The 144,179-nt window shown below is 32.8% G+C and overlaps 3 protein-coding genes across 5 annotated transcripts in view; 1 reads left to right on the top strand and 2 right to left on the bottom strand.

Moving 5' to 3' along the window:
• Positions 1–30,849, bottom strand: part of LOC129942530 (myogenic-determination protein) — a 48,660-nt gene extending 17,811 nt beyond the window's left edge. The window contains exons 1-3 of the mRNA XM_056051513.1: positions 30,310–30,849; positions 16,217–16,339; positions 16,077–16,151 (exon numbers count right to left, since the gene is read on the bottom strand). Of these exons, the coding sequence (XP_055907488.1) occupies positions 16,077–16,151; positions 16,217–16,339; positions 30,310–30,654 (543 nt within the window). The 5' untranslated portion in view covers positions 30,655–30,849. The remainder of the gene's footprint in view (positions 1–16,076; positions 16,152–16,216; positions 16,340–30,309) is intronic.
• A 27,998-nt stretch (positions 30,850–58,847) lies between these two features.
• Positions 58,848–130,910, top strand: LOC129954057 (glutathione-specific gamma-glutamylcyclotransferase 1). Of its 3 annotated transcripts, none has more exons than XM_056067705.1 (5): positions 58,848–59,166; positions 101,032–101,742; positions 110,266–110,301; positions 130,186–130,264; positions 130,348–130,910. In XM_056067705.1, exons 2-5 carry the CDS (start codon positions 101,491–101,493, stop codon positions 130,782–130,784), a joined length of 804 nt encoding a protein of 267 aa, XP_055923680.1. In that variant the 5' UTR covers positions 58,848–59,166; positions 101,032–101,490; the 3' UTR covers positions 130,785–130,910. The 3 variants fall into 3 exon arrangements, with proteins under 3 accessions (XP_055923680.1, XP_055923681.1, XP_055923682.1); XM_056067706.1 differs by lacking the exon at positions 58,848–59,166 and adding an exon at positions 100,810–100,931; XM_056067707.1 differs by lacking the exon at positions 58,848–59,166 and adding an exon at positions 100,821–100,931 and having other exon boundaries at positions 101,009–101,742.
• A 183-nt stretch (positions 130,911–131,093) lies between these two features.
• LOC129954056 (26S proteasome non-ATPase regulatory subunit 13) lies at positions 131,094–140,362 on the bottom strand. Its single transcript, XM_056067704.1, has 7 exons — positions 140,206–140,362; positions 139,977–140,090; positions 139,758–139,893; positions 139,380–139,682; positions 139,220–139,311; positions 138,894–139,158; positions 131,094–131,347 (listed from the first exon to the last, which is right to left on the bottom strand). Exons 1-7 carry the CDS (start codon positions 140,310–140,312, stop codon positions 131,219–131,221), a joined length of 1,146 nt encoding a protein of 381 aa, XP_055923679.1. The 5' UTR covers positions 140,313–140,362; the 3' UTR covers positions 131,094–131,218.
• Between the last annotated feature and the right edge of the window lie 3,817 nt (positions 140,363–144,179).

The raw sequence follows: 144,179 nt of genomic DNA, 5'->3' as shown, positions 1-144,179 counted from the left end.
TAAAAGTGCAGGATTTTCGATACGGAAAAAGGCATCCTCATTGGGAATTCCAAGAGCAACTATTCATGAAATTAGAAAAAAAATTTAGTTTCACGCAAAAAACTTTGAGAAACGATGTTTGAGCGTTTTCGATCTGTGTATCCCAATTTTGGAACGACGAGGCTCATTTGCATTACAACGGACACGAAAATAAACTAAACTTCCATTACTGGGCTATAAGAACCCACAACAGTGCGTCGACTGAAACACCAAATTGCCCCAGGGTAACTATTTTGTGTACCTTATCCACGCATGTGATGATTGGACCTTTTTTTTAAGAATACTCGAGGCCAGGTGACAAATGTCGATAGTGACTTATTACAACTAATTTTTTTTTTGGCGAACCTGCAAGCTCATCCATCGTTTTCATAAGTGGTTTCAACAGGATGGTTTGATTATTAATCTGCCGCCAGACAACCTGTACTTTCGATTGATTGAGCACAGGCCTTATGGCTGAATCACAAACACACTTCACCTGACGTTTACGAGTTTAGCCATAGGAATTCAATGCATGCAATTGAAAATCGTAAGGAAAAGAAAGTAATGTAACGTAATGTGACTCCAAATGGAAGTTTAAGTTTAATTATCTGAACATTTGCTTTGTCTGATAGCTCAACAGCTCTACAAAAATGTCAACAAACTACATATTTGCTCTTTGGAGGGATGAAGTAATAGAAATGTCATTCAAAGCAACCTCGAACCAGCCCAGCGTAACGCAGTCGAAGCCGAAGCTGAAGCGTGGTTGTTAGTCAGCCATTAAGGGCCTTGCACATGAGAACGAACAACGAATGAACAAACAAACGTGATCTTAAACATTTCAAAAAGTCAATTTCAAACAAAAACACATTTAAATTATTAGAAACCAATTGACACTTACGTTAGGATAATACAATTTGTATTTTGTTCTTTAAAACAAGACAATTTTGGAAAAATAATTTGGGAGTAACGAATTGCAGTGTGGTTGCTACGAACTGTCAAATTCTATTCGCGTTCCACATACCATCCACACTGCAACGAATAAATTGTTCACGCTCAACTAAACGTCAAAATAATACCACTCTTGTTTTCTTTGTTGTAAAGGGTAATTATAAATTGACAATTCGTCGTTGTCTGCTAATAGAAGTAAAGCTCATGTGGAAAAAAAGTCAATATATGTGAATATCCACAGTTCGCAGTTCGTAGTTCATGTGCAAGATGCTTTAGAGTAGGTATCAATAACGCTTTCATTCACTTCAAATTTCTTAAAATGTCATTATAACTTAACCGATTGCTTGACTACCATAATCATTGCGTAACTTGCGAAAAATGGATTTGTTTTAATCATAACTTTTGTAGCAGAGCTTTTTAGAGGTATAGAACTTGAACACTACTTTAACTGACTGCCATTTTTTCAGCTATTAAAGGAGTATTTCTTAGTTTGGGTTGGAATTTCAACATGAAAAGACTTACGATGCTGGCCAGAACATTACAGTCAGTAATGGCTTTTTGTTCATCAATTGAAAATCCATGATATGCCGAAGCTGTGGTTTCAACAAAACGGCAAAACATGTCACATAGTTCTTGCCAAATAGATTTATTTAAGAAAAAGTTTTACTTTACTTATTCATGAATTTCTCCAAGATCGTACGATTTAATGCCACTTAGCTATTTCCTGTGAGAATATGTGACAACGTTAGTATACGTCGATAAGACCGAAAAGATTGACCACTTGGAGGACAACATTTGCCGCGTTATTGCCGATATACGGCAACAAATGTTGGAAAAAGTCTTCGAAAATTGGACGTCTTAATCAGCTTTGCTAAAAATCATAGTTTTTAATTAAAAACCCAAAAGATTATCGTTCCAAGAACGTAAATTTTATGTCAATTTAAGAAATCATCTTTGTTTTGTTCAACTCAAAGTTATATACTTCTAAAAACACCTTTAAGTACATTTTATTAATTTTAGTTCTTTGAACAATTGTTAATCGATCAATAATTGTAAATGCCAAACATTAAACTCATATAATGACACTTCAAATGACATTTTAGTTTGACAGGTGTCAAATTCTAGTGCTTCCGACTTAAGACCACGAAATAAATAAGTCCTTAAATATTTAGAAGTAATTGTAATCACTCAATTAAATGATTTCAAATGAACATATAATTTATGGCTCTGAAGCAGATTAAAGTGGTTCTAAAGATTTAAATGGGATAAACAACGTTTTGCAGATTGTAATTTTTATCTAAGAGTTATTACTTCATTTAATTGTTACTGAATTTTCAAAATGAATATCCGTATGTATTAGAAAAGTCATAAATAATTCCACATTCTCTTCTGTCTTCTGTCTTCATCCTTCATAAATATGTCAAAATATATGTACGAGGTAGGTACCTTTACAAAGCAACCTCATTTCGACTCAAGCCCACCAATCATCGATGTGAACATTCATAATAACCGTGCGATAATATGTTCGTCTGTCACCTAATGTCATCCAACCAAATATTAAATGAACATCTTTCTTTAAATATATATGTTGCGCTACGTTGTTGTTGCTCCCATTAAGGTGGCATAAAACAACAACCATTCACGGGCACGGCATGGGCATCTTTTATGCATAATAAAATGTGACCGTAAGGAACAACCAAGAAGAGGGCAGAGCAGAACAAGAGCAGAAGTGAGCCGTGTCGAGCTAGATACGGACATGCAATCCATTTTTGGTGTCATGTTTTTTGTGGCAATTTGTCTTCATGTTTCATTCCGTGGATCCGTGGAGCAACGTTTTGCGCCAAGACGAAGACGTAAAGGTCGGTAGCGGTACGCACAATAGATTGGATGAGTAGTAGATTGCCAAAGAAAAGAAGGTGCCCAACGAAACTCTTAAGCCCTGCGATATGGCATTGCCATGTAGACCGATGAGAAATGTCATGAAATATTTTTTGAATTTTTGTTTCTTCCTTCGATCTTCGATGTTGGATCTTTCTTCTTGCCGCCACTCACCGCTCGCAACCGACCGAACAACTCTATGGGCCACACACACGACATCTACAGTCTACACACATGACACGCGCCCTAAAAATGCGCGTTCCCGCACTTATGAGTGTCTAAAAATAACCAACGGCAACATCAAATTGACGTTATAAATTAACTGCATTTATATAATTTTCCATTAATTCACGTATTTCTGTGAATTCTATTAGCTCGGGTATTCACGAAACGTGAAAATGACATTTAATACGATTTTCACCGCCCTCCCTATTCCGACCGATGGATTTTCTTAATACTGCTTTTCTCTATCTTGAAAAATTACACGGAAACATTTTTCAATTTAAGGAAAACGTCATAATGAAGACGACGACGCAATGTTATGAAGTAACAAACTAAAAACAAAAACGAGAAATTTAAAAAAAAAAAAACATTTCGAATACTCGAAGTGATCAAGACTATATTTGTGATTTTTGAGATATAATTTATGAAATGAATTTTTTTAACTAATTGATGTTGAAAAACTAGAAACATTCATTCACTTTCAGTCTTCGACCTTCATGATGGGACAATAATTTTTGTTTTCCTGTTCAGACTTCAGAGCCAGACTAATGCGGGCTAAGAGTTTGATTAATGTTTTGTTATGAATTCTTCGTCAAGCTCTTTAAATGTCACTTAAAATAAATAGCAAAACGCTTCAATACTATATTTTGACAGTTCTTCTTCTTCTTCTTTGTTTGTGGGCGTTCCTATTGGTTAAATTTATTTAGTTGTTTCAAATGCATCGAAATGTATTTGTATTTTTGAACACGGATTTTTGAGAAAAATTTAAAAATTTCTGTTGTTTTTATTTTATTTGTAGTAGAAAAAAAATAGAATTAATTTATTTAATCGAATAAATAAATAAAATGATATTTTAGCTGTTGAATATTTCAACGGAAACCGATTGTTGTTTTATAAGTGTGACAGGAAACATATTGTGGACATATTTTCGAATAAAGGTTAATGTAATATTTCACTAAGAACTTAGAAATTAATTTGATATAATAATAATGCCACATAATGATGTTCATATAGAAGCTCTCTGTTCTGTTGTTGAAGACACAAACGAGAAAAAAAGAAACTTAGACGATTTTCTTTTGTTTTAAGATTTATTGACATCGTAGAAGCAAAATATGGGATGGATTAGTTTGTTAATGTCCAATTTAAAAAAAATTATATTACTCTTCAGCAAGAAAGTGATAAACAAACAAAACGTTTGTGTTTTTTGTTTTTAAGCTAATTGCTTGAAAATTAAAATTTTAAGTTTCTTTAAAAAAGAAAGAAGAAATACATTTTTTTTGTAGAATAATTTTAAAAATCATTTAAAAAAAAACTAACTACAACAAACATTAAAAAGTCACGAAATATTCTGATAACACACTTCTTTATGAAAGTAAAAATTACGCCAATGTTAAAAATAAAACTATACACGCTCTAATAACGCATCGAAATTGTTAAAATTCGGTATAAAATGGTACCGCGTCTTTGGTTGAATAGGTGATAACAATTGAGTTTTTGAAGTCATCGAGGGCATACAGTCGCAAATGTACAAATCAGCCAAAGTTTTAGAAGTAACCCACAATGTAAAACTGCTAATGAATTAGACTTCGAAAAAGAACTTCGAAAAGGAAACAACTAATCAATTAAATTTAAGTGTTTTCTTGTGCGATATTGGAGATTTTAAACCAATTTGGTATCTTTTTGGAAAGACTTTAATGTCGTTAAAACAATGTCCTTTGAATTTTCCTTAAAATGTTAACGAATTTTATATAAAAAGTATCTGACCCGACAAACGTTGTTTGTCTTATAAATTATTTCTAGAGAATATTTTGCTCGCAATAAATAACTAACTTATTGTAATTTTTTTAATTTATTAAAATTAATTCTTTGAAATTATATACGCGCTAAATATGACTTGACTATACTACAAAAAAAAAAAACAATATCAATCCCTTTATGCAACAGAATGTACAATATTTTTTGTGATCAAATCACAAACTACTCGTAGATGGTTTTCCCACTCGAGAACACGCAACGTACTGTCAGTGTGAAAAACACGAAGTGCTCAAATGTAAGCCGCAGACAGTCATAGTTTAGCCTTGAGACTTATTGATAGTCATTGCAAATGCCAATCTAATTGGAAATTGAAGGAACATGGACCGCCCATGTTCGCGTACTTAACTCGGAGTATCCTGGACATATTCTTGCATATGGCGTAGACTGCCTATGTTTGATGATTTTAGAGTTACAAATTTGAGCGGTTTCGGCGTTGGTGATGATAGTGTCTTGTAGGTGAATATATTCTTTCGCACGCAGCTTTTTTGATTAAATCTCAAGTATCGTAATCGCTCGCTCTCCGTCTTTATATACATGTCGACCATGAATTGCTGACAAAGCTCACGACATCGTAGAATAACGTTGTTCCGATCGCGTCTAATCATCAACCGATACGCATTCCAATCCTTCTAGCTGACATTCTTGTTTCGGCACTTGTTGCGGGATCTTGTTGTTTAATATTTATGCAATACCCGTCTTGTCCCTTCCAAAACATTAGCGGATATTGGAGAGAGCGTCATATGAACGGTGTGTATCAGCAATAAACTGTCGATTATTATTTCTTCTACGAATCTCGATTTCTCGCGTAGCTATACGATACCCAACAGGCATGCATTAAATCTACGAATATCCTCTCCAACAGGTGTTTTATCGGGATTGATGACAATAGCGTGATTATTATTTTGTAATTTGTGCATTTGTGATTTTATAATAGAATAGATAGAATATGAATAACACAAAAATAAATAATAAACAATTACAGCCCCTGCAAGGGATAACTGATAAATTATCATTTGCGCAGGTATTGACTCAGCCTACCGAATGTATATGCAAAATTTCATTGACATTTGTTAAGCCGTTTCGGAGGAGTATGGCAATTAACACTGTGATAGGAAAATTTTATATATTAGACATGTATATATCCTCGCTTGTCCTCAAGATATAAAAGTAATAAATTATTTAGCATCTAGCATATAATTATTTTGAAAGAAATATCAATACTTTGTTTGCACAAAAAGATTTCGATATTTAGTGTTTTTTTTTGTTTTTTAAACAAACTTGATGATGTTTAAAATAAAATGTAATTAAAGTCGAGGTATTTTAAAATGTTCAATTCCTCAAATAATACCTATTCCAATGCAACCTATTCTTTGACTCTTCAAGGATTTCTAAGACCAAGTACATAAGCACGCAGATATAATTCAAATTCAATCGAACCGTATTGTTTCGTATCAGTAGAAATACATATAAAACATTTCAAACTATTTTTAACGAACATGTTGACATTTCAAGGATCCTAGAATCACAATCAAAGATTTTTAAGGAGATGTATGTGTGTCCGTGTGTACGTACGTTCGGGAAGTTTTTCGTCATCCATTTATTATCATACCGATAATTCAATACAGAAAGATGCAGAAAGGACTTTTTGGTTCACCGCAAATTACTCAAAAATCAAGAAAAGCTTGCTTCTTCAATTAAAATTTATATTATAACGGTTTATCCGTTTTGCAGTTTCAAAAGTTTAGGGCTGGAATTCGACATCTTTTAAACTAAGTTGTAAAACCAATTTTTTTTTCAGTTGAAAACCTTAACTATCGCACAACGCATACAAATTGTAAAACCTACTGCAAAAATGATGATTGTGCCACATCCACAGATCGTGCTTTAAGCGGAGATTATGGTTTACAGACTACAACTACGCAAGTAATTGTGAAAAAATTTGAAGAGATAGGATTTGTTACAGATATTGTAAGGCCTGTGCATTACTGTGTCGCTCGTACCACGGAAAATATCGCTGCTGTAAGTGAAAGAGGTCTCAAAGACCTGAATGTGTCGATTCCTCGTCATTCTCAGATATAAGGAGTGTCTTACAGCACATTATGGAGTATTTTGGTTTTGGATCTACACCTACACCGATATAAAGTTCAGCTCACGCAACAACTGAAGCTAGCTGACCATTCAAAACGTCGTTGATATGTCGACTGGGTGCTTGAACAGGCGGTGGACGGCAATATTTCGAACAAAATTTTCTTGTGCGACGGAGCACATTTTTCACTCGGTGTCGGTAGGTATTTTAATAAACAAAATTGTCGTATTTGGGGCCCTATGAATCCTCTAGTAATTGAAGAGTCACTGTTTCGTAGATTCTTTGGTCCGGAGGTGTGATTGGACCTTACTTCTTTGAAAATGACGATGGAAAGACAGTCAACGTCAATTCGGAGCTCTATGGTTATATGATATGAAGAAAACGACTTCGAGAGTATGTGGTTTCAACAAGACGGTGCCAAATTCCAAACAACTAAAGCGAATATAACTTTATCGCATTTCTCGTCTCGCGATTTGACACCGCTGGTCTAATGTTTGTGGGGCTACACGAGAGACCGTGTTTATAAACCTCTAACTCTTGAGAATTTAAAAACCAACATTCCTCTAGTTATGGTTGAAATAACGCCCCCACGTGTTAAAAAGTGGTCGAAATTACCTTAAAAGTGTTTCAATTCAGACTTTATAATAATAAGAAATATCATGAACACAAATATTTGATGTGTGTTTTATTTACGTTTGCTTTTTAAACCACAAAATGGATAACCCTGTATGATGGGACGTCATACCATATAATTATAATTTTGAAAAAAATCAATTAACGGTTCTTACAAGTAAAAGATGATTTTACCTACAAAATAAAGTCATGCAAAGAAAAATAACGTTGTCGACATTTGGTCAAATTTTGGACAAAAATCGGAGTAACGATTTTTTTACCCAAAAATTACATTAATAAAATTTGGTAAAAACTGAAAAGATATTGCATTTAAATTCATTTCAGCTTACACAAAAATATTGTTTTCAACATTCAGTGAAATGCTTACATAAAAACCCAACAGTCTAGTTTTGTAATAAAAATTAAAATTTACAAAAAATATTACACACAATTAGTTAAAACTAGTTTTTTGTTCGTACCTTAAATACAATTTTAAAAAAGAGGCTGGGATGTGACCCACACTTATAACTTCCCATCCCGTCTATCGATTTGTCTTGCTTAAGAGTTTGTAAGTTTTCGTGTTGGGTTAAAAAAGTTATCAGTTGAATTATTCTTAAAAAAATTTAAATCTAGTTTTGCTAACGAGAATGTTACCAATTTAAGAAGCATTTAAGAAGCATATTAAGAACCGAACATCAATTTTTACCAAATTTGCGTACTACTTTTTGTAGATTTTATTTTTTTGTTTGAAAAAACGGACTGTTGTATTCTTATAAAAAAAACTACTAAAAGAATATTTTCTGCGAAATAAAAAGATTATGAAGACAATATTTTTAATTTTTAAAAGATTTTTGAGTCATAACTAAAGTTTATTGTTTTATTCTTTAGGTTTTAATTTTTTGTAAAAAAACAGTAAATAAGATTTTCCTCAAAATTTTACTGAGTGCTAACAACAATATTTTTTAAATAATAATGTATTTGAAGCCAAACTTTGGAAAGATAATTAAGTCTAAATCAATTTTTACTAACTTTTATTAATATTTTTGTTTATGTTTTTATTTTTTTGTAAAAAAAACTGTCCATTCGATTTTTCCCAAAATTGTTCTGAATGTTGAAAACAATATTACTTGTAAGCTGAAATTAGCTGGAAGTAATGATCTCAAAGTTTTGAAAAGATATTTGAGTCGAAACTCTATTTTTACAAACTTTTATTAATTTTGTTTTTAAGGTTTTTATTTTTTGTAAGAAAAACTGTCAATTAGATTTTTTTCAAAATTTTGTTGAATATTGAAAAAAATATTTCTTATAATTTGAAATTAAGTGGGAGTCATAATCCCAAATTTTGAAATAATATTTGAGTCGAAAATAAATTTGTATTAACTTTTGTGGAATTTTCTTTCAAGTTTTCATTTTTTGTAAAAAAAATCGTCAATTCGATTTTCTCAAAATGTTTCCAAATGTTGAAAACAATATTTCTTATAAGTTAAAACTAGCTCAAAGCCATAATCTCAAATTCTTGAAAAGATATATGAGTTGAAATTCAATTTTAAACAACTTTGAGTAATGTTTGATGTCAATTTGATTTTTCTCAAAATTTTACCAGATGGTAAAAACTTTATTTTTCGTGGCACAAAATTGTTTTGGAGATAAAATCATTTTGTATCCGTAAAATTTTAGAGGTGACACATTTTTTTTCCAGTTTTTTGATTTATGAAAAAAAAACTTTAATTGTATTATTTTTCAAAAAATATACTTGTTTGGTATCACGTTAAAATATATCATATAAAATTTAATTCAAGTCTCTAACGTTTTTGGTATTTTGATATTTAGGCTTAACCAAAATGTTTACCTTTTTTATGGTAAAAAAAACGCCCACGTAATTTTCTTGAGATTCCTTTCTGCATCTTATTGCCTTTTAATCTGAATAACAAAATTTATTTAAAGTCGATATCTCTTTTGGTTCTTTTGACAACGTGTTTCTATTAAAAAAAAGCTAAGTTAAGAAAAACAATTTAAAGACAATTTATAAAAATCTATCGATCTGAATTTTGACAAAAAAGAATTTGTAAGAAACGCTTAACGCGCATCAGTTCAAAACCTTAATTTACACGTTTTATGTTACAATCGACCCAATGGCTTGTGCTGTAGGGTTAGGGACAGTAAGACGGAAGGAATCGGGGGACCAAATTTGTATCGATTTCCTATGTGTCGCAAGTAACAACCAAAACGTGATATCAATTGATTTTCGACTAAAGTTTCTGAAGAAGAAAAAAAGGTTAAAAGTGTTGAGCCTTTAAATGAAAAGTCAAGTGTTCTGTTCGAGAGTTTATTAGCAAGTGATTAACAAAAGGTATAAAGTAAAGTATATAAGAAAGAGAATTCATTGAATGGTCTACTAAATGACATTGAGTTGAGTTAGCATTAGCATGAGCGTTGACATAAAGAGATATTCATAGGTTGGTTCACAATTATCTTCAACACTCTCCCTCAACGCGAAATAAAAAATTAATTTTAACTTCATTTTGACATTTGCTTCTAATAATAAAAATAAATGCATAGGTACATACAAAATATTGAACTAAATAAGTCCTAAAAGTTTACAAAATCTATGATGTTTCACTTTTTGTAGATTTTTTGTTAAGACATCTGCTATCATGTCATTGGTTGGAATGTAGTTCAGGTTGATGGCACCGTTGCTGTACACCTCTCTTATATGGTGATATTTAATATCGATGTGCTTGCTCCGAGGATGGTGAACAGGATTCTTCACAAGCTGTTGAGCACTGAGGTTATCACCGTTCAAAACAATTTTCGATGTAGCAAACTCGCCGCCTCCAAGCTCACATACCAATCTCTTTAGATAAACAGCTTCTTTAGCCGATGCGGATAAGGCCATGTACTCCGCCTCGGTACTGCTTAGTGCCACAGTTTGTTGCTTCTTGGATTCCCAAGATATGGCAGCTCCAGCAAGCATAAACACAAAGCCAGTGTATGACTTTCGGTCAACAACGTCTGCACCCCAATCAGCATCAACAAACCCCTCGAGCTGTTTACCTGTAGGATAATAATACAATTTGTAGTTAGTGCAGTTTAGGTACCTTAATAAGTGTTTGACTGCTGTAAAGTGTTCCTCGTGTGGATCCGAACTAAAACGTGACAATTTGCTAACCGAATGAATGATATCAGGCCGTGTTGAAATCGACAAGTAGGTTAATGACCCGATAATGGACTGGTATTGTTCTCTGTTAGCTCGCTTACAGTTTTCATCTTGACATCCGAACTGCTGCCCAGGCTCTAACGGAGTTTGATTTTTTCTGCATTCTGTCATTCCAGTTTCCCGTAAAAGATTCAAAATAAGCTGATTTTGACAAATTGTGATCGGTCCAGTGTCTCCTTCACGACTTATTTCAAAGCCCAGAAAATGATGTAATGGACCATTATCGACGACCTTAAACTCCTTTTTAAGTTGTGTTTTCATCTGTTGAATCGATTGTTCGCACCTCGCAGCAAGAATAAAATCATCAACATAAACTGCAATGATTCTTAGATCATCATCATTATGTGTCACGTAAACGCAACATTCGCTTGTACATTTGCGATATCCAATTTTCTTTAATATGGAATCGAGCTTTTCATTCCATGCTCTCCCTGATTGCTTTAAACCATATAAAGCCTTTCTCAGTTTTAAAACCTTCTCGGGATTCTTTGGTTTACCAAAATACTCCGGTTGTTCCATATACACGTCTTCTTGAAGTTCTCCATTCAAATACGCAGACGACACATCCATTTGGTGGAGAAAAAGCTTCTTTTCAACAGCTAAGGCAAGGATGATTCGAATTGTAGAATATCTTATTACTGGTGAAAAAGTTTCTTTATAATTGATTCCGAAAATTTGACTGAAACCTTTAGCTACCAACCGCGCCTTAAATCTTTGAAGTGTACCATGTTCATCATTCTTCACCGTAAAAACCCATCGGCAGCCTATAGGTTTTTGACCTTCAGGAAGCTCAACTAAATCCCATGTATTGTTGGATATGAGATTCTTATATTCCTCAGCTACTGCTTTTTTCCACATCAAAAACTCGGGAAGAGCTAAGGCTTCGGACATGGTTTGTGGAATGATAATCTTATTTGTTGTTTCAATACTATTTAAAACATTGAATTGCTTTCGTGGTCTTCCACGCTTACCGGTTCTGATAATCTTCGGCCTACCTCTAACAATCGTCGTCGGCGTCTGCGTCGGCGTCGTCGTTTTGTTATCATCTTCGTCACTGCTGGTAATCGACCGTTTTCGCTTTGGATATCGATTGGCTTTTATGGAACTGGAGGTTTCTTTTTGGCATTGAACTTCTCTATTTTCATCTTCTTCTTTCTGTTCGGCTTGTAATACGATTTTTTGTTCTTCATTCGTCTGTATCTGTTCATCAATGACTGCTTGAGCATCAATTTCACTTTGCATTTTGTTACATTCAATATCTTCATTGTCTACTTCCAGCAAAAAGCCGCCAGAATCATCAATATTACCAAGAGTGTGTTCGGTTTCAATAAAAGACACATCCCTTCGCTCAATAACCTTCCTTCTTATTCTATCGTACAATCGATATGCCTTCGAAGTTCCAGAGTAACCAACCATCAAATATTCTTCACCTTTGGGCTGAAATTTTGAAAAAAATTTAGCTTTATTAAGGGCTATGGCAGTACAGCCAAAGGTTCTCAAATGGCTAACATTCGGCTTCCGACGGGTCCACACTTCTTCTGGAGTGACGTCTTCTAGAATTTTCGTTGGGCATCGATTTCTTAGGTACACTGCCGTGTTCACAGCCTCAGCCCACATATATTCATCAAGCCCAGATTGAATGAGCATGCATCTCGCCATCTCTACGATTGTTCTGTTGGCCCTTTCTGCAACTCCATTTTGTTGCGGAGTGTAAACTACAGAGAACTGTCGACCTATTCCATAGTTCTCCAAATAATTCGCGAAATCTTGGCTGCGGTACTCACTGGCGTTGTCACTTCTCAGAGTTTTTATAACCTTTCCAGTTTCGCGTTCAACCAAAGACTTGAACTTTCGAAAAATCTCAAAAACTTCACTCTTTGCTTTCATAAAATAGACGAACATTTTGCGTGATCTATCATCAATGAATGTCACGAAATATCGTGCTCCTCCGAGTGAAACCCTCTTCATAAGCCCACAAATATCGGTATGAATGAGTTCTAATATATCGTTTGACCTTGTAAGTGACTCATTCGGAAAAGGCTTAGCACACATTTTTCCTTTCATGCAAATCTTACATTGAAAATTATGTGGGGCATTACCTGGTGAGAACCCATTAACCATCTTCTTTGAATGTACATTACGCATGCTGTTGACGTTAAGGTGGCCGTATCTATCATGCCATTTCTTAAAATTACTTACATTCGAGTTGCATGCATATAAAATCTTGGATTGACGATACTTAAAAACAAAAAGATCATTCTCTAAGCATGCAATTAAAATTGTTAAATCTTTCTTTTTTATTATTGCACTATCTTTGGTGAACTTAACATGGCAGCCATTTTCTATTGCCTTGCTAACCGAAATAAAATTAGCTTTCAGACCAGGAACAAAAAGAACGTTATTTAATCTTAGCTCACAAAATTCAGTTTTGAGAACAACGGTACCAACGCCACTGGCCGTTATATGATTATCACCAGCTAATTTTATTTGTTCATCGCACTCGCGCATTGTAATGAATAAAGACTCATCGCAACATATATGTGAGGTTGCACCGCTATCGATACACCAGTATTCTGGTCCAAGTACGTTGTTATGAGAAGCCGACAACATGGAGAAAGAAGCAACTGACTTATGCTCATAGGACTTTCTTGGCTCCGAACACTTTGACGCGAAATGCCCCCTCTTTCCGCAGTTATAACATTTTCCGAAAATCCTCTTTTTGTGGACAAATTTCGGTTTACTACTAGATCGCACTGCGTACGCTTGCTCAAAACCTACATCATCTTTCCCGACAAGTTCTCCCTTGTCTAAACGACGATCTCCCTCCTCCAGAAGCTTTACTTTCAGAGAACTCAAATCTGGTAGCGTATCTCGAGCCTCCATGGCAACAACAAAGCTCTCCAAACATTTTGGGAGACTTGAAAGCAAAATTATCACAAGCAATTCGTCATTAATTGCAAATTCAATTTCAGAGAGTTTTTCGACAATGTCTGTAAATCGATTCACGTATTCAGGCATACTTTCCTTTTCTCCTAGCTTCATGTGTAACAATTGCTTAAAAAGTGTGATCTTTCTTGCGGGACCACGTGGTTGATGCACTGCCTTCAAACTGTCCCATGCAGACTTCGAAGTGAGACAATGTTTTACGTGGATTACCTGAGACGATTTTATATTTAAAATAATGTTAGCAAGAGCTTTACCATCTTTGGAATCCCACTCTGAGACTTGAGCTGGAGTCATAGCCTCCTGCTTCACTGTGCCACCGTTCACATAACTCCATAGATTAGAAATTATGAGCACACTTCTCATTTGGACAGACCAACCATCATAGTTGTGATCATCCAACTTTTCAATTTGATAATGAGACGAACTCATAATTACAAATTTACTTCTACTCGAACTTTAATCAAAATTAAAATAAACCGCTACTTGATTTCATAAAAAAAAAAACGCTATACTTGACTTTACTTAGCGAACAACCTGGGCCCATAACCTGTTGAGCCTTTAAATGAAAAGTCAAGTGTTCTGTTCGAGAGTTTATTAGCAAGTGGTATAAAGTAAAGTATATAAGAAAGAGAATTCATTGAATGGTCTACTAAATGACATTGAGTTGAGTTAGCATTAGCATGAGCGTTGACATAAAGAGATATTCATAGGTTGGTTCACAATTATCTTCAACAAAAAGCTTTTTTTTAAATCTTACACAAAATGTTTAGAATAATCAATTGGCAGACGGGCACGAATTTGAATTCATTAGCGTGGGTAGCATTTCAGCTTTTTTTTTAATTTGCTCTGATATATTTTGTCAAAAATCGAATTTTTCTTAATTTTAATTCTATGTATACTATAAAAAAAAAATTGCTTGAATTTTTTGTCTTTAATACATCAAGATTAAAAGCAAAATTGTAATTGCAATTTTTTGGAAGAAAAAACTTTTATTCGTAAATCGGCAAAATAGACAAAAGTATTAAGATCTGCACAGAAATATAAACCATCAATATAATTTAAAAAAAAACTAATTAGCATTATTAAAATTTCTTCAAACGTCCATTTTTTTTTTAATCTTATAAATAATTAATTTAAAACATGTAAAACATAAATGCAAACATTTATCTTTTTGTTTCCATTTAAATAAATCAATAATAACTTACCCTATGACGACATATTTAAATAATTTGGAAATATGAATAAGAAAATAATGACATTTTGAGCTTTGGAATGCTTTTGGTTCACATCTTTACGACCAATTTCTTTAACAAAAAAAATAAAGACTAAATGAAACTAAACAAAATATTCTCCTTTTCATGTTTGTGAATTTTTTTTATTAAAAATATTTTATGAAATTTTACTAACATATGTATGTAGATACTTCATAGAAATTGTATTAAAAAAATAATACCCAAATTATTTTGTAATTTCAGTATCTTTTAGAATAAAAATAAAAATACACAATGGCGTATATACTACACGCGTTTCAGGAAATCTATAAATAATATTTAACTAATACCACCTGCATTAAAGGAAACAACAACTTCTGAAAAAATGCACATCGACAAATTGTTTCCATTCATTACACTAAACTATTCATAAAATGTTTTTAATCTTATAAGTATGTTTTATATAAGTAGCCACTAATTTATAAAGTGCCGACATATGGAATTTAAACTTCAAATCATCGAAAACACTGAACATTTTTCGAACCAAGAACTTTCTTATATAGAGTTACCAATAAATATCTGTCACATTGTGTTCTGAGAATGAAAACGTTTTTCCGTTTTTTGTATTTAAATTCTAAAGAAGTTCGTTGCCAACGAAATCTTAAATGAAACCAAATTTCTAGGTAATGCAGTTTTCCATATCAAGCATAAGAATTGAATAAAATAATGTTCTCTATTCCACTTCAGGCTTCAGGTGTCATTTCAATGGATCGTCTTAATAAATCAATTGATTGTTTGTGACATTTTGTTCGTTTCACGCCCAAGAATTTACAGAAGACAAATATTTTTAGTGCTCTTTGGTGTGATTTGTAGGAAAGCATTAATCATACATTAAATCTATAAAATTTAAAGTAAAATGAAAATGAAGTGCAGTCGCATTTCTTTGATATGAGTATTTTTAAAAATCTGACAAAAGTTCTCGAATTTTAAATGGTTTTTGAGGTATAGATAAATATTGAGTTTAAGGTTAACATTTTTGAAATTCCACAAATTACAAAAAATTTACAAATATTAGTTTTCAAATCGTTTTTCGACTTTGTGCACTGATTTTATGATGACTTACCAAATAATCCTGCTGACATGTTTTGCCACTTATACTCTCTGATAAGCTATCAATTGTACGTGAAGGTGATGATTCCTAAAATTTAATTAATTTTATAATTTTGTCAACAACTTGGTTTTGAGAGAGTGGAAATTATTTACCTGTAAAAGATCTTCAAGGCTTTCAATGTATTCAATGGCATTTCTTAGTATTTCAACTTTTGGTAATCTTTGATTTGGATTTGGTGTAGTTCTTCTTTTTAGCACTTCAAATGCTTCATTAACCTAAACATAGAAATAAATTGTTATTAACATTTTGTATTTGAATTTGTTTGTTAAATTCAAACTAGGTATAATTTAAGCTTCAGTAAAACCAGCTTTAGAGGAAAATCAATATGTCTTTCTTTCATTTAAGCTGGTCACTTAAGCGAAGTCTGCAAGGAGCGGTTTTTAAAAATTAAATCAAGCGGACACTGGCGTTACCTAAAGTTAATCAAAAAATAAAATGTCATTTTCGTAACATGAAAAAGTGGCGAAGTTGACAATTTAAAAAGAAAAAAGAGGCTGGGATGCGACCCACACTGATAACTTCCCATCGCGTCTGTCGATTTGTCTTGCTTCAAAGTTTGTCTATATGTACTCGTACCAATTTTTACCAAATTTGCGTACTATTTTTTGTAGATTTTTTTTTTAATGAAAAAATGGACTGTTGGATTTTTATATACAAATTACTGAATATCGAAAACAATATTTTCTGTGAAATAAAATAAGTTTCAATCCAATATTTTTAAGTTTTGAAAAGCTATTTGAGTCGAAAGTAAATTTTTACGAAGTTTTAGTATTGTTTTTTTTTTTAGAGTTTTATTTTTTGTCAAAAAACTGTCAATTCGATTTTTTTCAAAATTTTATCGAATATTGAAAACAATATTTCTTATAAGATAAAATTAGTTTGAAGCCAATATTTAAAACTTTTGAAAAGATATTTGAGTCAAAAATCAGTTTTCACCAACTTTTGGTAATTTTTTTTTAGGTTTTTAATTTTTTGCACAAAAACTGTCAATTCGATTTTTTTCAAAATTTGATTGAATATTGACACCAATATTTGTTGAAAGATAAAAGTTTTTAAAAGCCAATATCTACAATTTTTGGAAAAATATTTGAGTCGAAAATCAATTTTCACCAACTTTTATTAATTTTTTTTAGGTTTTTATTTTTTGTAAAAAAAATGTCAATTCGATTTTGCTCAAAATTTTTCAAAATGTTGAAAACAATATTCCTTATAAGATAAAATAAGTTTGAATCCTAAATTTTAAGTTTTTGAAAAGATATTCAATTTTTACCAACTTTGAGTAATGTTTTTTTTAGATTTTTATTTTTTATAAATAAAACTGTCATTTAGATTTTTCTCAAAATTTTATCAGATATCAAAAACATTATTATTCGTTGCACAAAATTGTTTTGGAGATGAAATCATATTTCAGTCGCAAAATTTTGGAGGTGACAAATTTTTTTTTCAGTTTTATTGATTTATAAAAAAACCCTTATATTGATTTTTTTTCAAAAAATATACTTGTTTGGTATCACGTTACAATATATTATATAAAATTTAATTCAAGTCTCTAGCGTTTTTGGTTCGTAAGATATTTAGGGTTAACCAAAATTTTCACTTTTTTTTCAAACTGCTATGGTAAAAAAACCACCGACGCAATTTTCTTGAGAGCCCTTTCTGCATCTTTCTGCCTTATTATCAGTACTATAACAAAATTTATTTGAAGTTGATGTCTCTTCTGGTTCTTGAGCTATGGAGGACGAAAAAAACGTCGGACGTACGGACGTACGGACGTACGAACGTACGTACACACACACGCACAGACATCTTTCTAAAAATCTTTTATTTCGACTCTAACGACCTTGAAACGTCGAGAAATGTCAAAATTTTCAATTTGACATATCGGACCCATTACAATAACTTCCTATGGGAAGTTAAAAAACGCTCTATTGTTTTTTTGTAAAATTAAATATTATAGGAGGTTTGGTCCGGGGATTTGTAGACAAAAGCAGCTGAAATATTAACTTTAAAACAACCAAGATATATGATACATGATTTAAGGGTAAAATTGCATTCTTATTAGAATCTTAATCTTAGAAAAATATAGCCCTTTTTATATAATTATGTGTTTTAAGAACAACAGGTAAAATATTACAGAAACCACCTTTAAAGCAATGTTATCGTATAACAAAAATAAGAAAAGATGTATTATTTGGAATACGCATTAAAGTCAAATGGTGCTGTTTTCTAGGGGGAGAGACACGTAGCTATAATATTTTCCAATGACTTCATACAATCCATAAAATTTGTTTGAAATCTTTCATTTTATTTCTAATGGCAACCAAGAATGAAAAGTTTCTAATAAAATAACCAAAATTCAAAGGCCTGTCCTCGAATTGCTTTAAAGAAAATCGATCGTTTAATTTGAGGATAGCTGTTTTTTTTCATAATTAAAGATGAGCAAATAGTCAAAACCATCATGAACAAATCGATAATCACCTTTCGACTAAGCCGCTCCTATCCTAAATCTTATGAAAATATTGCGTTCAATTGAAGTTCGGCTTCCTTCATCTACGCCTCTTTTTCACAAAAGCTTATCCAGTAATTGTGGTATCATTTTCAAAGTTTGTTTACACTCCAACTTTGTCCTATCTTTCAGTGATTCATCGTAAGGTTTAATTATTAACAGGCTTTTTTGAAAACACGTTGTCGTGGCCAAAATTTACATTGCATCATTTTCATACAAAACAAATGTCATGATTTGTTCGTTTAGTATGTATGTACCCGTTTTATGTTACATTATAAATTAAACCACACGATGGAACACTCTTTACAAAGTAAAGGGTGGTTAAATTTAAAGGGTCGATGTTGAATGTGAACAACACTTAAACGTCAAGTTTAAGCTTGTTTCAACATTTCATTTATCATTTCGCCAGTCACAAAGACTGACTGTTTGATTCAGTTTATTCGCTGGCAGCATCATCGGACCGAATATGTTTCGAAATTGAGGCAGGTCAAAAGGTGTGCCGTCGAGATCGAGGTGGTCATTTGGCCGATATTATGATCCATACTTAATTTAACCATACCAATATTATTTTAAAAAAATTACCATAATTTCCTAAATAGTTTGTGTTTTATTAAAAAAAAAAACACCGGCTCTTAAAATTTAACCACCCTTTAATACATTTAATACTATAAACAAAATAATATAACTGCCAACCTTACGCCTACATTTTTAGAAACTTTTAACTGGCTAACGATATTTTCATTACAAAAAAACTTAAGTGAAAATATGAAGTCAAGTAATTTTTGAAGCTAAGCTAATTTACGTTTTTAATATTTGACTTAACCTTGATCTTCAGATTTTATTTTTACAAACAAATTAGAAGACAAAAGCTTGCCTCTAACTCGGTCCACCTGCTTTGGCTCTCTATCTCGAAAAACTCATAACACGGTGACAATAGGTAATCCATCTTTAAAGAATTTCTTGTACCTCTTGTGTTAATTTTTTAAACGTAACGTAAAAATGATCTGTCAAATTCGATTTGAATTTTTTGACATATTCTTTTAATACTGCTTTTTTTAAGGTTTTTATTCATTAAAATTTTACGATTTTTAAAAAAAGATCAATGAATATTTGGTCCTTATTTATATACACCTTAATATAGAAAACTTATTTGAAGGAAAACCAAAAGCATACATAAAAAAGGTTTATAAATCTTAAACATTATTATAATCATTAAGGGTTAATGTCCCTTTTAAGATAGAGACACCAAACAACCTCATGATAGTTCCTTGTATAGTAAATAAATGATCAATAAAATTTAAAATCAAAAAATTCTTGTTTCACAAATATTATACGTGTTTAAGTGTTTTTCGTGCCATTAATATAATCACTATAATTTAAATTTCTATAAATTACAACTTAATGCCTACAAACTTATGTAAAGCAGGTTCTTATTTAAAATGTTTCATTAAAAACATTTGTATTTTTATGCATTTTGAACTCGGAAAACTTTGAAAAACACACCATCATGGATGGTGCATCACGACATCATTAAAATAAAATGATTTTCTATTTTTACAATTTACGATCATTTAATTTGATGTTGGTGATGATAATGTGAAAATGCTATTAAAGCTTATAGCCGAGGCCACATTAACCAGCTAGATATAATTATTAAGATCCTAAATCATTCTTTGAACAGGGTATACACGTAAATATATATTCGAAATTAAGCTATTTAGAATTTGTAGAAAGACAATTTTATTTTTATGTGAACACTTGTTAAAGATTTTATATCCATAGATACGAGTATGTATATTTTTATTCACTTTGTAAAGTGAATATTATTGCCTTGCAACATTGTAACTTTTACTATTGCTTTTAAGTGTGTTTCAAATTCGTGCGTCGTTAAAGTAATATAATAAAATCTACGTTTGCTTATGGTTGCTAGTTTGTATTTTATTTTATGATTTTATGGTTTTAACAATCAAATTCAAATTAAAACCCTTGAGTCGATTTAAGCCAACAAAAGAAACTCTTGAATTAATAGGAATAATTAAATTAATAATAATGTTCTAGATTTTTTTTTAAATTTTGTAATAAGATCGTTGTTTTTGAAATCTGTTTTTAATGAAAAAACCGTCTTGATCTTTATGTGTAATTTTATTTAGAAGGATTATCTACATCATCTGCGATTTCAATATGACCAATATTTTATTATAAAATTTGATAAAGCTTTTAATTTCTGTGTGGGTTGTGTATAGCTATAACCTGACCCTAAGTTGCTTACTATAAGATTCCTTTTTTGATTTCAATTACCCTTATTTTTTATTTATAAAAATCGGGTATATAAAAAAAGTTCGTGACATAAAGAAACCAAATAAGTGATGATATTGTCGATATTTAGTCTTTTTAAAGATGATTTTCATGCAATATTATTACAAAATTGTGCTACCTCTCCATGTAAACCTCTATTATTACTGTTTCGTCTCTCCAGTTTCCTCTGTTCATAAAAAAGGAGCAACAAATGATATTATGAGCTACAGCTCATAGCCAATAGCTTTCTGAAGTTCCCATATGCTTTTTGAAAGCATTGTCAAAGACTCTCCCTCTATTTTCATTGTTGACCAATTTTTTCTCCACAACATGGCTTCTTAAAATCCAGATTTACTTCAGCCAATCTAAATGAATTTGTGTCTAAAACACAATTTCATGGCTCAGTCCATAAACAGAGAAATGACAATATAGAGTTGTTTTCAGGTTCTCAATTTCCGATCACATTTATGGAAACTCAGAGTTCTTAAAGGGGGTAACTTAATCCTTTTATATTTGTCTTAACTTTTAAAGATACAATTAATGTAATTGATAACTCAACTGTCTCTATTCAAGACGATGCACATTGCGCGATTTGAGCAATCTAGGTGGGCAAAATTATTTGGCGTAATATAAAATATGGAAAACCTCTTTACGATCATAATCTTATCAAAAACTAATAAACAACAAACTTTTCGTTTAAAAATTGATTTTATTCGATATCAGAATCATCTGAATTCGACATATCTGACGAAATGTTAGCCTGGCCTTCACCAATTTGGGTATATTGTTGCAGAGAAGTGATAACTTCTAAAAGCTGCAGTACTTCTCCAGTTAACATGTTTTTTTTGTCCGTGGAGGTGCTCGAGGTGCTCGTAAGCTTGTTATAAGGGGATCAGACGTAAAAGTAAGCCTATGAAGGAAATCAGTATTGGTGTCAATCCTTGATGTTTTTCTGGTGAAAGGTAGGCCCAACTCCATTCTAAACCTGTCCTGCACAAGTTTCTTTTTTTCTGAAAATGTTTGCTTGCTCTTTCTAATCTGTAAGAAATGTGGAACAAACATTCGAAAAAACGTATTCACGAGTGAAGTGGGGATAGTCCAAAAGAATGCATTTAGGATTATTCATTTCACTGGGTCTTGCCCCACACAAATAGCATCTTTGTGCTGAAGCACGAGACGAAACAGCGTTACAGACTTTTCCGTCAATCATGCGTAATATCATTGTACATTCAACAGATACTGCTGTATTAAAAATTGTCACTTTTGTTGGATACAATAAGCGATACTTCCCTAGTTATTACATCAGCTGATTCCTTAGCAAATATAAATTTAATAGGACGACAAAGTCTAGTAGAGGATGGTGAAGGGTTTTGTAAAATTATATTTTTTAGATCGTCATCGCCACAGTACATTTGTATAGGAACTATTGATATGCTGACTAAGTTTTCATCCGTGTTTTGCTCTTCAAATGTTTGTCGATACCTTGATTGTTCAGCTCCATCACATCCCCACTTTATGATATTTTTATAGTTTAGTTTTGCGCTAAGTTCAAAGCTTGAAGAACTTCCTTTTGAACTTCACAAAGATGAATGATAGTATGGTCGAGTAGTGATTGAAGGTTTATTTCGGCTGCTAGTTCTGTTATAACAATACCAGAGGGATAACATAATTTGTTGGCATCCTGAAATTTTTTGTAAGGTGGATAGAATTTGAAATGTTGTGCTTCGGCTTGCTGACGCAAAATGTTATACTGGTGTATTGAAAGATCTGCATCAGCTTTACGGGCAGGTGCCTGATTTGCAGATAATTTTTCCGGCTGCTCCTAGAAGAAAAACTCATGTGCTTTTTTAAAATGTATACCTCTTTGAAGAGAAGCAGCAGACAATTGTCTCACTATTGAAGCCGAATCTTTTTTACCCTCGCTTCTTAATTTCATTTCGGTGGCCAACGACAGTTCTTCTCGACTTCTGTTTTTGATAAGATCATCGACGTTACGTCTTTTAGACCAATAACTACATGAATAAAAATCTTTTTGTGGTCTTCCTGGTTTTTTATTTTCAAAATGTAAGAAAATTGAAGACAATTTTGAAGCCATAAACTATTGTACTGCAAAAACCGTCCGTGGTTACACAAACCTCTTATTTTTATGGTTATCTCTGGAAGTGCTGCATCAGGTAAAATTGTATCACTACACTTTCGTGAAATATGATCTTTAATTGCATTAAATCTATTAGAGCTTGGGACTGTATACCAAACATCAAAAATTGATCGATATGTTATTTCACTAGCCATTGTTTATAACAGACAAGTCTTAATTATTCGCAAACTTTCGCAACATTTTGGATTCCTTCCTATTACCTTATATTGTAAAGTTCGTAATGAGGAACGATATTCTGCGATATAATAAAGAAAACGTCTATCCTAAATAATGTATTTTGAAATTTTGAAAATGAAGACTTTTAAATTATTTTTTAAAGAAATTTACCTGATTTTGTAAAGTTTATTAGTGATAATTAAACTGAGAAAAAATATAACATCTAGGACAAACAGAAATTATGAAAATAATAGAGATTATTTCTATTACACTTGATTCTATCTTACTCCATAATAATCTTGACTCAATTTAGACTTGAAGCTATAAAAAAGTCTTAGAATTCTATATTGTTAAATGCCATCTTCATCGCCATACAAAAAAGAGAATAGCATCATCTGTCGATTTGTCTTTTCTAAAAATTTTAAACTTGAGTCGAAAACCATTTAATATCAATTTTTTGATGTTTTTGTAGGTTTTCCTGTTTTGTTAAATAAGTTAACAGTTGAATTTTTCTAAAAAAAATAACTAAACATTACAAAAAATATTATGCATATAATGGAATTGTTTGAATTCAAAATCCATTTTTGTCGACAAGATTTTTAGTCGAAATCCAATTTTCACCAATTTTAGTAAATTGTTTTACCAATTTTGGGTAGTTTTGTTTTTAAACTTCCATTTTTATCAAAAAATTGACTATTGGATTTTATAAAAAAAAAATGAACTAATGTCAAAAACATTAATTTCTTAAAGATAAAATTAAATTAAAGCCAATATTTTTAATTTAAAAGATTTTAGATTTTAAAATGAATTTTTACAAAGTTTAGGTTTTTATTTTTTGTGAACAAAACTGCCAAATATATTTTTTTTTAATTTTACCAAATGACAAAAACGTTATTTTTCGTTGCATTTAATTATTTTGGAGATAAAATCTCTTATTGTTCGTAAAATATTCTCGGTGACAGTCATCTTTTGTCAGTTTTTTTTGATTTATAGAAAAAACCGTTAGTTGATTTTTATTCAATAGGATAAATATTTTGGGTTAACCAAAATTTTCACTTTTTCTAAATTTCTTTGGTAAAGCAACACCTACCTATTTTTTTTCAGAGTTCTGCATTATTAAGTGTATAAGAAAATGTATTTGAAGTCGAGATATTGGTGTCGAAAAAAGCTCTTTTTTACCTACACACGCATGCACATCTCTCTACATCTAATATTTAATCTTTTATTTAGGCTCTAGGGACCTTTAAACGTTGAGAAAGGTTCAAATTTGCAATTTGACAAATAGAACCGATTACTATAACTTCCTATGAAAAGTTAATAACGGCCTTTTTAAACCTGTCTCAAGAAAGCTGCGCCCATGCCACCTTTACCTTCCATATCAGTCCTTTGTCCCTAAGAAACAATGTCTACAATTCTCACTTAGTTATTTAAGTTAAAGTTTTTAAAGCCTTAGGATATAAGTCCTTACATTTTGGGTGTTTACTTTTTTCCTGATTGAAAAGGTGTCTTATTGAAAGTTGTTAATCGAGATAACCATGTTAATGCTGTATCAACATTACTCGTGTTTTGTTGGAAAATCTATCCTTAATTTAGTAGAATTTTACAGGAATAACAAAAACAATATACATAGTATGGATACTAGCGAAAAAAGAGGCTGGGATGCTACCCACACTGATAACTTCCCATACCGTCTGTCGATTTGTATTGCTTAAAAGTTTCTAGGTTTTCGTGTTGGGTTAAAAAGTTGTCAGTTGAATTATTCTTTAAAATTTTTTAAATTACCAACAATATTTATCATATAAAGAAATAATATAATTTGAAAATCTAGTTTTGTTAAATGGATTTTAAGTTGAAAACAATTTTTTACCAATTTTAGTAGCATTTCTTAAATTTTTACAAATTATATGAATGAAATTAAATTAAGAGATATCAAGAACCGAAAATCATTTTTTACTAAATTTGAGTTCCATTTTTTTGTAGATTTTATATTTTTTATGAAAAAACGGGCTATTGGATTTTTATAGAAAACAACTACTGAATATCGAAAACAATATTTTCTGTGAAATAAAAAAAGTTTGAAAACAATATTTTTAATTTTTGAAAAGTTATTTGAGTCAAAATGTAAATGTTTACCAAGTTTTAGTATTGTTTTTTTTTTATTGTTTGTAAAAAATCTGTCAGATTTTTCTCAAAATTTTACTAAATGTTGACAACAATATTTTTTAAAAGAAAAAATTAGCTTTAAGCTAATATCTCAAATTTTTAAAAAGATATTTGAGTCGAAATTCAATTTTTACCAACTTTTATTATTTTTGTTTAGGTTTTTATTTCTTATTAAAAAAACTGTTAATTCGGTTGACAATTGTTTTGGAGATAAGATCATTTTGTATTCGTAAAATGTTCGAGGTGCCAATTTTTTTTTCTAGTTTTTTTTTTATTTATAAAAAAACGGTTGATTGGATTTTTTTTCCAAAAATATACTGATTTGATATCACGTTACAATATATAATATAAAATTTAATTCAAGTCTCTAGCGTCATTAGTTCGTAAGATATTTAGGGTTAATCAAAATTTGCACCTTTTTTTTAAACTACTATGGTTAAAAAAAACCACCCACGCAATTATCTTTGGAGCCCTTTCTGCATCTTCTTGCCTTATTATCTGTATAACAAAATTTATTTGAAGTCGATATCTCTTCTGGTTCTTGAGCTATGAATAACGAAAGAAACGTAGCGAACGTACGGACGTACGGACGTTTCCATTTTCAATTTGTCAAATCGGACCCATTACAATAACTTCCTATGGGAAGTTAAAAAGTTTGAGTAGAATCTTACTAGGGATGGGTTTTTACAGTAACATATGCGAGTCTTGAATGGTTGTTATGTGATTTTGTTCTTAAATGTTGGTACGATTGATATTGCATTTGTATTTCGATGCCTGTGTTCGTTGAGTAGTTGTGCATTTGGAATCATGTGTTTTCCATTGGGGGAAAAAATCTGTTACTGTTGATATTATTTAGTTTTGTTAATAAAAATGGACTTAACTGGACTTAACTTGCAATAATAGAAAAGATAATTAAGTTTTGCTATGTTTTCACTTAAGGTTTATCTCAGTTTAGATTAAACAAATCTTTTTGGTGTTTCCACCGCACAAGAAGAATTACAAATTATTATGTTTGACAGTACTTCCTAAAATGGTGTTTCGATGTTTATTATGAAGTGCAAGTGAGATAGTTTGATTCGTGTTTAGCAATGAAGAACTTAATAGTTCAGCAAAATATAGGTAAGAAAACGCTACCTACTCCAATTTTATTAAAACAAAACTATATTTTTTGTACACAAACATGCAAATGAACAGACTATAATGCATTATCTGTAAAACCAACTCCTTTACAAAGTAGTAGTCTACTAACAAACCCCCTTCTAGAAATTTTTATTTTATGTAAAAACAACTTTGTTAAATGAACTATTTTTATAGTATCTCAATTTCCAGATATTTTCTTACCATTTCTTCTTGAAAATTGTCTATTTTTTTTAAATTTAGTTAGTTTTTTTGATTAGTTAATTTTAACATTTGATTTTCACAAAACTTTCTTCCATTTGTTTGTTTTTTTTTCAATTATTATTGTGACAGATCTTCTTTCAGTTGTACGAATTATTAAATACAAAAATCTGGCTACTGCGGATCGTTTTGTTGTATGGAATACCAACAAAAAACGCACTTATTGTCATTTTGAAAACATAATTGTCAACTGTCACATTTGGGCATTAATCTCACGGACGGTATTGATATTTTCAGCAGATTTTGCTTTTCATATGATCTGCAACACTATATTGATACATATTGTTACAGGAACTATTGGCTTCAGGTAAATTGTCAACAGTCATATAATTTTAAGATTATAGTATAACGGCCGTAGTACCCGTGGCATGATGGTTAGTGCATTGGACTGTGTAAATGCTGCTCTGATCAATACCAGAGAAGCCTTCGCTCTGACGAATCGGCTGTTTTATAGAAGTCGGTTTGACCCCAAAGTGAAGGTAATTTGCTACATGGCCCTCATACGGCAGATGATCGTTTATGGTTGTCCTGTGTGGTTCAACGTTGCCCCTTCCCAGATGGAGAAGTTTCGGGTGTTCGAGCGGCAGTGTTTACGACGCGACGCGCGCTGTACCGGCTTATATCGAACAGCCGAATCTTCGTTCGATAATACTATTCCAACGGGTTTGAATCAACAGAACTGACATTCCAAGAACTATGCCTTCGACCAACAATTTAATTTACAATAAAATATACGAATTTAAATATACGAACTTAGGGCCGAAAGGCATTAGAATTAAGTATTATTGTTGAACTTAGAGTGTCTGTATGGGATCAGTTAGTTGTAAGCTATGGATAACTACGCTAGTTTTATGAATTTTTGTCTGGCTTTAAGATAATTTTAAGAAATAATGAATAACAATGAATTAAAAAAAAAGTGCGTTTGACTGTCATGCCAGAGGTCTTGGGATCGATCCCTGTCTATGCAATCTAAAGATTTTTTACGGGTACTGCCTTGCCTTCTTGCGAGGAATTAACAAATTCTCCAAGAGTAATTATTGTCATTCAAAGTGCTTTGTCAAATTAGCCGTTCGGATTTGGCTTAAAACTGTAGGTCACCCCCATCCCCGACAATAGTACTCGCACTCAGGAATGGTTGAGAGTTGTAAGTCACTAGTCCCTATTTCTTAACGAACTGTTGCGCCACCTAATTTATTTATTTAGTATAACGGCCATTTTATTGAACGTGTTAAAAACTATTTTTACAGCAAACATTGTTTTTAAATAGAAGTCATCCTAATCTCAATTATAATGGATGACTTTGTTACTATTTTTGTTTTGGCAACAATAGTTTTCTAAGCTCAAGTATTTTTCGTGTTTTGTGTCATTGTTAATGAATAATTGAATCTTGAATCGTAATACAAACAAACAACGCTTCCAAATAATTGAAATGTATTATCAAAGCGCTGTGTTAAGAAATGTCAATGATGGGGCAATTCGGCCTAAAGTGACGTAGAGTGCGAACTGACAAAAATAGTGATGACAGTTAATTATCAATTTAACACCTTTCTCCGCAAATGTGCCTTTGTTACTCCACTATGTAGCAAATTAAGAATTAAGGTGTGAACCCTTTCAAAGTACGACTGGTGAAAAAATTGAAGCCGAACGATCCACCACGACTTTGCTTTGTGTTGGTGAATGGACTCTTGAAAAATTTAAATACCGCAAAGAAGCTCATTTCTGGTTGATTGGATCAAAACAATCAAAACTGCTCTATATTTCTAATGAAGAATGTGAAAATCTACCATTGCATACAGAAAAAGTCACTGTTTGATGCGGCTTATGAGCTGGCATAGCGGTAAAATTTGGCCGTATTTCTTGCAAGATGATGTGTATCGCAGCGTTACTGTGAATAGTAATCGTGTGAAGATAACTGACGCCAAATGGAAGAACTTGACTTGCATGACATTTCCAATAGCCCTTAAAAAATCACTAATTGAAAGTTGCATAGTATGTAGAATATTTGTTTAAATATTTAAACTTAGTCAGAAAGCTAGCAAGTGGTTCTAATACTTTTTTCAACTGCTTACTGTTTAGCAGTCATGTAGTAGTACCCGTGGCCTGATGGTTAGTGCGTTGGACTGTCATGCAAGGGGTCTAGGGTTCAATCCCTGCCTGTGCCACCTTAATTAAAAAAAAAAATAATTTTCGCGGGTACTGCCTCTTGTGAGGAATTGACAAATCCTTCAAGAGAAATTCTTGTCATGAAAAAGTGCTTTCTTAAAATAGCCGTTCGGATTCGGCCTTAAATTGTAGGTCCCTTCCATTCCTGACAACAGTACTCGCACACAGGAATGGTTAAGAGTTGTAAGTCACTAGGCCCTGGTTCACAACGTTCCAAAATGGTCAAAAATAAATTTTTCGCAAACGCAGTAGTTATGTTACTTACAATTTGTTCCTAAGTCAATGTATAAATGCTGAAACGCAGAACTTTTCTTAGGCCATAATAACAATCATTTCTTGTTCGTTAAGTGGATATTGCGGTTACGTCACTTCTGCTCTCAATGCAATAGTTCAATGTTCAAAAGTGGTGTACAAATTTTCAATTAACTTAAAAATCTTCAACATGAAAGCTTATAAACACAAAATTCTAAATTAAAAAAGAACAATCAATACTCAAAATTGGATGTAGTTATAACTGTGGATTAAAAGCCTTGTTTACGATCAATAAAGTAATGCTTATCTAAATACTTCACTTCGACGAAAATTGGAGTAATCAAAGGGATTTTAATACCCTTCTTATGCGGTCGTTTTTATTTAGAGAAGCAGAAAGCAAGGCAGATACGAATGGAAGTAAAAATAAATGCCGTGGTGTTGAAGTTTAATTTTCAAAAACAATTCAAAGAATCACAATTTTCTTGATGTCACATTAACGGTTGTTTCAGAATTCGAAGTCGCAGTTTCACGGGGAAATCAAGACAAAAAATAAGTACAATGAATAAATTGTTTTTAATCTTTGAATGCTATTAAACAGTCAATTAAATTTGAAGAATTTTTTAATAAATTCCGACGTCGTCTTGACAGAATCGTATTCTTCTCCATAAATATGCAGGAAAACAGTTGCCAAATTTTTTTCATTTGTTCATTTTAAACATTTTAACTTTTTCTTCTGTTTTCTTTGACAAAACACTTTTTGAGTCTGTTTTTGTTTTGCTATATACACGATGTAGCAGTTACTTTTAGCTTAGATAATTGTTTTAAAACTTTTAAAGCTGGTGTAATATTTGGCGGTGAGTGTGAAACAAATTACCCTGTTAATTCACTAAAATTTTGATCTTTCATTTCATATGATACTGAAAAATTCACAAAAGAAATTAATTGAATAAAGTGAAAAATCCCGACAATAAAAAGTCGTTCTTCCCCATATTTAAAAACTAATATTATACTTGTACTATTACGAGGTCACTTTTTTGTTTTATAAGTTCTTAAACGACTTCAAACAACAAATCTTTAAAAAAGGCTTTCAATACCTTTCGCAATCGTCTTCGTTCACGCATTGTAGCAGCCTTGCGTCTATCCACAGTGACGCTCTTTTTCTTGCACGCCTTACAGGCCCACGTCAAACACGGACGTGACTGTCCGGAAGAACACACAAGCGGCGCTAAAACATGTTCTTCCGAACTCAAACTGTTGTCGTCGTAATCCGTGAAAATCGGTGAAGGTGTCAAATCAGGATGTTTATTAACTCTATGGCCAAATCCGTTGCCATGATCGTAGCGTGAATAGAAATTATGATACGGACGGTGTTGAAATTCACAATCATTTTTTAAATTTTGATCATTTTGATTTACTTTACAATTTGTATATTTTGTCATGTTTCTTTTTGTTTCGAAAATAAGCACTTCCACTAGAAATATGAATTTTTCGAAATTATCGGTTCAAATTGGAGGAATTTGAAAATAAGACAGAAATTCAGTCTCTAGAAGACAACACGACCGACACGAACCGTAAGCCAACTCTAGACGACTGATTTGCAGTGTTTCATGATACATGTGTTTTTAGTGACAAACAAATCGGTGGCCTTTGAAAGATGAAGACACCCAAAAACATAAAATAAACAACAACCAAAACCAAATGATCTTTGCATTTGAGTGGATTCTATTTTTAAAAACACACCGTTTTCGACGTACGAATAGTTGCGGCGATGGGATGGTTCTTAGCTCAGGCCCGCCCATTTAGTTTATATTTTTAAGTGAGTCAAAATGTCGTGTCGTCGTCGTCGTGCGTGTGATCGCTGGCGCTGATGAGGACTAAACCGAGGATTTCCAGACATTGGTGGTGATAAGATGCTTGTTTATATTTTTAGTGATCGATTGCTTTGCGTTGTATCACAAATCATTCTTTAAAAAAAATATCAAAAACAAAAGCAGACAAAAATGAATCGAAAATGACTCTAATATTTTTCAACTTGAATAAATTGAAATAATAAAATTCGTTGATCTGACATTTTCAATGCAGACAACATTGTTCGGAGTATTTTTGTGTATATTTTGATATTTTCTTTTCTATTTTTTAAACAATTTTCTTTTTCTTTTAATTCTACGTTTTCTACTTCTCTGAGTTTTCGACATCATCTTCAGAAACGAGAATTGTGGAAAAATATACATAGATACCAATGAATATTTTGATTTCATTGAGGATTTAAAGTTGATATTTATTAAGCACGAAAACCACTGTGGACATAATGATTTGTATTTTTGTGATTTATAATTGGCTTGGAAAATTTAAAATAGGTTGTAAAACTATTATAGAAAAATATAATCTAGATATTATATTGCTTGAGTGACATTTAGGTGAAAGGGCTTTAGAGCGATCATCGTCATTAGAGAGGATCGAGACGGAGGCTGATGTCAAAGCAGGAAAAATTGAATTTTAAATTGTTTCAAGTTGATCTTGACAGGTGATAATTCATAGCTTACGAGGCATCAAGAGGCATAATATTGTTGTTTAGTATTTTTAATTTCTTTTCTGACTTTGCCAAGAAAAACAGAAAAGTTGTAAGGTTTTTTTATTGGAAAAGTAGTTTTTTGTGTTATTTTTTTTTTTTTTTTAATATAAAAGTTAATTTTTCGAAGCGTACCACTTTTTATCGTGGTTTGATAAAAGCAATTTAATAACTTTATCGATTTAATATATATTGTGGGATGATTCTAAATATTTTATGTAGCTTATGCAATTATATGAAGAGATTTATTTATAAACTATAAAAAGTTTAGTATAGTGTTTGTAGTAAGTATATGATATACCGATTCAAGATAGCATAATTCTTATTGAATATTAAGGATCATTACGTGGTTTTGTTGGCTTCAAGTTATTTTGTGTAAAATGAAAGATAATCTTGCAAAGAAACAAATATCAAGAGTTGAAGCTTTGGAAGAAATTCCAAATGTGCACATATTTTTAAATACAGGCAGAGTTCCCTTATAAAAGCATATAAACTCCAAAGCAGGGAACTCAATTTTAAGAAGTTAAATTGGTCAAAGCCAAAATAATTAATTACTATCTAGCTTTTAGATAGTTTTTTATGAAAAGTAGTATGAAAAAAACTGAGCTGTACTTTTTTGTACGTATGTTTGAATTGTACCGATCGTGAGCACGCCATAAAAAAAACATTTTTTCCAAATTTACACCTGCAACTTTCAACATATCCCTCTGAGCTTTATTTTTTGTTTTTGCAAATGCTGCTTTCAGAGGAAACTGCACTCTTTTAAACTGAAACGGCAAATCGGTTGGAATTATCGGAATGCGGGGAATTAAAACATTTTTTCTCTGGCTATTTAAGTCATGATTATAGCTTTTACAATATTTCGTCCCATGTGAATAATTTGTAGCCGTGTACCATTACATAACTTTGGTGCCTCAAGATTTCTCATACACAGAACTGGATCACCAAATTTCAATCTCAACTTATGAGACTGTATGGGGTATGATGTTACTTGCTTCAAATCTTTGGTTATTTATGAGTGAAAGCGATCAGATTCCCCGAAAAGAAAGCGGTAAGCGTTATTTTCCCGAAGTCAAAAGTAACTCATGTCCTTTCCTAAGTCTCAAACTATCTCCTTACCAAATTTCATTTAAATCTGTTCCGTAGTTTAGGCGTAAAAGCTATCGTTCCACCTGAATTTTCCCATGGAAATGCGTCATTTTCCCGGGGTAAAAATTACCCTATATCCTTTCTCGGGTATCAAAATATCTCCATACCAAATTTCATGCAAATTGGTTCTGTAGTTTAGGCGTGATTGAGTAACAGGCAGACAGACAGAGTTACTTTTGCATTTTTAATATGTATAAAGAGTATGGAAGTATTAATTATTGTTCAAGTTAAAATTTTAACACAAATTAAACATTGAAAAGGTAGTGTTTTTGATGACGTTTTTGACATAAAATAAGGATTTTTTTGGAACCTCAAAACACTGCCTAACTCGGAAGAAATCAAGTGATTATCTTAAGCCTTTCGGAGTCGGCATACAATTTGTAGGTCCCCTCCATTCCTTATATTAATCGCGCATAGAAATGGCCCTGGTTAAATTAATTTTCTTTGACAAATGTTTTCATTTTCATTTTAGTAAGTCAAACTTCTTTTAAGAAACATAAGACCAGTAGAAGTCTGTCAATACATAATGGATCTACATCTCGGGCTTGAGAAATGTCAGTTTTTATGCCTAAATTGATTATACTGCGTGACAAGCATCGAAGTATTTAAGTCTATAGGTAGGTAGGTAGAAATGGCGATCTCAAGGCAACCTAGCCTGAGATCCAATTAGCGCTGTAGTGTAGCGCTACAGCTACGGCAAAAGGTGTTGTAAGAGATACCCAACTTCTCCGCATGAACTCCTATAGACCAATGTCCGGTACAAACCGCAACAATCCTGGCTATATCTTGTCTTGGCCTGCATAGAAGATCGGTTGTACGGGTTTTATTATAGGTGGGTCATATCTTCTTAGATATAATGCAGTTGGGTAAATTGCTCCACCTTCGGTTTGATTCAGTTTGGTAGATAGACAAAATTTGACCCTTCATAGCACCAAGAGGAATGTTAACCATTTCCGCAAGTGAGCTATGAAGGGCCGATCCTTGCCTGGCTAGCTCGTCAGCCCGTTCATTTCCCACGATACCACTATGGCCCGGAACCCAGATCAGGGTGACACCGAGGTTAATATTCAGGCTCGCAAGCTCATCGCGACATTGCTGGACCAATTTAGATGAGGATATGGCCGAGTTAATGGCTTTGACAGCTGCCTGACTGTCTGTAAAGATAGCCGCATTTCGGTTTTGGTTTGGGGTTTGTTTAAGTATCTTACATGCCTCCCTTATTGCCAGCAGTTCAGCCTGAAAAACGCTAGCAAAGTCAGGAAGCCTAAAGGATTTGCCTACATTTAGGAACTCAGAAAAGATCCCAGAACCAACTCCGCACTCCATCTTTGAGCCTCAGTAAAGATGGTTGTGTCGAAACCTATCGACACGATGTCATCCTCCCAATGTTCTCTGGATGGAAAAATAACCTTAAAACCCTTACTAAGGCTCAAAGTAGGAGTGCAGTAGTCAGTGTCTACCGAGATAATATCTGAGGGGATAAATTTCGTTGTGTTGCCGTGACCATAAGGTTTTGACAACCAGCTGTTTATTCCTTCAGCCTAAGAGCGCTTCAGGAAACTATGTATTTAATAAAAAGGTCGATTGGTAGAAGATCTTTTCCGTTGGGCAAGTACGCATGGCCCCTGTGGTGCCCACGCAAGCTGTTCTCTGAACCTTCTTTAGCTTTTTAATAGTATAGGTTTTCCTAAGAGCAGGCCACCACACAATCGGACCAAATGTTAAGATTGGGCGTACTACGGCTGTGTACGTCCATAAAATCATCTTCGACTGAAGTCCCCACTTTTTGCCGAAAGTTTTTCAATGAAAGGATTCGACCGTTGAGTCGAGGTAGCGTGAAGGGCGGTACTTCAGTTTTGATGGTAAAGAGCAACAGTTCAGTTTTACTTTGGTTAACTCCTAGTCCACAACTCGTGGCCCAGTTGCTAACTTTCTTCAAAGCTGACTCCGTGATTTCACTAATCACAGAGGTGTACTTTCCTGACACCAATAGCACCAAATCATCCGCGTAGGCTACCGCCTTCACTCCACATCTCTTTAATTTAACGAGAATTGTATCCATGACCAGAAGCCATAGATGAGGCGAAAGAACACCACCCTGGGGTGTTCCCCTACTCACGTGTTTTGTTGCGACTGTATTGCCTAGAGAGGCTCGAATCTTCCTACCACTGAGCATGGAAATAATTCATTCTCGAATGAAGTCTTCTACACCGAACTTAACGAGCGATTCTTCTATGGATTCTGTAAGGACGTTGTTAAAAGCAGGTGGCAAGAGTAAATTCTTTATAATGGATCGTTTGTTCTATACAGTACGCGCTACGTCATGGAGGGTAGTCTCCGTAGATTTGCCGTTAAGATAAGCATGCTGAGAGCTTTCGAGAGGTCGTCCAACTGGGATTTCTCTAATATAGTAATCAAGAATGCGCTCGAAGTTTTTAAGGGCAAAAGATGTTAAACTTATTGGTCTGAAATCCTTCGCGGATTCGTGACCTCGCCTACCCACTTTCGGGATAAAAACTACTTTGACCTGTCTCCACGACATAAGAACATGTTTGAGAAGGAGACATCCTTTGAAAATTTGTTCCAGCCATGGAGCTGCCACATCTTGCAACCTTTGAAGCATAACTGGCAGTATGCCATCCATGCCTGGGGATTTATATGGAGAAAAAGTATTGATGGCCCACAAAATATTTTCTCTGGTTATAACGGAATTGACTTGCTCCATATGAGCTACGTTTAGCTCTGTGGTTTCAAGCGATTCGGGGTTATCACTCTCGCAACCCGGAAAGTGCGTCTTCATCAGTAGCTCAAGAGATTCGGCTGGAGAGGCTGTCCAGGTTCCATCAGGATTTTTTAGAAATGAAGGATTACAATGTTCGATAAAACTTTGCTGAGCCTTGCGGAGTCTTTTATGTGTTCGATTGATTGACATTATTCTCTCCAGCCTTGATGACAATGCTTGCTTGTAAATTTTAAGAGAGTCTTTATACGGTTAGTAAAACGTTTGTGGCAGATATTGAAAATTGTCCTCGTCATTTTCCTAAGACTCGACAGTTCTTCATTCCACCACGAAGGAAGGGTTTTACGGCTATATTTAACTGGGCAAGAGCCTCTAAAAGCTTTACTTATAGAAGTTTCAAAGGTTTTCACCTTTGGTTCAAGGTCTCCTATCGATTCAGTGAGCTTTGGTAAGTTGCTTAGTGTGGAATTCGCAATTTGACTGAATTTCGTCCAGTCAGTTCTTTTGGGATTTCTGTAAGGCGGAGGGTTTTTAGACTCGAAATTAATTTAAAAAAGAGGCTGGGATGCGACCCACACTGATAACTTCCCATCCCGTCTGTCGATTTGTCTTGCTTGAAAGTTTGTCTATATGTACTGGTTCCAATTTTTACCAAATTTGCGTACTATTTTTTGTAGATTTTTTTTTTTAATGAAAAAACGGACTGTTGGATTTTTATATACAAATTACTGAATGTCGAAAACAATATTTTCTGTGAAATAAAAAAAGTTTGAAGCCAATATTTTTAATTTTTGAAAAGCTATTTAAATTGAAAATAAATTTTTACCAAGTATTAGAATTGTTTCTTTTTAGAGTTTTATTTTTTGTAAAAAAAACTGTCCATTCGATTTTTTTCAAAATTTTATCGAATATTGAAAACATTATTTCTTATGAGATAAAATTAGTTTGAAGAAATTATTTCAAATTTTTAAAAAGATATTTGAGTCAAAAATCAATTTTCAAAAACTTTAGTAAATTTTTTTAGGTTTTTAATTTTTTGCACAAAAACTGTCAATTCGATTTATTTCAAAATTTTACTGAATGTTGACAACAATATTTGTTGAAAGATAAAAGTTGTTAAAAACTAATATCTACAATTTTTGAAAAGATATTTGAGTGGAAAATCAATTTCTACCAACTTTTATAAATTTTTTTTTAGGTTTTTATTTTGTAAAAAAAACTGTGAATTCGATTTTTTTTCAAACTTTAACTGAATGTTGACAACAATATTTTTTGAAAGATTAAAGTAAATCAAAGCCAATATCTCAAAGTTTTGAAAAGATATTTGAGACGAAAATCAATTTTTACCAACTTTTATAAATTTTTTTTGTTAGGTTTTTATTTTTTGTAAAAAAGCTGTCAATTCGATTTATCTCAAAATTTTTCAAAATGTTGAAAACGATATTCCTTATAAGATAAAATAAGTTTGAATCCTAAATTTTAAGTTTTTGAAAAGATATTTGAATCGATATTCAATTTTTACCAACTTTGAGTAATGTTTTTTTTAGATTTTTATTTTTTATAAAAAAAACTGTCAATTAGATTTTTCTCAAAATTTTATCAGATATCAAAAACATTATTATTCGTTTCACAAAATTGTTTCAGAGATGAAATCATATTTCAGTCGTAAAATTTTGTAGGTGACAAATTTTTTTTTTCGTTTTATTGATTTATAAAAAAAAGCGTTGTATTGATTTTTTCAAAAAATATACTAATTCAAGTCCCTAGCATTTTTGGTTCGTAAGATATTGAGGGTTAACCAAAATTTTAACCTTTTTTCAAACTGCTTTAGTAAAAAAAACCACCTACGCAATTTTCTTGAGAGCCCTTTCTGCATCTTTCTGCCTTTTTATCTGTATAACAAAATTTATTTTAAGTTGATATCCTTCTGGTTCTTGAGCTATGGAGGATGAAAAAAACGTCACGAACGTACGGTGGTAGGGACGTACGAACGTACGTATGTACACACGCACGAGCAGACATCTTTCTAAAAATCTTTTATTTCGACTCTAGGGACCTTGAAACGTCGAGAAATGTCAAAATTTTCAATTTGACAAATCGGACCCATTACAATAACTTCCTATGGGAAGTTAAAAAGAATCGACTCGGGATCCGAAAACGAATTCAAAGGGAAACTCTCCAATTCTCCACTAATAAATTACGGTTATTTACTAAAGTAACATCAAGCACATCCTCCCATCCATCATAATTTTCCGAGCTCGGAAAGACGAATGTGGGAGTATTGCCTCTGTTTCAAATGGTCATATTATTTTCAATAAATAAATCAAAAAGTGACTCACCTCGTTCGTTGATCACAAAACTTCCGCAAAGGGTATGCCGAGCATTTGCGTCGCCTCCGATCAAAAGGTTTGCCTTTTTGATGTTAGCTTCGGTTATGACTTTGCACACTTCCTCCGGAGGTGATGGAGCATTATGGGCAGAGTAAAAAGAGACCAACAGCAAACCCTGTGTATTCTTAACTCCAAAACTGACAACTGTCAGATCGGGAGTGCTAAAATTTGGACATAAAAAACCTTTTAAATGTTTCTTAGCTAAAATACAAGTTCTTTGATTACTTTGGTCTTGACCTGCGGTTTTATAAAAGAGGTCGTATTGGTTGTCTTGGAGGCCTCATACCTTGAGGCCGTTTATCCACGGTTCTTGGATAACGCCAATGTCGAAGTTTTCCTCCCTCTAAGGAAAACTCCCAGATCATCTGAAGCACACTAAGAGTACTTCAGATTAATCTGGATGACACCGCGTTTTTTAATTATTTTTAGCTGCAGAGCTGGGGCCCGGCAACTCGCTGGGGATCTCGACTCCGCTTATAACATCGTCAACCTCCACGTTGTCATCAGCTTTGTCGGTTTCTGTTCTGCGCCTCTGCAGTTTTGGTATTCCTTATGCCAAAACTGAGTTTGCATTCGGCCTTTTCGAGAGCATCTAGACTCTCCTCGCTAATCCTCAGAAGGTAAGAGGCGCGAGCCTTCGGTTGTCTAGGGTTGTCCTTAGTTGGGATAAGCTTGAGCTTCAAGCCCTCCCAGTCATTGCTAACCTTAGCAATGTTTTCACTATGGAAATCCCTAGAAAACCTGTCCGCACACTTAATTACCCTATACCCCCTGAGCATCTCGCCAGAGTCAAAACTAGGATAGTGGCCCTCACTGTTTGTTATAGTGTATGAAAACACCATCTCAGAAAGCTTGCCCTCGATAGAGTTCCACACGTTCAGCAGCCCTTTGCTGTTTGTGGAGAGCTCATCCACAACTGCTACGTGGAGGTCATCCCTGACAACCTTACTAAGAGTACGCAGTTGCTCTGCTTCAGAAGATGGTGCTTTCACTGGCTTTGTCCGGTCGTCAAGCTTGCTCTTTTTCTGAGAAGTGCAGATCTCTACCTGAGATCCGTTTCGCTTAACGGCCTTTTCTCGGCTGGCCAGAAGATTGTTGTATTCATCAACAACCTTCTGGTACTTTATTTTATCTTGGGCGTCCCTCTCATGAATCACTCCGGTCTCTTCATTTTTGTCAATCTTGGCAAGAATGTGTGAGGCCGATTTGAAGCGGTTCCTGAGAAGAGCGCCTTATGATTGTTTTTTGGTTCCTCGAGTTGCACTGCTACTCGAGGGTTTCGGTTTTGTATACGGTTTAGGAAGTATAGGTTTCCTATGAAAAGCACTGCCTAAACTTTCTGTGGTTTCGGTTTGCTCACAAGTGCTGGAACTACCAGCGCTAAATGAGATCCTCTTCAAAGTCTCCTGGCTGGAGGCCAAGAGTTCATCCTCCAAGTCTGTGGAGGGTTCTACGTTCGTCTTGTCTGTTTCGTCCATTTTGTTTAAATTTATTGTATTTTGGTCCCACAAGTAGGTCGGAAAAAAGAGATCAGCCCCGGCAGAGCCGATATACCGGGGTAAGGCAGAAGATAAGAAGGACCCTGCCAAGGCATCCGAATGAGCTCGTTAGCGACTGGTTTGCCCCCCAGCCTTTCATTCTTCGGCACGGATTATGTAAGACGCTCACACCACCACTGAAATTAGGGACCCCGTATCTATGGTCAAATTGCATTGCTAAAGCTTGCTACTATTAAGGAGTAGGAAACTTCAGCAATTCAACCTAAAGTCAGTCCATCTTGACAACGTAGAAGACAACTGTGGTGATCATTACCGGCCGGCACCCACTGGGAGGGTTTGAAACGAGGATTATTGCCAGGCATTTATGTCTATATTAAGCATGTCTTTACTACTGACTTTGGAATGCTCTGCCTTTCAGCACAGAACTTAAAGTTAGGCCGCACTATTTGACCGGCGGTCATTTTGTTAGCTTTGAAATGATCTTTTTTAAGCTAGACGTAAATTCGGTTAATGGGCAATTTTTGTATGTGAATTTTGTTTAGGGTTGAAGTTCTCTTTTCTTTGAATGGATACGTCAATAAACCAAACTGCCGTATTTATAGTGATGCTAATCCTCAAGTGTATTCTAAGACACCGTTACATCCGCAAGAACTGAATGTCTATTGTGCTTTATGGGTTGGTGGAATAATTGATATGTACTTTTTTGAAATGATGTTGTTCAGAACATTACAGTCAATGTTGGCCGCTAGATTAGACAAGCTGTAAATCATACTGCCAGATCTTTATAAATAAACTTAATTGCATGTCAATTTAAAAATAAAATTATCTTTGTTTTATTCCATTTTAATGTTATACATATACAGTGTTGGCAAAAACATTAGCAACTAAAAACTACTTCCATCTTTGTGTCATTCAAAAATTAATAACTTAAACAAATCATGCTATTTTTTTCCAAAATATAATACATTATGTATGTACCTCTAAATAAGCCACAAGAGACAAGGAATATAGTTTTCATAAAGGTCCATTTAAATGTGGGATTTTGTGTGTGTCAAATCCATTGCTACGAAAAAATTTTGCATTCCAAAATCAGTGATTTGCCCATTGATAATATTTTACAAATCCAAAGTCATTCCAAACAGGATTCTGCTATAATAAAATCAATTAAAAAAGACTCTTTTATTCATCAAGAGAAATAAAAAAACCAACTCGGCCTTTTAATAAGAACGAAAACAATTCGGAGCTGTTTATGGTGGACTAAAATCTTTCAAAGCTATAAAAAAGCATCTTACTTCCACCAAAAACAAGCAGTTGAGGTTAAAATTTCATCATGACCACATCAACTGGACCGGAAATGGATTAACGTATTTTTTCGGACGAGTCCAAATTCAATTTCAAGGGTTCCGATGGTTTCCGTTGTGTTCGCAGACTAGCCAATGAGTCACTAGATTCACCAAATAGATGGTACAATTGACCGTTTTTTGAAACGTAACATTTTGCAAAATAAAAAGTTGCCACACGCTGAGGATCAATTGCCTCTGAAATGCATATTTCAGCAGGACAACGACCAAAAGCACACGTCAAGAAAACCGGATTGACTTGTTACAATTTCTAGCACAGCCCCCAGATCTCAAACCTATAGAAAATCTATGGTACATTGTATATCGATGAATTGTAAGGATTAATTGCAAAAAAATAAAAACTATCTGTTTGATCAAATAAAATTGGCTTGGGAAAGTATTTTAAACAGCATTATAAGCAATTTAACTGACAATACAAGATGTGCTGAAGTGATGAAAAACAAGGGTCTTGCTACCAAATACTAGCAATATTTAAGAAAGATTGAACAAAATAAATGTATTTTTTAATAGTTGCTTTTCTTTCGGCCAGCCTTATATTAAAGTTAAGTAAAGAACTGTAGATATTTATTTAAATTTTAGTTATTTAATAATTGAAGCAATTAAAGCTGCTTTTGTTTGGCCAAAACTGCATCTCTAAAGAAAAAATCGGTTATTTTTGTTTTAAAAATTCTTTATAATGCTGTTTATATTTCTAAAACTCTGATACACTCTTCAACAAAGTTCTCTCTCTCTCTAAAAATGCAAACAAATATAAATATCCTGTTTTTAAGGCGCAAAAACTTGTTTTAAAAATTGTTGTATAAATTCAGTTCAGTAGCTCACTTAGTTTTCGAAAATTGTCAAAAGTTACGAGAGCGTTCGTTTGACTTTCTGAAGACTTGAAAACCCTTTAGTTTAATTCCATTATGGTTTTGAATATATCGTATAAGTATAAGTTTATTTGCTCAAACTTAAAAATACACATTTTTAACTTTATTTGTATGTTTTTTTTTTAATATTCCAAGAACTTGATGTTATAATCTTAAAACTACGAGTTACGAGTATAATAAGAACAAACATTTTTTTTTTCAAAATGGTTTGCGTTCTTTTGCGAAGAACCGTTTTAGCACAAATACTTCAGCGTTCTTTTAAGCTTCGTGTATGGCAGGCGACGACTTACAACTAAAAAGGATTTTTTTTTGGATAATAAATAAGATAATGAACATTTTTAAAGGGAATATTTAAGTAAGGATTCCCACATTTGAAAAATCATTACGATTGTTTTGGAAAAAAATAACTTCATTCATTTACAAAGACACATAATAAAGGAATCTGATGATCAGTCGGCACAAGTCAAACATATGGAAGTCTTGTGGCTGGAAACCTCTACTACTTTTATAGGCATGAGCGCAGTTGTCGATCACATGTTAAATTCAACTGCTAACGTAAATTTTTCGAATTATAAAAAGTTGAATCTGATAAACCCGACGTTATAGATTCTGGAATCGAATTCGAGCTAAAGCCTTCGAAAACTTAAGAAAAAGTATAATTTGATTGCCAGCTACATAACCTGACCAATAAAATAAATAAATTGGGTGGCGCAACTTACAACTCTCAACCCATCTCTGTGCGAGTACTTTTGTCAGGAATGGAAGGGACCTACAATTTTAGGCCGTATCGGAACGGCTAATTTGAGAAAGCACTTTTTCATGACAAGAATTACTCTTGAAAGATTTTTCAGTTCCTCGCAAGTGGCAGTACCCGGGAAAATTATTTTTAACTTCCCATAGGAAGTTATTGTAATGGGTCCGATTTGTCAAATTGAAAATTTTGACATTTCTCGACGTATGAAGGTCCCTAGAGTCGAAATAAAAGATTTTTAGAAAGATGTCTGTGCGTGCGTGTGTACATACGTTCGCGACGTTTTTTTCGTCCTACATAGATCAAGAACCAGAAGAGATATCAACTTCAAAAAATTTAGTTATACAGATAATAAGGCAGAAAGATGCAGAAAGGGCTCTCAAGAAAATAGCGTGGGTGGTTTTTTTTACCATAGCAGTTTGAGAAAAAAAGGTGAACATTTTGGTTAACCCTAAATATCTTACGAACCAAAAACGCTAGAGACTTGAATTAAATTTCATATAATATATTGTAATGTGATACCAAATAGGTATATTTTTTGAAAAAAAATCAATATAACAGTTTTTTCTGAAAAAAAATTTGTCACCTTCAAAATTTTACGACTGAAATATGATTTCATCTCTAAAACAATTTTGTGCAAGGAAGAATAATGTTTTTGACACCTGATAAAATTTTGAGAGAAATCTAATTGACATTTTTTTTATAAAAAATAAAAATCTAAAAAAAACATTACTTAAAGTGAAAATCGATTTAAATATCTTTTCAAAAACTAGATATTTATACTTCAAGCTTATTTTATCTTATAAGAAATATTGTTTTCAACATTTTGAAAAGTGTTGAGAAAAATCGACTTGACAGTTTTTTTTACAAAAAATAAAAACCTAAAAAAAATGTATAAAAAAAAAAATGATTTTCGACTAAAATATCTTTTCAAAACTTTGAGATATTGGCTTTAATTTACTTTTATCTTTCAAAAAATTTTGTTGTCAACATTCAGTTAAAGTTTGAAAAAAATCGAATAAATACTTTTTTTTACAAAAAATTAAAAACCAAAAAAAAACAAACAAAAGTTGGTAAAAAATTATTTTCGACTCAAATATCTCTTCAAAAATTTGAAATATTGGCTTCGAATTAATTTTATCTTATTAGAAATATTGTTTTCAACATTTGGTAAAATTTTTAAAAAATTCGAATTGACATTTTTTTTTACAAAAAATAAAACTCTAGAAAAAAACAATACTAAAACTTGGTAAAAATTTACTTTCGGCTCAAACAGCTTTTCAAAAATTAATAATATTGGCTTCCAACTTATTTTATTTCACAGAAAATATTGTTTTCAATATTCAGTTATTTTTATATAAAAATCCAACAGTCCGTTTTTTCATAAAAAATAAAATCTACAAAAAATAGTACGCAAATATAGACAAACTTTTAAGCAAGACAAATCGACAGACGGGATGGGAAGTTATCAGTGTGTTATCGCATCCCAGCCTCTTTTTATTTTGAAATCACCGATTTTCAATGAGGTGTAATAATACATTTTGAGAAAATACAGTTATTGATGGAGACAAGTCCAGCTCAAAAGAACTTATATACTAAAAAAAATACACATAATACATACGAGGTGTGTTCAAAAAGTACCCGGAATTTTGTTTTTTTTTTTTTCAAAAAATATGTTTTTATTCGTTTACATCAATGTGGTCCCCTTCAAAGTAGTCCCCCCAGATATAATACACTTTTTTCAGTGCTTTTTAAAATCTTCGAAGCACTCTTGATATTTACTTTTTTATGTTCTTGAGCATTCTCAGCGATTCGGCCTTTATTTCTTCGATCGAGGAAAAAATCCGTAGGTCTCTTCAACTTTGGAAACTGGAAGAAGTCACACGGAGGCATATCTAGTGATGACTTCGGTATTGTTTTTGGCCAACAAATTACGAACAAGCAACGACGAGTAAGTAGGAGCGTTATGGTGGGGAAAAGCCATGAATTGTTTCTCCATAAACCTGATCGTTTTTTCGGATTTCTTCACGCAAACGTCGCATATCTTCAACGTAATACTCCTTGTTAACCTTACGACCTTTTGGTAAGATCTCTTGATGCACTATGGCATTATAATCGAAGAAAACAGTAAGCAAAACCTTCACATTTGATGGAACTTGACGTGCTTTTTTCGTTGGTGACGTTGGATGCTCCCAGGTGTACGAAATCCAACGACGGATGTGACTCCTTTACTCTCGCCATTGTAACTTCAGTTCTATGAAAGTTTCAAGAAATGCATAAAGTCCATAGAATCTGTTTTAATTTCAGTAACCTTAAGGTTGTACCGTCAGGGTGACTTCCTAGCCACGTAAAACCATCATAGTTGCGAAGCACCAACAAGCCAACCGCCATCCAGAAAAAACGATTAGATGGGCCGGGCGAAAAGAGGGTTAAAAACTGCGACATTTACTATAATGACTGCTACCGAGAGAACCAACAATTCTTATTTGGATGCGGCTTTGTCGTTGGAGCCAGAGTAAGGCAAGAAGTCTTAAGCATAGTCGCCTCATGACCATCCGCATCAAGGCTAAATTCGGTAACATTAGCCTGATATGCGGGCACGCCCCACAGAAGAGAAGGATGACAACACCAAAGATATGTTCGTCGAGCTCTTATACAAAACATATGAGCAGTGTCCTAGCTTCTATACTAAAATTGTCTTGGGCGATTTTAATGATAAGCTAGGAAGAGAAGACATCTGCTCATAGATTTTGCTGCGGGGGAAACATCCACAAAGGAACTTTTGGAGTTCTCCATATCAATCTACCGTCAAATAGATTGACCATATTGCGATCGACGCCAGACACGCTTCCAGCATTATGGATGTACGAACTTTCCGAGGAGCTAACGTCGACTCGGACCACTACCTCGTTGTAGCCAAGGTAGCACTTCGGATTTCCAGACCCAAGGCAAAACAGGTAGGTGCTGGGAGAAGGTACAACGTCGAACGGCTACAATCGCAAGAGATCGCCAAATCCATCTCCGACCGAATTATAAGTAACCTCTCTCAAAATTCTGTGCTGCCAACACAATGTATCGAAAACCAGTGGCAAACTACCAACAAGGAACCCCTGGTTTGATGAGGAATGTCGACAGGTAAATGCGAGAGGCGAGATGAACACCCACTTCTCAGAAGGAAAAAGAGAGGGCATGAGAAGCCTGCGGTTGAAGATGTTTAGAGGTTTAAAAGCAGGAATGAAGTTCGAAACTTTTGTGAACAGGTGAAACGAAATTCACAGGTACATAAACCTAGAACAGAAGGCTGCAAAAACGAAAGTGGAAACATCATAGTGGAACCGCAGTCAATGCTGAGGATATGGGAGGACCACTTTTGCAGACTGTATAACGGCGACGACGAACCGTATTCCGCTGTCAGGCAGGATGATATATTCAGCATAGACGACAAAAGCCAAGAATCCCGACTTAGACGAATTAAAGATTGCCATATCTACTCATAAGTTGAAATCTATCATAGCCGCTGGTGCGGATGGCTTGAATGTCAAGCTCTTTAAAGCAGCGGGAGACAAGTTGGTTGGGAGCATGCAACAACTTATTTGTAAGTCGGAAGAAAGCATGCCCGATAATTGGAACCTCAGTATTGTTTGCCCGATTCTAAAAAATTGCACTAACTATAGAGGAATCAGTCTACTTAACATCGCCTATACAAAATCTTCTCTGCCGTAATATGTGAACGTCTAAAGCCCATCGTCAACAACCTAATACGTCTTTATCAGTGTGGTTTTAGACCAGGAAAGTCCACAGTCAATCAAATATTCACATTATGGCAAATCCTGGAAAAACCCAAGAACACCTAATTGACACTCATCATTTTGTCATCGATTTCAAGGCCGCATATGACAGCATCTACAGGGCCAGAACATTTGATATAAAAAAGGTTTCAGAAGAGGTTATGAGCTGTCATGCGATTTACCATCGTGCTTGAAAGAATAGTACAGAGCTTACACGTCAACACTAGAGGCACTATCTTTTAAAAGTCTGTCCAATTACGAGCATATGCTAATGACATTGACATAATCGGAAGAACTCAGCGTGATGTCAAAGGTGCTTTTGTTAGTATTGAGACAGAGGTGGCAAAAATGGGTTCAACGGTTTTTGAGGGCAAAACAAAGTACAAGCTGTCGTCAAGAAAGGCCCTACAACACCGACTTCTTGGTCAAAACGTCACCATCGACAGACGTAACTTTGAGGTAGTCAAGGACTTCGTCTACCTAGGCTCCGCTGTAAACGCAGAAAACAACACCAGCGCTAAGATCAAACGCAGAATAACTCTTACTAACCGCTGCTTTTTTGGGCTAAGAAAGCAATTGAGTGGTAAAGTCCTCTCTCGAAAGACCAAAGCCTCGCTATATAAGACCCTTATTATCCCCGTCCTGCTATACGGTGCAGAAGCATGGACTATGACAAAAGCAGATGAATGCATCTTGGGTCGGTTCGAAAGAAAAGTTCTTCGTGTGATCTAAGGTCCCGTATGCATCGAAGAGGAGTGGAGGAGAAGATGGAACGACGAGCTGTAAGGGCTGTACAGCGAACGTAGACTTAGCCAGAAGGATAAAAGTCCAACGACTAATTATGGCTGGGTCACGTAGAGCGAATGGAAACTAATGCTACGTTCCGGAAAGTCTTCGAATCCACACCCACAGGACAGCGCAGTAGAGGAGAACCACGAATCAGGTGGCGGGCACAGGTCGAAAGTGACCTCACCCAATTTGGAGCTCGAAACTAGAGACATCCAGCAAGGGACCGAGCTAGATGGAGAAGTTAGTTGGGTGAGGCCCTAGTTCACAGAGGAGTGTAGCGCCACCTTAAGTAAGTAACCTTATAAGGTCCATTGACATTCTAACCGCAGATATTATGTATAGAAATCAAGAATGCCAGAGGTCGAAGTCACAGCGAGCACTTCCAAAATGTAAATTTTTGAAAGTAGTTTATTATTTGCTTGAATTTTGTTTTATCTAACCGAGATCTAAGTCCTTAAGTCTCAAAAGTTAATTTACACTGAGTTCTAAGGAAATTGTAGAAAATGAAGAAATGCTCCAGCTATAAATTCTTTTAAAACCAAATTTTAAAGATAAACCGGGAATTATTGGATAGAGTTTTATATTGATTTTAGAACTTTGTCAAGGAATTGGCTGTAAATCTTTCTTAAATATTTTTTACTAACGTTTCTCTATACTTCCTCAAAATCAAATACGTATGAGTTTATTTTTCTAATTATATAAATTATACAAGAAATGTATACAAATACCCCAACGTGCGGTAGTCAAAAAATCTCAGCACCACATCATGATCATTAGAAAGGTTTATAAATGTACTTTTTATTTAAACGGAAATCTTGTCTTTTTTCCATAATTTAAATGAAGTGAATTTTGGCATCATTTTAATATTTGTACTCCTCCAGTGGACATTTTTTTTCAGGGCGTCTACGTATGTTGTAGATAACTTTGCCTTCATGTGTTGCATTAAGAAAAGTTAACTGACACGTTTTTTTTTAATGTTGTCTTAAATTTGTCATGTTTACAAAAATATCTCACATTTGTAAACTTCTGAAAACTAGAAATTAAATATATATGTAGGTGTTAGCCTAACGTTAGGCGTTGTGGTTGAATTTCCTTAAAATAGGCAAAAGTATTTTTAAATTCAAACAATGACAGATGGTGATTATGCGTATCTTTTATTTTACAACATTTATTTTGGTAAGACTTAACATATTCTCAACTAGGACTCAGAAAAACTGCTTAAAATTTACGATTAAAATTATTTTAATGACATTTCCGTAATAAATCACAAGAAAATCAATTTGTTATAAGAACTATAAGCTTGAGGTAGTCTCATTTCTCATCAATTACCGTCACCATTGTTGTCTGGTAAATTCCAACAAAGTGAAGTGAAATTTTCCACAATTATTACATCAGTCAATTTGAAAAACCAACCGAAAAAATGTCAATCTCTTCACTTGAAGATGACTTCATGCTAAATTTGCAAAATAAAAACACAAGTTCTTTTGAAGAGAAAAGAAAGTAAGAGAGTTTACAATTTTCTTTTCTCTTATATAAACGAAAAATTCAACAGTGCAGGCTATAAAAGCATAATTTATACAAAATCCGAAAAAGTATAGCCAAAAATATTTGTGAAAAAGTCGAAAAATTTCCTATAAGAAAACAGGCTGCTAATGATTTCAAAATGTATAACCTCGACAGTAACAATACATTTTTTAGAAAGATTAAGGATGTAGTTTAATTCGGTGATAGTTTTCTGACTGGGAAAATTTTGGGAATGACCTGGAAATTTGATAATTCTTAATAGATTAATTTATTTTAGAATAAGAAGATTAAACAGGAAGCAACTGTAAACTTAATGATTTTCGATGGTGGTATTTGGTGGTGGGCTTTTCTATTAAATTATAAAAATTATTTCATATACTAGAAACCAAGCCATCTTATACATCTGAAATGTACATTTTAACATGTATTTCTTTTAACTTTTAGTAAAATTTTAAAAAAAAATCAATTATGGGCTCTTTTTTTAAACTAGTCTTATCAAAAGTATTGCTGAATTGATTAAAGTTCGCGGCTTATATTTCCCATACCGAAGCCAATATTTTCACAAGCGGTTTTTATTTGATAAATATGCGAAAATAAAGGCTCCCTGAAATTACGCTATAGGAAATCACGCCAAAAAAATAAAATGGAAAAAACGCCAAAAATTCTCCATTCATTTTTTTGGCTTTTTTTCCTAGGAAAAAGAACCTAAAGAGTTTGGTGTTATTTCCGGATTTTTTGGCTATTTTTTCCGAAAATTTCTTGGCGTTTTTTCCTTTTAGAATCATGAAAAAAGGCCAAACAATTTTTGTTTGGAAAAAACGCTAAAAATTTGCTTTTGACTTTTTTTCCAAACAAAAAAGGAAAAAACGACCAAAAATAAACTTTTTAGTTTTTTTTCCAAATCTTAAAGAAAAATACGCCACAAAACAAACTTTTTGGCTTTTTTTCCTAATCGAATAAGGAAAAAAAGCCAGAAAATTAACCGTTCGTTCTTCCAAATCAAAAACAAAAAAGTACATGTTTGTCGAATGTGTTCATATGGTATACAAAATTATATAACGGCAAATAACAGTATTTTACATGTTTTTCACGAATTTTGAAGAGCATATTTTGTTAAATTTTTTTACGTGATCAGTAGTGATTGATAGTTTGTTGTTTCCCTACCGTTAGTAGAAGAGCATTTTGATAAAGCGATGGACAAAATGGAAAGTTTTGATTATGAAATTATAAGTGGTAAACAAAAAAATAGCAAACTTTTGTACGTAACAGAACAAAAACAAATACACAAAAAAAATGTGTGTATAAAAAAGATGTTCTTTACATTTGTTATATTAACAATTGTGGTGCTAAAATGAAAGTAAAAAGTAATGGATTGTGTGTAAAAGCAAAGAACTTCGTTGACCAATGTCCGTGTTGTCGGGAAAATGTGGCAGATGTCCTTCAGGTTTACATTTAGTACCTATACAAAAATTGACAAATTGAAATAAACAAATTTATAAGAAAATGTGTTCTACAAAACAAATGCACAAGTACCTATGATATAATAAACAGCGGGGGAGGCAGCGCGTACGCGTCGCGTTCGCCGTTCGCCACGCGAGTTGCACCGCGCCGCTCCATGTTACGTCGTACGTTCAGATTCTTTTATAGACTTTTTGGGCTTTAATTCCAAATTAATTTTGGAAATTACGCCAGAAAAAGCTCTGTTCATTCTTTAAAAGCTTAATTTCCAATACTAATTTGGAAATTACACCAAAAAGTTTTTTCCATTTTAGTATTTTGGCTCTTTTCCCAAAAGTTTGGCGTAATTTCCACACTTTTTGGCGTATTTTCCTTTTTGTTTTTGGGCGCTTTTTCCTATTGTTTTCCTTTGGCGTAATTTCAGGGAGCCAAAATAAATAATAATTATGGCAATTTTGCGGTGGGGACACATGTATTTTTATTTTAAATTAATTTTCAAAGTTCACTTTTTAACGTAAAATGGAATATTTTGACTTTCCCTGTTCAGTGATTTCATTGATTTTTTTTTTATTTTAGAACTTTTTTTGCAATTGTTCTTAAATAGGGACCACGGCCCATTTTTGTAATAGAGATGAGTCTCATATCATTAGAATAGCATTTTGACGTACATTCACGCCTATTATGGCACTTGTCTCTTTTAACTGCATTTTAAGGAGTAATTCCTCCTCATAACTTACTTACTTAAGAAACTGGTATGGACAATATAGAAACATTATATGTATGTTCAAGAGTTATAGTGTAAATACACCAGTTTGTCTTTTCTGGTCAAGTTGTGCTCATAGCACTATGCTTGTACTAATAACTAACTACACCCCACCCCCAGTAACTTAACTGCAGTACTCTCTTTGGTTTGGTTATGACTGTTTATTAAAAATTTACTTATACACTCATGCATTACAAGGTTAAGTACAAAAAGAAAAAAATAGCTTAATTAAGTTCAATATCTTTACATATAATATTAAAATATGGAGCAAGAGAACTGGAGCAGTGAAGCCCTTATGTCTCGCGTATCATTGGTACCACACAATCGAGATTATATTTGTATACGTACACATGGTGCAAATAATATATTTTGAACCTAACATTAAGAGATTGAATTCGTCCACGTAAAAGCCATACTTCATTATGGATATCATAGTCTGGCAGGTCTTTCAGAGCATTTTCCCCAAAATCTGTGAACGAATGGGAGGTCCGATAGAAGAATAAAACAAGCTTCCTCTGTATGAGCTTGATGTCCAAAATAGGTTATGATGCATAAAGGTTTATGTAAGAGGGCAGCTGGCTACTCAGCACTTATCTTTACGAAATCAATTTCATCCTAATGATTCCAGACCTTAAAGAGACATACAATGGACGATAAAAGTATTTTGTTAATGCTATTTGTAATGCTAGACCATTTTATATGGTAAACTGAGAAATGTAACGGGAATATTTTGCTATTCAAACCTAAAATCAAAGCACCTAGGCATCGGTAAAATCCGGAAATATTTTATTTTTCTCATGCATTCTTTTTGGGGCGCTTTTAGTGAATAGATTGAGCCATAACTAACTAAAAAAAGTATTTTGACATTGTTATCTTTGCAGTTTTTTTCGTGTCACGTGCTATCAAAACTGAGATTTCCTATTTATATTGTCTCTTTTTAATAAAATTTATTAACTTCGACGACATTTACAAAAACAATTAGTTTATAATAATGGGTAAAACGTCGGAAGAGATGGTGACCAAGTATTATTTGGGTATTTCGGTGGAAAATTTAAGCAAAATGTATAAAGTTCCTCGTCAAACCGTCTTTTACCAAATAAATAAGACGAACAAAAAACAAATTCACCCGAAATATTCCACGTTCAGGGCGACCACGCAAGACTTCCAAGAAAGAGGTCCGTTTAATAGTCATAAAGTTTAAAGAAAATGTGCTGAAAACCCCTAAAATCTGCAGAAATTAAAATAAAACAGGAGTACGAAATTGAAATTTCAGAAAAAACTGTAAGAAATCATTTGAAGGAGGCTGACTTTGCTACTTATGTACATAGCCAGAACAATACCCCAAATATCCCAAAAAATAAATTTAAACGCATGCAGTTTGCAAAAGAATTTTTACACAAGCCTTCATCATTTTGGGAAAAGTATTGTGGACTGATGAAAGCTGCTTTGAGTACCACGGATCAAAAAAGAAAATCCCCACCGTCATGTTTTGGGGCTATTTTTGCTTCAATGGCACCGGAGACTTGGTAGCAACCGATGAAATGATGAACAAACAACAATATTTTTATATTTAAAATAATCCCGTTTTTGGTTCTGGCGATAAATTGATTGGACAGTCCTTCACTTTGCAGCAAGAAAGCGCACCTTGTCACAAAGCCGAGATGATAACTAAATTCTTAAAAACAGTGGGTGTATATACACTAGATTGGCCACCTCAAAGCCCCGACTAAAACATAATAGAAAATGTATGGGCCTTTATAAAGCGAAAAAGGAGTCCATGCTTGAAAAGAACGCGCAAAGAGACAACCGCTTAGGTCGAAAGCCTTTGGAAGAAAATGTATCCGCAATCTCTCCAAAATTTGGTAAAATCTATACCAGACAGATTGCAGAAAGTCATTAATAGCAACGTAAATTACATTTTCTATTAAACTAGGCCTTCATTTTTGTATTTTCTTTTCAGACTCATTTTTTCCTCATACTATTTTTTGTCAATACACATATTTCTGAAAAATAATTTTCAGTTGCAGAACTATACCATTGAATTAAATTAAATAAAGTTCTTTAAAAAGCTCATGGCCTTAAAATTATTATGCATTTTGTTTAAATTTTTTCAACTGGTCAAACAAAATAATTGAATAAAAATGTACGATATTTTGTTTGTCAAAATACTTTTTCCGACCATTGTATATACAAAGCTTCATTTAAAGACATGATACGGTAGGACGTAATAATTAAAAATAATATTATTACTCTAACCTCTGAATCAGCATATTCTTTTCAAAGATGAAAATAAAAAAATTACACAGAGAAAACTTAAGCAACTTCGTCACGAACTAAATACGAACGAGAAACTGACTGAACGGAGGACTTTGCCTCCGCTCACCGGAGCTTGGGGTAATCCAATATATTTTTTTAAATGCTATGGTTAAAAAACCACCTACTAATTTTTCTTGAGTGTCGTTTCTGCATAATTATCTGTGTTATATAATTTATTCAAAGTCGATATATCTGGTGGTTCTTGAGATAAAGACGACGAAAAATTATTCCCGAACGTACGAACATACACGCACGCACAGCCATATTTAAAAAAAAAATCTATTTATATTCTTGAAACCCTAAAATGGTGAGGATTGTCAAAATTTTCATTTGATTTGTCAAAAAAAAGCGCAATTAATCCCAAGACACAACTCATCCTAGAACATTTCAACCCCCAAGTGAAATATACTTGTAAGCGTACTTAACAAAAACAATTGTTTTTCCTTTGGTGAGCCTCATTTTAAATTCATATTAGAAGAACCAGGATGGAAAGTAAATTATCTGAAGATAAGAAAGAGGAACAATATGTATGTTTAAATTTCAAGCGATCGCCTATTGGTTGTGTAGTTAGGTAGGTGCCTTAAAGGAACATAGAATAGTTCACTTGGCTTGCTCAGCTTTATGCAGATAGATAGATAAAGACATGTTTATGATGATAGTGAAAGAATGTTATTGGTAGGTAGAAGGTACCTACTACAATCCAATCACATTCCTTCTTTCCTACAATTTTTCAGCGCAAACATAGAGTTATTACGTTCAGTTTATTTTTTTCGTTAAAGTAAAAGAAATTTCTATTCATGTGTTGGTTACAGTCAGGCTCTTATGCGTAAGCAGTAGTTGTGGGGTTGTACGTTTCTTTAACTAGTACTAAGTATTTATTCTTTTATAAAGGCAAGTAAAATATGTGTTAAACAACTTTATTCTTAAAGAATAATATTTTAAAATCATATATATACAAAAGTACCAAGATATTATTTCTTGATAGGCACTTTAAAATATATTGTTGATTAAACATATCATGTTCGTTAATCCGATGCAGTGACGCTACACGGCCATAGTTGGTATTTACAATAGTTATAGTTATAAAAATACATAAATATGTACCAAATGCATTATTTTGGATAAAAGATAGGAATGTAATAAAAATAGTTAAAATAATTTTTAAAAAATTTAAAAGATTCAAAATTTTACCTGAAGAATAAGTTTGTCTTCGAAAATTTAAATGCCATTTATTTAAAATCTTTAATGCGTTTTTTTTTAAATTAATTTGTATAGATAAAATTTTTCAATTTTGTTCTAAAAATATTTTTGGTATGTAGTTGCTTAGAGATTTAAAATATACGCTATACATTTGAATTTCGTACAAAAATGTTGACAAGTTTTTGAGATACGGAATTTTGAAAAAAAAGACTTCAATATTTTTTTAAAAATCCAAACAATAAAAAATTGCACTTTTGATAATCGTATATTGTTAAAGCAATATAAGAGCTTATTTAAAAAAAATAATTTAAATCAGTTTATACGTTGCTGATAAAATCAAAAAACAAAAAAGAGGCTGGGATGCGACCCACACTGATAACTTCCCATCCCGTCTGTCGATTTGTCTTGCTTAAAAGATTGTCTATATGTACTCGTATCTATTTTTACCAAATTTGCGTACTATTTTTTGTAGATTTTATTTTTTATGAAAAAACGGACTGTTGGATTTTTATATAAAAATTACTGAATATTAAAAACAATATTTTCTGTGAAATAAAATTAGTTTGAAGCCAATATTTTTAATTTTTGAAAAGCTATTTGAGCCGAAAGTAAATTTTTACCAAGTTTCAGTATTGGTTTTTATAGAGTTTCATTTTTTATAAGAAAACTGTCAATTCGAATTTTTTGAAAATTTTGTCGAATGTTGAAAACAATATTTCTTATAAGATAAAATTAATTTAAAGAAAATATTAAAAATTTTTGAAGAGATATTTGAGTCGAAAATCAATTTTTACCAACTTTAATACATTTTTTTAAGTTTTTATTTTTTTTAAAAAAAACTGTCAATTCGATTTTTTCAAAATTTGTCCTAATGTTGAAAACAATATTTCTTATAAGAAAAATTAGTAAAAAGCAATTATCTCAAAGTTTTTAAAAGATATTTGAGTCGAAAATCATTTTTTTATAACTTTTTTAAAAAAAAATTTTTCGGTTTTTGATTGTTTGTAAAAAAACTGTCAATTCGATTTTTTTCAAACTTTAACTAAATGTTGACAACAAGATTTTTTGAAAGATAAAAGTAAATTAAAGCCAATATCTCAAAGTTTTGAAAAGATATTTGAGTCGAAAATCAATTTTTACCAACTTTTAAACATTTTTTTAGGTTTTTATTTTTTGTAAAAAACTGTCAATTCGGTTTTTTCCACATTTTCCAAAATGTTGAAAACAATATTTCTCATAAGATAAAATGAACTGAATTTCAAGTTTTTGAAAAGATATTTGAATCCATATTCAATTTGTACGAACTTTGAGTAATGTTTTTTTTAGATTTTTATTTTTTATAAAAAAAACTGTCAATTAGATTTTTCTCAAAATTTTACCAGATGTCAAAAACATTATTTTTCGTTGCACAAAATTGTTTTAGAGATGAAATCATATTTCAGTCGTAAAATTTTGGAGGTGACAAATTCTTTTTCGGTTTTATTGATTTATAAAAAAACCGTTATATTGATTGTTTTCAAAAAATATACCTGTTTGGTATCAAGTTACAATATATTATATAAAATTTAGTTCAAGTCTCTAGCGTTTTTGGTTCGTAAGATATTTAGGGTTAACCAAAATTTTCACCTTTTTATCAAACTGCTTTTTTTCATCTGTATAACAAAATTTATTTGAAATCGATATCTCTTCTGGTTCTTGAGCTATGGAGGACGAAAAAAACGTCGCGAACGTACGGACGTACGTACACACGCACGCACATACATCTTTTTAAAAAGTCGAGATATGTCAAAATTTTCAATTTGACAAATCGGAACCATTACAATAACTTCCTATTAAAAAATAAAATTTTAGAGAAAATTAAAAAAAAAACTATCGGTTTTTTGAGAAAATTCAAATTTTAATTTTTTGACCAAAAAAAATGTATGGGGCCACAGTTAGTTTTGATCTTGAAAGAAAAATGAAAGAACGCCTAACGCAAATCTGCTCAAAACCTTAACTTCCAAGTTTCAACTCAATCGTCCCAATGGTTTAGGCTGTAGGAGCGTGGACAGACAGACAAAACAGACAGAACGGAATCGCGAGACCCCCTTTTTTCGACGTCTCTACCATCTTAATATCATTTTTGATTGAAATCTCGAGTTCGAAATTTTGCACGAATGCAAAACTTGCAATATAATTCCTATACGTCACAAGTAAAAAACGTATATCTCCTAGTATTCAAATCCAATGTTAAAACTATTCTTTTGTGCTGTGCATCCATGTTCTGTAACTCTGACGATAACTTTTCGCATCGTTAAAAAATTAAAAGATTCGTTCCCCACTTATCGCCACTGGAAAAAATTGTATGTCTATAACTGAACGCGATAACTCTAGTTCTGGGATTTTTTTACTGGAATTTCCATTGGAAGGCGATAATTCAATCTGTCATTTTTTGATTTTCAAAACAAAAATCTAAAATTGAAATCTTTTAAAGTGTCCGTTTCTGTTTTTTAAAAAATATTAATAATAATACTACAAAATGTTTAGTGCGCGAATCCACCTAGAGCATGTGAGAGAACGCCGAAATCAAATGCGGATACAAAGGAGAAATTTGCGCGATTCAACAAATCCCTTTGAAATGCCGGAAGAGCGCTTTCGTGAATTATTTAGATTCACGAGAGAAATCCTTGCAGCGTTTGCAAGATTTGCAGGTGCAACACATGACGCTTACATTTGGGAAGCTTCACAAGTGAACAGTTTACTTCAAAGGCGCTATGAAGCATGTGAGCCGGGAGACCACAATTCTTGGCTTTTAGGTAAACACTCACTCATTTAAACTTTATTATTATTAAATAAGCTTTTTCTTTTCAATTAAGGTTATTCCGGATACCCGCTGCGACCCTGGCTGATAACCCCTTACCGAGCTCCTGCAATCCTCGAAAGTGAAAGGCGCTTTAAAACCCTGCATTCAAAATCACGTAACTGTGTCGAAAGAGTGTCTTGAAGTCTGTGTTTCGATGCCTTAAGCTAGGACTTTCGTACAATCCAACACTTTCTTTCCAGATAATAAACGCATGTTGCGTACTCCACAACATACGATTGAATTATGGAATTGTAGAGGAATTTATATTTGAAGAAGATGCCGTATCAAATGAAGAAACAAGCCCCGATTCAACTTCGCACTTACGCGCTGCAGTTATTCGTGACTTTGTCCTTAATTTCTGTTTATATTGAGTCCATTTATAATACGAAAGAACCAATAAAATTTAAATTAATCAATTCTCTGTTTCTTAGAAAATTAATATGAAACGTATGCGACTTGCACAAGTAAAAATTCATCCTTAGGAAAAAAATGCTGAAAATTTTTTACAAATTGAAATCGGACATTGCAGTAAGTTAGGAGGTCAGATTTCAAACTCGGGGACGTTTCGATCGTCCAAATCGGCCAACGCGTTCCCAACTTGTCACTTGGTTAAACCAGCGATTTTACGAATTTCGTGTGATATTCATATGAATAACCACTTGTCCCATTGCGTTCAGTTGGAGGGCTAACGACTCCCACATCTCCAATGCTTTTGCGTGAGAGTTTACGCCTCCAAACTGCCCTCTGGCGAAATCTACGTTTTCTGCCATAAAATTGACCAACAAATCCTTTTGGGCTCCCGTTACCCTCGAACATCTCTAAATAAAATGTTGCCATAAACAAGCAAATTCATATTTCTATATTAATCTATTTACCTTTTTGGTTGTTTGCATTTTAATTTTTTTCAGCCACTTTTTACCACAGCACAACGTCTACCAACGACAAGAACTCACCGGCTTTTTGCTTGGGATAAAATCTGACATTAGAAACTACAAAATTATCGATATTTGAAGATACAGAAACCCATTTTATCGCATTTTTCCAGGATATCGATTACATTCGTTCCAATCGATAAAATTAACGATTGTCAAAGTTATAGAAACACGATAATGCGATAGCACTTATTTTGTTCCGATTCACATCGTTTATCGCCAAATTTTATCGATTCGAAAGTTACAGAACATGGGTCGTGGTTATGAAAAGTCACCTAAAGTTCTCAAATATCTTAAATGATGTTTTACTTTTTAAAGTTTCTTACATGACAACCAAAAATATTTTATGTTTTTGCCTCAGTAGAAAAGCAGCGGAAAAAAGTATTTGGATATCTTTGTACTGCCGCCACTGTACGGACTTAAAATTCTCTTAAACTCTCTTAAATTTTACCATATTTTCAACATACTACTTGCCTCTCCTCGCTTTTCCTTATCCATACATTCCATTATGTAAAATGAAAACAAAACGTGGAAATGTACAGAGAAGCATTTGCCGAATTCAATATCAAATCAATTCTCGCAAAATTGAAACTCGCAATGCCAACAGCAGGTGCGCCGCGCCGCACTACCGCGCCGCTTCGACAGTAAGAGAGTGAAAAAAGAATCTTTTCTTTGTGCTTTCATTTTTCGCCAATCGTCAACGTCAACGCCACATGCACATAGTTTGTCTTCTACTTCAGTCCGTTCGTCGTCGTGTAAAATAGTTCATCTTTCAAATAACAAACAAAAATAATTAATTGTTTACTGAATCTTTCATCAGTGCGTTATAAATAATATACTAGTGAAATGTTATTTGCAATTAAAAATAGTGACACGTTAGTTCAACTTTAAATAATAAAAACAACCATCCACAGAAAAACCACGAATTAAGTGAACATTTCTGACATAAACATAAGAGAGTTGAAATTATTTTTCAGACAGAATAAAATTACTCTTTAAATTTGGATAAAGGTGTGTATAACTTAATTTTGTTTTGATTTTTGAATGAAATCAAATGACACGAGGATGCAAATTATTGCGTGATGCTCTTTCGATCTCAATCTCAATTCTCAGTTTGTGTTTTTGAGTTTTAGCTTAAACCTACCTGAATATTTAAAAACCAAAACAAACTAGGTTATCAACAGCAGCAGCACGAGGTGCAAATTACAGTAGGTTAGGAATCATACAAAACAGCAGAACAGAGTAAAATTTCATTGAGCAGTGCTCTCGCCCAAGGTCAATGATGTGGGAATCACAATAAAAACGTATAGTAAGAATTTCGTATTTTATACCTACCTGCTTTCGAATTTGTATTTACCCTATTCTAGATTTATTTGACATGTGCAGTGCAGTGTATTGTGTGATGACATCTTTATAAAACCTTTATTTTTATTGTGGAGGATTTTTTTTAAATTCACCGTAGCTTCGGAGGGTTTATATGAAAAGGTTATGTCAAAAAACGAGCTAATGTCGCCGTAACTAATAGATGCCGCCACGTATAATCACCTCGATGATAATTCTATAGATTTTATATAGATATGTATGTGCAAAGTCGGTGGTATAGTCGGTTTTCGTGAGTACCGAAGATTTTTTTTTTCTATTCTATGGTAATTGAACGAAATAGTTTTATATATTACTAGCGGCCCGTCCCGGCTTCGCACGGGTAGACATAAATAAGTACAGATATTTAAGTTATACTTATAAGCATGCTAATTAAAACGACAATGAAAAAAATTGTATGCTTATCTTAAAGCCTCCCCGTACACTACGTTGGCTGTAGTATTTGTAGGTGGCAACAAAACGTATTGATTTTCAGGAGATCCTACTCGAAAAAGCGCCACATACAATTGCCCATGGGAAAAGCACTCATTCCTTAAGTCTATACCAACTATGGAAAAAGTTTGTCCCTGGGACTTGTTTATTGTAAGGGCAAAGGATATTTTTAAAGGGAACTGTAACCGTTTAAAAGATATGGGCAAATCAGTTGGTATCATCGGGATCCGTGGAACATGTGCGAGCTGACCGGCCGCGGGACCCGTAATGATTGTTGCTACAATTACATTATCTCTTAATTCTTTGATCAAAAGTCTTGTACCATTACACATATTGGGAGGGCTTAAATTTCTTAAAAGCATAACAGGCGTACCTATATTTAATTTTAGTTCATGGGGTGGCAAGCCAGCAGGATTGAGGGAATTTAAAAATTCCTGTGGGTAGTGCACTGTATCTTCGATGTTGCACACGGTGTCAACAGATTTGTAACATTTAAAATCACCTGGTACTTTTTCAATAATAATTTTGTTTATCTCATTTACTGAGTCGTTTCTGGGTGACAATATCGCTCTCGAACAGAGCCAATGGAAATTTCTTACTGTAAGATTGTTGATGTCGGGATAGATTTTGTCTATAAGAATTTCTAGACTGTGAACAGTTTGGGCCAATCCAATATCCAAAAGTACTTGGGAGCTGTTTGCAATTGGAGTAGTAAATTTTCCGTCTCCTAATTTAAGTATATTTTCTGAGAAATTACCACCGCGGTTATTGCATAAATGTGCTCTCATATTCGTGCGCAAATTGAGAGTTTTAATTGATAGCCACAAAGGTGATGATTTAAGGCACGCTTTAATAACGTCGGCACGTGTACCTTTTGTTACAACTGGTAGAGTTTGGCGAAAGTCTCCAGCGAAAACAAAAGTTACGCCACCCATCATATTGCATGAGTTTCTTATATCTTTTAATATGCGGTCCACTGCTTCTACATGAGCTCTATGGCTCATGGTGCACTCATCCCAAATAATCAGCGACGTGTCCTGTAAGAGCTTTCCCAGTGGACCATTTTTACGGATTGAACATACAGACTGTTGATCTAAAGAAACAGTCAACGGTAATTTAAACGTAGAGTGAGCCGTTTTCCCATCATATAATAGGGTTGCAGCAATTCCTGACGATGCCACAGCCAGTGCTTTTCTTCCGGATAATCGTACTTTTGACAATACTAAATTGGCAAGAAAGGTTTTACCCGTGCCACCGGGCGCGTCCAAAAAAAAAAGTTGACCACTGTTATTTTCCACACTTTCAATTATAGCATCGTACGCTATTTTTTGATCTGCCACTAACTTGGGTACATTTGAATTGACAAATTCTGACAACTCGTTAACATCATATATACGGCACGGTATGGCATCAACTACATTTTGTGAGCGATTCGGAGAAGGTAATCCAAAGTCTCTTAAACTTTTGTCATTTAATTCTAAAAGTTTGTTTTCGATTTGTATCAAACCTTTGTTATATACATCATAATCGGAACCTTGTTCTTGGGCTATATGTCTGATGCCTTCACACAAATCATCTTTAAACGTGTCCCATAATTTGAGAGGTTCCGAGGGAAAAGAAAATAATAATATTACCACAAACAACTCTCTCAGCCTTAACGGACATTGAGAAATCGAAGCTTCTCTCAAAGTAGTTTCCCATTGGTTATCATCTTCTAGCAAACCCCTTTCTCGGCAAGTGGCTCGGTAAGTTTCTTTAACAACTCCGTCAACGGTTTTTAAATCTTGGAACGATGTTGGGCCACGTACATGATGAAGCAGTATCCTGAGATAAAAACACTCTGACTGGGAAGGATGAACGCTGTATACTCTTCCCAGTGCCGCATCTTTTTTTATACCGGGATGTCCAACTACTTCTTGGCCACGTTTCCTTCTAGAAAATTTATTGTTAGCCCATGTATAATAATGAGGAACTTCGTGATAGAGTAGTGTTTTAGCAAAACCATCACTGTGGCATAGGTCAAAAAACGCCGTAAGTGTCGTTTTTGGTGGATTTTGCGCTATATTTTGCATATTTTCCGCTGAGAAGTACACTCGTTGTCCATTCTCTAGGTGCACTGCTAGGTGTACTACGGTAGGGTGTCTGTCATGTATAGGAAACTCTAATATCCTCCACACTGCTTCAGATGTACTTATGTACCGGCCGTTCAAATAATTTTCAACTTCATCGTGAGCATTTCTGACACTGAAAGTTGCTTGATCCGATCCTTTGTTAATCTATTTACATATGTATTTTATGGCTTGTACGGAATGACAATATTCAACATTAATATGAGCATTAAAAGATCGACATAGTATTGGGGAATATGGAACGATCCATCTGTTGTCTATATTAACCGTACGCCCTCGGACATTCAATGCAGCAATCTGCCCTCCGTTGTCGATATCGCGTCGTCGATAAACGGGATACCCATCCTCACCGGTCTGGGTTTCAGTCACGAAACGTCGTGGATATTTTTTTGTACATATCCCATTTTTCATGCACGGAGAAGTCAAATTTTCTTGTCCACATGGTCCATGTACCATATTCTTTGTGACTATCTCAAATAATACTGGGTCTTCGTCTTTATTAGGTAGTTCGGCAACTATTATTTTATCAATTTCATCGGGTTGTACTTTTGAGTTCAACCAAAGCAACATATGACAATGCGGCAATCCTCTTTTTTGCCACTCAACAGTAAGCATATAACATTTAACCGGCCCAAAAATCGCGTCTTTTGTTAATATTTTTATCATTTTCTTCATTTTTAAGTGAAACACTCGAGCTATGATGTCATGCCGGTCGAAAGACCGTTGACCGGGAAAAAGTTCCTGTTTTATTTCTTGCCAATCTGGATTACAGGTGAAAGTTATGAAAAGATCTGGCCTTCCATAATTGCGCACGTATGTCATTGCATCTTGTGTCTTTTCGTGGAGATACCTTGGAGACCCAGTAAATGATGACGGCAAGATGACATGCTGTCCGATATTAGCTGCAATTACCCTTGCGTCTTGGTTTAAAGCATCCCTTAAATGAATATAGTCATCCGCTCTAAGCTTTTGTTGGTTTCAGTAAACAAAATTTAACCTTTCGGAAATCATCTTCGCCATCATATCCACACAATATTGATTAAACAAATCTTTGTATTAATGGAGTGCATTAAAACAGTTGGCCCTAATCATTAAACGGTATGCATAATACTTGTACTAAATATAGCCTATGTTACTCAGTGATAATGTAGCTTTCTAATGAAAAAAGAATTATTAAAATCGGTCCAGTACTTTTTGAGTTTATTCGTAACATACAAAATACAAATCTTTCCTCTTTATAATATTAGTAGATTTCACTAGATGACTTCGCAATATCCTATTAGGATTTTTAATGAAGGGATAGGTATATAATTGCACACTTCGTGTCACATGAATAAAGACAAGCGTTTTTCGTTTGACAATATTTTCCAAATCCTTAGGTTTTTTTGGAAAACCCAAAGTTGGAATGAATGAGGTATTTATTAAGTTTTAGTTTTTAAAACTATGTTGGATTAAGTTTTCCCGAATAAGGTCATAAAAAGTATCTGTTTTTTTGTGTCACACGAATAGGGACAAGATCTAAGTTTACTTGTAAGACCCTTTAAAGTAAATTAAATAACAAAAGAATGGATTAAAATAAGTTTAAGTAATCTGTGCTGACTTCTGATTGCTGAATTACTTCAAGTAACATGTGGTGTATAAATTCTTAGAGTGCTGTCAGAAAATTGAGCAAAAATTGGACTCAGACCAGTTTCATAGCTTCAATAATCTCTTCAGCTTTTTATATTGGCGGCGTCCTTCGCAGACTCTTTTCTTGAAAGCCATCCCCACATGTTTTCCATGATGTACAGGTCAGGAGAATATGAAGGCCATGGTAATAGGTTCACATTTTGCCCCTGAAGCCAGGCTTTTCTTGTCCGTGCGGTATGCATTTGTGAATTATTTTGTTGGGAAGTCCATCGTTGTCAACCAATTATTTCAGAAACTGCGGAAAAACTTGCTTCAGAATCGATTTGTAAGCCATTGCTGTCATTTTAAAGCTTTAAAAACTCGTATTCACGGTCTCATAATAAGTGATTGCTCCCAATACCATGTTGCTATAATTTTTCTACGCGACGCGACGACGACGACCACGACTACGACCACGACAATCCCTAACAAAACCACGACGAAGAATAGAACCTAGAACGTAAAGAAGGTCGTAGAAAAATTTAGCACATTCAGCACGTATGATGCTGATATCTCCGGCCACTCAGCTTAGGGTTTGTTCAGCGAATAAATTGATATCCTATTTGAGATGATATCGTAGGTGATCAATTAAATTGATCAAAATATAAAAATGTCGGTGACCACAGGGGTGTCTATCCTGAAATTGAGAAATAGGCCGCCAGCAATTTTTTTATAATAAAGGAAATTGCAAACCTTCGGAGCGAAACCGACGGTGAAAGAAGTTTCAATAAAATATTAAGTCTTGGAATTAATTTTCAAAATATTTATATTATTAAGTAAATTGCCTGGGAAACCTTGCAATTAAGTAGGGCTAAGACCCAGGATCTTTTAAACAATGAAACAAATCGTTATTCAAGAGAAGATAAGATGGACCGGTAACGTTTAGTCCCGAAAAAAAAAAATGTTAACGGTTTTATTTTAAGCGGGTCACGAGTTCCGTAATTTTCGAAAATAAAGCGAACAGCCAAAGCCAAACGATAATTTTTTTTGAACAATGTTCGACAACGAAATAATGTGATTCAACGGAAATAATTTTTAATCAAATAAACCAAACAATTATACTTAGCTTATTTCTCCTGCCAGATTTCCCTTCCTTCCTTAACCAATTTTCCTTCTTTTCCTCTCTTGTATCTCAAAGAGTATATTCAACCAAATCTCCAAAATTATTCTCCTTTTTTTCAAATTTCCAAAACACTTCCTCAAATTAATTTTTTTTTTCAATCAAATTTCTATCTTCCAAAATTACTTTTCTTTCGATCTATTCGATTTCGTAGCTTAACAAAAAGTGAGCTCCCAGGCTTTTTCCAAGCCTGGATGAACCATTTTTCTTCAAAACCCCAGTGCTTTCAGCAACTCAGTGACTTGGGTTTCGGTCGCGTCATTTTTTTCAGCAACGCTCAGCTTGTTTGCGTGAGTGTGCCAACGCAGTTGCATACCCAGTAGTCTTCTCTTACTCGCACTTTAATGTCCCCTGAATTCGCCGCGCTCTACTCTGAATTGTAGAGTGCGGGAATGCAGTGGGTGCATTCAGCCACCTAACATCGCCGATTTAATTTCCCAGCAAAACAAATATAGTTGTGGAAACTTGATGAAAATTAGTAAGTTTCGATTAAAAACAATTATGGGAAGAGAAATGTGGCAGAAGTTCGCTACACGCGTTTTAAACTTATTTCTTTTGACTTTCGCGCAGATTTGGGGAAATATTGACTTACGTTATCGTTCCATCTTGTACATTTAAGTATAATGAGGGTGTAAAAGTTGGGCTTGAAGACATTCTCCCATGGAGTAACTTCGGCATTCGGAGGCCAAGTGTCGACCGTGCCAATTTTGGTTTACTGGAGTCAGACCATCCGTCTGACACTTATGGTGGTGCTCATTCATTGGGGACTGGCTGTCACCCGTTTTTAGTATTTGACAAGACCGCCCTTCTGTCACTTTAGTTAAAGTGGAAAGCTTATCCACTTTATGTATGTAAAATCGACATCACTGAGAGAGTGAACCGATGGCTGATGGACCATGGCTGCCCCTTTCTCTCTCAGTAGATTGAAGAAAACACCTGTAGGAATGGAGGAGGGAGGAACAAGTATTTGGATGACGGAGAGAATGGTTCTTGTCGCGGTAATTTTTACCGTGACAACCATAACACCACCTCCTTTGCTGTGCCGTTTTTCAAGATAGATTTCTTCCTTTCTTAAATCATGGAAATATTAGCTTTATTCCATAAGGTCTGTCCAACCTAATTTTTTCTTATCTCTGATCCACTTGATGTGGAATTCAATAGTTCAATAGTGTTTTTTTATTTATTTGTTTGTGTCGTATATGATCTGCCTTCTGTATTACCCCAGCAATAGCTAATTAGGTACCATTTACCCCAGCTTCTTACTTGGAAAGACTTGAGTTTGAAGAACCTCTCACTATCGCCCGCCTTTCTTGAAATGATGTGGCTTTCTTGACTCTTTCTTTGTAGTTTTTCCATACCTCTCAAGGTCTTTGAGGTAGTTGCAAACAACATTTGAAATTTTTCTAATTTCGCTGGCTATGAAACGGATGGTTTTGCCGAGAGCCCGCTAAGCTCGAATTTGGCCTATTTTCTAGTTGATTAGACCCTTACCTCTTCCTATAAAACACTCTTTCTAATCTTCCAAACAATATGAGTATCCTTTTACTTACTTAAGGTGGAGCTACAGTCCTGTGTGAACTAGGGCGTAGAGTATCCTTTTATCTGGCTTAAAAAAAGGTAATAGGTACTTTTTATGATCTTCTTCAGAAAAACCGCCATAAAACTTGTATTTATTAACTTAATCCACTGAATTCACTGAAACAAAACAATTGCTCATACACGTCCTAGTGACCGTTTGGCACTCGTTTGGAAAAATGGTTAAATAATTTTACCAATTTACTACGCTTTAAAATTTGTTACTTAATTTAAAACGAATTTAACATATTAAATTAACAATTTCCTGAATTTAAAATCACGGAATGCTATTTTAACTTTTACTAAATTTGCTAAATCCATAAACCTATAATCTGTACAATTATTCTTATAAAAGCAGTGGATGGAATGGTCCAGCCATCTGTTGAGAATTCCAATTAATAAAACCGTTCAAATGTATTTAATTTGTTTATATTCACAAAATGTCCATTTTTCCACATGTTTGGATGTTCGTCTTTCAATTAAAGGCAATAAGCAATTCACTAGTTCGAAAACGCCGACTCCACAGTCTTATTTTCAGTACCGGAAGAGCCTTTCTCACATTTATGATAAGTCAATACCAAAACAACTTCTTTGTTTCGCTTTTGGACATAAGTCACCAATACCATTCTTTCAGAAAATATATTGAGCAGAAATTCGGCGAAGAGAAAAATGTGGAAAAAGAAAAACAAAGGCGTCTTAACGATTGAAGAGTTTATTTGCGAATAAAAAATATATTCTAGATATTTACAAAATGAGTTTTCATATTTTCCTACAGATACTTGATTTGTTATTTGTATACAGTAATATTTTCACCAAAGTTACATACATTTCAACACCCTTCCTCAAAGCAAACATATTTTCAAATTATAACAAAATTTAACTAAGATTTAACATTTTTGTAAATTCTTGATGTTTGTTCTTTGCAAGGTTCTTTGTAAGTATATCTGCTATCATTAAATCTGTAGGAGCATATTTAAGAACGATATCACCTTCATTGACAATTTGCCGGACAAAATGATATCTAATATCAACATGCTTAGTTCTCGCATGATGCACCGGATTCTTTGCAAGTTGTTGCGCACTCAAATTATCGCCATAAACGACAGTTGGACTTCCCGCTTCACCACAGCCAATTTCAATTATGTGTCTTCTCATGGCTATTGCCTCCTTGCATGCTGTTGATAATGCCATGTACTCAGCTTCGGTGCTACTGAGTGCCACACTGCGTTGCTTCTCCGATTTCCAAGATATAGGACCACCTGCCAAGAAATACACGTAACCAGTATAGGATTTACGGTCGACCTTGTCTCCGCCCCAATCAGCGTCAACATAGCCCGTAAAAGCCATTCCACACTTCTTGTAGTGTATTTTTTTGTCTACCGTAGATGCCAAATATCTAAGAACGTGCTTCACGCCTGCATGATGCTCAACATGCGGATCCTTATTTCTCTGAGACAATTTCGCAACTGAATGCAAAATATCTGGCCTGGTCGTTAACGCCAACCACATCAGTTTCCCAATAACTGACTGATAGGATCTTGTATTTACCTTTTGACATCGATCGTTATCACAAGCTACTTGGAAACCGGCGTCTAAAGGCGTAGCTGCTGGCCTGCATTCTTGACTGCCATGTCGTTGCAATAGATCCTTAATGTATTGGGTCTGACACAAAGTTATCTCGCCTAGTTCGCCTTCACGTTGAATCTCCATACCAAGAAATAGGTTCAACGTTCCCTTGTCAGTGCAGTTAAACGATTTTGAAATATCTGCCTTGATGTTTAACAAATCTTGTTTCGATTGGCATGCAATAATAATATCATCAACGTATATTAAAATCAGTGACAAATTACCCATTTTTTGCTGTTTATACAAGCATGGCTCATTATCGCAAGGTAAAAATCCCATCTCTCGTAAAACACCATCAAGCTTAAAGTTCCACTCCCTTCCTGATTGTTTTAAACCGTATATTGCCTTCTTCAGCAATAAAACTTTGTCAGGTTGAGAACTATCGGCGTATCCAGGTGGTTGTTTCATGTAAACGGTATCTGTAAGATCGCTGTTCAGATATGCCGTGCAAACATCCATCTGATGCAGAAACAGTTTCAACTCTGCAGCTAACGCCAAAATTAAACGTACACTCTCCAGTCGGCATACAGGTGAAAATGTTTCACCATAGTTTACACCATATTACTGTGAACACCCTTTCGCAACGAGACGGGCCTTAAACCGTTCTATCTCGCCACTGGCATCTCTTTTCAGGTTGTACACCCACTTGCATCCAATAGCACGTTGATTACTTGGTAACTCAGCAACTACTCAGGTCTGATTCGCCAACAAAGCCTCATACTCCTTCTGCATAGCGTCACGCCAGTATGAATCGTATTCACTACTTGTCGCTTCTTCGTAAGATGACGGAATGGGGACATCACTTGCAACCAGTGCGCTAAGTACGTTGTATTGCTTCTTAGGGCGACCAATTCTACCTGACCGAAGCAATCTTGGCCTTCCAGGGCCAATCCTCAAATCGTCCTCTTGAACATCGTTGACCGCTTCCTCGAGATTATTTTCGCTGCTGTTCTCAACAGCTGGCTCTGTTTGACCACTTCGCTCATTAACAGTTTCTTCAAAACAGTCGTTGTCATCAAAACTTTGAGCATCTTCGTAAGCCTCAGCTTCATCGCCACTAACAACAACTTTAGAGGGTAAATCAAATGAAATCGTGTCCGGGGTCTTGAAAACAGTGCTGCCATCAGCATATTCTCTGTTTTTTAGCTCATCAAATAAGACGTCACGTTTTTCAACCACTTGTCTCGTATTGACATCATACAGTCGATAACCTTTTGCTTGAACTGAGTAACCAACCATTCGATATTCCTTCCCTTTTGCATGGAACTTGCTATTCTTATGCCCCTTCTCAAGTGCCACTGCAAAAGAACCAAAAACTTTTAGATGGCTAATAGAAGTCTTCTTACCTGTCCACGCTTCCATAGGTGTCATATTGACCAGCGCACTTGTCGGTGAACGATTGCGTAAGTAAACCGATGTGTTGACTGCTTCGCCCCACAATGAATCGCATAGTCCTGACTGCACTAACAAACACCTTGACATCTCAACCAACGTCCGATTTGCTCGTTCCGCAACGCCATTCTGTTGCGGTGTGTATGCCATTGTCACCTGTCTTGCGATTCTTTTCTTTTTGATGTATTCACGACCATTGTCGCTGCGTAAACATTTAAGCTTCTTGCCGGTTTGTCGCTCCACCAGATTCTTGAATTCCACGAATTTGCTGAACACCTCATCTTTGGTCTTTAGGAAGTAAACAAAGACACGACTGGATCTATCGTCGATGAACGTCAAAAAGTATTTCGAACCACCAATTGATCTTGGCTCAAAAGGACCGCAGACATCCGTGTGTACCAGCTCTAATAATTCCGTTGCTCTGTTCGAAGTTGCATTTGGGAAAGGATGGACGTGTATTTTACTGACCATGCACGTCTTACATGTCGTATTGGATTTGAAATTGACTTTTTCAATCCCGTGCACCAAATGCTTCTTCGCAATTTCCCTCAAACTGCCATAATTCAAATGGCCGTATCTTCTATGCCACAAATCCGCTTCATCTTGAACAGCAGCAAAACAATTACTGTTTCGACATTCGAATATATACAGATTTCCAACATTATTGACTTTCAAGATGCATTCACCATCCTGTATAACTTCAGCGTGCTTTTTTCCAAAATGCACAACACAATTATTTTGTACTGCTCGACTGACGGGCATAAAATTTGACTTCATGTTTGGTACATATAACACGTTCAATAATTTCAGAGTACAAAGATCTGTTTGTAGCTGTACATCACCTCTCCCTTCTGCATACAAAAAATCTTCACCGGCCAAACCAATCATTTCTTTATGTTCTTCGAAATTTATGAAAAACCTTTTGTCACAACACATGTGGCTTGTTGCCCCACTGTCCAAACACCAATTTGACCGATTTAATGTACACATATCCATCGCCCCCAACAAACTACATTGCTTATGTTGTTCATTTATGGTAGTAGAGCTCTCTTTGTTTCTACATTGTGCCTTCACATGTCCACGACACACCCGCACTTGAAGCAAGTAATGTTTCGCAATTTTCCTTTTGCATTTGTATTGTGTTTTCCGGGAGGGTTCATCCGTTGATGACCAACTGTACTAGCTGTGAAAAATTGTTGCTTTTCGAATAATGAATCTTCATTGCCTTTGCGTTCCCCTTCTTGTTTCAGCTTGATACACAGAATATCAAATTTGGGTAAATAGTCACGCGTCTCTATAGCCACTACAAAACTTTCGTACATTTTCGGCAAACTAGAAAGAAGAATTATTGTTCGCAATTCATCGTTCATTTCTATGCCGACTCCGGCAAGCTTGTCCAATACTTCAACAAATGCATTCAAATAGCTGGACATGCTCTGACCGTCTGACATCCGCAAACTCAATAATTTCTTGTAAAGGGATACTTTGCGTTGAGGTCCACTTGGCTGATGAACTTCTTTAAGTTTCGTCCAGGCGTCAAAGGACGTAGCACAATCCTCTATGTAACCTAATTGCGAAGGTTTTACACTCAGCGTGATCATGGCCAACGCTTTCTCGTCTATGCTTGGCCAATCGGTTCCTGTTTCTTCTTTTACTTCTTCTCTCTTCAACGTACCTGATGCAACACTCCATAGTTCCGCATGTACCAAAACGCTTCGCATCTGAATGCTCCAAGAATCATAATTCTTTTCTTCTAACTTCTCTATTTGGTACATTGCACTCATCTTGATAATTGTGACGAACTATTGCTGCGATTCAAATCTTTTCTTTTCACCACATGCGGTCGCCTGGGCCCATAACCTATTGAGCAGAAATTCGGCGAAGAGAAAAATGTGGAAAAAGAAAAACAAAGGCGTCTTAACGATTGAAGAGTTTATTTGCGAATAAAAAATATATTCTAGATATTTACAAAATGAGTTTTCATATTTTCCTACAGATACTTGATTTGTTATTTGTATACAGTAATATTTTCACATAAGTTACATACATTTCAATGATAAATGAGTGGACTGGCCGATACTGCTGTCCGTTATTGACTTTTACGGAATCGTTCTGGTCATCAAGAAATTGCTTTACTACAAAGTATTTTGTTTTTTTTTTTGCGGATTTTTCGTGCGATTTTTTATCAATAAAATTCAAGGCAAAATCTATGGGTTTGAAAAGGTTATCGATTGTAACTTTCACCACATCAAATCCACAACCAATTCCAATTCCAACCAATTAAATAGAAAAATCCGTTTTTAGTCTTTTGATAGTTATATTTTTATTGACTCGTAAAGTACATACTCGCAGGATAGGGTTATGTATGGAATAACACATCGGACAAATGGCCTCCACTCTTTTGTTGAAATTTTCCATGACCATTCTGCATAAATGTGGCTGAATTTCGTTGATGCAGCGTTGAATCTCCTCCTTTAATGCACGGGTGGTTGTGGGCCTGTTGACATAGACTTGTCATTTCAAATAACCCCATAAAAAGAAGTCTAATGGTGTTAGATCACACGATCTAGGAGGCCAATTTTTATCACCGAAACGAGAGAGTACACGACCTGGAAATGTCTCATGCAGTAATTGAATTGTTTCACGGGCTGTATGACATGTGGTACCGTCTTGTTGAAACCACATATTGGACACATCAATATCATCCAATTTTGGCAGAAAGAACTGTGTAATCATGTCGCGATATCGAGCACCAGTAACAGTCACTGCTTGACCAGCATCATTTTCAAAAAAATATGGCCCAATTATGCCTCCAGCCCAAAATCCACACCATACAGTCACGCGTTGTGGATGCATTTGTTTTTCGACAATCACATGTGGGTTCTCGGAACCCCAAATGCGGCAATTTTGGCGATTGACAAAGCCATCAAGCTTCATCGCTTAGGATGATTTTGCTCGAAAAATCAGGGTCCATTTGTTGATGTTCAATAATTCATTCAATGAACTCTCTTCTCTGTCCATGGTCATTAGGCTTCAATTGTTGTGTTAATTGAATTTTGTAAGCATGAAGACACAGATCTTTGGTGAGTATACGCTGTAGAGAGGTTCTTGAAATTTGTAATTCTGGTCCACGACGTCGAATTCAGGTTCCTGGATTGTCAGCAACACTCTCACGCACTGCTTCGACATTCACATTTGAACGGCTTGTTTTTGGACGACGAGTGTGTTTGGCGTCTCCAACGGATCCAGGCTCCATGAATTTTTCAATTAATCTCTTCACAGTTGACGAAGTTAAAACACTATTCCGACCATATTTTGAATGAAATTTTCGAACTGCAGCTTCCACTATTTTTGAAATACTCTTTAATAATGAAGACACGTTGTTCTATCGTGTAACGCTCCATTTTTAATAACCCTATACTGTTAGCTGTCAAATTGCTTTTTTTTCAATGTTGCCAACACTTCACTGCACAAATGACGGCAAATTCAAATCTTGCGTTAATTTTGGGACACCCTATAATATCTTGGAACTAGAGTTACTCATTTTTTAAGCTTTTCAACTTCCCATAGGAAGTTATTGTAAGAGGTCCGATTTGTAAAATTAAAAATTTTTACATTTCTCGACGTTTTTAGAAACATATCTGTGCGTGCGTGTATACGTACGTTCGTACGTCCGTTAGATATCGACTTTAAATACATTTTGTTATACGGATAAAAAAGCAAGGCAAGAAAATTGGGTGGGTGATTTTTTACTATAGCAGTTTAAAAAAAATGACAATTTTGGTTAACCCTTAATATCTCATGAACCAAAAACGCTATGGACTTGAACTAAATTTTATATACCAGAAAAGTATAATTTTGGAAAAAATATCTTTTCAAAAATATGAGATTATGGCTTCCAACTAATTTTAACTTATAGGAAATATTGTTTTTAACATTCTTAAAAATGTTGAGAAAAATTAAATTGACAGTTCTTTTTTACGAAAAATAAAAACCTACTTTTATACATTTTTTTTAGGTTTTTATTTTTTGTAAAAAAAACTGTCAATTCGATTTTTCTCAAAATCTTTCAGAATGTTGAAAACAATATTGCTTATAAGATAAAATAAGTTTGAAGCTTAAATTTTAAGTTTTTGAAAAGATATTTGAATCGATATTCAATTTTTACCAACTTTGGGTAATGTGTTTTTTAGATTTTTATTTTTTATAAAAAAAAAAACTTTCAATTCGATTTTTCTCAAAATGTTATCAGATGTCAAAAACATTATTCTTCGTTGCACAAAATTGTTTTGGAGATGAAATCATATTTTAGTTTTTCAAGTCTCTAGCGTTTTTGGTTTGTAAGATATTTAGGGTTAACCAAAATGTTCACCTTTTTGTGAAACTGCTATTGTAAAAAAAACCACTGACGCAATTTTCTTGAGAGCCCTTTCTGCATCTTTCTGCCTTATTATCTGTATAACAAAATTTATTTGGAATCTATATCTCTTCTGGATCTTGAGCTATGGACGACGAAAAAACGTCGCGAACGTACGGACGTATGAACGTACGTACACACGCACGCACAGACATCTTTCTAAAAATCTTTTATTTCGACTCTAACGTCGAGAAATGTCACAATTTTCAATTTGACAAATCGAACCCATTACAATAACTTCCTATGGGAAGTTAATAAAAAAAAAGGACTACCCCCAATTATTTTCTTTATTTTGTATTGAGCTCTATCATATAATTCAAAATATCAGAAAACTATATTATTTTTCGTGTATTGTTTTCAAGAAAATTGAGTTCAATGTTGAAAAATTTTCCAGGCAGAAATAAATGGTTTCGAAAAAAACGAAATTCTCAGGCCTACATAGGTCCAATGTATTAATTTTGTTTTATTTTTAAAATAAAGTTTGACATTTTTCTTTAAAATAATAGACTTAACCAATTCATTGCTACATTTAAAACTGAAGAAATCAAACTTTTTGGTAAACACCACCTTCAAGACGAAGTTTTATGAAATCCGATTCAGTGAAACATTTTGGAGCATAACTTCCACATCTGCAAACTGGTTTTATCTGTGCTTTGACATGAAAGTGTAGAGCAAATGCTGACATAAACGGTGATTTTTTAAGAGCTTGAGAACTTAAAAAAAAAAAAAAACGCATAACGATTCTTTATTTGAAACGTTAGATTGGTCCATGACATTTACTTTTTGAAGATAATTTCATTTAAATGTTGACCGCGGCTGCGTCTTAGGTGGGCCATTCGGAAAGTCCAATTTTGGGTACCTTTTTCGAGCATTTCGGCCGGAATAGCCCGAATTTCTTCGGAAATGTTGTCTTCCAAAGCTGGAATAGTTGCTGGCTTATTTGTGTAGACTTTAGACTTGACGTAGCCCCACAAAAAATAGTCTAAAGGCGTCAAATCAATGATCTTGGTTGCCAACTTACCGGTGCATTCCTTGAGATGAATTGTTCTCCGAAGTTTTCCCTCAAAATGGCTATAGAATCGCGAGCTGTGTGGCATGTAGCGCCATCTTGTTGAAACCACATGTCAACCAAGTTCAGTTCTTCCATTTTTGGCAACAAAAAGTTTGTTAGCATTGAACGATAGCGATCGCCATTCACCGTAACGTTGCGTCCAACAGCATCTTTGAAAAAATACGGTCCAATGATTCCACCAGCGTACAAACCACACCAAACTGCATTTTTCGGGATGCATGGGCAGTTCTTGAACGGCTTCTGGTTGCTCTTCACTCCAAATGCGGCAATTTTGCTTATTAACGTAGCCATTCAACCAGAAATGAGCCTCATCGCTGAACAAAATTTGTCGATAAAAAAAGCGGATTTTCTGCCAACTTTCCTAGTGCCCCTTCACTGAAAATTCGACGTTGTGGCAGATCGTTCGGCTTCAGTTCTTGCACGAGCTGTATTTTATACGATTTTACACCAAGAGCTTTGCCTTAAATCTTCCATGTGGTCGAATAACACAAACCCAATTGCTGCGAACGGCGACGAATCGACATTTCACGGTCTTCAGCAACACTCTCAGAAACAGACTCAATATTCTCTTCTGTACGCACTGTACGCATTCGTGTGGTTGGTTTAATGTCCAATAAAGTAAACTGAGTGCGAAACTTGGTCACAATCGCATTAATTGTTTGCTCACTTGGTCGATTATGTAGACCATAAATCGGACGTAAAGCGCGAAACACATTTCGAACCGAACAAGTCTATTCATGATAAAATGTCAAAGCATACTGAGCATCTTTCTCTTTGACACCATGTCTGAAATCCCGCGTGATCTGTCAAATACTAATGCATGAAAATCCTAACCTCAAAAAAATCACCCTTTACTTACTTTCTTGGTATCTTTTAGCGCTTTTTTTTAAATCAAAAAGTTTAAAAAAATAATCATTTTTTCTTAGTACTAAAGCTTCAGACTACTTATAGAAGGTATCCTTTTTAAATAATCAATATTTTTTTTTGTAGATAATCGAAAATAGACCAATTAAATTATTTAAGAAGCTAGAGAATTTATTTAATGGAATTTCGGAAAAAACATCTCAAAATTTGTTGAAAATACGGTTCGCAATCTGAATAAAATTATTTTTCAACTATGAGGGCTTGTAAATCAGAACATACAATATATGTGTTAAAAAATACATTTAAATCATACGCTCGGATTATCTAAGAGTACTTAAACATTAAGTTTAAAAGGATAGATATGACTTTTTCAAAAGACTTTTTTAGGATTCCTCTCACGATGCAAAACATTTGTCACTTCTTTTGATGCAATAAAAACAAGTTTAAGAAATCCAAAAAAGGGATATACAAAAATTGCAGATAGCTGATATGTACCATGCCCCTAGATAATCCATACAAGCAATGTTCAATCGAAATAGCCATTAGCGTTCCACCCTTCAAACAATTCTTCCATAATATTCGCAGAGCTCAATTTGGGACAAACTGTCAAGTATAGAGATTTTTGTTTGAAGCCGCGCATCAAGAATATGGAATGGTTCACCCAACTCTCGTTATTCCTACTGTTTTGATATTCAATACTTAAAGAACTAAAATCTTAAAGATCAGGTTGTTTAAACGTGTTAACTGTAGTAATGACTCCGTGCGAATTATTAAAAAACAAAAAACCTAGCATAACTAGACACAAAGGGTCAAAAGAAGGCAATATACGATTTATCACTTGAAAATGTTTGACCTTACACTGAAGATTGTGGCACTATAGTTACAAAGTTGTAGAACTCTTTATATATGTAGTTACTAACCAAAGTTTCAGCCATTTTGGACGAATGGCATTTAGTTGGGAGTTGTTTGAGTAAAGCAGTGTGACCGTTCTAAAGGGTGATTTTTTGAGGTTAGGATTTTCATGCATTAGTATTTGACAGATCACGCGGGATTTCAGACATGGTGTCAAAGAGAAAGATGCTCAGTATGCTTTGACATTTCATCATGAATAGACTTACTAACGAGCAACGCTTGCAAATCATTGAATTTTATTACCAAAATCAGTGTTCGGTTCGAAATGTGTTTCGAGCTTTACGTCCGATTTATGGTCTACATAATCGACCAAGTGAGCAAACAATTAATGCGATTGTGACCAAGTTTTGCACTCAGTTTACTTTATTGGACATTAAACCAACCACACGAATGCGTACAGTGCGTACAGAAGAGAATATTGCGACTGTTTCTGAGAGTGTTGCTGAAGACCGTGAAATGTTGATTCGTCGCCGTTCGCAGCAATTGGGTTTGTGTTATTCGACCACATGGAAGATTTTACGCAAAGATCTTGGTGTAAGACCGTATAAAATACAGCTCGTGCAAGAACTGAAGCCGAACGATCTGCCACAAGGTCGAATTTTCAGTGAATGGGCCCTAGAAAAGTTGTCAGAAAATCCGCTTTTTTATCGACAAATTTTGTTCAGCGATGATGCTCATTTCTGGTTGAATGGCTACGTAAATAAGCAAAATTGCCGCATTTGGAGTAAAGAGCAACCAGAAGCCGTTCTAGAACTGCCCATGCATCCCGAAAAATGCACTGTTTGGTGTGGTTTGTACGCTGGTGGAATCATTGGACCGTGTTTTTTCAAAGATGCTGTTGGACGCAACGTTACGGTGAATGGCGATCGCTATCGTTCAATGCTAACAAACTTTTTGTTGCCAAAAATGGAAGAACTGAACTTGGTTGACATGTGGTTTCAACAAGAGGGTGCCACACAGCTCGCGATTCTATGGCTATTTTGAGGGAAAACTTCGGAGAACAATTCATCTCAAGGAATGGACCGGTAAGTTGGCCACCAAGATCATGAGATTTGACGCCTTTAGACTATTTTTTGTAGGGCTACGTCAAGTCTAAAGTCTACACAAATAAGCCAGCAACTATTCCAGCTTTGGAAGACAACATTTCTGAAGAAATTCGGGCTATTCCGGCCGAAATGCTCGAAAAAGTTACCCAAAATTGTACTTTCCGAATGGACCACCTAAGACGCAGCCGCGGTCAACATTTAAATAAAATTATCTTCAAAAAGTAAATGTCATGGACCAATCTAACGTTTCAAATAAAGAATCGATGAAATTTTGCAAATTTTATGCGTTTTTTTTTAAAGTTCTCAAGCTCTTAAAAAATCACCGTTTATTAGGTGCCGCGTTTACTAACGTCAGGACAAAAACGAATTTAAATAAACGATTCCAACGTTCTGTTAGCACAGTTTAGGCGAAATTAATGCGAATTTAGGCGTCAATTTAATTACTGCAGATGGCTTCCTTTTGTTGTTCATGAGCTCGAGAACAAAGATTTTTGTGAAAAAAGATCGCAATCACAGTTTTGAACAATTACTTGCAAAGAAAACGACGAGTACAATTTGCGGTTTAGAAAGATAGGAGCATCGCACCGAGAAATATATAAAGTTGCAAGGGTACTAGTTCGGAAACTTTTCAAATGATACTCGAACTAATCTTTTTTCTTAAATTTTCGTCAGTTTAGAGTAAAAAGCAGCCAACTCAGTGTTTCTATTTTTGGAAACAATAAAAAAAATATTTTAGATACATTTTTGAATTATATACTCACTTAAGGTGGCGGTACAGTTCTGTGTGATTTAGGGCCTCACCCGATAACCATCTCCATCAGGCTCGGTCCATAGCTAGATGTCTTGCGCACTCCAAGTTGAGTAAGGTCATTTTTTACTGTTGCGCGCTACCTGATCCGCGACTGTTCTCTACTGCGCTATCCTGTGTGGATTCATATGCTCTGCGTGACCCAGCTCGTCGGTCCATCTTCTGCTCCAATCACTGGGACCGTAGATCAAACGAACCACTTTCCTCTCGAAACGACCCGAGGTGCTTTCATTCGCTTTTATCATAGCCCCCAAGCTTCTGCACCGTATATCAGGACGGGGCTCATTAGGGTCTTATACACTGCCAATCACTAGGATGAGGCCACATATTTTTCAACCGATTTTCGTTCTTTATACCTGCTGGAAATTTCGTACCAATAAAAATTTACTACATTTGAATAGGTAGATATTTTCTATAAAAAAAGTAATAAAATTAAGGGGTTAAATAAAAAAAACAGTTGGAATTTCCCTACATTAATTAAAGAGCTACTTAAAAACAGTATGAAAAAGTGCATCACTTGGATGAGGCCACATGAAAAATCTTATAAAATATCAAAAAAATGAAAGAAATGTTTACAGTTTTTGGTTTTCAAACATTTATTTATTAAGTTTTTCTTAATTAATAATGAGTATGCCCCCCATTTTTCAATATGACCTCTATTAGACGGTTTGGAATGGAATCATAAAGTTTTTTTAAAAAGTCAAGTGAAATCTCGTCATCACGGATAGCTTCAATTAAGGAGTCCTTGTCTTCAAATTGTCTACCGCCTTCATAAACTTTTCGAGATAGCCATGCCCATACGTTTTCGATTATGTTCAAGTTCCGGTGAATAGGGTGGCCATGGCAAAAGCTCTACGTTTTCTGATAAAATCCAGCTTTTGACAACCCTGGAAGTGTGGATGGGGGCATTGTCTTGTTGGAAAATCCAAGGCAGAGGTCCAAAAATATTTTTCATCTTCGGAAATGAGCGTTCCAACAAGTATTTGTAGCTGTTTCCGTTCATTGTTAGAGAAAGAAACTCCAATTCGATTTTGCCGTAGTAGGTGATAGCTCCCCACACCATAACACCTGATGTACGGCTGTGATGTTTTCCCAAAATTAGTTCCTCTTTTCTTAAATCATGGAAATAAAAGTTGTAACCATCGGGCCGTCAAGGCCAAACTTTTTTTCATCCGAAAAGACGATGTGTTTCCATTGACTGCTCCAAGAGACATGTTCTGTTGCAAAGTTCATTCGCAGCTCCTTGTATACTTGCTTTAGAACAGGTTTCTTTTTGAGTTTTCTTCTCTGGATAGTACCATCTTTTCTCATTATCCTTCCGACTGTCGAAATACTGGCTGATACTCCGCTTTTGGACCTTATTTTAGTAGCTGATTGAGTAGAATTTGAAGCAATACGTAAAATTAACCGCTTTTCTCGGGATGTTGTTACTTGGGCTGTGCGTCCTTTTTGGTTTTTTCCATAGTTTTGAGGATCAGCAAGATAGTTGTTTACAACTGTCTTACTTCTGTTCAGCTTCCTTGCTATTTCTCGGCTTGAGAGTCCCATTTCCTTGAAAGCATCGATTTGTCCTCTTTCTGCTCATGTCAACGTCTTTCCGGAACCCATTTGTAGTTGAAATTTAATAAAAATAGTTATTTGTAAAACGTTCTTAAATATTGTAACCCAAATTTTGAAAAAAAATTGCTGATCTGAACTTCTACAACGAAATATTCACAATGGCCTCATCCTAGTGACTCACTTTTTTATATCCTTTTTAGGTAGCTCATTTATTAATGTAGGGAAATTCCAACGGTCTTTTCTAATTAACCCTATAATTGTATCACTTTGTTTTAAGAAAATATGTACCTACTCTCATGTAGTAAAATTTTCCAGGTTAAACAAATTCCAACAGGTATCGGACCGAAAATCGGTTGAAAAATATGTGGCCTCATCCTAGTGATTGGCAGTGTATAGCGACACTTTAGTTGCTCGAGAGAGGGCTTTACTACTCAATGGCTTTCTTAGCTCAAAAAAAAACAGCGGTTAGCAAGACTAATTCTTCTTGATCTCAACGCAGGTGTTGATTTCTGTGTTCATAACGGAGCCTAGGTAGACAAAGTCCTTAACTACCTCAAAGTAACGTCTGTCGATGGTGAGGTTTTGGCCGAGACGTGTCGGCGTTTTAGGTCCTCTCTTGATAACGGCATGTTCTTTGTTTTGCGCTCATTAATCTCAACCTTTGTTTCAACACTTACAAAAGCCTCATTGACATCATGATGAGTTGTTTCGATTATGTCACACAAATAATTGGATAGCCCTGAACTTCAAGGACGATGTTTAGGAAATCACATGACATTGCATAACTTTGTCTAAAACTTTTGTTAATATCAAAAGGTTCAGTTCAGTAATTTTCAACCTGGGCGATCACCTTCCAAACGGACGAGTTTGGTACAGATGTAAGAACTAGACATGGCTATATACAACTCGCCCCTATAGACGCGTCATGTGCTGCCTTGAAATTCATAAAAAAAATGGTTTGTGTTGTTCTTGGATTTTTAACATTTCATGGAAAAAAAACATTGTTCTAGTGAAGCATTTCAAAAGCCTTCTAGTTTGAGTTCAGATAGCCCAAAAATCATAAATTTTAATTAAAAAATGCTCAAAATTTTAATTGTATTTTGTTATATTTATTACATTTTAATTATCTACGAGTATAATAATTTATTTAAAAAAAATTTTTAAAACAAGAACAATTAAAATTCTTAAAATTATTACCATTTTAACCTTATACTTATGCATGTGTACCAAAACTCGTCCAAAACTCAAACTGTGATCATGAAAAAGAAGTGTAATCCAGACAAAAGGTCAGACGACCAATAATCTAATTAATTCCAGTGATTAAAATCGAACATAAACCCACTTGTTTTGTTTAATTCATTAAATTTTTGTTTTATCAATTCTTAAGTGTTTTTATTTTGTATTATTTTACTCGTTTCCTGTTAACCTGTTTCCAATAACAACAGAAACAAAAATTAATAAATAAATCTGTCTCTTAGATTAGGTAATTTTGATAAAGATAAATTTTATTAGCAAAAATAAAAGCAAAATAAAACATAACTCAAGCCAGCGACAAAATCAGATGCAACTGCGACTTCTTATCACAACAAAATAAAAACCGCTTTTATTCAATATTTATTATGGAGCAATATAAAATGAATGTCTATTAGTTTTGTCGATTTACATAATAATAACTGTTTCCGAAACGTGTATAAATATTAATTAGTAGAAATATATATTTATATTTTTTCTGTTATCTTAAAATGTTATCAATCAGAACTCGAGTAGCAGGTATCTACTTTTTATATAGAGTCTGTATTTACCTATCTACTAATTGTTTGCTAAACACAATAATTAAATTATAGTGTTATAAAGTGCCCATTAGTTAATGTGGGTAATTTGTATTTTAATTAACGTATCTCCGATAGACAACCTGCAAATTCTGTAGCTTGCTAGATTTGCTGAAAATGGAGACAAATAAATAAAATATTTGCATAGGAAATTGGTTGGTTGGAAGCTTAACGTTTATCAAAAATATACGTTGATGGCAAGACTTGAGCAGTTCGATTTTTTTCTAATTATTTATGAAAAAGAAAATGCGCATTTTTTATTTAATTTTTGGTAAGCTATGTATATAGAAGGAATAAACGTGAAAAGAGTTATTAATTAGTTGTAAAATGTACATGGTATAAAAATACTTCCAAAACAAATTCCATGCGCATTAGGGTGTAAATTATTTTCCAAAATATTTTTCAGACGCTTACAAAATCTAAAAATTTAAATCAAATTAACGAAATTATTGTTTAAGTTAATTATCACTGGTCGGCAAAATTAAGTTTTCTTTATGACCCACAGATAAAACAATATTTTTTTAAAAGGATTAAGATGTCCTAAATTCGAATCTCGCCTTTGAATTTTTCTATCACACTAGGTTTTTAAACTATGACTGTTAAAAAAGCTTTAAACATTTAAAAACGCGTTTTTTAAGGCTAAGTTAAGACCCAAAACATACACTTAAAAAAAGAGGCTGGGATGCGACCCACACTGATAACTTCCCATCCCGTCTGTCGATTTGTCTTGCTTAAATGTTTGTCTATATATGTACTCGTATCAATTTTACCAAATTTGCGTACTATTTTTTGTAGATTTTATTTTTTATGAAAAAACTTTATTAAAATTACTGAACATTAAAAACAATATTTTCTGTGAAATAAAATAAGTTTGAAGATATTTTTAATTTTTGAAAAGCTATTTGAACCGAAAGTAAATTTTTACCAAGTTTTAGTATTGTTTTTTTTAGAGTTTTATTTTTTGTAAAAAAACCTGTCAATTCGATTTTATTCAAAATTTTACTGAATGTTGACAACAATATTTTTTGAAAGATAAAAGTGAATTTAAGCCAATATCTAAAAGTTTTGAAAATATATTTGAGTCGGAAATGAATTTTTAGCAACTTTTTTTAATTTTTTTTTAGGTTTTTATTTTTTGTAAAAAAACTGTCAATTCGATTTTTTTCAAAATTTTAGCGAATGATGAAAACAATATTTGTTATAAGATAAAATAAGTTTTAAGCCTAAATTTCAAGTTTTTGAAAAGATATTTGAATCGATATTCAATTTTTACCAACTTTGAGTAATGTTGTTTTTAGATTTTTATTTTTTATAAAAAAACTGTCAATTCGATTTTTCTCAAAATTTTGTCAGATTTCAAAAACATTGTTCTCCGTTGCTCAAAATTGTTTTGGAGATGAAATTATATTTTAGTCGTTAAATTTTGGAGGTGACAAATTTTTTTTTCAGTTTTTTTGATTTATAAAAAAAACCGTTAGATAGATTTTTAAAAAAAAATATACGTCTTTGAGATCACGTTAAAGTTTATTATATAAAATTTAATTCAAGTCTCTAACGTTTTTGGTTCGTAAGATATTTAGGGTTAACCAAAATGTTCACCTTTTTTTTAAACTGCTATGGTAAAAAAACCACCCACGCAATTTTCTTGAGAGCCCTTTCTGCATCTTTCTGCCTTATTATCTGTATAACAAAATTTATTTGAAGTCGATATCTCTTCTGGTTCTTGAGCTATGGACGACGAAAAAAACGTAGCGAACGTACGGACGTACGGACGTATGAACGTACGTACACACGCACGCACAGACTTCTTTCTAAAAATCTTTTATTTCGACTCAAGGCACCTTGAAACGTCGAGAAATGTCAAAATTTTCAATTTGACAAATCGGACCCATTATAATAACTTCTTATTAGAAGTTAAAAAAATGCAATACTCGGGAGTGATAGTACGCAAAAAAAATCAAGAAAACAAAATATATGACAGCGAATTCACGATACCTACAATACCTCTTTACCCTTTTTTATACCTACACTACAATGTGCAACCACAGAACTTGCCGAAAGTTGAAGCAAAAATCAAATTCTGCTTATACGATTGACTACGTAACACCAAAATCACGAGTCCATGACCTTTCATCATACCACATACTAGAAATAAAAAAATGTTTCTAAGAAAAGTCTTTTTTTTTTTGTTGTATTTTTTGTTATTGCATACCGCAAGCAAAACAAAGAATACAAAAACTAAATGAGCCATGAGGCCAACAACAAAAAAAAAATCTGAGAGAGGATGGGCGGGCGAAATTCTTTTGCAAAGAATTCTCTTCTTGAGCGCTGAGATGCAGTGGCATTCTTGGGAACTGGAAACTTCATTGTGTGCGTTGACAAAGAAATTTGTTGTTAAAAAATGCAAAATAGACCTCTTTTATAAAAATTAAATTAAATAAACAGAAGACGCAAGAACTTTTTACTTTTTTAAATAGAATAAACAAAATGCCAAAAAAAAATAAAAAAAATATTTTGGAATTATATAAGCTCCCGATCCCTCACAATTGCACCACAAATGTTGTTATATTGAAATGCATTTTTAATTATGTTGCGACAAATATTTTTTTTTTTCAAAATCGATAGTAAGAGTAATATATATGGACCTTTTTAAAAAAAAAAAATTAAAACTAAAAAAAAAAAAATCAGCTCGCCCCATGAATTCGCAAAAAATATTGGAAAAAAAAGAATGCATTTTGGATTTTTTGTCTAAAAAAGTTACTATAACTATTTAAAAAAAAAAAATTCAAAAGCAAATATCTGAACATATATTTGGAATTTGAAAAAAAGTTAAATTGACTTAGCTAGCTTTTATACTTTGGAAGTTTTATCAAATATTGCACCTATGCCACAATGCAAATTTGCCCTATTTTTCATAGTTTTCTACAATTTTTCTTGGAATAAATAAATAAATTAAAAAAAAAGGAAATCGATGCTATTTATAAAAACTTATTGTTTTTTGGAAAAAAATATAAAAAAAATAAAAAATTATATTTTACACACTGCCCCATTGATTTTCGCAAGTAACTACCTGAATTTAATGATTTTTTAGTGATTCTAGTGCTGTTAAGGAACAAACAATTTTTTTTAATTTTTTATTCCTTTATACATATTTAGCCCAATATATTTTTAATCAAAACCCGTTTATTTCATTTAAATATTTAAAAAAATGTGAACGCTACAAAGCTAAGCGCAAAGCACCAATCAATTTTTTTGCATGCGACATGCCCTTAAACGGAACGTGAGGTGGAAGCTCCATTGTGACAGCATGCATTGAATTCCTATGGCTGAACTCGTAAACGTCAGGCGAAGCCGAAGCTGAAGCGTGTTTGTGTTTCAGCCATTAAGGCTTTCATATTTTTGAAGAATTGAAAAATACGTTTTAAAGTTAATTTTTAGTGCTAATTCCGAATCGAAACTTTAACTATTTGCCTGAGTTAGAAAAGCCCGTCTTGAGCAATATTTGAATGTTTGTTTTCTTACTTTCTTTTCTTAAAAACTTCTTACTTCTGTTTAGACAACAGATTCGTTACAAGAACAAAACTTACTTTCAAACCGTTTTTCCTTTTGCTTTTGAAACCTTTTTTTACCGTTAATGGTTTAGTGTTTTGTTCAGATTTCTTAAGTAAGGTGAAATTATACAACTTATGACGATTTTTCAAATTTTATATAAAATAATATATATAGCTGAATATTTAAAGAAGGGGTTATAGATTTAAAATTAATTATATTAGAACAACTTTACTTCATAAATTTAAATAGCCTTAAAGATAGATATAGATATTTTATTTTTATGTGCAAAGATAAAGTTACAGAGTTTACAATATTTTTAAGTCATTGCACAGCACGGAGATGACATCAAATTTTATCTTACTACTGAAAAATAAAAATTAGTTTTTAAACAGCATGTGAATATCTTAATATTTGTATGTTTGAAGGAAAACATTGCAAAGAAAAACCTTCATTCGAATTTTGTTTATAATTATATCACAGATAGGTTATGGTTAGAATTAATAAAAACTAATTTTGGATGATTTATATGTTTGTAATACTGTTTGAATATTGTTTATGATATTGTCAGGATATTCATCGGATGAGAATATCGCAACGTCATCTGCATACATACCAAATTCCCAATTTTGCAAGACTGGAAAATCGGAGATAAAAATATTAAACAAAATAGGGGATACCACTGATCCTTGAGGAACCCTAGCAGGAATAGTTTTCGTGTCTGAATTTTGTCCATTAAGTGATACTATACATCATCTATCACTTAAGAAACTTTGTATAAGTTTAATCAAATTTTTTGGACATTCATATATAATGAGTTTGTGTATGAGTCCGTTGTGCCAAACAGTGTCAAAAGCTTTTTCAACATCTAGCAAAACTAATCCTGTTGATTTTCTTTCTCTAAATTTTTCTTGTATGTGTCTACAGATTCTTAGAACCTGGTGTGACGTATTATGTTCCTTACGGAAACCAAATTGCTGTATTGGTATGATATTCTTTACATTCAAAAAAGATTCTAATTTACAGCGAATTCATTTTTCAAAAATCTTACTAATACTACTGAGTAGGCTTTTTGGCCTATAACTTAGTGGATCATTTCGGGGTTTACCAGATTTCAATATTGGAACAACTTTTGTCATCTTCCATTTAAGAGGAAAATATTGAATTTTAAAAGAGGCGTTTATTAGAGCGGCTAAGTAAACAAATCCACTCATTGAAAGTTCTTTCAGGAATGGATTTAGAATACCATCCATTGCAGGAGATTTTTTATTCTTAAGATTACATATCAAATATTCAATGTCTTCAACAGAAATTAAAAGTTTTAAATACGTATGTACGAATATTTCAGTGCGTAAATATGTCTCATTGTCTGTCATTCTAGAGGAGGAACTTATCCAGCCCCTCATGAACCGCAACCCTGACTCGTAAATGCTTACACGGGCCTCTGTCTCTGCCCAGCATTAGTCTGTTGTCTGCCCCTAAAATGGGAAATCTGCAAATCCGGCTCGAAGGACCAATATTTCCGTATGTAATTATTAAAAATTAATTAGGAATTGTGTAATTAAATACTTCAAGGAAGACAAAGGAAAAAACTCCACTTCTTTGTTCAATCGATTTCTTTATTATATAATAGAATGACAAGAAATTTTCTGACTTTTGCCTTGTGGATCGTGTGGAACGCATTTGTAACTCCAAGGTTTGTTCGTATCTAGTTTAGGTTCGCACCGCTGTCGCCTCTCCGTTTGGCATCCCTGTATGTTCGAACAACGTATTTTGTTGATTTTAAAAAGTAATACCTCTTGGATTTGATTTAAGGCCACCCAAACTCATTATAAAAGTTCAATTATTTCCCAGTTAAAAAACCTTTATTAGTTTATAATTTTAAAGTTCATTTAACTTGACTTTATATAATAACGCCCTTTGATGACCAAAACGTTGACCAAGCCTCATTTTCTAAGAAAAATTGTAAAGAAATTTAAACTTCCCACATATATATGTATCTGCACCAAAACTGTAACTCACTTCTCGAAGGTAAGGTGCAAGTTTTTCATGCCTTCGATGCGACAATTTCTATAAAAGATCGTCTCGTCAGAAAAGATAATTTTTCGCCTATATCGATCGTTCATTATTGATCGTCCCTATAACTTCTGAGTGAAAATGAAAGTTTGGTTATGTGTCATCAACTACTGAATTAGTTATGGCTGCGACACAAACACCTTAAGCTACGGCTAAGTCTGCGTTACGTTGGGACTGCTTCGAGGTTGATTTGAATGACACGTCCAATATGACATTTCTAAAATAGCACTTCTGTTATTAGCAACTATTATTTTATCTCAAAATAAAAAAATATGAGTTTTACAATCGATAAAATTAAACTTATCACGGAAGTAGCATACACAGCCTATAATAACCAGTGGGAATCCCTCCAAAAGCAGATGTATTTTGTTTGTTGACTTTTTCAGATAAAGCAAATGATTACCAAATTTGAACTAGAGTTTCCGTTTGGGGCCACATTACGTAATATTACGTTATTTCCTTACGATAGTCAAATGAAACGTGAGGTTGAAGCTTCATTGTGATAGTATGCATTGAATTTCTATGGCTGAACTCGTAAACGTCAGGCGAAACCGAAGGTTAATCGTGTTTGTGTTTCAGCCATTAGAACTTATAAAAATAATTCAAGACATTTGTGAGCTAAATGTAAGACAATTTTCGTGAATTTAGTCGCACACCCTGGCTACAGCAGCTACATCCTCATCTGTTCGTTGTCATCTAGCAAACAGTCTAAAGAACTTCTTAAGTTTTAAAAATGGCAATGTTTGTGCAGTGAAGCACTCACTTTTTTAAAAAGTTTCAAATATTTCCCAAAGTTGTTCAAGTTTAAAGCGATAGTATAATATTGATTTCGAACTGACAGCTGTCAGTGTCAAAATAATGTTTCATTCTAAATGAAATTAATGACGTACCTGGTATTACTTACAATTTATTGGTTTAAAAACTGTCTGAACATATTAATGGACCGAATTTTAAATATACTTTTAACATGGTTGAGCATTTGTTTATGATGTAAGCCTAATTAATAAGCCCAGTTTCCGAACTTAACCAAAGAACACAAAATGTCCAAAAACCAGAAAAACCGCGAAAATATCAGGTTTTTTTTCGCTTATTGGCAATTTTTATCCTGAAAGAGATTTTTCTTGTAAAACTTAAGACGTAACGGTTTTAAGAATACAAACAAAATTGTCGTACATAAATAGAAAATTGGTCATAAGTTATACCTTAAATAAAAAGTAAATATATTAAGCCAAGAGAAGAAAAATGTGATGGGCTGGGGGTTTAAATCCCTTCTGTTAGTCGTGAATGGTAATTTTTTTAAAAAAGTAAGTTGACAAACAAAATCTAAGATTGAAAAACAACGGCAAAACCTACATTATTGTGGTTTAACTTTTCTTATAGTATCAACAAAAATTATTTAAAGTCTCAAAGTTAAAAACAACATTTTTGTATGTAAGTAAAATTTTGAGTGCAAAATAGATAAAACACCAAAAGCCAAATCTTAAAACATATTTTAGTTTTTGAGAAAATTGGAAACAATTACATCCAATATATACTATTTTCTAGTCAATTAGACTTTTCTCCTGAGGGAAAGCTCTGTTGTTGGCCTAAATAATCCAGGTTTTCGACTTTAAATTCTGAACGAACAATGGCAAAAAACTGAAAACTGATCCTAACTGATCGTATTGGGTTAGGATCTACGATTTCAAGCTGAATGGGTTTTTAACTTCCCATAAAAGGTTATTGTAATGGGACCGATTTGTCGAATTAAAAATGTTGACATTTCTCGACGTTTTAAGGTCCCTAGAGCCGAAATAAAAGATTTGTATAAAGATGTCTGTGCGTGCGTGTGTACGTACGTTCTTTTTTTGTCCATAGCTTAAAGAAAAAAAGATAGGCTCTCAAGAAAAAAGCGTGGGTGGTTTTTTTTCCATAGCAGTTTAGAAAAAGTTAAAATTTTGGTTATCCCTAAATATCTCATGAACCGAAAACGCTAGAGGCTTAAATTTAATTTTTTATAATATTTTGCAACGTGATACCACACAAGCATATTTTTGAACAAAATTCAATTAACGGATTTTTTTATAAATCAAAAAAAAAACTGAAAAAAATGTGTCACCTAGAAAATTTTACGAATACATAACGATTTTATCTCCAAAACAATTTTGTGCAATGAAGAAAAACGTTTTTACCATCTGGTAAGATTTTGATAAAAATCGAATTGACATTTTTTTGTATAAAAAATAAAAACTTAAAAAACATTACACAAACTTATTAAAAATTGATTTTCGACACAAATATCTTTTCAAAAATTTGAGGTTATGGCTTTCAACTAATTTTCACTTAAAAGAAATATTGTTTTCAAAATTCTGTTAAACTTTGAGAAAAATAGACAGTTTTTTTTACAAAAAATAAAAACTAAAATAAAAAAATTAATAAAAGTTGGTGATAATTGGTTTTCAACTCAAATATCTTTTCAAAACTTTTAGATATTGGCTTTAAACTACTTTTATCTTTTAAAACAATTTGTTGGCAAGATTCAGTAAAATTTTAAGAAAAATCTAACTAACAGTTTTTTTCACAAAAAAACTGAAATCCTAAAAAAATGAACTAAAGTTAGTAAAAACTGATTTTGGACTCGAATATCTTTTCAAAAATTTGAGATTATGGTTTCCAATTAATGTTCACTTATAAGAAATATTGTTTTCAAGATTCGGTGAAATTTCGAGAAAAATCGAATTGACAGTTTTTTTACCTAAAATAAAAACCTAACAAAAAACAATACTATAACTTGGTAAAAATTTACTTTCGATTCAAATCGCTTTTAAAAAATTTAAAATATGGTATTCAAACTTTTTATTTCACAAAAAATATTGTTTTCGATATTCAGTAGTTTTTTTTTATAAAATTCCAACAGTCCGTTTTTTATAAAATAAATTCCAACAGTCCGTTTTTTATAAAATAAATTAAATCAACAAAAAATAGTACTCAAATTTTGGTAAAAATTGATGTTGGGTTTTTGATATCTCTCAAATTAATTTCATTCATTTAATTTGTTAACATTTAAGAAATGCTACTAAAATTGGTAAAAATTAGTTTTTTACTAAAAATCTATTAAACAAAACTAGATTTTCAAACTAAACTCTTTCTTAATATGAAATATATTTTTGGTAATTTTAAAATTTTTAAGAACAATTCAACTAAGTGGGTGTAGACAAGCTTTTAAGTCACATTATTGGTATAAAAAAACGTATTTGACAAAATATCCGACAGGTGCACTTTTCTAAATTGCCTATTTAATTCAACCAAAAACTTTGTTAATAAATCTCGATAACCTACAAACTTCTAAGCAAGACAAATCGACAGACGTTATCAGTGTGGGTCGCATCCCAGCCTCTTTTTTTGTTTTATTAAATCCAATACCTAGCCTTAGGGATATGAACTTAGAAGAAATGAATTATATACTAATATAATGGTAATTGTTTTGATATTAAGTTCTGAAAATTTATTATTTTTGTATTATTACTCTGGATGTTTTAACTCTTTTACTGTACAAAATATTCATAAAAAAACACATGTTTAATTTACGAACGCGTTGTTTAAATGTAAATTAAAAGTACTTCATTAGAAAATAATCGAATTTAATAGAAGTCTTGATAACACCGCAGACCTCATGTCTGCTTTTCAATTGATTAAAGTCATTTAATTGATTGATTATTTACGTACATTTTAAAACAATTCAATATAAATACTTCATTAAAATAGGTATGTCTATATGTAGGTACTTGGTATATTTGTATAAGCATTCCTTAAATCAACACTATTCTAAATTTAGACTTCAGGTACCTCCATGCCGGCCGCCAAAAGTATGTTTTTTTTTTTATTTTGTATCTAGGTAGATATATCGCAAAAAAAGCTCGAAAAATTCCATAGCGGCCGGCATATGAGTCAAGTAGTGCGGTATTTTGTTGACATCGTTATCGACGATACCGGCGCGACGCGACGCGCCGCGCCGCTCTGATATAGAGAAAATCTAGAAAAATAAAAAAATTGGGTTGGGTGGTGTAAAACTAATGAAAAAATACAATTTAGTTTATTTAAACATTCAATAAACATATTTAAGCATTATGTATGTATGAATGTACATTTGTTGTTTTTTTATATTGCTTACGAATGTGAAAACCTTACAGAAAAGTTTGACATTTGTGCAAAATAGTGAAATTCTAAAGATTTTTATCAAATTTAATAAAAAATAGAAAACAGGAAAAAACTAATCAAACTTTATAAAGATTTTGGAAAATTTAAGAAGATATTAGAATTTTTTAATGAAATTTAAAGGTTGCAGCATTTTGTTACTATTCATGAATTTATTTCATAAAATGAATGAACATTTATTATTTTTAAGAAATGTTTCATAAATAAAATGAAAACAGTATATACAAAATACTAAAAATATATGTCCTAATTTAAGCCTCATTAAAGCTTAAAATAACTACGAATAGATTCTCTAGGTCTTCCTGCCTCTACACAACAAGCTTAGGACGAATACAAATAACACTAAATTTCCTCTTCATTTGTTTTGTATTTATTTCCCATAGGAAGTTATTCTAATCGGTCCGATGTGTCAAATTAAAAAATTTGACATTTCTCGACACTTCAAGGCCCCTAGAGTCGAAATAAAAGATTTTCAGAGAGATGGCTGTGCATGCGTAGGTACGTATGTTCGTTCGCGACTTTTTTTTCGTCGTGTATAGCTCAAGAACCAGAAGAGATATCGATTTCAAATAAATTTTGTTAAACAGATAACAATGCACAAAGTTGCAGAAAGGACTTTAAAAAACTTGCGTGGGTGGTTTTTTACCATAGCATTTTAAAAAAGGTGAACATTTTGGTTAACAAAAAATATATCACGAACCAATAATCCTATCGACTTGAATTTAATTTTATATCATAAATTGTAACGTGATACCAAACAAATATATTTTTGTAAAAAATTCCAATTATCGTTTTCTTTTATAAATCAAAAAAAAAAGGCTGGGATGCGACCCACACTGATAACTTCCCATCCCGTCTGTCGATTTGTCTTGCTTAAAAGTTTGTCTATATGTACTCGTAGAAATTTTTACCAAATTTGCGTACTATTTTTTGGAGATTTTATTTTTTATGAAAAAACGATCTGTTGGATTTTTATATAAAAATTACAGAATACAATATTTTCTGTGAAATAAAATAAGTTTGAAGCCAATATTTTTAATTTTTGAAAAGCTATTTGAGTCGAAAGTAAATTTTTACCAAGTTTTAGTATTTTTTTTTTAGGTTTTTATTTTTTGTACAAAAACTGTCAATTTGTTTTTTCTCAAAATTTTCAGAATGTTGAAAACAATATTTCTTATAAGATAAAATAAGTTTGAAGCCATAATTTCAAGTTTTTGAAAAGATAACTTTTGTTAAAATTTTTTAAGGTTTTTAATTTTTTGTACAAAAATTGTCAATTTGATTTCTTTCAAAATTTTATTGAATGTTAACAACAATATTTTTTGAAAGATAAAAGAAGTTTAAAGCCAATATCTATAATTTCTGAAAAGATATTTACGTCGAAAATCAATTTTTACCAACGTTTGTACATTTTTTTTGTAAGAAAACTGTTAATTCGATTTTTTCAAAATTTGTCTTAATGTTGAAAACAATATTTCTTATAAGTAAAAATTAGTAAGAACCTATTATCTCAAATTTTTGAAAAGATATTTTTGTCGAAAATCATTTTTTATTAACTTTTGTTAATTTTTTCGGTTTTTAATTTTTTGTAAGAAAACTATCTATTCGATTTTTTTCAAAATTTTATCGAATGTTAACAATAACATTTCTTATAAGAAAAAATAAGTTTGAAGCCTATATGCCAAGTTTGTAAAAAGATATTTGAATCGATATTCAATTTTTACCAACTTTGAGTAATGCTTTTTTCGATTTTTCTCAAAATTTTATCAGATGTCAAAAACATTATTCTTCGTTGCATAAAATTGTTTTGGAGATGAAATCGTATTTTAGTCTGAAAATTTTGGAGGTGACATTTTTTTTTTTTAATTTTTTTTTTGATTTATAAAAAACCATTAAATGGATTTTTTTCAAAAAATATTCTTCTTTAATATCACGTTACAATATATTTTATAAAATTTAATTCAAGTCTCTAGCGTTTTTGGTTCGTAAGATATTTAGGGTTAACCAAAATTTTCACCTGCTATGGTAAAAAACCACCCACGCAATTTTCTTGGGAGCCCTTTCTGCATCTTTCTGCCTTATTATCTGTTTAATAAAATTTATTTGAAATCGATATCTCTATTGGTTCTTGACGACGAAAAAAACGTCGCGTACATCTTTCTAAAAATCTTTTATTTCGACTCTAGGGACCTTGAAACGTAGAAAAAGGTCAAAATTTTCAATTTGACAAATAACTTCCTATGGGAAGTTAAAAAGAAACTGAAAAAAAAATACTTGTCTTACTAACAACACATGATTTTATCTCCAAAACAATTTTGAGCAATAAAGAATAACATTTTTGGAATCTGGTAAAAATTTGAGAAAAAATCGAAGTAACAGTAAAAAACAATATTAAAACTTAGTACAAATTTACTTTCGAATGAAATATCTTTTCAAAATTCAAAAAAATAGTGGCTTCAAACTATTTAAAAATTGTTTTAGACATTCAGTAAATCAATAATAAAAATACAGCAACAAAAAATATTACGCAAAATTGGTAAAAATTGATGTTCCGTTCTCGATATCTCGTGAACAATAGAAGATATTGACTTTAAATTAATTTTATTCATGCAACTTGTATTGTTTTATATGAGAAATACAAACTTTTAAGAAATGCTACTAAAATTAGTAAACATTTTTTTTTTCGACTAAAAATGTCGTTTACAAAAAAAGATTTTGAAATCAAACAATTTCATCAATAACTGAGAAACAATTATTCTTAAGAGAAAACCTACATTTTGAGTATAATCGAATTTACAGTTTTCTTACAAAAAATATAAAATAAAAAACAATTCTACAAATTGGTAAAAATTAACTTTCGACTCCAATATCTTTTTTTAAAATTGAATACATTGGTTTCAAACTAATTCATCTCACAAAAATATTGTTTTTAACTCTGAGTAAAATTTTTATAAAAATCCAACCGTCAGTTTTTTCATAATAAATTAAAATCTGCAAAAAAAAGTACGCAAATGTGTAAAATTATTAAAAATCAATCGTAACAAAAAAAGATTTTTAAACTATTTCATCCTTTAATATTGTTGGTAATTTTTAAATTAATTCAACTGACGACTTTTTTAACAAAACACGAAAACCAACAAACTTCTTAGAAAGGCAAATAGACAGACGGGATGGGAAGGTATCAGTGTGGGTCGCATCCCAGCCTCTTTTTTTTTTAATTATAATTGCAAGTAGTTGAAATTTATATTTTTAACTTCCCATAGGAAGTTATTGTAATGGGTCCGATTTGTCAAATTGAAAATTTTGACATTTCTCTACGTTTCAAGGTCCCTAGAGTCGAAATAAAAGATTTTTAGAAAGATGTCTGTGCGTGTGTGTGTACGTACGTTTGTACGTCCGTACGTCCGTACATTCGCGACGTTTTTTTCGTCGTCCATAGCTCAAGAACCAGAAGAGATATCGACTTCAAATAAATTTTGTTATACAAATAATAAGGCAGAAAGATGCAGAAAGGGCTCTCAAGAAAATTGCGTTTGTGGTTTTTTTTTTACCATAGCAGTTTGAAAAAAAGGTGACAATTTTGGTTAACCCTAAATATCTTACGAAACCAAAAACGCTAGAGACTTAAATTAAATTTTATATAATATATTGTAACGTGATACCAAAAAGGAATAGTGTTTGAAAAAAAATAATATGACGGTTTTTTTTATAAATCAATAAAACTGAAAAAAAATTGTCACCTCCAAAATTTTACGACTGAAATATGATTTCATGTCTAAAACAATTTTGTGCAACAAATTTTGAGAAAAATCGAATTGACAGTTTTTTTTATAAAAAAATAAAAATCTAAAAAAAACATTACTCAAAGTTGGTAAAAATTGAACATCGATTCAAATATCTTTTCAAAAACTTGAAATTTAGGCTTCAAGCTTATTTTATCTTATAAGAAATATTGTGTCCAACATTTTGAAAAATGTTGAGAAAAATCGAATTGACAGTTTTTTTACAAAAAATAAAAACCCAAAAAAAATTTAACAAAAGTTGGTAAAAATTGATTTTCGACTAAAATATATTTTCAAAACTTTGAGATATTGGCTTCAATTTACTTTTATCTTTCAAAAAATTTTGTTGTCAACATTCAGTTAAAGTTTGAAAAAAATCAAATTGACAGTTTTTTTACAAAAAATTAAAAACGGAAAAAAAATTAACAAAAGTTGGTAAAAAATGATTTTCGACTCAAATATCTTTTATAAACTTTGAGATAATAGCTTCTAAATAATTTGTTCTTATAAGAAATATTGTTTTCAACATTTGGTAAAATTTTTAAAAAAATCGAATTGACAGTTTTTTTTACAAAAAACTAAAAACATACAAAAATTTAACAAAAGTTGGTAAAAAATGATTTTCGACTCAAATATCTTTTCAAAAAATTTGAGATAATAGCTTCAAACTAATTTTTACTTATAAGAAATATTGTTTTCAATATTAGGACATATTTTGAGAAAAATCGAATTGACACTTGACAAAAGTTGGTAAAAATTGATTTTCGACTCAAATATCTTTTCAAAAATTGTAGATATTGGCTTAAAACTACTTTAATCTTTCAAAAAATATTGTTGTTAACATTCAGTAAAATTTTGAAAATAATCGAATTGACAGTTTTTGTACAAAAAACTAAAAACCTAAAAAAATTTAACAAAAGTTGGTAAAAATTTACTTTCGAATCAAATAGCTTTTCAAAAATTAAAAATATTGGCTTCAAACTTATTTTATTTCAGAGAAAATAGTGTTTTCGATATTCAGTAATTTGTATATAAAAATCCAGCAGTCCGTTTTTTCATAAAAAATAAAATCTACAAAAAATAGTACTCAAATTTGGTAAAAATTGATACGAGTACATATAGACAAACTTTTAAGCAAGAAAAATCTACAGACGGGATGGGAAGTTATCAGTGTGGGTCGCATCCCAGCCTCTTTTTTTAATTACAATTACAAGTAATTAAAATGTGTATGTCTTTTACTATGATTCGGTTATCTTCCTATTTCCTATTGATATACAATTATCGTAAAAACATTACTTTTTGTATGAATAAATATAGTTTCTTAGAGCATTTTCAGAATTAAAATGGCTACATTTCCCTTCCAGCCACCTACCACTGTCTTATGCTTGGTTTTTTCAAAATAAAATATATTTACAAAAAAATCCCCATAACAATTTGTCTTCAAATCTGTCAGTTCTGTACAAAAATCTAACAATCTTTTTATATGAGCTATTATACTTATAGTTTTCGAGAAATTTGGATATAACTTTTCTGCATTAAATGTTCACCATTTGAAAGCTCTATTTGAACAGAAATGTCAATATAGTTTGATATTTCTCAACTGTTAAACCAAAGACAACAACTGTCGTGCAGCTAAAAAAACACCCCTTAGTTTTATTCAATAAAGATATTAAAAAATTCTAAAAGTCATGTTGCAATTTAAAATCATTTTTCGCACATAAAATATTTGTAAAAAATATGTACTACCTACAATTTACATGTAAACAAGCAATGAATGAATAATTTTATGAATGACGTACAAGCAAGCATCCAGATAAACGATTGCATTAGCCAGCTTGTTCTATAAAGTGGGCAAATATCTGATTTATTCAAATTAATTTGGTCTCGTTAAAGGCGCGAACTATTATAACGCCTGACAAGTAAGTCGTCAAATCAAGAAAATATGTACTATAGCAAAATTACGTCTGCAGACTTATTTACAGTAGAATACAAAAAATGAATCAAATATGTATTGTATATAATATGCTATAAAACATAGGGATTTATAAGAGCTTAGTATTTGTTAGATTTGCGAATTAAATTTTATTATCTTGTTTTGATTTGTGCGATCTATTTTTTTTTTTAATTTTGTCCAACACCACTGGCTATCGTGTTGACAAATAAACGAGGCACGTTTATTTCTACAGTATGCTTTAAATTTATTCGCCAAAATACAATGTTTAAAAATCTTATAGCTTCTTAGTGTTTAATTAAGAAAGAAAGAAATATACAAATTCTGAGGATTTTCTGAATGTTTGAGCTTAAAAGTCATCCCACATTTTGTCTAAGTTTTATGGTTTAAATTATAGAAAAGTTTGACCTTCCATTAGTCAGGAAATCAATCAGTTATAATCACAAAATCACAATCAATCACAAGCCATTTATCCTTACAAAAATTCTAATTTGACGAGTTTTGAAAACATATTGGAATTTTTGACCCAAGTTATATCAAATGGTTCATGATTCATTTATTTTGTATCCATGTATTTTGAGTTGAAAACGTTCTTGAACTCTTTCAGTTTTTTCAACCAATGTTTTAATATTTCGAAACCAAATGTTCAATGGCCTTGACATGAAAGAAAGTTTATTTTGAACTTGTAAAGGTCAAATACCATATGTTCGTCAGCTCTATCTTTTTAAAAAAAGGCATACCTTCTAATGAGACTGTTTGATTTGATAAGAAACATATCAACAACCCCAACCCCCTCATAAAAACATACATATATTGATATTTGCAATCAAACATTAACAATAACGTTCTGTTACTATCAAATGTATGTATTACTTAGTTTGTTATCTCTACACTTGACAGTGACTGTACTAAAATATCGCCACCACCCTCTAACCATAAGGAAAACAAAATTTTTTGAAAATATCACCACGTATTATAGTCAGGTCCGTCTAATGATAGCATTCAGCAACCAGATAAGCGATTTAGGGCCTACAAGAATATTTTTTTGAAAGATTGGTTTTCATGATTGTACACATTTATTTCGAGATTTAAAAAGTAAGAGAATCAATTTTTGTATATTTGGGGTTGATTTGAAACTAGTAAGTTGTACATTTGTTCTACTACAAAAACAAATATTTAACCTCAAAACATTTCTTAAAATAAGTTTTTAATTTTCCAATAAAGAAATCGTTTTCAATAAACAGTTGAATGTTGATTTAACATTTCGGGACATAATCGTTTAATGATCAACCAAAACCTCAAATTCTTGATTCAAATGAGGAAATACTTGAAACAATCAGAAACTTTTGTTTCAACGGTAGCTGTCTTAAAATGCCAATAGTTAATTTTTGGTGTCAATGATGAAAACCAATGCAGGACCCTTTTTTTGATAGGAATATATTTTTTAAATCTTTCGAAATATGGAAAATGTATTTTTAAAAAGTTATATTCTTATGAAATTTATTGGAACATTAAATAATAATTAAATTTTTCATTACATAAGGTTTTGAAAAATGCATTTATTAATGTTTTCAAAAAAAAAAGCAAAAAACCTAAAACATATATATAGTTTTTAGCAATAAATTGTATGTTCTTGCAGTTAAAATCTTTTCAGGGTTTCACTTGGTTTCCGGAAGTTCTCGATAGTTATAAAATGACTTATTATTTTTTATTTGACTTTTTATTAGGGTTTGGGAAAACTTAAATTTTTTACTTGATGGTTTTCAAAATTCGGTTCTAGAATAAATGTATGATATAAGTTTAGAATCACATTCTTATTATTTTTGTTATGGTTTGAAATATGAATAAACATTTCAAAAACTTGGTGTAGTGACGGATTTGATGCAAGAACAAACATCTCTTTTTGTATACTGTTTTACCTTTGAACTGTTAATCATCGGCATAGATTCAATGTTTCTTAACGTTTCTTTAAAGTTTTGCAAAACAGTTCATTATGATTTTTCACAAAATGTATGAAAAACTGAATATTAAAGATATTTATAACAAGTTTACATCAAGAATCTTATCGAAAGAAAACCACTTCATGAAATTCAATATTCCAAAACCATTAATTTTAATGTTTTAAGTTTGTGGTGCTAGAAATTGACACTTTTAAAACAAAACTCAACTGTCATTTGGGTTGTCAATTTAGGATAATGGAACAATTCGTGGTGCTATTTTAAAAGCACCACAAACATCGTTAATTTACCATATTATGAAGTTACTTTATCAATCACATTTGTCGAATTGAAAATTTTGACAGTTAGGGATATTTTTTGGTTGTACATATCTTAAGAACTAGATATCGGCTTTAAATTAATTTTCTTTTAAAATAAGATCGAAAGATGTGTTTTTTTTTTTAAATATAGTAATTTGAAAAAAGGGAACCTTTTAAAGATCTTGAAAATATCTGACGAACCAATGGTATCAGCGACGAATATATTTTGGAAAAATAGGAAACGCTTTTACTATAGCTAAATACTCGTAGGACTGACAAATTTTGAGAAAAAATTGAAAATTATACTTTAAATAAATGATTTAACATATAGACCTAAAAAAAGGTAATACAATTTGGTAAAAATAAATTTTCGAGTCAAATATATTGTCAACTGTTAACAACAATATTGCTTTCAAACTAATTATATCTTATGGAAAATATTGTTTTAGACATTTGGTAAATTTCTTAGAACAATTCAATAGAAAATTTTAGAAGAAACAACAGACGTGCACGTATGAAAAGTTATCAGTGTGGGTCGCATCTCAGCCTCTTTCTTTATTTAGAGTTACGCAAAAAACTATCCCAACTCTAGACCTATTAAAACCCAAAATTAATCATGTCTACAAATTTCTCAAGAAAGCAATTTATGTCATTAACAAATTACAAAACTTCAACGGAAATCAAAAATTATCAAAAACCTGTCGTTGTTAGTGTTTAAGCTATACTTTTGGACCCGAAAACTAAATAACCCTTTATAAATTATTCCATTTCGAATATTACGAGCTCATAAAAGCTCATAACTAAAAACCTGACGTGAAAAAGTGCTTTTGAAGTTGGATGGCTTTAAGTATAGCTTTTTAAAAAATTAATATTTAGTAGAATACACGGTATATATAGGGCCCACTGAATTCAAGCTCCGGCACTGATTGCAACCCCTCTTAAATGTTTTACACATATTTTTTGCATACAGAGAAGATCGTTTTTATTCTCAATCAAGCTTTTCTGTTCAATTTCTTGTGAGCGAAGAAAGAAATTTTCATTTCATTCCACAAAAAGATCGCTAAGCGAGTGGAACTCAAGGCTAAAAAATTTACAATTATCATAATCGTAATATCGATTGTTAAGTCAAACTAAACTGTTCGTAATTTATTTTAAAAAAATAGTTTTTCTATATTTGACTGTCTTGAGTTTAGTCAATTTTTTTTTAAATAAAGTGTTTGTTTTGTCATATTTTCAGAACAAAATAAAAACCCTAAATGTGGAATCAAATCGTTTTGAATCAAAATTCTGAAAGAAGTCATTAAAAAACAAAATTTAATATGAAGCCGTTAATAATTCCGTTTGTGCATTAACTTTCATTAATAACAATAAATTAAAAACAATAAAATAAAATCAAAACATCAAACAAAAAAAAAACAAAATGTTTTCAAAATTAAATAACAGTATGATGCGGTATTAAATTATCAATGTCTTGCAGCGGCGGCAGCATACAATTTTTCAAAACATCTAAGCGCACAAAAAGATCTCAACGGAGAAGGCAAATAAATTTAAAAGAAATTTTTAGCTAACAAAAAATTTCCATCTATCGAATTTCGACGAAAATTTCATTTAAAAAAAAAAAACAAAATATTTAATACCTATACAATATAATTTATATAAATTAATCAACAACAAGAAACCTAATTACAAAGACAAAATGAATCAACCACCGATAAATTTTGAGGATCTATTTGCAAATGGCAATTTTTTGGATGAAAATCTAAATGAAATCAACAATGACCACGCCCACAACAATAGCAGCAACACCCCATCAATATGGGTTTTTGGCTATGGATCATTGTGCTGGAATCCTGGATTTGAGTACTCGAAATGTATAACAGGATATATAAGGGGTTTCGTAAGACGATTTTGGCAGGGAAATATTACACATCGAGGAACTCCGAATAAGGTATGTGCAATTTATTTATAAAGCATTATTTATTTAACCTAGTTAAAGAATTCAATTCTATGAATGAATTGCGGAGGAAGTCGGAAACAATTTTTTGATATTTTAACGGATCTCATTCATTTAATTTTGTAATCAGGGTGATGATTGTTTTGTTAATAAAACAAAAGTGTTGGCAGAGAGATGAAGTGCACACATTTTGTGATAAGGATATAGACGAAAGATTAATTTTCTTGGTACACATACCTATAGTTCGAGTATTTCTCAGAATGATAACGATTACGTTTATTTAAACAAAAATGTGCAAATATATTTTTTTTTCTGTTCTCTTGACAAAGTTAAAACTATAATCAGTGTAGGATTCAAAAAAAAAACCTTGATTGCGCAGGTTAGTTTATTTTTGGGACACTTAAAAAATTTAAGCACTACAGTTTATTAATTAAAATGATTAAAATTCATATACTGGTCAATATCTTAACTGTCAAGTTTTACTTTGCACAAATAATCATCTATAAGGTTAGGTTTCGATCATATCTCTTGAACATCATGTTCGATTGGTCATGAAAAAGTTTTAAGAACGACACGGAATGACAGCTCTTTTTTTGTACTAATTTTAAAATTTATTTGAATTTTTATCGAAACCTATAGAAGTAATTCAATTGATAATCTAATTTTCATCTGTCAGTTTAGTTAATATTGATCTAATTCCAATATTCAAGCATTATGAAATGTTAGCTTCAAAAAGTGAAAAGATACTTGAATACAAGTTTAAAAATAAAGCAACAGTACTTCTTTCTATAAAGTCCATTATTTGGCAGCATTCAATTTTAAAGTTATCATCATTTGACATTTAACAAACCCAGAATACACTTTAAACGTTTGTACAATGCAATAATATTCACTGCACAACCAGAATCCTGAAACCATTTGAAGAAAAAATGCATAAATAAAAATAAATTGATCATTTATCGTAATCCGTTGACCTACAAAAACTTAACTGACCAATGTTAAACCACAAATTTAACCAAAAATAAAAAAAATAAATCAATTTGCTTTGCTCAATGGAACTCAAGCAAAAAGAGTAAATAGCCGGTTTGACAGATTGAAGTCAAAGATGAATTGATCTTACCTTAAGAAGTTCTAAAGTTATACATTTGTTTATTAGGTGTAATTTTTTTTACATTATAAATGTCAAATCAGAAAATTGACATTTGCTTTGAGTTGTATAAATTATTTCATAGGCGACTGTCTCTTTCTTTTTTCGTTTAAATGCATCCAATTAATAAAATCCAGCCCTGACCTTAGACTGTTTATTTATTGTGTCTAGACTTTAGACCTGATTAAAGTTGTTCAAAGTTCTGAGTTAAACATGTTATACATAGATTGCCAGGATATTAAATCTTATACAGAAGAAAGTTTGTATTGAACTTTGGTATTAAATATACTTTGTTGTTCTTGTTAATTTTTTTTAAATGGAAAAAAAAATATTACCAGATGTTGAAAACTGCTGTTTAGAATAATATTTACTTTTATAAATATATTACGTTTTTGGGTATACACATGTTTATTAGTTTTAAATATTTTGTTAGGGTTTTTCCATACTAAGTAAATTGCTTTTTTAAAAGATTTACATTATATGAGCTTTTAGATGTTCTTTTGTGTGTGTGTTTTCTAAAGGGTTTTCGAGTTTTAAAATAAAACAAACTACAAAAAACTACCACTAGGTGCGCCCGTATAATTTTGGGATGGTACGAAGCTGAAATTTCAAATTGAAAGAGCCGTACTTTAGATTAAGGTTTATTATGTTTGTTGGAATTGTCACTGTTTAGGTGTGTTCAGATGAACAAAAGGAAATTCGGTTTTTACTTATCTCTACAACTTCGAAGGTTATAACTATATATCAGGTGTAGTTCATTCAGAACATTTAATAAAATCCGTATTTTTTTGAGATATAAAGCCAAAAAAAAAGATCCACAGTAGCCCGGTTTTTATATTTGCAAGTTAGTGCAATTTTTCAGAAAAAAAATTAAAAAATGTTTCCATACAGACCAAGGCTAATCTGAACTTTTTAAAGTGGACAGTTTTTAAGAAAATATATTAAGAATATATCAAGAATAATTTGAAATACACTGTGGGTTATAAGGTTAGAAGCAGGCATTTTTGAGAAGTAAAATATTTCTCCCGTTACATGGTGGATTACAAAAAAAAACAACTATAGTAAATGAAAGACTACTTTGTTAACAACAAAATGTACAATTTGGGAATATTAGAGAATTAGCTAACGGATCTTTTATGACAAATTGTCAATTGAGTCGAAAATATGCGAAAATAAATCGGGTCATAAGATTAGAAGCAGTGAACAAATAAACGTTGTCTTGTGAAGTGAATTCATTTTATTTTCGGTAAAAAAGGTGCATTTCATAAATTAATTGTTGTTTATTGAGTTGTAATGAAAATGGGCAAGAAAAAATGTTTGACAGTGGAGGAAATGGCAAGAATAGATGTTTATTACTCTGAAGGTCTTTCATGCCGTGCTATAGCCCGAAAAATAAATCGAAGTGATCATTGTGTCAGCAACTATTTAAAAATCCATCGTCGTATCTAAAAAATTATAAAGGAAACACTTCCTCTTCCTTAACACTTCTCGAAACGCGAAATATACTTAGAATAGCGTCAAATTCATCTTAATCGGCAGCTAAAATTAGGGATAAAGCTAATTTTAGGGCCAGCTTATAGATTGTCAAACGCACGATCCGCACGATGCTAAACACATAAAGCGCCTGAAGCTTTAAAGAAAAACACCACTTAATGACGCAAGGAAGAAGCTTGTGTTTTGCGAAAGATCACATGAGCTGGGATGTGCAGAATTCAATGACTACAAATGATTGGCGGAAGGTTATTTTTTCCGACGAAAAAAAATTTAACCCAGATGAGCTAGATGGTTATAATTATCTATTATTTCCATGACATGAGGAAAGAGGAGCGGTTTTTAAACCGTCACCATAGCAGAGAAGGAGGCGTTGTGGTCTGGGGCTCAATTTCGTTTTATGGCACCATAGACTTGGTAGTCCAAAATAGTAAAATGACTGGAAAAACCTACAAAGCCTTGCTGGAATCAGTATTCCCCAAAATTACCGAGCTTTTTTAGACCAATTTCATGGATTATTCAGCAGGACAACTCTCCGATACACACAGCCCGAGAGGTGAAATCCTTCATTGCAAACCAAAACATCTACTTGCTGCCTTGGCCACCATATTCCCCGGACCTTAACATAACGAAAAATGTGTGGGGCTGGCTTACACATAAGGTGTATGAAGGAGGGAAGCAATACGATGACAAGGAAGCGCTTATTCATGGTATCAAATTGGCCTGGAGTGAGATTTCACTGGACTACTTGGAATCTCTTTATGAATCCCTAAAATATAGAATTTTTGAAGTTATTTTAAAGGCTGGTGGCAGCACACATTATATAAATAACTACATTTTATTTTCATTTATTTTATGTGCTTCTAATCTAATGACTCGGTTTATTTTTGCATATTCTTGACTTAATTAACAATTTGTTTTAGAAGTTCAGTTAGCTTAATATCTTCTATACCCAAAATGTATGTTGTGTTGTTAACAAAATAGTCTTTCATTAACCAGTTAGTTATTTTATTTAATTCCATTATGTAACGGGAGAAATATCGATTTCACTTTTCAAAAATGCCTGCTTCTAACTTTATGACCCGCAGTGTATATTTGAAGCTGGATGAAATAAGAACTGAAGAAAAGGGGTTTGTGCGTAGACTGTGGTCTAACTATGTGCAACAAATGGCGCTATATTTGTTGACACTATCTTTTTACAAAATAACAAATATATATAACAGTTTATGTCTAACGTTTTAAAGTCAGCTTAAAAAAATAGATTTTTTTAGTTTTACGATTAATTTTAAAAATGATTACAATGACTCACAGAGTACTCAAAAGTCGATTGTATGATAATCAATATTCAAAGCCAAAATGAGGAGTAAGATATAAATTTTCTTATATTTATCTTTTTTGAAGACTTAGTTTTATTATGAATGCGCCATCAACCTTTTTAAGGACTGTACGAAATTGAAAAAATGCATTTACAAAAAAGATTAAATAAAATTTTATTGAAAAATACAAAAGTAAAAAATTTCAAAGAATTGAAAAGAAATTTTGTGGATATAATTATCAGAGTTCATCTTGTGTTGTGAACCTGTTGGACACTACTCTACGAACGTATCCATCCAGCCTGAGAAGTTATCAAACGTACTCGAAATTTGATTTCGGTACAAGGTTTTTAATTTACCTTTTATCTGCAGTAATTCTCCTGTAGATGTCGTGTATGTTATTCATATACATTTCTACTGTAGTTACTACGGATTGTATTTTTAAAAAAAGCACTCTTAATAATACATACAAGACAAAAACATTGTTGGAATACATTTGGTATTAGATAATTGCATGACATTTATTTCATATATCTTGTATAGTTACTTGAAACACTTCTTTTGTCAAGTTATTCCATCTTGTTAGAATCAAATGTCATCGACGACGTTTAGCTAAATCTTTTTTGAAATTAAGCGCTTGCCATTCACCTTAAAGTCACTTCCTTCTACATTTTGAAAAATATAACCGATAGTGCCGTCAGCAGAGGGTATACCCCACCAAACAATAACCGTGTTTTGTTGGGAAATCTATCCATAGTAAAGAAGGATTTTACACGAATAACAAAAAAATGTTGGTACGATTGATATTGCATTTGTATCTCGATGGCTGTGTTCGTTGGTTGGTTGGTTCTGCATTTGGAACCATGTGTGTTTTTCATTGCGGAAAAAACGGATCTATTATTGTTGATATTATTTAGTTTTGTTAGTGAAAATGGACTAACTGGGCTTATTTTGAAAGAAAAAACAATAGAAAAGATATTTATGTTTTGCTATGTTTCCAAAAAGGTTTATCTCAGTTTAGAATAGATAAATCTCAACTCGATTCAGGTATATAAAGAATTGAGGCAAGCTTCAAGCTCGCTTCAACACCACATGTTAATGTAGTATTCTACGAACAAACCCCCTTTTTGAAGTTTTTTATTATTATTTTGACAGATCTTCTTTCAGTTGTACCAATTTTTAAATACAAAAATCTGGCCACTGCGGATCGTTTTGTTGGGAATTTCTCACTTTACTATATATGAAATACGAACAAAACGCACGTAATCAGTTTTAAATTATGCTGATAATGGTGATTGGAAAATAACTTGAGGATTTCTTAAATATATGGAAATTTAGCTTACAGACAAAACTATTTATGTATATGAGTTTTGGCACTAACTTCCGTAAAATTGACGAAGTTTTTATCAACTTTGCGAACAAAATTGTTTCTTTTTTAAAGTAAATTTAGAATCATGTGCCCGGTTTATATTTCACAAAAATATAAACAAAATTTCCCATACACATTTTTCACTTTTGCTGTCAGATATCTGAGAACAAAATGTTCGCACAATTGAAAAGGATTTCTAGGTGAGAATTTATAGTGAATTATGTTTATATTTCTTTCTCCTTTCCTTCTGTCAATCTGGTTGAAAACATTTTAGAAATCTCAGAATTATAAACTGGCCAATTGTTTGTTTGGCATTAAAGGTTTATGATGAATTGTCAAACTTTATTCAACGAAAATGTCAACTCAATTAGACGTTCTCAACTGTCCAATCAAAGACAACAACCATCGACCTTACTCAAGAACCTACAAAAACAATTTAGAAAGTGGTATTAATAATGGTTGCATTCACAAAGCTAATGGCTACGTAGTCAAGGGATTCTGATTGGTTTAATCTAACTACAAAAGTAGTTGAAATTTCCCCTCCGACGAAGTGTACAAATTTCGGCTACAAAGTTAGTGCAGACTGGTTTTGACGTTTCACAATCAGCTGCTTGGTAAGGACACAAGAATTCAAAATGAAATGCATCTTTCGGTATTTAAATACAAATATAAATCAACCATATTATATCTTCTATTTGGTTTTATTGAATTAAAAAAAAACTATTTATAGTTCTGAAAACACAAATGCTTCTTATTTTTAACTTCCCATAGGAAGTTATTGCAATGGCTCCGATTTGTCAAATTGAAAATTTTGACATTTCTCGACGTTTCAAGGTCCCTAGAGTCGAAATAAAAGATTTTTAGAAAGATGTCTGTGCGTGCGTGTGTATGTACGTTCGTACGTCCGTACGTCTGTACGTCCGTACGTCAGTACGTTCGCGACGTTTTTTTCGTCGTCCATAGCTCAAGAACCAGAAGAGATATCGACTTCAAATAAATTGTGTTATACAGAGAAAGATGCAGAAAGGCCTCTCAAGAAAATTGCGAGGGTGGTTTTTTTACCATAGCAGTTTAAAAAAAAGGTGAAAATTTTGGTTAACCCTAAATATCTTACGAACCAAAAACGCTAGAGACTTGAGTTAAATTTTATATAATAAACTGTAACGTGATCTCAAAGAAGTATATTTTTTGAAAAAAATCAATATAACGGTTTTTTTTTCTAAATCAAAAAAACTGAAAAAAAAAATTTGTCACCTCCTAAATTTAACGACTAACATACGATTTCATCTCCAAAACAATTTTGAACAACGGAGAATAATGTTTTTGAATTCTGATAAAATTTTGAGAAAAATCGAATTGACAGTTTTTTTTAAAAAAAATAAAAATCTAAAAAAAAACATTACTCAAAGTTCGTAAAAATTAAATATCGATTCAAATATCTTTTCAAAAACTTGCAATTAAGGCTTCAAACTTATTTTATCTTATAATAAATATTGTTTTCAACATTCAGTAAAATTTTGAACAAAATCGAATTGACAGTTTTTTTACAAAAAATAAAAACCTTAAAAAAAATTTATAAAAGTTGGTAAAAGTTGATTTTCGACTCAAATATCTTTTCAAAAATTGTAGATATTGGCTTTTAACTACTTTTATCTTTCAAAAAATATTGTTGTTAACATTTAGTAAAATTTTGAAAAAAATCGAATTGATAATTTTGTACAAAAAATTAAATACCTAAAAAATTTAACAAAAGTTGGTAAAAATTGATTTTCGACTCAAATATCTTTTCAAAACTATAAAATACTGGCTTCAAACTAATTTTATCTTATAGAAAATATTGTTTTCAACATTCGATAGAATTTTGAAGAAAATCGAATTGACGGTTTTTTTACAAAAAATAAAACTCTAAAAAAAAACAATACTAAAACTTGGTAAAAATTTACTTTCGACTCAAAAAGCTTTTCAAAAATTAAAAATATTGGCTTCAAACTTATTTTATTTTACAGAAAATATTGTTTTCGATATTCAGTGATTTTTATATAAAAATCCGAAAGTCCGTTTTTTCATGAAAAATAAAATCTATAAAAAATAGTACGCAAATTTGGTAAAATTGATACTAGTACATATAGGCAAACTTTTAAGCAAAACAAATCGACAGACGGGATGGGAAGTCATCAGTGTGGGTCGCATCCCAGCCTCTTTTTTACATTTGTATTTGTCATTAATATGACAGTTCCGGATTGACTAGATTTGTAGTGCAATTTTGCATTCACAAAGCTAGTTGAATATTGACTACGTAGTCCTAGCTTTGTGATTGCGACCAATGCTTAGCGCTGCTGTTTTCTCCTCACCTTTTCTTCAGAATATAACAAAAGATGACAACATTTCCGTTATAACAGTTTATTGCATATTTTGTATTAAAACGTTATTGGCGTAAAATTTGTAACAACCTATTGTTAAGGGTTTAACAATTTCCTAGTTAGCAATTTACTAAGAGAGTCAAAACTTTTAAACCTTTCTTTTCGTTTTTGTAACTATTAATTGCACCATCCAAACATGTCTAATAAGCGACAGTTCATGAAAATAAACAAAAGTTAATATGCTTAAACGGACCTGTTATATCGAATTCCCAACTTTTTACCAGGCTATTCCATCTACTGCTCTTATAAGAATAGTTATGCCGATGTCATATGAGTTAGCAAATTGCTAAAAGTTAAAGTAGCTATTCGGTGATTTTAACTTTAAAAAATTGTTAAGTCGTTAAAATCGTTTAAAATTAGATTAATCATCTTTAAAGATTAGTAAATTGCTAAAAATGGATATAACGTTTTACTAAATCGTTAAAAATTTAGCAAAATTGTGTTTTATAAATGAACAAACTAGTTAACAGTTGAATGTAGTTTTTCTAAACTCGCTGGTTTTTCACTAGTATTTTATCTTTACGAGTAAAATCTTGTGAAAAATAAAACAAAGATAAAACAATTGAGATATTTTGAACGTATAGGTAGGTGATGTGATGATAATGACACACTGGACAAATAAAACTAACCTTCTCAACTGAACTTCTGTTTTTTTTTAATTATTTAATCAAAATGTAAAATAAATTGCGGCATCAAAATACAAATGAAAAAAAAAAAAACAAATTATTTAAATATTTTATTTTTTAACGTTTCTTTTTCTTTTTGTTTTCTTTTTAGCCGGGAAGAGTGGCAACATTGATGGAAGACAAAGAGGTGAGTGTCAAATGTTTGAGAATATTTTTTCTTTTTTTGAATATCCGATAAGTCAAAAGTACAAATATTCCCTTGGAAGGTTCAATGGTTTTCAATCTTTTGTTTATATAAAAATCAGTGAGTTAATCAGACAATCAGAGTACAGTAGTAATAAAATGACTTATAGGTATTTTATTTTTCTTATATGGAAATGTGTGTGACACAATTTTCTTTGTTTACTCCTACACATATTTAAAATATTTCTTTTTAACGTCATTTTACGGTTAAAATTATGATTGTACTTCGTACATATGGAAATACACGAAAATGTAGATAAATTTTAAAACAAAATAAAATAAGCGAAAACAAAAGTGATGTATTGACCATTTTCCTTTATATTTTTGTCGGTAGATTTTTATTTTTATTTGTGTTTATTTATTTATTTTTATTTTTATTTTGCTTTCAATTTCCAACTTGTTTTTGAAGATATCTCTGTTTACATTTATAATAGCTGCGATCATTTCCCAGAAGCGTGTTCAACATGATATTTGAAACACAGGAGGACTAATAAAATATTTATGTATATGCATATTTTTGTACATTGTACACATAGTTATAGAATTAGTGGTATTTATATTTTATTCAGGTGTTGTCTATGTAATAAAATCAGAATCAACATTATTATTTATACGAATTTATACATGCGCACAACGTTTATGTATGTATGTACATAATGTAGAATTTTCATGCATTTCGCAAGCAAAAATGTTTACGTGTAGCTAAGCTATATAGATAATAAAAGCGTGTGCGGAAAATATTAATTCTTAAATTTTATATAATTTTTAGCAACCTACTCAGTTTCGAAATAAAGAGAAGGCACATGACTTGGTTTCATGTACTTGCTTTCATAATTAAGTATTATTGCAGACGATACGAAACGTATTCTTTTTGCATAAATATTTAAACAAAACGCAAAAACAGTAAAAAGATTGACTTAAAATCAATTTGCAAACCTTTTTTTGCAAATTCGATTCATATACTGGGAATGGTTGGTAGGTATAGAGTTTAAGGTCCAAATAAAGAGATTTTCAATTGGTGCGGGTAGATTTTGGCGCAACCTTGCGGCCATTTTGTTTAGGTGACATCTGTCAAATCTTTTGTTTATTATTCAGTTGTTTATGCCAAATCATCATGGCAAGTTACACGATTGAACAGCACGTTCAAACAATAAAACTTTATTATCAAAATGAGTGTTCGTTAACGCAAATTTTGCAGGCATTGCAACCATTTAAAGGTAGACGTGGTGGCCCTTAACAGTCGACTCTTCAATTTTGGTGCTAGATTTGAGACGACCGGTTCAGTGAACAGCCAACACCCGTACGTTCAAGAAACGCAAGATCAGCTGAGAACATCTTTGCGGTCCGTGAAAGTGTACAGGAGAACCCGAGGCAGTGTATTCCTCACCGTGCACAAGAACTCGGCCTTTCGAAGGCATCAATTTGGCGAATTTTGCATCGGGATTTGGGCCTGCACCCCTACAAGATCCAACTGACCCAGGAGCTCAAAGCTCATGATTATAGACAACGCCGTTTGTTCGCTGACTGCGCTTCGAATCGTTTGAAAGAGAACCCCAATTTCGACCAAAAATTCATCTTTAGTGACGAGGCGTATTTTTGTCAAAATTACGGCAAAATTGCCGTATATGGGACGATTCTCGACACCAACCCTAGAGAGGTTCACTAGATGATAATGCACCGTCAAAAAGTTACTTTGGTGGCGTAATTGGTCCGTAATTTTTTTCAAACGACTTTAGTAAGGCTTCAACAGCAAGCGCTACACAACGATTATAACTAATCTCTTATGGCCAGAATTGAACCATATGGACCTAGACGACATGTGGTTCCTGCAGGATAGCGCTACGTGCCACACAGCAAACCCCACGATTGAAATTTTGCCCATCAACCCGTACTTATTGAAAAACCCTTTATTTAATTCATGAAATATTATAATTCAAACTTATACATCGATTAACCGTTACTAGTGTGTCCAAGTTACTGTGTCGTCTCGGTCTTTGCAGAATCGTAAAATGTCAGTCTCTTACGGTATCGTCTTAGCCCCTTATAACTAAGTTTGATCTGACTTTAAAATTAATGTACATATGTATCGCGTGAGGTTTCTGAGATATTACTTTAGAGAATTCGAAAAAAGAAACACGTACATATGTAAGGCTTTTTGAGAATAAATAAATTTATGAAGAAGCTGCTTTTAAATCAATTACGGTTTTCCAATCTCTTATCCATAAAATTCGAAAAAGCTTCATAAGTTGTTAGATTTCACCTGTCTTACAAAAATCTGAAAGAAAATCTAAACCATTTATACTTCAACCGTTCTCAACAAAAAAATAAAAAACGGTTTCAAAATAAAAACGAATCTATTGTCTTAACAATTCTATTATATCAAATTTTTGAAATGTATTAAAAAAATATAAAAATAATTTGGAAAACGGGTATTTTTAAGTTAACATTAAAGTTTGTAGTCGAAATCGTCACTAAACATTAACTCTACAACGTGTTTTTCAAAACTATGAAAGTATTAAATTCAAGATTTTCTTAAAGCTTCATAACGAGTCAAATAAAGACTCAAAGCTAATAAGAAACTAAGTAAGATACTAAAATAATTTAAAGGTATCTAAAAGATACGTATTTATAAAAAAATATACATAAAATAAGATATTTCAGCTGCTGTGTGAAAACTACCCCATGGAATAAGAATTTTCCGAACTCAAACTAAAGGCAGTTGCATAGCGTTCTACTTGAGTCCGGAATATTTGTATTCCCTTATGTAGTTTTCCTAAACACGGGATCTGAAATAATTAATTTTAACTATGTTTTCTTTATAAATACGGCTCAAAGATTTTAACTTTAGAAAATCATCAAACAATGTATTGTTAAGAGATATTTTGAGTTTTAACTTGGCATTAAAAGACCCATATTTTTTTTAAAGGGCATGTTAAAAAACCTGATGTGATAGAAATATTTAAAGATAAGATTCGCATTTAGGACAACTTAATACTTTAAAAAAGTATTGTTTTGTTTGTGCTGTAGAAAAAAAACCGTTGTTTTTAACCTATAGTCTAGGTTTCGTTTCCAAAATTATTTTGAAGTCTTCAAGTATTGGATTATGGGGAGAGTAGCTATTAATTTGCTTTTGAAATATAAGTTAGAAATGTATCGATCAAATTTGACAATTTATGACTTTGAATACTTACAAGAGTAGAAGAGATATCTGTCAACAAAAATGTTCCGATGTTCACAAAAAAGCATGCAAACATTTAGATTCAAAATTAGAGAAATTTAAAATATAGAAGTTCCAAATCAATTGTTAGGTTCCTTCAATTTGAAGCATTAAAGAACCAGTAATTATTGAATATTTTTTTTTTGATATTTCAGCTGTTTTTTTACGCTTAAAAAGGGTATCATAATACCCAGCCTATCTGAAATTGAACGCACGCATTCTTTGTTTCAAATGTTATCCAGATCCAGATTGGAATTTTTAATTTTTTTAGTATTTTTTTAATATTTAAAAAAATAATTTAATAATTTTATAAAAAAAAAAAACCGAAAAGTCTGACCAGCACATTTCTGTTCAAAGTATATACAGATTGATCTCATGTTGTAAAGCTGAGATCACACGATTGGTCAAATGTACCGATTTCGACCAAAATTTTTCTGTACACATTTTGTGACAGAATTTTTGTGTACCGAAAATATTTGTAGGTGCTCACACGATTGGTGTATTTTATCCAAAAATTTTCTGTGCTTATTTGTGCACTGCAAGAATATGACCGATATCTGTACAACCTCGTCACACGATCTGCCATTATTTGCAACAGCTGATTAATTGTTTATATGTTTGATAATATATAATAATTGAATTTAATTAAAAAATACAAAATAAAATTAAAATGATGTCCATACGGAAAAAAATGCCATAATGTGCATTCGTGTATATTTAATTGAAAAACAACAAAAAAGAAACCAGAAAGGCACGGAAGCGAAGTGTGTGGGTGCGGGATTGGCTCCTGAGAAAGAGTACTGATGGCGCTTGTGTAAAATCTTTGGCGGAGTTCGGGAAATCGAAAATCAGAAATTTGTATTTAAAAATTTCTTGCGAATGAATGAAGCCACTTTTAATGATCTGCTTAACTTATTTTCTCCACAATTAACAACAATATGAGCCAAGCTATCTCAACAAATGAAAAATTAAGAGCTCATAAAAACAAACCACATTTCGTTAAAAAGTTATTACTTACTTACTTACTTACTTAAGGTGGCGCTACAGTCCGGGGCGGACCTGGGACTCAACCAACAAGCGTCTCCAGCCAGCTCGGTCCCTAGCTAGCTGTCTCCAGTTTCGCACGCCAAGTTGGTTGAGGTCCTCTCCCACCTGCGTGCGCCACCTGAGTCGCGGTCTTCCTCTACTGCGCCGTCCCTCGGGATTGGATTCGAAGACCTTCCGGGCTGGAGCGTTCTACATGACCTAGCCATCTAAGCCGTTGGACTTTAATTCTGCTAACTAGGTCAGTGTCGCTGTACAGCCCGTACAGTTCGTCGTTATATCTTCTCCTCCATTCTCCATCTATGCGTACGGGACCAAAAATCACCCGAAGAATTTTTCTCTCGAAGCATCCTAAGACGCTCTCATCTTTCTTTGACAGGGTCCAGGCCTCAGCGCCATAAATGAGAACCGGGATGATGAGTGTCTTATAGATGGTGATTTTACAGTGAATCCGTCCGTATCCGAGGCTTGTTGGTGCTTCGAAACTTAAGGTATTTTTATGTGGCCAGGAAGTCACCCCGACGGCACAACCCCCAACCTGGAGGGCCAGATCCTTAGTATAACTCCAAGGAAGGGCAGCCGGATAAACCGCTCCTTACAGGCCTGGGCTCCGAATATGTCGAAGAAGCCCTATAAGGTGTTCAATAAGTAGTTCAACCTTACTGGAACTGTAGACGCCACCGTTGATTCTATCTCGAGAATTCGTCCGCTGCCGCCTGGATAAAAAAAGGTGCCTTAGTGGAGACACCTCTCCCCCCCCTCTCTCGTTTGCTGCCCCCAACAACTTTCCACTGGGGTTGGAACCCAATCTCCAGTTGAGGTAATAGGCACCCGATGTTCACCGCGGGGAGGTGAGAGTATCAGTTGATAGACAGAGGTGGGTTTTGAGAAAAACCTGTGGACGCTTGTGTCCTCTTGAATGCACATGTCTACCATTTGAACATTTATTAGTTTCTGTAAATATTTTCTGGGGTTTAGTGCAAAAACAAGTTTTTTTAACAACAATGAGAAAAAAATGTCATAGAACAGTGCTTCAAGTTCGAAAACGACGTAATATAAGCACGCCTGAGGTGAAAAAATTCCGGCCTACACTGCTTTCCAAAAAAATCCAGCACTTTCAGCAAAAAATGTGTCAGCGCACCTAAAGTTTTGCAGAGAACACAAACATTGGGCCGCAAATGACTGGAAAAGGGTTATTTGGTCTGATGAAACTAAAATTACCCGTTTCCAGTCATCTGCGGTCCAATTTTTGTGTTCTCTGCAAAACTTTAGGCGATTTTGTCATTAATTTTAGTTTGTGTTGTTGTAGGCTGTTTTCACATTTGCTCATTTGGCCTTACATTTATCTACGTCACCGTCAGGACATTTAGTAGCAACATCTCGCCATCCATTTTCTCTCTTTTGGCGGTCCTTGTAATCTGCAGAAGAATATTCCCAAGGGCATGAATTGCTTTCAATTATTGTTATTAAATTAATAACGTCTTCTGTAGACCATGCCGTTGTCACATGAGGTCGCTTTTGCTTATATTTGTATGGCGTTGGTGTTGCTTCCTTTATCTGGTCGCATAAATTTGAGCACAAGGAATTGGCCAAATTAATCACTTCTTCTTCATCTTTGCCCATGATCTTAAAAATTAAAGCAATATTTATCAAGTATTTATATTTAAAATAAATGTAATTATAATTTAAAAAAATTGAATGAATAATGCAGATACAGAAGCAGTGGTGTATGAAAAAATCAAATGCACTTATCTGCTTTGATTGGTCACTATGATCGGTCAATAAGTGGCAGAACAAATTATCTGCACATTTAAGAATTTTGTCTGTCTTCATCGGTGTATGATTTTTATCTGCCTATCTGCCAACAAAATTGTCCTATCTGCCTTATGCCCAATATTTTTTCCCATTCACACGATCTGTACATATAAATGGACAAAAATCGGTACTTTTGACCAATCGTGTGATCGCAGTTTAAGACTTAAACGGGATGAGACTACTCCTTTCGTAGACCTCTCTGTTGTCAAGAAACAAGGAGTAAAAATTGTTCTTTTCCGATTAAATACAAAAAAAACTCATTTTTTAAAGAAGGAAAAAAATTGAATTTCCTCTTAATACCTTCTCGATTTTTAATGTATTTTTACTATATAAAGAATTACAAGTATCTACCTCTAAACTTTTAACATTTTAAGACTATGGAAAAGAGCTGCGTACTTAACTTAAGCAATATTTGTTGGTCGTTCGAAAATATTTTCCGATTTTCTTAATAATTATTAGCTTTTGATAGGGTTTTCTGATATCATTACACTTTCTCTTTCGTGGAGGTTTGCAGCAACAACGTCAAAAAAATTACAGCTGGTATTTTGGATCTCGACACATGTATATCTGACTCTATTTGCTTTTTTGGTTCGTGCGGATGCAGATTCATGTAATTTTATTTTGTATCTTAGTTTTTAAAAGGATATCAGTTTTTTTTAAACAAAAATATACTTTTTCATTAACATAATCTTGGCTGTGCAGAATTGCACGGGTTCTTTTACAAATTGTTATAAATGAAGATTCAAAGTTAGGTATGTTTTTTCTTATTCTCTTAGACTATTAAAAAATTCAAAACCGCTTGAACTATAAGATCAGGAAAAACACGCACATTGTGGCCTAGTCTCAAAAAATATTAAATCACCAATTTCTTTCTGTAGATTAACTTACATCGCAAAATAATATGAATTTCAAGTTCAAGAAGCTTGAATGCATAATTCTCAACTGAAATAAAATAAACCTTCAAATAAAATAAATGATAAAAATAGACTTTTTAATATTTTAACCTTGTTACCATGAACCATAACTTCGATAACATTTTATCGTCTGATTAAGGAAACAACAAGTTTAAAATTCTCCATGACTACAAAAATTAAAAATACATTTTCTGTTTACCTCACTTGTCTTACATAATATTTTTCTTTTTGCATTAAAAATAATAAACATGCCATTTTAATAAATTGAGATTAAAAAGGTAAGTAGGTGGCATAGCAGGTATGAAAAAACTGGTAAATCATAAAATGTTGTAGTTACAATGTACAAGAAACCTACATAAATCAATTTTGTCTGTGTACCTGTAGATATTCACAATCACTTTGTTGAACTTGAATTAACTTAGACAGATTTAAAGACTCTCATTGCTGCTTTGATTTTTCAACTCAGTCCCAGTACAAGTCCTACCAGTAATTACTGGACTTGAACTTATACCTTTCAATTCTTTTTTAATTCTTCAAGTTCTAGTTAAACCCTAAGAAAAACGATAATTCACCCCTTAAGTGAAACGAAAAGTCACAATAGTTATCCACAAAAATAAAAAGTAAAAAGTTCTATCGAGTGGAGATTTAAGGGTTACACGAATTAAATTAACTTCTCATAGGAAGTTATTGTAATCGGTCCGATTTGTCGAATTGAAAATTTTGACATTTCTCGACACATTTAAGTTAAAATTTTATATAAAAACCCAAAAGTCAGTTTTGTTCATAACAATGAAAGTCTACAAAAAATAGTAAGGAAATTTGATAAAAATTAATATTTGATACTCAATATCTCTTAAGTAAATTAATATAGATATCTCGTATGAAAAATATTGGTGGTAATTTTTATTTATATTTCGACGGACATATAAATGCTGCTCTTACAGAGCGAGAGGAGCCTTCGCTCTAACGAAACGACTGTTTTACAGCAGTCGGCTTAACCCCAGAGTGAAGGTAATTTGCTACATGATACGTCATGATCGTTTATGGTTGTCCTGTGTGGTTCAGCTTTGCCCCTTTACAGATGGAGAAGTTTTGGGTGTTCGAGCGGCAGTGTTTACGACGATGTACCGTCTTATATCGATCAGCCGAATCTTCTTTCGATATTACTATTCCAACTGGTTCGAATCAACAGAACTGGCATTCCAAGAGCTATGTTTTCGACCAACAATTTAATTTTCTATCCGAACGACGAGTACTTTGAAGCTGCACTCTTGAGCAGCTCCAAGTGGAATGCCTCTGGTGGAGGAAAGATAGATGCGGTCTGATACATGATAGATTGGCATTTCCGCTAGTCTACCACGTCAGACTACGAACCAGGAGTCGATAGGCGACTCCTGTACAATCGGGACGTCATGGCACAAGGTTGAGCAGAGCTCCTTCGGTTCAGTAGGGCTGTGCCCAAACGGGACCGAACTGATAGGGTGAAGCAGGAGAACCAGTTTTGGGGGCTTCAATCGGCACTTGGTAGTGGGTATAGTCAGGATGGGGTTTTAAGCCTTGGCCGGCTTACATACTTGTTTTATAGTTTTAGGGTTTAATTTAAGAAGAACAAGCATGGTGGCACAAACGAATAAAATACAAAAAAAATAAAAAAAAAAAACATTTAATAAGAAAAAAAAGGAAAACAAAATATTAAAAACAAAAAATGTTAGATTAGCTGTTGTGGTTGTTGTAGTGTTAAGAAGTTTATATGTAGAATAGGTTGTTTAAATTAGTTTTAAGCTTTATTTTAAAGACCTAATTTCATTTTGAGTTTTTAAGTAAAAATAAAAAAAAATATTGAAATTATTTTTGTTTATATTTTCTAATAAACAAAAATATATAAAATAAATTACAGTAAAATAGATGTTAGGGCATTAGTATTTTAACTTAGAGTGACCGTATGGGACCAGTAAGTTAGTTGTAAGTTATGGGTAACTAGGCTAGTTTTATGAATTTTTGTCTAGCTTTAAGATAGTTTTAAGAATGAATTAATACAAAATTAAAATGTGTTAAAGGTGAAAAAGAAAGAAGAAGTTAAAGCATTCCTTTCCAGTTTACAAACATAAATTAAAAAAAAAAACAAGTGAATATAATTACCTTGAATTTTTGGTATAATATAGGGTTTTTCAATAAAAGGTTTTGCTTTGCTTATACAAAAACATTATTTTTAGAAGAAATAAAATTAACACCATATCTTATTTATTGAATCTTGAATGACCAATTCACACATATAAACAGCTGAACGTTCTCCACGTTAGCTTTAAGAATCTTGTCGTTAAACTGCTCATTTAAATCACGAGGTACCGATGACCAAATGTAAGATTTAACACGGTGAGGAAACATTGCGAAACTGCTTGGGAAGCTTGTTTGAAAGTGGTCCTCATTACCGAAGTGAATTTTCGTTAAAAATCCTATTCATTTTGATGCACTTCCGGGTCCCAATCATTAACAATAGAACGTTCTTGGTTACCGACCAGCTTCATCCAAGCGTGTATATAAAAAACGCAGAGTTTTCCCTGCAGCAGACATATTGACTGCATTCAATTTCGTGTTGAATAGGGTATCTTGGATAGGTGGATTTTCAGATACCTTGTTGAACGAGGTGGATAGCTGTATTGAGATAGCTATCAAAAAATAAAAACAACTTTCAGCTGTTCACAAAAAGCAAAGAAACATTTAAGCTTCGGAGTCAAAATTGTTGTAATATAAAACAAAATTATAATTACCTTCTTAAATTCGAAAGCGCATAGCTTCTTTATCGTCTATTATGTAGAAAACATCCTCAAATACAACTTCAACTAACATTTTGTATCTTTTCGTTTACTAACAAATACAAAAATCTAAAATCAATTTTCAAGTTTCTTAAAAATACCCCAGAAATCCTTTAATACCTTTAGATTCCTTTTTTGACATCTCAGCTGTTTTTAATCAGCTGTTATTTCACTAGTAAAACACTAACAAAAAGGTATCCGGATACCCTATCTGTCTTAGATTGAACGCAGCCATTTTTAACGGTTCTTGAGAGAAGCACACAATTGCGAACTGTGACTATAGGGTTTTCATTATTTTTATTCTAAATTTTAAGAATTTAAATGAGTTGTTGAAGCATTTACGCATATGTCTTTGCATTTTAGAACTGACGTTTGTAGTTTCCACTTTTCAAATATCAAAAGACGACAAAATTAAATGTGACAGCTGCAAAAACAGCGTCAAATTCAAAATGAAACTTCTTATTGGTTGTGTTAAATTTCATATAGATATAAAGTATTCATTTCCATTTTTATTAGTGTTTTACTTGTGTGGGTAAAATAAGCGCCTTCGTTTGCAGTCAATTGCATTCCTTAAGGGCATGTCGCATGCAAAAAAATTGATTGGTGCTTTGCGCTTAGCTTTGTAGCGTTCACATTTTTTTAAATATTTAAACGAAATAAACGGGTTTTGATTGAAAATATATTGGGCTAAATATGTATAAAGGAATAAAAAATTTAAAAAAATTGTTTGTTCCTTAACAGCACTAGAATCACTAAAAAATCATTAAATTCAGGTAGTTACTTGCGAAAATCAATGGGGCAGTATGTAAAATATAATTTTTTATTTTTTTTATATTTTTTTCCAAAAAACAATAAATTTTTATAAATAGTGTCGATTTTCTTTTTTTTTTAATTTATTTATTTATTCCAAGAAAAATTGTAGAAAACTATGAAAAATAGGGCAAATTTGCATTGTGGCATAGGTGCAATATTTGATAAAACTTCCAAAGTATAACAGCTAGCTAAGTCAATTTAACTTTTTTTCAAATTCTAAATATATGTTCAGATATTTGCTTTTAAATTTTTTTTTTTAAAAATAGTTATAGTAACTTTTTTAGACAAAAAATCCAAAATGCATTCTTTTTTTTCCAATATTTTTTGCGAATTCATGGGGCGAGCTGATTTTTATTTTTTTAGTTTTAATTTTTTTTTTTAAAAAAAGGACCATATATATTACTCTTACTATCGATTTTGAAAAAAAAAATATTTGTCGCAACATAATTAAAAATGCATTTCAATATAACAACATTTGTGGTGCAATTGTGAGGGATTGGGAGTTTATGTAATTGCAAAATATTTTTTTTTTTTTTTTTTGGCATTTTGTTTATTCTATTTAAAAAAGTAAAAAGTTCTTGCGTCTACTGTTTATTTAATTTAATTTTTATAAAAGAGGTCTATTTTGCATTTTTTAACAACAAATTTCTTTGTAAACGCACACAATGAAGTTTCCAGTTCCCAAGAATGCCACTGCATCTCAGCGCTCAGGAAGAGAATTCTTTGCAAAAGAATTTCGCCCGCCCATCCTCTCTTAGTTTTTTTTTGTTGTTGGTCTCATGGCTCATTTAGTTTTTGTATTCTTTGTTTTGCTTGAGGTATACAATAACCGAAAATATAAAAAAAGACAATTTTTTTTATTTCTAGTATGTGGTATGATGTGAGGCCATGGACTCGTGATTTGGGTGTTACGTAGTCAATCGTATACGCAGAATTTGATTTTTGCTTCAACTTTCGGCAAGTTCTGTGGTTGCACATTGTAGTGTAGGTATAAAAAAGGGTAAAGAGGTATTGTAGGTATCGTGAATTCGCTGTCATATATTTTGTTTTCTTGATTTTTTTTGCGTACTATCACTCCTGGGTATTGCATTTTTTTAACTTCCCATACGAAGTTATTATAATAGGTCCGATTTGTCAAATGGAAAATTTTGACATTTTTCGACGTTTCAAGGTCCCTAGAGTCGAAATAAAAGATTTTTAGAAAGATGTCTGTGCGTGCGTGTGTACGTACGTTCGTACGTCCGTACTTTCGCGACGTTTTTTTCGTCGTCCATAGCTCAAGAACCAGAAGAGATATCGACTTCAAATAAATTTTGTTATACAGATAATAAGGCAGAAAGATGCAGAAAGGGCTCTCAAGAATATTGCGTAGGTGGTTTTTTTACCATAGCAGTTTGAAAAAAAAGGTGAAAATTTTGGTTAACCCTAAATATCTTACGAACCAAAAACGCTAGAGACTTGAATTAAATTTTATATAATATATTGTAACGTGATATCAACCAAGTATATATAAATCAAAAAACTGAAAAAAAAAATGTGTCACCTACCAAATTTTACGACTAAAATATGATTTCATCTCCAAAACAATTTTGTGCAACGAAAAATAATGTTTTTGAAATTTGATAAAATTTTGAGAAAAATCGAATTGACAGTTTTTTTTATACAAAATAAAAATCTAAAAAAACTTTACTCAAAGTTGGTAAAAATTGAATATCGATTCAAAACTCTTTTCATTTCATTTTTATATAAAAATCCAACAGTCCGTTTTTTCATAAAAATAAAATCTACAAAAAATAGTACGCAAATTTGGTCAAAATTGATACGAGTACATATAGACAAACTTTTAAGCAAGACAAATTGACAGACGGGATGGGAAGTTATAAGTGTGGGTCACATCTCAGCCTCTTTTTTGAAATAGTTTGACAGGATTGTACACACTGATAACTTCCCATCACGTCTGTCGATTTGTCTTGCTTAAAAGTTTGTCTATCAATTTTTAGCAAATTTGCGTTTTATTTTTTGTAGATTTTATTTTTATGAAAAAACGGACTGTTGGATTTTTATATAAAAATCACTAAATATCGAAAACAATATTTTCTGTGAAATAAAAAAAAGGTTTGAAGCCAATATTTTAATTTTTGAAAAGCTATTTGAGTCGAAAGTAAATGTTTACCAAGTTTTAGTATTGTTTTTTTTTAGAGTTTTATTTTTTGTAAAAAAACTGTCAATGAGATTTTCTTCAAATTTCTATCAAATGTTGAAAACAATATTTCATATAAGATAAAATTAGTTTGAAGCCAATATTTCAAATTTTTGAAAAGATATTTGAGGTAAATATCAATTTTTACCAACTTTTGTTAAATTTTTTTTAAGTTTTTAATTTTTTGTACAAGAACTGTCAATTTGATTTTGTTCAAAATTTGACTTAATGTTCAAAATAATATTTCTTATAAGATAAAATTAGTTTGAAGCCTAAATTTCAAATTTTTGAAAAGATATTTGAGTCGAAAGTCAATTTTTACCAACTTTTATTAATTTTTGTTTAGGTTTTTATTTTTTATAAAAAAACTGTCAATTCGATTTTTCTCAAAATTTTATCGAATTTCAAAAACATTATTTTTCGTTGCACAAAATTGTTTTGGAGATGAAATCATATTTTAGTCGTAAAATTTGGTAGGTGACACATTTTTTTTTTCAGTTTTTTGATTTATAAAAAAACCGTTAAATGGATTTTTTTCAAAAAATATACTTGGTTGATATCACGTTACAATATATTATATAAAATTTAATTCAAGTCTCTAGCGTTTTTGGTTCGTAAGATATTTAGGGTTATCCAAAATTTTCACCTTTTTTTTAAACTGCTATGGTAAAAAAAAACACCTACGCAATTTTCTTGAGAGCCCTTTCTGCAGCTTTCTGCCTTATTATCTGTATAACAAAATTTATTTGAAGTCGATATCTCTTCTGGTTCTTGAGCTATGGACGACGAAAAAAACGTCGCGAAAGTACGGACGTACGAACGTACGTACACACGCACGCACAGACATGTTTCTAAAAACCTTTTATTTTGATTCTAGGGACCTTGAAACCTCGAGAAATGTCAAAATTTTCAATTTGACAAATCGGACCCATTACAATAATTTCCAATGGGAAGTAAAAAAATATTAAAATAAAATAATTATTTTCAATAATTAGAAAATGTCGACCAAAAAAAGAAATTCAAGAAAAAAACATCTCCTTCGATAGCAAAATACCTACTTGCTTTATAAAATTCGAACCATATGCAAAAGACAACAACAAATCTACCTAACTAGACACCAAAAAAAACCGGTTTATCATGCAACGTTGTTCTATTTCTTATTTCTTTGATTGGCTGCTTGTGGGGAAATATATCCCTCGCTCTGAGAGACAAAAAAGATCAAGAGGCAAATATAGAGTAATTGGAAATTCAAATTTTGAATTTGATAATGAAGAGAGTAACGATCTTTCACTAATACATTCAAATTCATTTACATGAGTTCTGAGTTCGCTTCTGCGGGAGACATACCCTTAAACTCAAAATTCGACTAAAGTAGCTAGTTAATTTTTTAAACGTCATTATTATTTCAAACGTGGAACCTTACTCCTCTAAAGCATTTGCACATGAGCTATGAACTGCGACTTGTGGATGTTCGCATATTTTGGCTTTTTTTTCTATTCGCAGATAGCGATGAATTGTCAATTTATAATTACCCTTTTCAAAAAACAAAACAAGAGTGGTATAATTTGAAGGTTAAGTTGAACGCCAACAATTTATTCGTTGCAGTGTGGATGGTATGTGGAACGCGAATAGAGTTTGACAGTTCATAGCATTCACACTGTAATTCGTTACTATCAAATTGCATTTACAAAATTGTGTTGTTTTAAGGAACAAAGTGCAAATTTTATTATCCTAACATTGGTGGCAATTGGTTTCTTATAATTTAAATGTGTTTTTGTTGGAAATTTACTTTTTGAAATTTGTAAAATCATGTTTTTGTCGTCCATTCGTTCATTCGTTGTTGGCTCTCATGTGCAAGGCCCTTTAAGGGAGATTTTTCTTGACTTACTTTCCAGTCAACTTTCCATTAAAGTTGTCTTAATTGGAAGTCAATTTTTTGACAGTTGTCCAATCAGATACTAAAAACTTGCGTTAATTTTAAGTCCTTATGTCGTCTGAAACTGCCCATTGGAAGTCAATTTTTAAGCAGCTGGCCAATCAAATTCCTATACTAGAAACTTGCCTTACTTTCAGGTTCCTTATGTCTTTTTATGAACTGTTGAATGTCGTTTTAATTTTTGCCATCAGCTATCTCAATCTTAGTTTAGCCATCCAAATCGTTCAATAAGGTATTTAAAAATTTACCTATGTATTAAGGATAGACTATTCCACAAAAGATTGAACACAGTCATAAACATTTTAAACAAACCTCTATAAAGCAAAAGATTAAAAATCATTCTACAAATACATTTTCTTAAATACAAATTTAAAACAATTATTTCTATTGTCTATTTCAAAAATAAACATTTCTCTGAAATTTCCTTCTTCAAAGCTGTCTTCGTTTGTCATAAAATATCAAAATTTTCTTTTTAAATGTCACAATTAAATCTAAATTTGAATTTATTTATTGTATTTTCTTTTGGGCACATTATTTATGGATTTTTTTTAACAAATACGAAATAAATTACTTAATACAACTCTCTCGTGCAACAAATTTTATGTGAGTGGACATCCACATCACACGAAAGAAACTGCGCAAAAACTCAATTCTGATCTTTTGAAGTCGTATATAGTATTTTGTTTTGATTCATGAATACTTGTTTTAAAACAATCTTGCATGCTTATTTTCATCAATCATTTTTATTCTTTCTTTAATTACTAAATTTAGCTACATCTTAAAAGTCCTAGCCGAAATTTTTCCAAAACTTAAGAGGAATTCTCATATTTGGGTAGCTGTCCCAATAACTCACTTGATTGGTCGCATTCACAAAGCTAGTGGCTACGTAGTCAGGGGATTCTGATTGGCTAAATCTAACTACTAAAGTAGTTGATATTTCTCCTACGACGTAGTGTACAAATTTCGGCCACAAAGTTAGGTTTTGACGTTTCACAATCAGCTGTTCGGTAAGGACACAATAATTCAAAATGAAATGAATCTTTCGGTATTTAAATACAAATATACGAGTAAATCAATCATAATATATCTTCTATTAGGTTTTATTGAATTTAAAGAAAAAAATTAAAACTTTTTAAAGTTCTGAAAACACAAATGTTTCTTATTTTATGTATTTCTATTTGTCATTAATATGACAGTTCCGGATTGACTAGCTTTGTTGTGCAATTTTGCATTCACAAAGCTAGTTGAATTTTGACTACGTAGTCACTAGCTTTGTGAAAGCGACCATTCTCTTGGCCAGAATTAAAAACAAAAAGGAGGCTGGGATGCCACCCACACTGATAACTTCCCTTCCCGTCCCGTCTGTCGATTTGTCAGTTAACAGTTTGTAGGTTTTCGTGTTGGGTTAAAAAAGTTCTCAGTTGAATTATTCTTAAAAATTTTAAAATTACCAACAACATTTTTCATATAAACAAATAGTTTAGTTTGAAAATCTAGTTTTTTTACATAAATTTTTAGTCGCAAACAAATGTTTACCAATTTTAGTAGCATTTCTTATTTTTTTACAAATAAGATGAATGAAATTAATTTGAGAGATATCAAAAACCCAACATCAATTTTTACCAAATTTGCGAACTAGTTTTTGTAGATTTGATTATTTTATGAAAAAAAAAACGGTCTGTTGGATTTTTACAAAAAAAAACTACTGATTATCGCAAACAATATTTTCTGTGAAATAAAAAAGTTTGGAGACAATATTTTTAATTTTTGAAAAGATATTTTAGTCGAAAGTAAATGTTTTCCAACTGTTAGTATTGTTTTCTTGTTAGGTTTTTAGTTTTTGTACAAAAACTGGATGCCAGCACGTAACTTGATACAATCGAGGATTGTCGATCAACTCGAAACAAATTATTTTTGACAACAGGTAATTTGAGACGAGTTCCATTGTGACTTTTACTTAAAAGAGTCATTGTGAACTATAAAATGAAATGTCAAATGAGTTTTTTGAAATTATTTCATTCTACTTTCAATTTTAAGTTTTTTTTTCGAAATGTTTTTCTTAATTGGAACATTTGTAAAACAATTTTCTTTTAACTTTGTGCAGCAGTTTTGTCAAATGAAGAACATCAGTTTCACCAGTTCTCCAGCTTTGTGGAACATTCTCAAAGCCAGTTGTAGTTACCAAACCAATGTTGGAACAAAGTTTCCAAGTTCTTTCGCCGAACGTTGAGACTCCTGGAAAATAAGTTTTTTCCACAATGGATTAAATTTGATAGCTCTAATTTTGGAGACAGCAAGGAGTATTATTATAGGAAATTTAAACTACCGGGAAGAGTGGGCTGCGTTGATTGTACTCATATTTTGTTCCTTCCATGGGCAGTTTTAAGAATTCTTCTCGCCAAATCAACGTAAGAACTCATAAAATTGGTCAAAGTCTCAGTTTGTTTTTTATTCATGGGTATATTATTTTGTTTTTCCATTTTTCTAACGCAAAAATCACTCCCGGCGATAACTAATTTCTGTCGAGTGAAAACTTTTGTTTGAAACGTCAATTTAAGATTGTTTGCTGCCAAATCTGGCGAAACTCGATTGAACCAAAATGTGGCCTGCCAATGCTCGATTGTATCGACTAAACTCGGTTGTATAAAGTCAAGTTACGTGCTGGTACCCCTGTCAATTCGATTTTTCTCAATTTTTTTCAGAATGTTGACAACAATATTTCTTAAATTAATAAGATAAAATACGATGTAAGCCATAATCTCAAATTTTAATTAAAAATATATTTGAGTAGAAAACCAATTTTTACCAACTTTGAGTAATTTTTTTTTAGGTTTCTATTTTTTATAAAAAAAAACTGTCAACTTCTCAAAATTTTACCAGATGTTAAAAACTTTATTTGTCGTTGCACAAAATTGTTTTGGAGATAAAATTATTTTGTATTCGTAAAATTTTTGATATGACAAATTTTTTTTTTTGTTTTCTTTTTTTGATTTATAAAAAAACCATTAATTTAAAAATTATACTTGTTTAATATCACGTTACAATACATTATATAAAATTTAATTCAAGTCTCTAGCGTTTTTGGTTCGTAGGATATTAAGAGTTAACCAAAACTTTTACCTTTTTTTAAACTGCTATGGTAAAAAAAAACCGCCCACGCAATTTTCTTGAGAGCCCTTCCTGCATCTTTCTGCCTTTTTATCTGGATAACAAAATTTATTTGAAGTCGATATATCTTCTGGTTCTTGAGCTATGGATGACGAAAAAACGTCTTCCACACGCACGCACAGACATCTTTCTAAAAATCATTTATTTCGACTCTAGGAACCTTGAAACGTCAAAAGTTTTTCTTTGACAAATCGGACCCATTACAATAAATTCCTATGGGAAGTTAAAAAAGAAATAGTTCAAAGAATCTTGAGCACTGGGACAATGTTTTACCTACATCTCTGTAAATACTATTTTCATAAATAGTGCTCAAGTGAAATAGCTCATTTCATCCTTCCTCAAAAAAATCCCAACCTAATTTCTTACATATTTTCAAGTTTTTCAAGATTCTTTTTGTAGCCACACTAGACGAATGTGCGAGAAAATAGTTAATTCTTATATCTTCCTTTCAAATCCTATTTCAACTCTACCTTTTTCTCGCACTATTTTTGATAATGGTTATATTCATAATGGGCAGGTTCAGTAACATTAAGGACTTCATTTGCAGTCAACTCATTCTCTGAACGTACATTTTGACCAATTCAACTAGTCACAGTTTTTCAACTATCATAATCTTCAAACTTGGAACTTTACTTTACTAACTTCCTTCAGTCCATTGTACAAAAAACTATCAAAAACATTATTGTCTAAAAAACACTCCTCAAGCAAGCTACAAATCCATCACGATTTGTATTTTGTATTGTAGAGAAATATTTGTTCTCTTCCAATTTAACAAGGAACCCTTTAACACAAAAGATTAAATGGAATTGTGCAGAAAACAAACAATTCATGGCGTAATAAAGTTCAGCTTTCAGTTGAATTAAAAAACATCAATTGTCATTGTGACGTAAGTTCACTTGACTTGATAGTTAGGGAGATTTTTCTTGACTAACTTTCCAGTCAACTTTCCAATAAAGTTGCCTTAATTAGAAGGAAATTTTTTGGCACCTGGCCAATCAGATACTAGAAACTTGTCTTACTTTAAAGTCTGTTATGATATGACGCCTGAACCTACACAATATCTTGAGTGTACTTGCTTTTACCTCAATTTTATCTTAATTTCAAAAACATCTGCCTTGAAATATTTTCCTACTTTCCTTTAACTAAATTTTTAAAAAGTTTCTTATTTTTTTTTTAATTTCAATGATCTATCAAATCTGACCTATTTTTCTTTTTTAAACAATTTTTGAAAAACCAAAAAGTTCGGTGTTGTATCTCCTGAAGTAAGCCCCATTCCGTGTGTATAATTTTATTTTACACATTTGTCGATATCTTATACATCTGGCACGTTTCCAGGAACACCAAACGCATTTATTCAGATCGAAATCTTCCCAATAGCGAATGGAGAATTTCCCTGGAATATAGGCGCAAATAATTTACGCCTTGATACTTTCTATCCTAGGCCCGGGGACTTTCCCCAGGGTAACTTGAAATTACACAATTCATTACAAATTGCTTCATTTCGGAGCTACCAAGAGCTCGTATGTGACCCCGAGAGACAAGCCTAGAAGACACAAGTAACCACCTGCCACTAGTAAGCGATTTCAACTGTACATAAACAAGCACACTGATGAAAAATATACTGCGAATTATAAGATGATAAACAAAAAAAATAAACTAAGAATAAACACTTGGAATTTTAAGATTTAGTTTTACTTTGTTGTTGTTTTTCAAGAATAGTTTTTAAATGAAAAATGTATTCCGATAAGATAGTGCCTACTTTTTGTTGCTTATTTTTGGAGAGTTTTTATGATCGTGGCGTTACGAGTACTTTTGAACTAAACAGGGGATAACATTTATTTTGTTAGCATTTTAAAATCTACTTGCATACAATAAATAAATTATTTTGTTTTAAATTTCTCTTTCCAGGGCATTACTTGGGGCTGTGCGTATAAAATCTCAGGAGACGCTGCTTTAGATTATCTCAAACAAAGAGAATGTACTCTTGGTAAGTAAAATCGAAAATGTATCCCCTTTTTTATCCCACATTCTAATCAATTTTTTAATTTCCTTCTTTTAAATTTCTTCCAGGGGGCTACATAACTGTCGATACGAAATTCTATCCACGTGTAGCATCTTACGACACGGTTTTTAGTGGAGAAGCATTACAAGTAGTCGTTTACATTGCCACCGAACAAAATTGCCATTGGATGGGTGAGAATTGCCTGAAAAAAGTCGCTCATGAAATTGTCAATGCTCAAGGACCCAGTGGTCATAATATTGAATATCTCCTGCGTTTGGCCAAATTTATGCGCGAGGAAATACCCGGTGCCGAGGATGAGCATTTGTTTACATTGGAAAAATATGTAAGAGAATTTATTGCGACACAGCAAATACCTTTGAGATCTGTGATGGGTGTTGATCCTGCGAGAATACGCAGGGATTCGCACGAAGATATTAAGAAACCACCAACATTTGAATTTACATCGCGAATACCTGAGAGAAAATTGCGCTGCTTGAATATTTAAAGTCAAAAAAAAAATCCATGCATAGTATAAAATGATAATAATGAAACTGAAGAGAACCATAACTGTAATAATTACAAATTTAGCTTTTGATATAATTTATTTTTGTTGTTTTACTTAAATTCATTTTTTTAAAAAACAATGTAGGTAGTTTTCGCTGATATCGCATATGATAAGCTTTATAAAATTAAAAAAGAAAAACAAAAATGATGAAATAAGAAACATTGTTTAGAGTAAATACTAACTTTTATACAAAACGAAGAGAAAGGAAAAAGAAATAAATAAAATAAAATAATGAAGAAAATTTGATTGTTTGTGTTTTTTTTTTAATTAAATTGTTTATTTTCTGCTTTGTTTTTTTTTTTTAGAATGCAAATTGGTTTACAATAATTTTATTCTTTTTAAAAATAGGGATGAATGGAAAATTAATGAGTTGGTTAATTTGTAAGAATATCTGCAGCTCGGAGTTCCATAAGTTTTTCCATTGATGTAATCGATTGCATCCAAACGTCTAATGTTGTTGCCATGTTAGCGATTTGTTTTCGGTCCAGAACTCGTGGTTGTACCTGGAAAGAAATAAAAGATTGTATTTTAGAATATATTCATTTACTTTTTCAAAGGAATAGAAGTTTAGATTTGTTTATAATAAGCGTACACTCAAGGGGTTAATACTACCCTTATTATGTAAAGACACAGTGTGAGCACTAGGAAAGGGAGAGATAGGTTGAAGGGAAATAATGGTTTGATTCTATCATTGAATAATTACATTGTAATTTTAATTATTCAATGATTCTATGCTTTGAATGTTTAACTGTGTTGACATTTCTGTTTAGCACGATTAGTCTATTCATCATGAATGGTTTCAAAAAGGTAAATCTGTTTGCGAAGTTTTTAGATGGCTTTCTTAATTTTAAGGTTCTAAGTGATGAAGGTTATTTCTGGTAAAACATTTTCGTCAATAAAAACAATTGACGTTTGTGGAGCGAAGACAATCCCTAAGCTATTAAAAAATCACTTTCCTTTTAACTTCCCATAGGAAGTTATTGTAATGGGTCCGATTTGTCAAATTGAAAATTTTGACATTTCTCGACGTTTCAAGGTCCCTAGAGTCGAAATAAAAGATTTTTAGAAAAATGTCTGTGTTGTGTGCGTGCGTGTGTACGTACGTTCGCGACGTTTTTTCGTCGTCCATAGCTCAAGAACCAGAAGAGATATCGATTTCAAATAAATTTTGTAATACAGATAATAAGGCAGAAAGATGCAGAAAGGGCTCTCAAGAAAATTGCGTGGGTGGCTTTTTTACCATAGCAGTTTGAAATAATTTTGTGCAACGACGAATAATGTTTCTGACATCTGATAAAATTTTGAAGAAATGTATAAAAGTTGGTAAAAATTGATTTGACTCAAATATCTTTTCAAAAGTCTGAGATTGGCTTTAATTTACTTTTATCTTTTAAAAACTATTATTGTTAACATTCAGTAAAATTTTGTGAAAAATCTAATTGACAGTTTTTTTACAAAAAATAAAAAAATAAAACTCTAAAAAAAACAATACTAAAACTTGGTAAAAATTTACTTTCGGCTCAAATAGCTTTTCAAAAATTAAAAATATTGGCTTCAAACTTATTTTATTTCACCGAAAATATTGTTTTCAATATTCAGTAATTTTTATATAAAAATCCAACAGTCCGTTTTTTCATAAAAAATAAAATCTACAAAAAATAGTACGCAAATTTGGTAAAAATTGATACGAGTACATATAGACAAACTTTTAAGCAAGACAAATCGACAGACGGAATGGGAAGTTATCAGTGTGGGTCGCATCCCAGCCCCTTTTTTTTTATAAAATTGCAGTTTTTTAAGTGGAAGTAAGGTAGAGTTAAAAAATTTTCATATTTTGTTTTCGTAGTTATTTATATACGAATATTCAGAATTCAGATATGGACCTACATCGGTTTTACGGAGGTATCTATACTACTATCCAAAATTTTCCCGACAACAGCAGTGACAAAGATCTATCGGATGATGAGCACGAGGTGAACAAAAATCTTCCGCCTCTATATATTCCAGAGTCTGATGAATCCGATTGGGAATTAGACGATAATATTCCTCTATCGCAGATGATACCTCCTTCAAGTAGAAGTGCGAGAGCTGAAAACCCCCGATGGCGGGATGGGTTTCTGGAAAAAGGTGATCATAAAACCGCATTCACAGGTGATACGACATTACCTGAGGAAATAAGGAGCTTGGATACGCCAGTACAATTCTACAAGTACTTGTTTTAGACGAAATGTTCAAATATATAGAGCAAGAAACTATCCGATACTCCTGTGAAAAACGTCCCGAAAAGATTGCCCATATTACAGCAATGGAACTTGAACAGTTTGTTGGAATATGCCTGTACATGTCCATCGTACAGTTACCATCAACTAGGTTTTATTGGAATGAAAGCCTAGGTTACCCAAAAATTAACTCTGTAATGGCATGTAACCGCTTCGAAGAAATAAAAAGGTTCATACATTTCAACACCAACTCGACGCAAGTACCCAAAGGACAACCAGGACATGATCCCCTTCACAAAATAAAACCATTCTTGGACCAAACAGGGCAGAGACTCCTTACTGTCCCTAGAGAAGAGTATATGGCAGTAGATGAACAAATCATACCAACCAAAAGCAGATCATCTATGAGGCAAAACAACTCAAAAAAACCACACAAATGGGGATATACAAATTTTGTTCTCAGTGGTAGCTCTAGATTCAGCTACGACTTTGAACTTTATACTGGAGCCCAAGGACATGTACAGTTGGTAACCGATTTGCCAAAGATTAGTACATCCAGTGACGTTGTTGTTCGACTGGCGAGAACTATTCCCGACGGATTCAACTACAAATTATTCTTTGACAACTGGTACACGTCCTTACCGCTGTTGACTTATCTTGCTAAGAAAACGATTTTACCGCTAGGAACAATAAAAGCCAATCGGATTCCGGGATATAAAGTTCCTACCGAAAAGGAATTGAAAAAAAAGGAAGAGGTGCAACTGTGGAAAAACTGGTGACAATTGATAACCGGGATATATCTGTGGTAACATGGTTTGACAACAGAATTGTGAACCTTGCTTCGACATATGTATGTCGGCAGCAAACCGTCTTCTGAAGTCCAACGCTTCAACAAAAAAGAAAAGAGCTACCAAACTGTATCATGTCCAAAGGCTGTCATGGCATCTAATCGGTTGATCTGTTGGATGCTCTTCTTGGCTACTATAGAATACAAATTAGATCAAAAAAATTTTACCACAGAATATTCTTCCACATGATCGACATGACAATGCCAGAGGCATGGCTGCCACTAGCATATTTCAAGTGCGCGGTAGCAAAAGATTTATGGCATGCCAGAAAACTAAGTACAACTAACAAACGTGGACGATGTCTTATGTCATGGAAAATAATCTACAATTTAAGAAATTGAAAGGACCTGTTGCCATAATGCCATCGCGCAGGACGTTCGATTAGATCAATTAGATCACCTTCCTGTTTGGACCACAAGATAGCGGTGTAAGGTTCCAGACTGCCCTGGAAGATGTTATGTGGAGTGCCGAAAATGCAAACTAAATCTTTGTTTGCATGAGAAAAGAAACTGTTTCACGATATTCCATACTACATAAGTTTTTGAATAAATAGTTGATTTAATTTATTGAAAAATGTTTTGTTTCATTTCTGCTCAATGTGCCATATATGATCCAAACCGGAAATCGCAAAATTCTCCACTTTTTTCTCAAAAAAATCTAAATTCCTGAAACACGTATTTTTTTAAATTATAATAAACTATCACATATATTTTTTTCATGAAGAAAAAAAAATCATGCAGTAAGGGGTTAAGTTAGTTGGAAATGATAATGCAAAGATCTTTAATAGCAATCAATGCTTCATTGTTCATAGCGTCACTGAATACTATCGTAAGATCGTTGCACCATGTACGATGTTGATGCAATTAAACCATAGCACTTAGAAATATAAAAATTAAATAAAAACCTATTCTCAGGTCTACCGAACGTGTATGCAGAATTTCATTGGAATTGGTTAAGCCGTTTCGGAGAAGTATGGCAACTAACACTGTGACAGGAGAATTGTATGTATTAGATGGTAGGTGCCAGTTTGGGTGTATGCAACAGTGGGACGTGTATGAGGGGCATGCTGCCCCCTTCAACCCTCAACCTTGGGCACATTATAGGATTTGGGGTGGGTTCAAGGTGGCGACGGTGCCAGGTGCGGTGGGAGCAACATGGGGTGCATGCAAAGTTTCTTTTGCATTTAAATAAGGTGGATTTAAAAAAAAATAGTTTATACTAGGTATATCTTAATCCATATTCGATTATGACTATCAAAATATGACTACGTAAATACTCAAGCAAGGAAAAAATAATTTAATTAAAATATTTTTGTTGGTAACTTTTATTATTTCTTTTCTATATAACGTACATATTTTTTTAAATTGCTTTTACCGCCTAAACTGGGGGAGTTAGACCCCCCTCTCAAAGCAAAAAATGCTTTTCACGGTTCTTACCGAAATCACGGATATGGATGTGAAGAAAGTTGGCAGCTTGGCCACAATTAATGGACTAGATGTTAATCAGAGCAACACTAATCAGAGCAACACTTCCTTCATAGTACCCCAACTGAATGGTCAAATCCTGTCTTTATTCTACAGCGCGAAATAGGCAGGAGTCATTTATTCTAAATCCCAAACTAAACTGGAAAGTGAACATTGAAGAACGGGTTAAGAAGACCTGCATTATCTATGGATCGAAACTTAACAAGAAATACAATATTGAAAAACTAAGGAAGTTTCAAGGAATAGCTAGTGTCGGCACAACAGGGGCCCTTCGATCCTACCCAACAATTGCATTTAATGTTATTCTGCTTTATTCTCCTATAAGTGGACCTACAGATTAACAGTCTTATTTAAAAACGCTGTATAGAGCCTACATAAAGTTATGAATCTCTATAATGCCTCTAAACGCAAAAATGCTATTTATAAAACTTATACAAGGTTGCATAGTCACATAATAAGCTAAACGCGTTTTGAGGTTGAATAGAGCCTACATAAGGAAATTATTGTTATTATTATTTCGTAAATGTCATTTTGATTTCTCTCCTCTCTTTTTGAAATTAAAATAAAAACAATAATGCCTCTTCAGTTTAGCGCGTGAGCCGAAGAAACGAAGAATTTAAAAAAAATATAGATTTTCGAAAGAGAATATCATAAAAATAATTGGAATTATTTTGTTATATTTTAGTTGTTATGACAACAAGCTGATTTTATAGACATTTTGGTACTTTTTTTGATATAAGCATTGTATAACTAAAAGTTATAGTAGAATTTTTTATAAATAGGAATTTTCGCAACGTTACATAGAGCCTACATAAATCCTTATTCACTGTCTAACTATTTATCTGTTTAGCGAATTCTATTAAATAAGACTGTAAATATTTTAGTATCGTGCAGTGCCCTAAGGCTTAAAGAATCAAAATGTTGGATTTCAAGACCCTTTGGGCGATAGACACCTACTACAGCACAACTACCTTGAATATTGAAAGGATGACATCGTTACGAAAGACATCGATACTTTTTTACTGACGGGTCAAATATGAAGTGGGGTGTTGAGTCGGGAATCTTCTATTGATTCTTGAATGTCTCCAAGTCTATTTGCTTGCAATCATAGAAACATGCTAAATACTCAAATCAAAATTAAACCAAAATGGAAACACGGCTATCTGTACTGGTAGCCAGGCCGCAATTGCGGCTATCAATTCAGCCACAGTATTTTATACTATACTATACTATACTGGTGCAACAATGTCTAAATGAACTATCCTACCTCAACCGTTTCGTTTAGATCGTTCGATTTAACTCTTTTAGACTATTTTTGGGGGCTATGTTAAAGCTCATGTCTAGTCTATACAGACAAGCCCGTTCAATTGACGCATTGAAGCATTTATTTGTGAGATACTGGCCGATATGTTGAAAACAGTATGCCAAAATTAGACTAAGCGGATGAATCTTTTGACATTTGCATGAAATAATCTTCAAACATTAAATTATAGGAACCGTACCATCGATTCATTCAAATAAAGATTTCATGCATTGTTCTGAATTGTATGTTTTTTTTTCTTGAAAAACTTTCCTATAGCTTTTAAAAAATCTCCCTTTACATACTTACTTACTCTTTTGAAGGTCTTAAAAAAAAACAAAAAACAAACAAAACTCGATATTTTTGGGAATCATGTTTTGTAAAATAAAAAAAAAACTGCCTTGACTGGGACTCGAACCCAAATACCTAAGATTGAATAACCCACTAAACTTGTCAAAAATTATCGAGTCTCGAGTGAATCCGCTCGCCACGGGGACGGGACCCATTTAACGATTTTCTTTTTTTTTATTTCAGATCAGAGTCTAAACTGTCAAACTAAAAATTGTGTGTTCTGAGCTTGAACAGATCGTGTTCTGTGAAATCAGAATAAAATAACTGAGCAGACCGGGTTGAATGCTGAACATTTGACAGGTGAAATTGAAGAACAAAAATCAAACAATTGAAAAGGAGGCGCAAGAAAATAGTCGAGCTAGTGCAGAAGGTAAGTTTATATAAGAAATAAAAAATAAAATATATATTTTTTAAGTCTTGGTTTTATTTCAGGAAGATTGAAATGGACGAGAAAAAACAAATCTTGTTTTGCTTGTTTGATTATAATTAGTTTTTCCATTTAAATTTAAGCTTTGAATCTTATTTCTTGTTTCTAAATAAAATGACAAATGAGTTCAGGTGTGTTCCTAAACTAATTCTGAACCCTCAGAACACGCTTTGTTCAGAGGATGGTCAGAGCATGCTCGATATACTCCGACTCTGTTCAGAGCTCTAGTCTGAGTTAAAAAAAGAAAAAATCCTAGCCGATACGGTAAATCAGTACGAGACATAGCGAACATTTTGCCAAGTCCAGTCTATTACATAATTCCACAAAAAGCAAAAAAAAGGATTCCTAATGTGAACAGAAAAGCGATGCACTGTCATTGCGACTTCTTCAATAACATTCTGGAAAAAATTGTGCAAAAATCAACCGTCCACATTAGAGGCACAATCTTCCAAAGGTCCATCCAATTACTCGGATACGCAGATGATATTGACATAATTGGTGCGTTTTTGAGGATTGCCACTGAAACGGAAAAGATGGGTTTGGTGGTCAATGAGGGCAAGGCCAAGTATATACTGTTATCAAAAAAGGACATTGAACAACGGCGTGTTGGACAAAACGTCACCATGGACAGCTATAACTTTGAGGTAGTTAAGGACTTTGTCTACTTAGGCACCGTTAAACATTTAGACATCGACACCAGCGCTAAAATCAAACGAAGAAAAACTCTAGCAAATCTGCTTCTTTGGACTTAGAAAGCAATTGAGTAGTAGTCATTTTTTGAGCAACTAAAGTCACCATTTATAAGACAACATCCAGGTTCTCATTTATGGCGCCGAGGACTGGACCCTGTCAAAGAAAGATTAGAGCGTCTTAGGATTCTCCTCGATAAAAATCTTTGGGTGATTCTTGGAGAGTGGAGAAGATATGACGACAAACTGTACGGGCTGTACAGCGACACTGATGTTGTTAACAGAATTAAAGTCTAACGGCTTAGATTGCTAGGTCAAGTAGAGCGAATGGAGATCAACGCTCCAGCACGGAAGGTTATCGAATCCAATCCCGAGTGATGGCGCAGTAGAGGAAGACCGCGACTTAGGTGGCGCACGCAGTTGGGTGAAGACCTCAACCAACTTGCCGTGCGAAACTGGAGACAGTAAGCTAGGGACCGAGTTGGCTATAAACTCACGTTGGTTGAGACCCTGATCCGTCCGGGACTGTAGCACTACCTTAATTAAGTAAGTTCTTTGGTTTGTTAATAATTTTTACAACAAAGTTGACAAAAGATCCTACTTCCATTTTTAAAAGTTTAAATGTTTGAAGAATAACTGACCTATGCCTTTGTTTCAAGGGCAATAACATTCAATCAACAGATTTAAATATTTTGTCTGCTAAGTTTTTTTTTTTAAATAATAACACTTACCCATGACATATTAACTAATCCAGCAACTTCATCGATTTCTCCACGCACCAGACCCTGTGCCAAAGCCTTCATTACCAGAAGTTCAACTTCTTTGATTGGTAATTGGGTTTCCTTGGCGATATCTTCAAATGTGATGGCCCTCTGAATGGCCGAACGCTTGAATGTCATTTCCATGAGACATAACAAGGAGATTTTTTGACGAAGTTTGATCTCCTTGGCAGCCAAATCTGGAATTTTACTCCAAACTGGTTTCATTGAATTGAATCTACAAATAAAAATTAGATGAGTTTCCTCATGTTTATTTTTTAATAAGAAAAGAATATTACTTTTCAATGTCACCGAAGTTGAATGCTTTAAGCAATTCAACAACCCATTCGTTTTCGGTTCCTTTAAGGGATTCCAAGATGGGATGTGCAAGCTTTGGATAGAATTGAGAAACTAATTAAGTACAACTTGTCGAGGAAGTAAAAAAAAGATTCTTCATACCAACTCGCCAATATTGTAGACACCATCACCTAAGAGAGCGGCAAGGCCAAGGAAAAAGGCCTGTTGTGACCATTCCTCCTTGGGATAATCCTCAAGAGAGCATCCCAAGAACTGCAGACCACAACGATAGTAGTCGCTGTGCTGGCCAACACGTCGGTAATATTGCGAAGCGAGCAGGTAGTACTTTCCGTGAACTGGAGTGACATTGCCGGCTTCTTCAAGAACTTCTCTCAATTCCTCGATGATCTTTTTCGTTGCTTCAAGGTCATTCAAGTTTGTGAGATAGATATTGCCTTGAAGTACCTACAAAAGTACCAACAAAAAACAAAAACACTCGTTAAAAGTTACTTCCTTATTCAATGGTAGCTCCTCGCTTACCTGGGTATACCAAATTGCTTCATCACAGATCTTAACTTTGTCTTTGAGTTTCTCTAAGAATGCAACGGCTTCTTTTTTATCCGCAATATGTTCCACAACAACTTCAAGAATCTCAACTAAGCCATATGGATTGATCCTTTAAGAAAACAAATAACAAAGAACCAGATACAATTTTGATGCATCATCGGAAAATCTTTGGTTAGGTGAGAAAGTACTTACTTCATTTCAAACGATGATATAAAGTTTTGGTACAGCTGGAGTAGGGAATCCTCATCCTGGAGAGATTCATGACGAATGAATTTAATCAATTTTATTGTTAATTCATTCCAAAGCCTTTAAAATTAAGAAAAATACAATACAAATTAAAAACAGAAGGTTATTGACCGGTGGGTTTTTGGAATCAATATTTTTAAATAGTTAAACTATTCGTTTGAACGAAAAAACTTACTTTTCATTGTAAAGATCCTCAATTGTAGTCCATTCGGAAGCTAATTCTTTATTTGTGGTTTTCTTTTGAGTTGATAAATATGTGGAAACATTTGCGGTGGACGCCATCGTGATGACTTTCTTAAAAATTGTCTGCTCTTTTTTTCTGCAATAGCTTTGACAGTTTGATTGAGTTGTCAAAATGAGAGGTTGTGTATATGGTTTTCTCAAACGGGAGCTTGTTGAAATGTTAACAAATTATATAAAGAAACTTAAGGCGTTATACAGATTGCGAAAAATAAATTATGAGCAAGAGGCAGTTATAAAAGCAATGTACAGTAGAAATGTATACGAATAACAAATATAACATCCGCAATAGGGTAAAGTGACGTTTATTCTGGTATCAAAAATTAATTATCAATTTTTCCATGTTTAAGCTGGACTTACACAGACTCAAAAAACCAAATGGAACCAAAATCGACCGTATGCGAATAAACTAAATTGTTTTTGTTCTTTTGCACATTTGGATTTTCAGTAAGTCAAAAATCAACGAGCCGAGCTAAGGTTTTGTAGATTTAAAATGTGCATTCATTGGTTAAGAAAAATAAAAAACAACACCGTCCTTGAAGCAATTGAAATTAACTTTTTTTTATAGAATCTTAATTTCTAGATGTTTTCATTTCTTCTTGAAAATTGTCCATTTTATTAGTTTTAGTTAGTTGTTTTACTAAGATAATTTTAACTTTTGATTTTCACAAAACTTTCTTCTATTTCTGTGTTATTTTATTATTATTCTGACAGATCTTCTTTGAGTTGTACCAATTTTTAAAGACAAAAATCTGGCTACTGCCGATGCATTTTGTTGGGAATTTTTTACTATACTATTTATAGAATGCCAAAAAAAACAAAGCAAAGTCTTACTTGTTTTCAATGATGGTCAGCATTGAATCTTTAAGTTCAAAGCGCGTCTGTGTAATCTTTTATAAATTAATTGTAAAACTTAATAAAAACATAGTTTTGTTTTTGTAAGCTGACTCTTTTAAGTTGTTGAATTGTAATTGAACAGACATAAAGTGTAATATTTGTTTGTTATTTTGGAAAAAGTAAGTGTCAACTTTAGTACATACATACTACCTGTGGCATAATGGACTGTCTTTCCAGAGGTCTTGGGTCGAAACCCTGCTTGTACCATCAAAAGTTTTTTTTTCAGGGGTACTACCTCTTGCGAGAATTTGACAAATCCACCAAAGTAATTCCTTTCATGAAAGGTGCTTTCTCAAATTAGCCGTTCGGATTTGGCTTAAAATTGTAGGTACCCTCCATCCCTGGCAACAGTACTCGCATACAGGAATGGTAGAGAGTTCTAAGTCACTAGGCCCTAGTTCTCAACCGACTGTGTCACCACCTAATTTACTTATTTTTAAGTGTCAACTTTTAATATAAAACCAATAGTACTATCATCGTTCAAGAACCAAGGCAAAACATGGAGATGGTGGGAGAAGGTACACCGTCGAATGGCTACAACCGCGAGAGATCGCCAAATCCTTTTCCGACTGAGTTACACGTTACCTTTCTAGAAGTTCTCTCAGAGAAACCGCCTCTGATGTGCTGCGTTTCAAGAAACCACCAACAAGGAACCTCTGGTTTGATGAGGAATGACTGCAGGCATATTCAGCCAAACAACAGACACGCAAAGCGGCGCTTCATAAAAGGACGAGAGCTGCTCATGAGCTCTTTGAGCAGAAGAGGCGAGAGTAACACCGATTTCTCAGAAGGAAAAAGAAAAGGGTGCAGTCGAAGATGTTGAGAGGTTTAAAATTAGGAATGAAGTTCGAAAGTTTTTTGAACAGATGAAATTAAATTCACAGGTACAAAAACCTAGTCCTGCAGGCTGCAAAGACAAAATTGGAAACATCATAGTGGAACCGCAGTCAATGCTAAGGATTTGGAAGGACCAAGACAGACTTAATAAAGGCGACGACGAAGCGAATTCCGCTGTCAGGCAGGATAAACCATTCAACATAGACGACGAAAGCCAACAATCCCGTCCTCCTGACTTAGACTAAGTAAAGATTGTCATATCTAAGCTGAAGTCTAACAAAGCCGCTGGACCGGATGGTTTGAATGCCGAGCTCTGTAAAGCACCTAAAGATAAGTTGGTTAGGAGCATGTACCAACTTATCTGTAAGATATGGTCGGAAGAAAGCATGCCCGATGAATGGAACCTTAGTATTGTTTGCCCGATCCTGAAAAAAAGACCCTCTAAACTGCACCAACTATATAGAGAAATTAGTCTGCTTAACATCGCCTACAAAATCTTCTCTGCCCTAATATGTGAACGTCTAAAGCCCATCGTCAACAACATGATAGGTCCTTATCAGTGTGGTTTAAGACCAGGAAAGTCCAGAGTCGATCAAATATTCACGTTACGGCAGATCCTGAAAAAAATCGACATTCACCATCTTTTCATCGATTTCAAGGCCGCATATGACAGCATCTACAGGTACGAGCTGTATAGAGCCATTTCTACTTTCCCTGACAAACTTTTCCGTTTGTGACCATGAAGAATTCAAGCTGCTCCATAAAGGTTGGAAACAACTTAACAGAACCTTTCGATGTTAAAAAAAGGTTTTAGACAAGGTGATGATGCGCTGTCATGCGATTTTTTTAACATCGTTCTTGAAAGAATAGTGCAGAGCTCACACGTCAACACTAGAAGCACTTTCTTTCAAAAGTCTGTCCAGTAACTAGCATATGCTGATGAGGATGACATTGACATAATCGGAAGAACTCAGCGTGATGTCAATGGGGCTTAAGACCCTTATCATCCTCGTCCTGCTATTCGGTGCAGAAGCATGGACTATGAGAAAAGCGGATGAAAGCACCTTGGGTCGATTCTAGAGAAAAGTTCTTCGTGTAATCTACGGTCCCGTATGCATCGAAGGGGAGTGAAGGAGAAGATAAAACGACGAGCTGTACGAGCTGCACAGCGACATAGACTTAGCCAGAAGGGTAAAAGTCCAACGACTAAGATGGCTGGGTCACGTAGATCGCATGGAAACCAATGCTACAGCCCGGAAAGTCTTCGAATCAATACCCACAGGACAGCGCAGTACAGGAAGATCGCGGATCAGATGGCGCGTGAAACTGGAGACATCTAGCTAGATGGAGAAGTTTGTGGAAGTGCATGCCGAGACAGATTTATTTTATTTCATGTTTTATTTATTCCTTTCTCTTTCGCACTTCATTGATGCAAGGAAATACATGTGCTGTGTTAGACCGAACTAATGAATGCGCCCAATATTACACCAAGTTTTCATCTTATGTTAGAAGGGCTAGTGTCAAAAAAGAGACAAGTCGAATCAACGTGAAGTTGGCAACCAGCAGTCCATTATATAAGTCAATTTCACAATCAATGGGGACCGCTATAGAGCCATGATTCTTGAATGTTTTAATCATTTATTGAACAACTATGATGGTTGGGAGCTTTGGTCTCAACAAGACGATAAGGCACAATATGCCATAGGACTCGTGCCGCAATTGATTTATTGACAGAACGTTTGGTAACTGCATTACAGAGATGGACCCGTTGAACTTGCCCCCCAAGACCGTGCAATTTAACACTGCTTCATTATTTTCTGTGAGTACATGTGAAGTCACTAGTCTATGACAATAGACCCGAAAGAATTAACCACTTGGAGGATAATAAACTCTGTGTTTGAAAAAAGTCAGCGAAAATTACACCTCCAGATTAGACTACGTAGGAGCTGATGCTGTCATATGGAAGAAAAATAGATAATATTTAAATTATAATTCTCGAATATTATCTTTTGAATAAAACTAATTTTATGTCAATTTTGAAAAAAATCATATTTGTTGTACTCCGTTTCAAAGTTCAATACCTCTAAAACACATATCCATAGTTTAATTAAATCCTTATTTTACTTGAATTAACAGTGTTTTAAGAATTTTAATATAAATACATACTACCTTTTT

The sequence above is a fragment of the Eupeodes corollae genome, chromosome 1 (genome assembly GCF_945859685.1).
Source record: "Eupeodes corollae chromosome 1, idEupCoro1.1, whole genome shotgun sequence".
Lineage (NCBI taxonomy): Eukaryota > Metazoa > Arthropoda > Insecta > Diptera > Syrphidae > Eupeodes > Eupeodes corollae.
This window is presented reverse-complemented; position numbering and strand designations above follow the sequence as displayed.

Bases quoted from the DNA above. Each gene is read 5' to 3' on its own strand.
- LOC129954056 (XM_056067704.1), bottom strand. From the start codon at position 140,312: ATGGCGTCCACCGCAAATGTTTCCACATATTTATCAACTCAAAAGAAA. The intron at 139,894-139,976 runs GTAAGTACTTTC...GTTTTCTTAAAG, and splicing joins ATATCATCGTTTGAAATGAA to GATCAATCCATATGGCTTAG. The intron at 139,683-139,757 runs GTAAGCGAGGAG...GTACTTTTGTAG, and splicing joins AAGCAATTTGGTATACCCAG to GTACTTCAAGGCAATATCTA.
- LOC129954057 (XM_056067705.1), top strand. From the start codon at position 101,491: ATGAATCAACCACCGATAAATTTTGAGGATCTATTTGCAAATGGCAAT. The intron at 110,302-130,185 runs GTGAGTGTCAAA...TTCTCTTTCCAG, and splicing joins CATTGATGGAAGACAAAGAG to GGCATTACTTGGGGCTGTGC. The intron at 130,265-130,347 runs GTAAGTAAAATC...AATTTCTTCCAG, and splicing joins ACAAAGAGAATGTACTCTTG to GGGGCTACATAACTGTCGAT.